Source organism: Magallana gigas, chromosome 4 (assembly GCF_963853765.1).
Source record: "Magallana gigas chromosome 4, xbMagGiga1.1, whole genome shotgun sequence".
In the NCBI taxonomy this organism is placed as follows: Eukaryota; Metazoa; Mollusca; class Bivalvia; order Ostreida; family Ostreidae; genus Magallana; species Magallana gigas.
The window spans coordinates 46,133,079-46,277,257 of NC_088856.1; the positions used below are offsets into that span (position 1 = coordinate 46,133,079).

The window sequence follows — 144,179 nt, forward strand, 5'->3', positions numbered from 1 at the left end:
TGTATAGAAAGTTGATGTCAATATAACCATTTGACAACATGCTCGGACAACGGAATTGAATGATGCATACCAATTTCTAAGTCATAATATTAACTGAAAATAAATAGACTTAAATAAATTTTGTAACAATAAGAATCAATATCCGAACATAAATATACCAAAACAAAATTATTATCCATTCCTAGGCTTTATGATGCATGGGTAGGTAAATTTCAAGGTCACCATAGTGACTCAGGTAACTTATTGCAATTGTCTACTTCTGTCGTCGTGTGTCGTATGTTAACAATTTTACATTTTTAACTTCCTCTTGACAATACAAGGCCTATTAATACCATATTTAATATGAAGCATCTTTATGGTAAGAGGAATCTTAATTGTGAAATTCATGGCCCTATCGTCCTCAGGGTGTCATAGTTGGGGCCAAATATTAATGTTGAAAAAATGTCTTCTCTTATATATATACTCCCAAACATGTGAGGAAAAAACTGAATGCATAGTTATAATGATGTCCATGAAGCTCTTTACCAAAATTGTGAAATTCATGACCCGTGGAACAGGGGTTCAGGCCCTAGGGTGGGACCAGTATAGCCATATAGTGAAAATGTATTGAATCTTAGAAAATCTTCTTCTTACTTCACACATGTGGGGAAAAATGGATGCCTGATTATGATGTCCATGAACTCCTCTACATAAATTGTGAAATTTATTGGCCCTGGGTCAGGGGTTCAGGCCCGAGGGTGGGTGTACTGGCTATATAGTATGAATGCATATTAAGATGTTTAAAAATCTTCATCTCTACTCCCACACATCTTTTTAAAAAAACCTGAATAAATATGTAGATCGGGAAACCCTCTACCAAAACTGTAAATTTCAAGTCCCTTGGGGAATGGGTTTTGCCAAAATGGTCACATAGTTTTAATGCTTATAATGTTTAAAAATCATCTTTTCTATTCTCACACATCTGTAAGAAATCTAAATTGATTACATAATTTTGTAGACCTGGATGCCTTTGATCTACCAAGATTGTAAATTTCATGTGTCCCAACTTACATGTTGGAGTTATAACTCGAGGGTGGGGCCAAAATGGTCATATAGTGTTAAAATGCATTTATTATAAAAAAAAAATTGTCTTCTTTACCAAAATGGTGAATTTTATGTCCCCCAAGGTAGGGATTTTGAATCTAGGGTGGAGCCAAAACAGTCATATTTAATGTATAGGGAAGGGGTTCTTACTGCAGGGTGTGGCCCAAAGGGTCATGGAGGTGGTAATGTATATAATGTTTAAAAATGTCTACTAACACAGAAATAGAACTGACTGCATAATTTTATTTAGAAAAAATATTAAGCTTTCATCTCTAATTATATTTCATGTCACCTTCATGGAAGGCAAGGGTTATGACTTGGGAGGTATATTTCTTATTTGTTAAAATTCTGCCCTGGAATTTCAATTAAAGAACAGTTAATAGAGTTATCTCCCTTTGCTTGTTCATAATGGACTTATCTTTCCTTGTATGTTCATATTTATTAATTAATCATCAAAGATAATGTGATTAAGAAGTTGTAAATTCAGACGTAAAGATAAATAAGCACACATATTTTGAAACGGCGATTGTATTTTATCACTAATGCACTATTACTGTCACATTTAGATACTGAAAAAGAACTATTTATACTTTAATCATGTTAATATACTTCTGATCACATTTTGTCTGTCCATCTGTCTGTAAACTTTTCACATTTCACCAATTTCAACCAAACTTGGCACAGAGCATTCTTAGGCAAAGGGAATTCAAAGTTGTAAAAATTTAGGATCACACTATTTTTCAAAGAGAGATAATTAGGAATTATCGAAAAATTTTGAGAACTTTTCAGAAATCTTCCTATCAAGAACCATTTGACCAGGAAAGCTGAAACCTGAAGCATCTTCAGGTAGTGTCGATTCAAAGTTATGAAAATCATGATCCCCAGTAGTAAGGTAGTGCTACAATGGGGGGGTGGGTTGTCAAATTTTGAAATAAGAATATATAGAACTAGGCTCTTGTTGCAAAAGCAACAAAAAGTCTTCCATTTTTATATACATGTATCAATTTAACTGCAAGACATTGCTTCTCTCACACAGAAAAATAGTGGATCTGCTAATTATTGTGAATGAAATATCCAGACATTACTTAAATGTAAAACAACGAGAATGAAAAAGAAATCAATTTTTGAAGTACTTTCTGTGACGACCGGAAGTAACGCCGAACGAAACCAAACATGTTAAACATTTTTACAATCCTAAGTCAATCTTCCCTCAAAGTTTGGTTGTTCACGTCTTTGCCAAATCTGCTATCTCGTTGAAACAATATATTTTGTCTCAGACCATAAATGGACGAATAGAAGTGATTAATAAAAACAAAAGCTGGTATTTCTAGTAAATTTATCTAGCGTATATCACTGTTTATCAGGCTAGATGAAACACCCAAGAAAGTCAGTTAAACTTGTTAAAAACATGATTTGTTACAAAGGGTTCAGAGTTTGATGAAGGTTAATATCCCGTATATAAACGATTGTCTAGGTTCTTTTTGATAGCTGCAATGCTCAACATGTGATATGACTATAAAATCAACCAGGTAGAGAAGGGAATAATGATAATAAACATAAAAATATCCAGGGGGAAAATGAATTTTTATTTATACAGGATCTACACGTATTATACATTGACCAGCTAGTTTGTATTATAACTCCAATAAGCTGATTTTATCATACCTATTGTTATTCAGGTGAGCGATGTGGCCCATGGGCCTCTTGTATAATTTAAAATGCTTTAGGAATGAATATCTAGTAATCAATTGAAAATATTTTTTTAAGCTGATTTGTCTATCTTTTAATTCATTTTACGCAAAAATACAGTAAACTCGGTTATAGCGAAGTCCTAGAGACCGATGGATTTGCTTCGTTATATCCGTAATTCTTTATAATCGTATAACGAATTCTTAATAATAACTATAGCGAATTCACTACATACATTTTTCTTAAACCAGACTTTATTTTTTGCTAATTGAGGCTTATTATGAAAATACATTCTTTTGATACCTTTACAAATCGAATTGTAAATTAAAGAATTTATATGAAAATAAATTTATTCAAACGATTATTTTTTTTAACTGTAAAGAAATTCGTTATAAAAGTCTTAAATTTTGTTAATATTCACTTCTACAGTACTCAAAATCAGTTCGCTATAACCATAAATTCGTTATATCCGAATTTGTTATAAACGTAAAATTTTGCAAAGATTTCATTAAAATTTATCGGGGACTAAAAGAAAGATTTCAGGCAGAGAGGTGATCGTCATTATAATTTTAATTTTATTAACTGCACAATCATACTTATTTAAATGCATATATATGAGATTCCATAACAGGTCTGTGAATGGGCTATGGTACTGAGGTGACCGTTAAGGCCTGTTGGCCTCTTGTTTGTTTCGTATTACACTGGGCGAAAAAGAGTATAATTTTTAAGTATAAGATATATTAAAATCAATAGTGTTTTTAAAATTTATGAATTTGAACATTATTTTTATTTTTTATTTATTTATTTATTTATTTATTTTTTTTTGCCATCAGATCATTTAACTAGTTTGACAGACAACCAGAAAACTCATGTTCTGACGGAAATAAACCTGCTCAAATTCAACAAAGTTGTGGGTAGTGATATTGAAATATTCGGGAAAGCCTTACAATTGAAACAAGCAGACATTGATTCGACTCGAATGGAAAATTCAAACTCAGTGGCCACCCAAATCCACAAGATTATACTCAAGTGGAGGAACAGAAATGGTAAAATGGCAACCTTAGGAACATTTACTAAGAGTTTGATGGACGCGGAGGCTGCAGGGGCTAGTGTTGATTGGGATGTTTTTGATCAAGGTGTGAAAGAAGTGACTTCTTAAAAACTCAGCAGGATCAATAATCCAAAAAAAAAAAAACCCACAATATTTGTGCAGAGTAACACATGGTCATGGACCATTGCAACTTTTTATGGCATTGAAAAACACTTTTGTTCCTGTTTGAAATCACCCACAATTTCAACACTGGTACGGCACGATTTTGCTTCACTTCAAAATGCTTATATGCAGTGAGTTTGGAATTTGAATAAGGATAGAAAAAAATGGTGACTTCAGATAGAATTTATTTTAGGAATAAGAAATCATTCCTCAACATTTATGGAGAAATCATTGATGTCGGGCACTTGATCAAATCCAATAAAGCTCGTCGGAGATTGAATCATGTACGGACTGTGTTTGTTTCCCCACAAAAGTCAAAGAAAATTTTCGTGCTATAGCGACTATTTATTTTTTTTTCAATTAGAGAATGTACAATTAAAAGTTTACACAGAAAAAGACACTGAAAAGAGTAAAAAAAAATTCCTTGAAAGATTTTGTTAAATACTAGTACATGCATGATTATATCATTTTCTTATTTCAACAGCAAGAAACATTAACAAGTTAATAAGTTGGTAGTGATAACTATGAAATTAAAAAAAATCAGAAAATTAATAATTCATTTAAACTTACTAAGTTTTGTTAACTCGTATCATTTTCCTGGAGAAAATATTTATTTTGCAAAATGTGTAAGTTCTTTCACTTTTTATCAATAACTTATAATATTTGATGAATCATAATTATTTCCTATATACACTTCAATGGACAGAAATAATGCAGTTAATAGATTCAGATTCATTAAAACAAAATTGATAGTAGAAATGTAAAAATTACTTCCTTATTGGACGCGTATTGTGTGTATGGTACATTTACGTACAAGTGCTATGCATATTTGAGTCCCATAACGTATAATATAAAAAGATGTACAATTTTCCATTTGATTGCTATTTACCATGCTTACCTATACATAAATATTTACAATAATATTGTATTGTATTGTGTGCAATACTTTTTATTCTAATTAATACATGTAAATCAAATTGGAGTAAAAATTTTACATGTAGATGGAAGGTTATGTTTTGTGTGAATGAAATTGTTAAAATGTTTGGAAGATTCTTTTTGTTGATGTTTTGTTCTAATCTGGCCTTCTCAAAGTTTAGGGGGTTTATTGAAATCGCCCTGTCCATCTGTATGTCCATTTGGCTGTAGGCATAACATGTTGAACACCATCTGAAGATTTGCACCTGCAATTTTTATTTTAAGATCAGAAAAGATTGAATAATCTTATTAGTTTTCATTTTCCGTATCCTGTATATAGTACACTGATGTTGAAAAGTAAGGGAGGTAATCCTAACAATGTTTGTTAGTTAATTTATAGTAAACACTCTAAAATATATTTATATAAGAACATTCAGATTGAGTTTTTTTTGTCTTTATTTCTTAATTTAATAATTAAATGTTTAATAAGTATGCTATCAACTCAAAATGCAAATTAGTTGTTTGTAATTGATACATCCTTAGGACCTAAATTTTAATAAATATTTTATTTTGTTTTGAATACAGTTTCAAATAAACCAAAAGGTTCTATCATGATAGGGAATTATTTAATTCTGGTTGTAACACTTATTGGTTAAACAAATTCATATATATCCTATAACATACAAAGCCTACGAGGATGCAAAACATATTCTACTACAGTTATTGCCGAGATCAAAGAGATGCCGCGGACATTATTCTCCAATATACCACGAACGTCATCAGTAAATTATCAGATCAGAAATACCTATTTGTCTCGCACTGATCATGAAAGTACAACTTCAAACCGTAATTTTTTTTAAAACCATGTCAATTTCACGTGTTAGTTCCAGTCAAAACGATGTGTATTGCCTCAAATGTTTATTTTTAAGAGATCAATGCGGCTGTTCCTAGGACCTCCCTAGCACATTTTCACTGCGTGTTTTTACATAAAATATATAACGTGTACATGCGCGGATCTAGAGGGGGGGGGGGTCAGTAATTATCGTATTAAATTGCCCTTAAAATATCAGGAACATGATTCAAAGATATTTTATGAATAAGTAAAGAGTATTAAAAATCCAAAGAAAAATTATGTCGTCTGCATGTGATTCTTTTGATCGATACACATGTAAACATTACTAACAAAACCATTGGGGTTACACGGAACAGCTGTCAAAATGACCTAGATCGTCTCTCTATAGAAGAAATGATCTGTAGAAATACTGAGCTGTTAGTAGAATAAAAATAAAGTTCTTGTTATCGTGAATGTTGCAGGATAACCTCCTCGGTCTCGAAATGTTGTTTGAAATATAAAAGCCTTGGCTAACGCCTCGGCTTTTATATATCAAAACAACATTTCTCGACCTCGGAGGTTATTCTGCAACATTCACGAAAACTCGTACTTTATTTCTCAATTAACCCGCTTGACGTTATGTTTAAGATTTGTTAAAAATTAACATCACTTTACTAAATTATGGGTCTTATATTCTGATTTTAGTTGTAAAAAAATTAAATTATAAGGAAAAGATTCCATTTATTACCTATGTTATACAAGTATAGCATAACTTTGGAAAGATTACGTTTTTTTATAAACTGCAAAGCGGTTTATATTAGCGTGAACTGTCCCAAGTTGTTATACTGTATAACATAGGCAGAAAAATTTATTCCTTAAATAATTTATATCATTTTTAACAAAGAAATGAATTATTTTGAATAATGACACGTAGAAGCTGTTCAAATTTAGTGGTCAAATAAATTGATCCTATAGGCCATTAATGTAAGTGAAATTCAAAATCATTGGTATGAATGTAGTGCTATTAATATTTATATACAAAAATAATGCAAATGTGATAAGGCAAAATGATATCAAAATGCAAGCTCATTCATAGTTCTATGGGATAAAATTTCTGAGAGTTGCATTGTACCATAAAAGAATAAGAAAATTTTAAGACAATTATATGCATCAGTCAAGACTCAAATTACAAACGTATTCAATTTAAGGTTATATTAAAAAGGGTATTTTACAGTAATGTGAATTTTGACTGTTTTATTCTTTGTTGACTAAAATTTTTCTTAACAAATATAGAATATTTTTTTTATATACGTGTCAAACCTAAATGAGTCAATTATATTTTTAAGTTACTTTAATCAAATTCATATTTGTCATCTTTTAAATAAGCATTGCTGGGGTGTAAGTCCCATTAGGACAAGTCTAGTTGAATGCTATTGTACAAATATATTCCAGGCTTTGGATATATTTATGCACATAATCCTAAAGCAAGTCCCTACTTCGCACTTTTTTGTTATAAAAATGCGTGGGGATTTTTTCTCTTCAAATTATTTGTATAGTATCTTGTAAAATTAAAAACAAAATTATATCTCAACTGATTAATACGTTTTTTCACCAGAATTTTCTTCATATTTTTTTCAAAATTATTACGGAAATTGAGATATCTTGACATATTTGTGTAAAGTCAAGGTAAGGTGGTATGGGATATATCAACTTTATATCGAAATACTCAATAAAAGAAAAATTATATAAAATGTTTTCTTTCAAAATAGATGTATTGTTATATGTATATGGGTTATAACGTTAACTATGAATCTGTATGTCATGAGTTTGAATCCTGCTTGGGCTTAATGTTTTTTTACATTTTCAAAAAGTTTTAAATCACTTTTTTGGGGTCAAATATTGTAAAATTTGGAAATTCTAAACCGGTAAAAGTATTTTGATAATAATGTACTAGTATCCACATTAATATCGACAGATGTCCCATAACACCTTATATGGCTTATCTTTCTCTTTTAAACTTAGAGTTATACATTTATCAGTTGCACATTAATTGCTTAAAATGCAGAAAACTATTCAAGAATTAAGTTCTGTCATGGAATACGACACATCACGTGAATGCCGTCTAAATTTTTAGATTTTTTAAAAAGCAAGCGTCAAAATTTAGACGGAAGGGTAACCTCTTTATCTTTAGATTCTTAGAATGATAAGATTGATCAGTTGATGCATCTTTGATCTTAACATATGATGTCCCAAAAAGTAAGTTTCTTTTTAATTTTATGTTTTGTTTTATGTACATGTATATGATCAAATTTTGAAATATATTAGAGGTTTACAATGTTTTTAAAGAGTAGTTTAAAAATAACATTAGAATCTATATAATGTTTTCACCTCACCCAAACTCGTGTAAGAAGCGCCGTTGACCCCCTCCCCCCCCCCCCACCCACACACACACACACACGATACACGCCTCTGGAATATCCCTTACCAGCCACTTCTAAATACAGTTCACATATTCCGGAAATAGATAAGTTAATCGGGTTTGTTTTGTATATTACTGAGAAGATGTCATTTCCAGCTTAAATTGAAAGTAGAAAAACGGATACTTGTTGATATAACAACAGGTAAATGTAGAAATAACTCTCAGAATGAGTTTATATAACCAAGAAGTTATTTTATTTAAGGAATAAGGAATCATTCTTTGAGTATTATGAGGTGATAATTTTGGTCGGGGTGTAATCAAATCCAATAAAGCCCGACGGGCTTTATGATACCGACCGAAATTATCGCCTCATAATATTCAGAGAATGATTCCTTATTATTTACATTTATAGAATTTTAAGCAATTGTACGATTAAATATTTGAATATAAATATGCAAATCCCGCTGGCGCCTCAATTTGGCGTCATTTGAAGTTATGGGTTATACAGTACAAAATCGACACGTAGTGTTATCACAGGCAAGACACTGGAAAATGTAAATATTTAACGTTATAACATGCCAATCAACATTGAAGCAAAGATAGTTATTCTGTTGGAAATCAACCCATTGTCTTTTTCATTACTTGAGGTAATTTAATAGTCTGTGAAAATGTAGTGATATGTACATTGTTTACTAATACATGAACCTGTGGAACATGTAAATGACCTCTGACCCTGGTCCACTGCCCACCCCAATACCTGGAGCTCCAGTGGCCAGTCCAGTCCCTTCCACTCACCAGTATACACCTACCTGTTTTGTCTTTGTGATGTTCCATGCATGATCCATATTTGTTCATCATAAGGTATTGCTTATATTGCCTTATGTACATGTACGGTGTAATGTTTACATAATATCGGTTTTACGACAACAGTTATACATGTATATATATATTTAAGGGTTTGGGATTTGTAACATTGTTCAAATGAAGACTGAAGTGTACCATGTAAATGTATGTTATATATCTATAAACGGGCTTTGAGGACGATAGCAAGTTTCTTGTCCCCCCTCAACAGCAATATTTTTAGCGAGGGTTTATATAAACTCGTTTTCATCCTCATATCCAGTAAAAAAAAATCTGTTTTTTATTTTACCGAAGAAAACTTTATTTTTTGGCAATGCCTAATTTCTTGATGGTAACGTTAAACAAATTAGATCTAGTCGTCGGACTTTAAATTAAACATAGTAACACCCCTTTAACTAACTCGGATAACATCAGAGGTGTTCCGAGATTATAAACAAGGAAATTCGAATACTGCTGGTGCATAATTTTCATGACTTTGTACAATTAATTAATTATGAGCAGATAGCAAGGACACTAAATCACAGTAAGATAGAATAGCATGTTTATTTTCTGTTATTTTATATTAAAAAAAATACACAGACGTTAGAAGTACATGTATAATAAATCGGTGTATCGGTTTGAGCCGAAATTTGCGCACATAACCTTATCTGTAAACTAAAGGATGTTTATACAAAAGAACACTATTTCTACAGATAAATGAAAAAGAAAGAAGTAAAAAGAATACGTGTATAACAATTATTTCATGCTAAAAAGAATGACTTTTAATATTTGAAGTAAGTTTGCCACCAGTGCATTCATATGCAACTATTTCAGCATGTTCAACTAAGTTGAGTGCCATGAATTGACTCAATGAAAAACAAAATCCACCAAACATCTGTCTAGCTGCTTACCTTTAATTCAACTCACTTGTCTCAAAACCATTCACAACTCGCACAATATCAACACGATGCTAAATATATATTGTTGTATAAGATTAATCAACTTGCCTAATTATACAAGCCAATTATGGTGCATTAGTGAGTCTACTCAAGGTACAGAAAAAACCCTATATTATGTACCTCTCTCATGGTAAAAAAAAATTCCCTCTCTTAGGATTATGCAATTTAAAAAAAGATCTTTTTTCTGATAACCTTAATCTTGTTTTGCAGACTAGTCAACAATGCCAAGTAAGATAAACAGCCCTATTTCTGCTGATGATGCTCAAAGAATAAAGAAGAATTGGGGGTTTTTAAACAGAAATCTCGACCAAAATTCAATAAGGGGTGATTTCATGGTGGAAGATGTATGGGATTTGCCCGACTTCGAAGAAATAGATGCGGAGAAAACACCTCAAAAACGAAATGAAGTTTTCTTGAAATTACTTTTGAGATCTGGACCAAGGGCATATAAGATATTTATTGCAGCATTGAAAAAGCAGAGTTTAAAGTTTATTGTACAAAAGCTTGACAGTACAAAGATCATACAATACACAGAGGTATGATAAACCTGTTTAAGGGTTATAGCGAAGTTTTATTGAGTCCCTGGTAAAATTCTTAATAAATCCTTGCAAAATTTTACGATTAAAACGAATTCGAATATAACGAATTTACGGATATAGCTAACTGATTTTGAATCCCGTAGAGAAGAATAGTGAAGAAATTTAACACTTTAATAAAAAAAAAATTTTGCAGTTTAAAAAGGGTTGCATTACCATTTAGCGTAATAGTTTGAAAGAATTTATTCATATATTTTTTTCAATTCACAATCCAATTATTTAAGGTATCAAAGTAATGCATTTTTATTTTAAGCCTCAGTTAGCAAAAATTATAGTATGGGGAAAGAAAACATTTATATAGTGAATTCGCTATAAGTTTTATTACGGATTCGTTATACAAATGTAAGGAAATACGGATATAACAAAGTAAATCCATTGGTCCCTAGGACTTCGCTTTAACCGAGTTTCAATATCTATCTATCTATCTATCATCTATCTATCTATCTATCTATCTATCTATCTATCTATCTATCTATCTATCTATCTATCTATCTATCTATCTATAACAAATTACCCCTCTGAAGATTATGCAATTTTAAAAAAAATCCTCATTATCTTAATGTTGTTTTGTAGACTACAATGCAAAGTCAGATTGACCAACCTATTTCTGCTGATGATGCACAACGAATAGAAAAGAATATGAGTTTTCTAACTCAACAACTCGCTCAAGACGCAATAAGGGATAATTTTATAGAGCAACTAATATGGGATGTGCCGCACCTCGAAGAAATAGATGGTGAAAATACACCTCAAAAAAGGAATGAAGTTTTTCTAAAATTACTTTTGAGATCTGGACCAAAGGCGTATGGGATATTTATTGCAGCATTGAAAAATCACAATTCGGGTCATATTGTAAAAAAGCTTGTGAGTACGGAGATCACACAAAACAATCAGGCAGTATTAGGTAAGTTTACAATAAGAAATATATGATTGAAATGATTTTAGATAATGAATACATGCACTGTTTTTTTTAATAGATTCATTTTGTTTAGTAAACGGTTAAGCTTGAAAAGTTTTAACAGTTAGCCATAGAATAAATTCAGATTATGAGAGAAAAAGGGGAAATAATTTAAAGTTATGCCTAAACTTGTTAACCTCTTTAATAAAATAAATTGATTTTGATAGATTATTGCATCATATTTCTTATATCACATCCTATAGTAACCCAAGGCCGCTGTTTATCAGCCGGAGAGCCATCAGGCGTAAGGGTTGATTTACACCAACCGAAGGCTGATATTGGATGTAATATAAAAATGCCATGTCATGATTTTTCCAAATAGAAAACATCAAAAAAACAATATAAAATTATGTGATCGATAATTATTGTCAACAAATCCGTCGATGTCTATCGCGTTTCTTTCCTGTAAATTTGCGTCAGCTGTTTGTGTACCAAGTTGACGTCGACGTAATAATTTGACCTGATGCTCGGACAACTGAATTGAACGACGCATTCCAATTTCTAAATGAAGTCTTAAAAACCGAACCTTTATGGAACAAATATGGCAGGAAAGGGATGTTTAATCAATTTTATTATACATAGAGGGTGCGTAATAAATATTTTTAAACACCCCAAGGGTTTTGATACATGGTTATGCAAATATTCGGTTTATATTGCACAGGGCGAAAATGAGCAAAATTTTCTTTAAGATGTAATAAAATTAATTGTGTTTATTTAAATTATTAATTCTTTATTTTTATCTTTTTATTTATTTACATTTTTTGTCATCATCAGATCATTTTGCAAGTTTGACAGACGACCGGAAAACCCACGTTCTGGTGAACACAGACCTGCTTAAATTCAACAAAGTTGTGGGTAGTGATATTGAAATATTCGGAAAAGCCTTACAATTGAAACAAGCCGACATTGATGGGATTCGAATGGTAAATCCATTGTCGGTGCCAACCCAAGTCCACCAGATAATTCAGATGTGGAAGAGCAAAAATGGTAAATTGGCAACCTTAGGACGTTTTACAAAGAATTTGATGGATGCAGAGGCTGCAGGGGCTAGAATTTATTGGGATGATTTTTATAAAGGTGTGACTTCTTTAAAATCATGAAGCAATAAAATGGTGATAAACAAGCACGAGCGCAGGGTAACATATATGCTCCAACTATTTTTTTTATTGCATTGAAAAACAATTTTGTTCCTGTTTGAATCCACCTTCAAATTTGCTTCAGTTCAAAAGATCTAGTGCGTTGTGTTTGAAAGTTGAATAAAATTAGAAAAAAAGTTGTTGATGAATGAGAAATAATTCTTTTTATCTTTTATGTGGAGATCATTACAGTCGGACATTCGATCACGATTAAATTAATCATGATGATTGAATTAATCATGTACTGACTGTACTCCCCATTAAAGTTGAAGAGTTATTTCTTGTTACTTATATTTTTTCAATATTAAAATGTAAAACTTGAACTTAATACACAGACAAAGAGTGAAAAACACTGAAAAATGTCAATATTTCCCTTGAACGATTTTGTTAAAATGCATGCATTATCATTTCATTTTTTTTTTATTTTAACCCATTTTTTCACCTCTATAGAAAAAATGTTTTGAATTAAATTACATTTTCTTCAAATTTCAAAACCGTAATTGCTTTCTATTAGTAGTATAGGCCATTTATTTATACTTTTATTGATATTTTAAATCAATAGCTTATTACATGTATATAAACACTCTGCTGGAAAAAAACCTTTATAGTTATATCTATTAAGACAAAATTGATTGTAGAAAATTTTAAAATGATTTCGCTACTGTTTGTATTGTACATGTACAGTTGTATACAAGTGCTAAGCGCATTTGAGTCCCCCGAAGTGTGATTCTTAAAAGATGCTGAATTGAATGGGATTTATCATGTTTACCATATACATATATTTACAATAATTTTGTATTGTTTTCAATATTTGTTGTTCTCTTAAAATATGTAAACAAATTTAGAGTAAAAATTTGCAATTGTACTTGTAGTTATAATTGTTATAAAATTGAGGATTCGTTTTGTTGATGTTTTGTTATTATTTTAGTAGTAAGTAATCATTGTTTGAGTATTAAGATGATGACAATTGCCCTTTGATGACCATAGTTCAGTTACTGCATGTCCTTACTTCAACGAATGCATGGCTAGTGGATCTTTTGATACCAATACACACCACAGTCTTGGATGGTGAAGTGTAGTGTAATAGTGACGGATGCAGGATTAGGTTATTTTTTATAGTGTATCATATGGTTTTGTACCTTATGTTATTGAATCATTGATAAAATATAAAACATGTCTGATTCAATATCATATAGCATAAAAACAAATTGCATCACATGATATGATTAGTTATTTAATACAATGTCCTACGTGTATCATATGATACAATATCATGTCATATAATACAAAATGATATCAATAGATGAAATATATTGATAGGATATCATATTTTTTATTGCATGATTGTGAGGGAGATATGAAGATTTATTCCCGCAGGGAAAATCATATTTCCTGAGGGCAACGTTATATCAGTAAACGTCATACAGTTTATTTAAAAACCAAAGTTTTGTAATTAAAACTTTTAAAAAGACGCGTTTCGTTTGACCTGATGATCTGCACCTGGCAACTCGAAGTGATTTGACCATTTAGATCAAGTTACTGTTATAATGATATGTATGTAGTATATGATATGCCCTCGGTAAATATGATTTTTACTGGGTAAAACATCTTCATATCTCCCTCATAATCATGACCTGATGATCCGCACCTGGCAACTCGAAGTGATTTGACTCTGGCAACTCGAATTGATTTGACCCTTTAGATCAAGTTACTGTTATAATGATATATATGTAGTATATGATATGCCCTCGGTAAATATGATTTTTACTGGGTAAAACATCTTCATATCTCCCTCATAATCATGACCTGATGATCCGCACCTGGCAACTCGAAGTGATTTGACCCTTTGGATCAAGTTACTGTTATAATAATATGTATGTAGTATATGATATGCCCTCGGTAAATATGATTTTTACTGGGTAAAACATCTTCATATCTCCCTCATAATCATGCAATAATAATATATGATACGTGATACAATATCATATGATGAACTATCATAGAATACAATATCACATATGGTATGATACAATACAATCATGTATGATAGGATATACAATGTATGTTTGTGTGTATGAAATTGTCAAAAAGATTCTTTTTGTTGATGTTTTGTTCTAATCTGGCCTTCTTAATTTTTTTATTACCCCCGCAAACAAAATTTAGGGGGTTTATTGGAATCGCCTTGTCCGTCTGTCTGTCCGTTTGTCTGTAGACACAATATGTTGAACACCATCTGAAGATGTGCACCTGCAATTTTTATTTTAAGATCAGACAAAATTTAATAATCTAGTAATTAGTTTTCATTTTTTGTATCCTGTATATTGTACACTGATACTGAAAAGTAAGGGAGGTAATCCTAACAATGTTTGTTAGTTAATTTATAGTAAACACTCTAAAATATATTAAAGAATACGTGAATAACAATTATTTCATGCTAAAAAGAATGACTTTTAATATTTGAAGTAAGTTTGCCACCAGTGCATTCATATGACACTATTTCAGCATGTTCAACTAACTTGCATTAACTGCATTTACTAAAAAAAAATCAACATAACATCTGTCTAGCTGCTTACCTTTAATTCAACTCACTTGTCTCAAAACTATGAACAACTAGCACAATATCAACACCATGCTAAATATATATTGTTGTATAAAATAAATCAACTTGCTTAATTATACAAGCCAATTATGGTGCATTAGTGAGTCTACTCAAGGTACTGAAAAAAACCCTAAATGTACCTCTCTCATGGTAAAAAAATTCCCTCTCTTAGGATTATGCAATTTAAAAAGATTTTTTTCTGATTACCTTAATCTTGTTTTGCAGACTAGTCAACAATGCCAAGTAAGATAAACAGCCCTATTTCTGCTGATGATGCTCAAAGAATAAAGAAGAATTGGGGATTTTTAGAAAGAAATCTCGACCAAAATTCAATAAGGGGTGATTTCATGGTGGAAGATGTATGGGACTTGCCCGACTTCGAAGAAATAAGTGCGGAGAAAACACTTCAAAAACGAAATGAAGTTTTCTTGAAATTACTTTTGAGATCTGGACCAAGGGCATATAAGATATTTATTGCAGCATTGAAAAAGCAGAGTTTAGATTATATTGTACAAAAGCTTGAAAGTACAAAGATCATACAATACACAGAGGTATGATAAACCTGTTTAAGGGTTATAACGAAGTTTTATTGAATCCCAGGTAAAATTCTTAATAAATCCTTGCAAAATTTTACGATTATAACGAATTCGAATATAACGAATTTACGGATATAGCTAACTGATTTTGAATCCCGTAGAGGTGAATAGTGAAGAAATGTAACACTTTAATAAAAAAATTCTTTGCAGTTTAAAAAGGGTTGCATTACCATTTAGCGTGATAGTTTGAAAGAATTTATTTTCATATAATTTTTTCAATTCACAATCCAATTAATAAAGGTATCAAAGTAATGTATTTTTATTTTAAGCCTCAATTAGCAAAAATTATAGTCTGGGGAAAGAAAACATTTGTAAATTGAATTCGCTATAAATTTTATTACGGATTCGTTATACAAATGTAACGAAATACGGATATAACAAAGTAAATCCATTGGTCCCTAGGACTTCGCTATAACCGAGTTTCACTATCTATCTATCTATATATATATATATATATATATATATATATATATATATATATATATATATATATATATATATATATATATATATATATATATATATATCTATATTTAACAAATTACCCCTCTGAAGATTATGCAATTATAAAAAAAAATCCTCATTATCTTAATGTTGTTTGTAGACTACAATGCAAAGTCAGATTGACCAACCTATTTCTGCTGAGGATGCACAACGGATAGAAAAGAATATGAGTTTTCTAACTCAACAACTCGTTCAAGATGTAATAAGGGATAATTGTATAGAGCAACTTATATGGGATGTGCCGCACTTCGAAGAAATAGATGGTGAAAAAACACCTCAAAAAAGGAATGAAGTTTTTTTAAATTACTTTTGAGATCTGGACCAAAGGCGTATGGGATATTTATTGCAGCATTGAAAAATCACAATTCGGATCATATTGTAGAAAAGCTTGAGAGTACGGAGATCACAGAAAACAATCAGGCAATATTAGATAAGTTTACAAAAAGAAATATATGATTGAAATGATTTTAGACAATGAATACATGCACTGTTTTTTTTTATATAGATTCATTTTGTTCAGTAAACAGTTAAGCTTGAAACGTTTTAACATTTAGCAATAGAATTTAAGATTATGAGAAAGAAAGGGTAAATAATTTAAACTTATGCCTAAACTTGTTAACCTCTTTAATAAAATAAATTGATTTTGATAGATTATTGCATCATATTTCTTATATCATATCCTATAGTAACCCTAGGCCGCTATTTATCAGCCGCAGAGCCATCAGGCGTATAGGTAGATTTACACCGACCGAGAGCTGATATTTGATGTAATATAAAAATGCCGTGTCATGATTTTTCCACATAGAAAACATCAAAAAACAATATAAAACATCATGTGATCGATAATTATTGTCAACAAATCCGTTGATGTCTTTCGCGTTTCTTTCCTGTAAATTTGCGTCAGCTGTTTGTGTACAAAGTTGACGTCGACGTAATAATTTGACCTGATACTCGCATACCAATGAAATGAAGTCATAAAAACCGAACCTTTATGGAACAAAAATGGCAGGAAAGGGGTGTTTAATCAATTTTATTATACATAGAGGGTGCGTAATAAATATTATTAAACACCCAAAGGGTTTTGATACATGGTTATGCAAATGTTCGGTTTATATTGCACAGCGCGAAAATGACCATATTTTTTCTATAAGATGTAATAAAATCAATTGTGTTTTTAAATTATTAATTCCTTTGCTTTTATCTTTTTATTTATTAATCTATTTTTTTTTTTGTCATCATCAGATCATTTTGCAAGTTTGACAGACAACCAGAAAACCCACGTTCTGACGGTTACAAACCTGCTCAAATTCAACAAAGTTGTGGAAAGTGATATTGTTATATTTGGGTCAGCTTTGCATCTGATACAAGCCGATATTGATAGGATTCGAATGCAATATTCTATCTATGTGGATACCTAAGTCTACAACATAATGCTCAAGTGGAGGAACACAAATATTAAAATGGCAACCTTAGGACGTTTTACAAAGAGTTTGATGGATGCAGAGGCTGCAGGGGCTAGAATTTATTGGGATGTTTTTTATAAAGGTGTGAAAGAAGTGGCTCCTTTAAAATCATGAAGCAATAAAAAGGCGATAAACAAGTATGAGGGCAGGGTAACACATATGCTCCATCAACCACAAATTTTCTCCAAATCAAATGATTTTGTGCAATGTGTTTGTAAGTTGAATATAAATAGAAAAAAAAAGTTGTTGATGAATGTGAAATAACTCTTTATCTTTTATTGGGAGATCATTACAGTCGGGCATTCGATCACATCCACTTATGCTCGGGGGGGCTTTACGATTGATTTAATCACTATGACTGATGAATCATTATGATTGAATTAATCATTACGATTGAATCAATCATTACGATTGAATTAATCATTATTATTGATTTAATCCTGATGATTGAATTGATCATGTACTGACTTTACTCCCCATTAAAGTCGAAGAATTATTTATTGTTACTTATATTTTTTCAATTATAAAATGTAAAATTTGAACTTTACACAGAGTGAAAAACACTGATAAATATAAATATTTCTCTTGAAGGATTTTGCTAAAATGCATGCATTATCATTTCATTTTTTTTTTATTTCAACCCATTCTTTCACCTCTGTAGAAAAAAATGTATTGATTTAAATTACATTTTCTTCAAATTTCAAAATCTTGTTTGCTTTCTATTATAGGCAATTTATTTATACTTTTATTGATATTTTAAATCAATAGCTTATTACATGTATATAAACACTCTGCTGAAAAAAAATAAACTTTATAATTATATCTATTAAGACAAAATTGATTGTAGAACATATTAAAATGATTTCGCTACTGTGTGTATTGTACATGTACAGTTGTTTACAAGTGCTAAGCGCATTTGAGTCCCCCGAAATGTGATTCCTAAAAGATGCTGATTTAAATGGTATTTATCATGTTTACCATATACATATATTTACAATTATTTTGTATTGCTTTCAATATTTGTTTGTTGTTCTCATAAAATATGTAAACAAATTTAGAGTAAAAATTTGCAATTGTACTTGTAGTTATAATTGTTATAAAATTGAGGATTCGTTTTGTTGATGTTTTGTTATTATTTAAATAATAAGGAATCATTGTTTGAGTATTATGAGATTATGACAATTGCCCTTTGATGACCATAGTTCAGTTACTACATGTTCTAACTTCAACGAATGCATGGCTAGTGGATCTTTTGTTACCAATACACACCACAGTCTTGGATGGTGAACTGAAGTGTATAGGTGATGGATGCAGGATTAGGTAAATATTTATAGTGTATCATATGGTATTGTATCTTATGTTATTTAATCACTGATAAAATATAAAACGTGTCTGATTCAATATCATATTGCATAAAAACAAATTGCATCAGATGATATGATTAGTTATTAAATACAATATCCTGCATGTATCATATGATACAATATCATATCATATAATACAAAATGATATCAATAGATAAAATGTATTGATAAGAAATCATATTTTTTATTGCATGATTGTGAGGGAGATATGAAGATTTATTCCCACAGGGAAAATCATATTTCCCGAGGGCAACGTTATATCAGTAAACGTCATACAGTTTATTTTAAAAACAAAGTTTTGTTATTAAAACTTTTAAGTAGACGTCTCTCGTTTGACCTGATGATCCGCGCCTGGCAACTCTAAGTGATTTGACCCTTTAGATCAAGTTACTGTTATAAAAATATATATGTAGTATATGATATGCCCTCGGTCAATATGATTTTAACTGGGTAAAACTTCTTCATATCTCCCTCATAATCATGCGATAATAATACATGATAATACATAATACTTGATACAATATCATATGATAAACTATCATATAATACAATATCACATATCGTATGATACAATACAATCATATGATATATCATAGTATTATCATCATTAGTGTTATTATTATATTTTCTAATATATCATATGAAATGGATTTTAAGCATTCGATCCTTATTTTTTGAAAGATAAAGTCTCATAATGCAGCGGTGTGTGCATTAAAACTGAATAACAATTAAGTGTTGTCTGCAAATGTGAATTTTACATAAAAATTACTGTAATATCATATGGGTAATTTCAAATTAGTTGAAGAGCCACTGTAACAGCCACAAGCGTGATCTTTGATTTTCGCTTTTGACGTTGCACTTAACAGCGTTCAACGTTTGTGGCATCACCATTTTTGGGAGTTGATTTTTAATGAACTCTTCTATGCAGTTACTCTGGCAAACCGAAACTGAAACAGTGTTTGGACCTTATCACAAATCATCACCGCTGACAAGACCTAGTTCTTGAAAATAATCGTTTTATTTGACGTAATGTATGTTGAAGCATTTTTTTTTATTAAAACTTATTTAGGAATACCTTAAAAATAGTCAGATTTTAAATAGTACGAACAATTTAGATATGTTTTGCAGTTGTATGTATTCCTACGCCGCAGTTCAAAAAAGTCTCGTTTAACCATCGGCTGTCTCCGTAAATCCCCGACAAGCAGAGAGTCAGTCTATATTTAGAGGTCGCGTCATCGAGCTATTACGCGACCTGGTGTTGGCAGAAAGAACCTCTTGCTTGGCGGAGATCTGGTTGAACGAAACTAGTGTTAAGAGTTTGTTATTGCATAGATCCATGCAATTTTTGAAATATTTCGATTACTGATACATACTTTGCTGGAATAAATTCTATTTTTTAATATTACACAACATGATTCATAAAGGGTTTTTCCGAAATTCTTGTCGGAAAAGTCTGATAATTCATATTATAAAAGTGCGTAATTCAAGTACAGCTTATAAACTACTTGCCAAGCAAAATAACATATCGTTGATTTTAAAATAAATAATAATCGATAAAATCAACTCCCGTTAGTACTTAAGTACTTTGATTCTTCATCCTTTCAGTTTGTCTCTTTCAGAGATTTTACAAGTTGTTACATGTAAATAGTATGGATTTCAACTAGAAACTGCAACGAGGGGAGTGGGGGGTGGGGGTGTGCAATGAAAATAAAATTGGTCGTGGACTTTGTGTTTTAAAAACTAAATCAAGTCACTGACTACTGTAACTTTAAACAAGTATTCCTTTTAAAGGAATGATCGGCAATGGTGATATATTGATAGCTAGAAGCAATCAACATGATCAGTTTGTTGTAAAATAATTAAAAAAGTACTGGGGTTTTTTTTTTACAAAATATAGAATATTTTGGATTTGTACACCATAATTTCATCATTATAAACCGTCAACAAATTTAATTTTAAAATAAATTTGGGGAAAGCCGTTCGTAAAACTCCTTGTCTAGTTTTATATTTTTAACGTAATTATTAAAGGTTAATGTATCTTCTTCTTCTTCTTCTTCTTCAGAATACTGAGTAGGGCTCTTTAAAGAGCATTAACACGTATCATAGGCGTCGGAACCGGCTTAGCCCCCCCCCCCACTTTTTTGGCAAAGTTAGGCCTAACCATTAGGCACATACAATAATAGGGGCATCAGGCCCCCCCCCCCCCCACTTTTTGTCGCAGTAAACATAATTGATCTGAAATTGACCCCCCCCCCCCCACGGATTAGGAATTTAATGATTTGGGGAAAAAAACATTTCGGTAGGTAATAATTTTTTTTTTTTGGAACTGTAGGTATTCCCCCCCCCCCCCCTCCCCCCAACGGATTAGGATTTTCATGATTTTGGGAATTGGGTTTTGTCAAGATTTCTGAGGATAAGTCTAGCCCCCCCCCCTCCCCACTTTCAATTTGCTTCCGACGACACTGCGTATACAAAGAAAGAGTTGTATTAGAATAATTTAATGCGACTGAAAATCATTGAATGCCATCATAACTTGCTATTGTAGTCGCATTATAACGTAACCTTGTTTATAAATCAAGCCGTCTTCCTAGCTACTATTATGCAACATCAATAGATCGAGGTCAGTTCATGGAGCATCTTCTTATGATTGAGGTCAGTTCATCGAGGTCAACTGCATTACTGAATGAATCCTTACGCGTGAGACAAGATGTGCATTCTTGAATTAACAGGTCGAACTGTATTTTATGTATGTTTGCATCTCTTAAAGTAAATGAATTGAAATAAAACCGAGTAAAATGTGATATCAATACTAAACCAAACTTCAAGTTTTTATAAGAACTACTTATGCAAGCGGAATGTGTGCGCAGGTGGAAGCATTTGCCGGATGCCTCATATGGACACAACAGTGATCGGCCGAAGCCGATCACAAAAATCCAATAAAAACTCTGGTACGAAATATTTATTTACGCCTTTTGATATTAGAAACAAATTGCATTGCGTTCTCAAAAATTAGCTCTACAATGGATAGATGAGCTACAAATGTCGATGATATCACGGAGTTTTAAATAATCCTTCAGCTGGGATGGAATGTGTATGGTATCAATAGCTGGAAATATCGTTGTATCTTTAGAACTTTTCCTTAAACGTTCTCTTATTGCTGACCTACACATCTGTTTCAAGCTGACGGGTTCTTCAACATTAACGTCAATACGTTTCAGGTTTTCTCTGATGAATCGATTGTTTATGTCGGCGCTAGTTAAATGATACCCAGCCCCCAAAAACGTTTCCAATAAAGTACTAAACTGTACACAATCATTATTCGAGCGAAAACGATTGTGTCCAGAAAACTGAAACCAGACATCGCTGAGGTTATACATGTTAGGATCCACGCCGTGCTGTAGAAGTAGGATTGCGGTGTCACATTTAAAAAATGGTCCTGGAATATCTAAAGTCGTTGGGCAGTTGGCCTCAAAGACTCTCCCTCTCCTATGTGTAAAAGAACAATCATGCATAAATCTGTATAAATATATGAAAACCATAAACGCAGTTAGTGCAATAGACTTTTTTGGGTAATAATTGAGCATTTTTAAATTGTTTCATAGAAAAGTTAAAATATCACGGTGTGGTGTAGTTAAATGTTACCAGATACTTGTTGGTGTGACTTCAAATTGCGTCACACTCAGTTTGGATTGCTCCGGCGAGCCAAAAAGGTACTCAGTTCTGACCACAAACTTCTCATTTTTTTTCTTTTTTACCTCGCCAAAGGTCGTGCGTTGCAAGCTTAGTTAAGTAGGAGTGACAATTTAATGACAATGCCATTTTCTGTTCGTTACGAAGATATGTTATAAATATTAAAATTTTACTAGAGAAATTTACGGACCACCTTCTATTAGAAATTTGTGTACAAAATAGATCAACGAAGGTTTTGTGGATTTTGTTTGTTATTTTAATCGTTCTTTCTCAGTCTTTTTATATGTGTCGCTTACTGAATTTAATTTTATCAAATAAAATCAAATGCTGAATTTGATTTGATAGAATAAATCTCAGGAAAGGATTCATTAATACCTTAAATACAACGTACCTAATTCGCTTTGCGTATCGCGCACCTTAAAGAAGGGTCTGTACATTGTAACAAATATTTGAATTTCAATAATACGACACATTCACGTAAACACTTGGAAAAATCGCTATTGACGCAATTTATAGCTGCTCTACGTCATCATTGCATGTTTTTATGATACAAGTATTGGCTAAACTTGGTATGACTGAGACATACTAAATGTGCTTTTTAACATTACTTAACATTCACACAAATTTCCTTTTTACCTGCCAATGTTTTAAAAATAGAATATAACCACCCCTGTGCTCTATTAGATGTATTTTATCATAACAAATGTTAAACACACTCTGGTGTTGTTTTATTTCACAAACCACCCTCAAAATGTTCTACATAACTCTTAGAATGTTCGCAGTACTGTTTATGAAAAATTTAAGAAAATCGACTCTCCGCGCTTTGTCATCCCTCCGAACAAAAGTAGATGACATGGTCACTTTTGAATGATACTAAAATCATCACGTAAGTATTATGTCTCAATTCGTTAGACAGTTTATTGTTAATTTTTTTTTAAATCTATTATTGTTGCAAGAATGCCTTTTTCCATTATATTCAATTTAGAACAAAAGTGATACCAACAAATTTTTAAGTGGCCTCTTTTAAAAATCTAAATCGATAATTTTAACTAAAGTAAAAATTTTATGAAAAAATCACCATTGTGAAATAAATTGGGTCCGTCGTCCTTAAGAGATCACATTTAACATAAATAATATATAGAAATAACAGCACAAAACAATCCAAATTATTTACCCATAAAACAGACAAGGTCCCCATCGTGTGGTGTTTAACTTTGCCCCGGCCTCTAGATAAAGTTCCACGAGAACTTGAAGAGACGCTTGCGGTCGACTACAGCTTTTAGCAGACCTGGAATAAGTTCCTCGGTTGATACCAAAGATACTGTATAGTTCGTTTACTGGTTCCTGGAGGTTCAAATACTGCTGACGACCTTTGAGACCATTTACATCCGCCCCTGTTTAATAAATCAGAGATATATTTTACTTGTAAAACGTTAAACAATTAACACCAAACAATAATGTATTAATGAAACAAAAATAATCTAGGAATGAATATGCAATTTTCTCTAAATTCATTTCATTTAATATTACGAATTTTTTACATCTGAACAGACATAAAAAGACATTTTATCATAAATCCGGACAACTAACTTTATTGTGTTGATGAATATCATTGATGCAGTGAATAAATAAAACTATAGACAAAACAACATCAATTCTATGTTTCTTTACTAAGTAAGTAAAACTTTTAAAGTAAAATCTGTACCTGAATTGAACAATAATTTAACCATCTCAGCATCTCGCGCATTTGTTGCATAATACAATGGTGGAACGCCCTCTTCAGACGCAAATCGGTTTTCCTGGGGACATAGGTTAACATCTGCCCCAAGTTTTATAAGTGAAGTGGCCAGTTTCAAATCCCTATACCTGAAATTCAGTTAATTTGCATAACATGTATAAAAAAAATAAAAACACCCGCGGAATACGTATATTTTGGAACTTTTTAAGCACACAATGTGCAAGAACAGAACCAGATTAATTTTAAGGGAGTATTTGACACTTGCTGATATAAATGTGAATTAAAGTACATTATAATTAAAATACTTCACCGGTTAAGAATTTTCAAATTTTACAATATTTAACTAAAAAATACGTTTAAAATATTTAGGAAAAGGTATAAATTTTAAAATCACCAGAGGGATTTGAATTGATACGTAGTGAACCTGTTTAACCCCTGCTCTACGCTGTTAGCTGACAACTTTGGGAAAGAAACTATTCATAAAATCATACTTGATTTAATGCATATTTCGATAAATAATACGTCACGACATGAAAGTGTTCCATACCACCTTAATCATAATATTTTCAACTGTAGAAATAATCAAATCGTCATTTATGAGGTGAGCCTGTTTGTTCTATTTTGAAATCAACGTGACAAAGTGTACATTTGATATTTAGAATGGGTTAAGGTCTGGACAGTGTGCACATTTACCGTAAGGTGAAGTATAACTATATTTTTAAACTATGGTTTACAAAAATAATTATCTTTTAGTAAGAGGGTCAATCAATAAATACGAAGACAATTGGGTTGTCTATCATAATTGTTTCATAAAAGTCATAACTTACAGATTATGTTATGCAGCAACACATATTTTATAGATATATGTAGTTTCATGCCATTTGATGAAAAGGTATTTCCGTTTACCGATTTTAAAACCAATATGTTTTGTCACCACGGCGCACGGTAACGTTGAAAACACGAAGTCAAGGTCACGCACGTACAGTTATTAAAAGAAATATCCAATCCTTATATCACCCTGAGTCTTCTGTGCTCTTCACCATGCAATTTAAATCGGCACTATATCACTTGTCGTCTAATTTATTCACATTTGTTCGAAAATTATGAGTGTTCCTCGTAGTTTCCTTTTTTTTACCGCATGTCTCTTCGTTTACAGTAAGAAAATCCCTAAATGTCAGATGACGCTGTTTATTCTATTGACAAAATATTTACAGATATTCTACTCTCTTCCGGTCTGTTTGAAGTCCAAAATACAGCTACCACAACCCAAGCAAAATATGTAAAAGTTGAACACAAATGTAAAAATATCCTTATACTTATTTTTCAACCATTGAGCAATCCACAGTTTTTATTGGCTTTTTTTCGAGTTAAATCCATACTGTTTATACTTTTCGTTGCGCCGTGACGTTCGGCGACGTTAACGTTTTTAATCAATTTTAAGGACGACTTAATGTCTTTAGTTACTTATATCTGTTCAACAAATCTACATATCCCGTCATTAATTGGTACACAGTATATCATGACAATTCTTAATTTTAGGTTTCAATATTATTTGTTTTTAAGCCCAATTTATGGAGATATTACTTTCAACATAATATAGTTTATTGTTGACAGAACACTAAGTTTGACCGTGCGCCGTGACCTAATTTTTGCAGGATTAGATTTTAAATAATTCTTAGAAATAAAGGAATATATAAACTTTTTTTTATATCAAATGGTTGAAAACAATTATTTAAATATGTCTACTTATTTTAGTAGTTATATGACGCTAAATAACATAGCTATGGCAAAAGTCTTCGTATTTTTTGATGGACCCTCGTAGATATTTGATATAATTTGACCTGATTGTTTTTACACAATTTAAGTCCAGGTATCGTCTATTACAAAATGAACTCACATGCATGCTATAACTAAGGGAGTATATTCTTTGAGGACCTTTATTCCATTGTTCTCGGAACATCCATACATTCCTCGCATCTTCAAGGTAACTTTATTTTTAACAGGAGTGTCGACACATTTTAATCGCACTGTAAATAAAAGAAAAAACAAAATGTTCAGAAAAAAGTAGATATTGCTTCTTCAAAATATAATGTTTTCAAGATGTTTATATTGGCTTACTGTGTCTTGATACAAATTAATTTTGATGCTTATTCGGAGTTGTTAAAGTAAGCTTACCTGACTTCCAGGCGTAATTTAGTAAATCCTCTTCATTTTTACACACTGGTGGTTCACTCAAGAAATATTGCAAAATTTGTCCCATCTTCGAACAGCTAGTACATCAATCATGAAAACCTGTTTATAATATAATAGTATAAAGCAAGCAAATTATTATTTTGAGAATTAAAAATCCAAGCTCTTTTTAAATAAATGAAACACATATATAACTGTTTTAAATCTTTAACAATGCGATTTTTTTTTCTCAATTTTAAATGATCTATCTTGAAGTTTGCAGAAAATGGCCCCCTTTTTTTAACGATAAAAATATTCAAATTTTTTGACAAAAATATGTACATCAAAAACATGCCCTTAGTCAAAAAATATATCCTAACTTAGACGAAATCAGAATATTTTATTTCTAAATTCATTGATAAAATGGGTTTCCATACAATTTAATCTTTCTTAATGTTTACTGAATTTGATGTATGTTAACATGTTATTCAAAGCAGTTTCTGATTAATTAAGCCTGTAGATGAATGGTTTTTGTTACAGGAATGATTTTAGGTACAATATTTATTCTATAAAAATACATTATCATGTTTAAATACAAATACTTACCTGAAAACGCACCACAGGTGTGATGATTAGCTGTGTGTGTTTGTTTACACCTTCACTTTATCATTGATTTACCTATGTAAATCTCCGAAATGTGTCATACAAGATTCACGTCAGGCGACTGACAGGTTTCTATTTTTGGAAATGACAACTTTTTCTTTGCATGCATGATCACACACAAATAATCAAGTGATTAGATAATTGGAGGTCTGTGTTTGCTCAATGTTGGTATTTTGACCATCACAAACAAACCAAATCATCAACGTTTCATTTTTTCCTATTATGACATTTTCCCGATTTTAACATTTACCTCGATTATGATGTGGCCAATTGTGACAAAGCGGCGGGTGTGACCGGTCAACAGAAGATGCTCACTCCTCCTAGGCACCTAATCCTACCTCTATCTTTTTAGAGGTCCGTGTTGCTCTGTTTTGAATTTGTATTATGTTTTATGGATTTATGAGATGGTTGACAGTTTGTTATCGTCTTGCCCACATCCTATATCAAGCACTAGAATTAAATCGTTAGCCATACCTTGAATTTTGTAAACAGATGTACGGCAGCCATGACTTGGTATAATATCCCTGTTAATTGTATGCTATAATACATTTATTTATACAAACCTAAGAATGGACCAGTCAAGATGCAAGACTTTACCCATATGCGAAGTGCCAAATGAATCTTAGTTTTTTGTCAATTTTTTTTTCCAAAGCATATCAGCTTTCAGCTCAGGTGAGCTAAAACAAATGAGACCCAGGGAAAGATAATTAAATCATTGGTTTCTTTCACTCTACAAAACCTTTCAAAAATAATCAGGCATTTATCAAATTTGCATCACAGATTTACATATATGTAGCGTTCCGTTCAAAAAAGCCGACTTTGACAAAATGACTGGTTTTAAACTTAAAGCAGCTCTTGACTCATCATCAACGTATCAAGATTAAATCATAAAACTTCACCCGTATCCATTGGGCGTGATAACATTTTGACTTGCAAATGATAAAAAAAATCTAAATCAAATTAAGTGTTAACGAACATTAATACTTAGTAAACAACCGACGTAGCCAAAAACATTATACAAGCTCAGTTTACAAAACAAAGGTTTGTGGGCATCGTATCTCTATTGTACCTGGTTGTTCATGGCATTAAAATTCAGGTTACTCATAACAAGTACCTTAAACGGATTGTAAATAAATAATAATGGAAAAAGGATTAAAATTTGTAAACTTAAACAACTCATATGGAGATCATGCTTCCTAAATCTAATACTTTCTAAAAAAAAAATTGTGAGATTTTTGTATTTATTGTATTACAGTAAAACACGCTTATAAAGAAGTCCCAGGGACGGGCAATAGTACTGAAGATGCACAACGAATAGAAAAGAATATGAGTTTTCTAACTCAACAACTCGCTCAAGACGCAATAAGGGATAATTTTATAGAGCAACTAATATGGGATGTGCCGCACTTCGAAGAAATAGATGGTGAAAATACACCTCAAAAAAGGAATGAAGTTTTTTTAAAATTACTTTTGAGATCTGGACCAAAGGCGAATGAGATATTTATTGCAGCATTGAAAAATCACAATTCGGATCATATTGTAGAAAAGCTTGTGAGTACGGAGATCACAGAAAACAATCAAGCAGTATTAGGTAAGTTTACAAAAAGAAATATATGATTGAAATGATTTTAGATAATGAATACATGCACTGTTTTTTTTATATAGATTCATTTTGTTTAGTAAACGGTTAAGCTTGAAAAGTTTTAACAGTTAGCCATAGAATAAATTCAGATTATGAGAGAAAAAGGGGAAATAATTTAAAGTTATGCCTAAACTTGTTAACCTCTTTAATAAAATAAATTGATTTTGATAGATTATTGCATCATATTTCTTATATCACATCCTATAGTAACCCAAGGCCGCTGTTTATCAGCCGGAGAGCCATCAGGCGTAAGGGTTGATTTACACCAACCGAAGGCTGATGTTGGATGTAATATAAAAATGCCATGTCATGATTTTTCCAAATAGAAAACATAAAAAAAACAACATAAAATTATGTGATCGATAATTATTGTCAACAAATCCGTCGATGTCTATCGCGTTTCTTTCCTGTAAATTTGCGTCAGCTGTTTGTGTACCAAGTTGACGTCGACGTAATAATTTGACCTGATGCTCGGACAACTGAATTGAACGACGCATTCCAATTTCTAAATGAAGTCTTAAAAACCGAACCTTCATGGAACCAATATGGCAGGAAAGGGATGTTTAATCAATTTTATTATACATAGAGGGTGCGTTATCATTAAACACCCCAAGGGTTTTGATACATGGTTATGCAAATATTCGGTTTATATTGCACAGGGCGAAAAAGAGCATATTTTTCTTCAAGATGTAATAAAATTAATTGTGTTTATTAAAATTATTAATTCCTTTATTTTTATCTTTTTATTTATTTATTTATTTTGTCATCATCAGATCATTTTGCAAGTTTGACAGACGACCGGAAAACCCACGTTCTGGTGAACACAGACCTGCTTAAATTCAACAAAGTTGTGGGTAGTGATATTGAAATATTCGGAAAAGCCTTACAATTAAAACAAGCCGACATTGATGGGATTCGAATGGTAAATCCATTGTCGGTGCCCACCCAAGTCCACCAGATAATTCAGATGTGGAAGAACAAAAATGGTAAATTGGCAACCTTAGGACGTTTTACAAAGAGTTTGATGGATGCAGAGGCTGCAGGGGCTAGGATTTATTGGGACGATTTTTATAAAGGTGTGAAAGAAGTGACTTCTTTAAAATCATGAAGCAATAAAATGGTGATAAACAAGCACGAGTGCAGGGTAACATATATGCTCCAACTATTTTTATTATTGCATTGAAAAACAATTTTGTTCCTGTTTGAAACCCCTTCAAATTTGCTTCAGTTCAAAAGATCTAGTACGTTGTGTTTGAAAGTTGAATAAAATTAGAAAAAAAGTTGCTGATGAATGAGAAATAATTCTTTTTATCTTTTATGGGAAGATCATTACAGTCGGGCATTCAATCACGATTAAATTAATCATTATGATTGAATTAATCATGTTCTGACTGTACTCCCCATTAAAGTTGAAGAGTTATTTCTTGTTACTTATATTTTTTCAATATTAAAATGTAATACTTGAATTTAATACACAGACAAAGAGTGAAAAAAACACTGAAAAATATCAATATTTCCCTTGAACGATTTTGTTAAAATGCATGCATTATCATTTCAGTTTCTTTATTTTAACCCATTTTTTCACCTCTATAGAAACATGTTTTGATTTAAATTACATTTTCTTCAAATTTCAAAACCGAATTTGCTTTCTATTAGTAGTATAGGCCATTTATTTATACTTTTATTGATATTTTAAATCAATAGCTTATTACATGTATATAAACACTCTGCTGGAAAAAAACTTTATAGTTATATCTATTAAGACAAAATTAATTGTAGAAAATTTTAAAATGATTTCGCTACTGTTTGTATTGTACATGTACAGTTGTATACAAGTGCTAAGCCCATTTGAGTCCCCCAAAGTATGATTCTTAAAAGATGCTGATTTGAATGGGATTTATCATGTTTACCATATACATATATTTACAATAATTTTGTATTGTTTTCAATATTTGTTGTTCTCTTAAAATATGTAAACAAATTTAGAGTAAAAATTTGCAATTGTACTTGTAATTATAATTGTTATAAAATTGAGGATTCGTTTTGTTGATGTTTTGTTATTATTTAAATAGTAAGTAATCATTGTTTGAGTATTATGAGATGATGACAGTTGCTCTCTGATCACCATAGTTCAGTTACTACATGTCCTAACTTCAACAAATGCATGGCTGGTGGATCTTTTGATACCAATACACACTACAGTCTTGGATGGTGAAGTGTAGTGTAATGGTGACGGATGCAGGATAAGGTTATTTTTTATAGTGTATCATATGGTATTGTATCTTATGTTATTGAATCACTGATAAAATATAAAACATGTCTGATTCAATATCATATTGCATAAAACCAAATTGCATCAAATGATATGATTAGTTATTTAATACAATATCCTACGTGTATCATATGATACAATATCATATCATATAATACAAACTGATGTCAATAGATAAAATATATTGATAAGAAATCATATTTTTATTGCATGATTGTGAGGGAGATAGGAAGATTTATTCCTGCAGGGAAAATCATATTTCCCGAGGGCAACGTTATATCAGTAAACGTCATACAGTTTATTTTAAAAACAAAGTTTTGTAATTAAAACTTTTAAAAAGACGCGTCTCGTTTCACCTGATGATCCGAACCTGATCAAGTTACTGTTATAATAATATATATGTATTAAATGATATGCCCTCGGTCAATATGAATTTAACTGGGGAAAACATCTTCATATCTCCCTCATAATCATGCGATAATAATACATGATAATACATGATACTTGATACAATATCATATAATAAACTATCATATAATACAATATCACATATCGTATAATACAATACAATCATAGGATATATAATAGTAATATCATCATGTTATTATTATATTTTCTTATATCGCATATGAAATTGCTTTTAAGCATTGGATCCTTATTTTTTGAAAGATAAAGTCTCATAATGCAGCGGTGTGTGCATAAAAACTGAATAACAATTAAAAGTTGTCTGCAAATGTGAATTATACAAAAAAATTACTGTATTATCATATGGGTAATTTCAAATCAATTGAAGAGCCACTGTAACAGCCACAAGCGTGATCTTTGATTTTCGCTTTTGACGTTGCACTTAACAGCGTTCAACGTTTGTGACATCACCATTTTTGGGAGTTGATTTTTAATCAACTCTTCTTTGCAGTTACTCTAGCAAACCGAAACTGAAACAGTGTGTGGACCTAATCACAAATCATAACCGCTGACAAGACTCAGTTCTTGAAAATAATCGTTTAATTTGACGTAATGTTTGTTGAAGCATTTTTTAAATGAAACTTTTATAGGAATACCTTAAAAATAGTCAGATTTTAAAGAGTACGAACAATTAAGATATTTTTTGCAGTCGTATATATTCCTACGCCGCAGTTCAATATAGTCTCGTTTACCTTGTGTTTAAAAAAAACTAAATCAAGTCACTGACTACTGTAACTTTTAAAAAATCCAATAAAAACTCTGGTACGAAATATTTATTTACGCCTTTTAAAATTAGAAACAAATTGCATTGTGTTCTCAAAAATTAGCTCTACAATGGATAGATGAGCTACAAATATCGATGATATCACGGAGTTTCAAATAATTTTTCAGCTGGGTTGGAATGTGTATGGTATCAATAGCTGGAAATATCGTTGTATCTTTAGAACTTTTCCTTAAACGTTGTCTTATTGCTGACCTACACATCTGCTTCAAACTGACGGGTTCTTCAACATTAACGTCAATACGTTTCAGGTTTTCTCTGATGAATCGATTGTTTATGTCGGCGCTAGTTAAATGATACCCAGCCCCCAAAAACGTTTCCAATAAAGTACTAAACTGTACACAATCATTATTCGAGCGAAAACAATTGTGTCCACTAAACTGGAACCAAACATCACTGAGGTTATACATGTTTGGATCCACACCGTGCTGTAGAAGTAGGATTGCCGTGTCACATTTAAAATATGGTCCAGGAATATTTAAAGTCGTTGGGCGGTTGGCCTTAAAGACTCTCCCTCTCCTATGTGAAAAAGAACAATCGTGCATAAATCTGTATACATATATATGAAAACCATAAACGCAGTTAGTGCAATATAATTTTTTGGTAATGATTAAACATTTTTAATTTGTTCATAGAAAAGTTAAAATACCACGGTGTGGTGTAGTTGAATGTTACCAGATACTTGTTGGTGTGACTTCAAATTGCGTCACACTCAGTTTTGATTGCTACGGCGAGCAAAAAAAGTAACCAGCTCTGACCACAAACTTTTTTTTACTTTTATCTCACCAAAGGTCGTGCTTTGCAAGCTTAGTCTAGTAGGGATGACAATTTAATGACATTGCCGTTTTTTTTTCGTTACAATTATGTAAATATTAAAATTCATTTCAGAATTTTACGGACTACCATCGACTAGGTTGATGAGGCGAAGAAACCGCTTGGCTCCAAAATGTAGGTCTTATTATACACTGATGAAATTTGTGTACAAAATAGATCAACGAAGGTTTTGTGGGTTTTGTTTGTTATTTTAATCGTTCTTTCTCAGTCTTTTTATATGTGTCGCTTACTGAATTTGATTTTATCAAATTAAATCAAATGCTTAAGTTGATAAGATAGAATAAAACTCCGGAAAGGACTCATGAATACCTTAAGTACAACGTATCTAATTTGTTTTGCGTATTGCGCACCTTAAAGATGGGTCTGTACATTGTAATAAATATTTGAATTTCAGTAATCCGACACAATCACTAAAACACTTGTAAAAATCGCTATTGACGCCATCTTTAACTGCTCTACGTCATCAATGCATATTTTTATGGTACAAGTATTGGCTAAACTTGGTATGACTGAGACATACTAAATGTGCTTTTTAACATTACTTAACATTCACACAAATTTCCTTTTTACCTGACAATGTTTTAAAGATAGAATATAACCACCCCTGTGCTCTTGATTAGAAGTATTTTATCATAACAAATGTTAAACCTCCCTCAAAATGTTCTGCATAACTCTTAGAATGTTCACAGTACTGTTTATGAAAAATTTAGGAAAATCAACTCTCCGCACTTTGGCATCCCTCCGAAAAAACGAAGTCGATGACATTGTCACTTTTGAATGATACATAAATCATCATGTAAGTATTATGTCTCAATTCGTTAGACAGTTCATTGTTGATTTTTTTTAAATCTATTGTATTTGCAAGAATGCCTTTTCCCATTATATTCAATTTAGAAACAAATTTTGAAGTGGTCCCTTTTAAAAATCTAAATCGATAATTTTAACTTAAGTAAAAATTTTATGAAAAAATCACCATTGTGAAATAAATTGGGTCCGTCGTCCTTAAGAGATCACATTTAACATAAATAATATATAGAAATAACAGCACAAAACAATCCAAATTATTTACCCATAAAACAGACAAGGTCCCCATCGTGTGGTGTTTAACTTTGCCCCGGCCTCTAGATAAAGTTCCACGAGAACTTGAAGAGACGCTTGCGGTCGACTACAGCTTTTAGCAGACCTGGAATAAGTTCCTTGGTTGATATCAAAGATACTGTATAGTTCGTTTACTGGTTCCTGGAGGTTCAAATACTGCTGACGACCTTTGAGACCATTTACATCCGCCCCTGTTTAATAAATCAGAGATATATTTTACTTGTAAAACGTTAAACAATTAACACCAAACAATAATGTATTAATGAAACAAAAATAATCTAGGAATGAATATGCAATTTTCTCTAAATTCATTTCATTTTATATTACGAATTTTATACATCTGAACAGACATAAAAAGACATTTTATCATAAATCCGGACAACTAACTTTATTGTGTTGATGAATATCATTGATGCAGTGAATAAATAAAACTATAGATAAAACAACATCAATTCTATGTTTCTTTACTAAGTAAGTAAAACTTTTAAAGTAAAATCTGTACCTGAATTGAACAATAATTTAACCATCTCAGCATCTCGCGCATTTGTTGCATAATACAATGGTGGAACGCCCTCTTCAGACGCAAATCGGTTTTCCTGGGGACATAGGTTAACATCTGCCCCAAGTTTTATAAGTGAAGTGGCCAGTTTCAAATCCCTATACCTGAAATTCAGTTAATTTGCATAACATGTATAAAAAAAAAAAACACCCGCGGAATACTCATATTTTGGAACTTTTTAATCACACAATGTGCAAGAACAGAACCAGATTAATTTTAAGGGAGTATTTGACACTTGTTAATATTAATGTGAATTAAAGTACATTATAATTAAAATACTTCACCGGTTAAGAATTTTCAAATTTTACAATATTTAACTAAAAAATACGTTTAAAATATTTAGGAAAAGGTATAAATTTTAAAATCACCAGAGGGATTTGAATTGATACGTACATGTAGTGAACCTGTTTAACCCCTGCTCTACGCTGTTAGCTGACAACTTTGGGAAAGAAACTATTCATAAAATCATACTTGATTTAATGCATATTTCGATAAATAATACGTCACGACATGAAAGTGTTCCATACCACCTTAATCATAATATTTTCAACTGTAGAAATAATCAAATCGCCATTTATGAGGTGAGCCTGTTTGTTCTATTTTGAAATCAACGTGATAAAGTGTACATTTGATGATGTATATTTAGAATGGGTTAAGGTCTGGACAGTGTGCACATTTATCGTAAGGTGTAGTATAACTATATTTTTAAACTATGGTTTACACAAATAATTATCTTTTAGTAAGAGGGTCAATCAATAAATACGAAGACAATTGGGTTGTCTATCATAATTGTTTCATAAAAGTCATAACTTACAGATTATGTTATGCAGCAACACATATTTTATAGATATATGTAGTTTCATTCCATTTGATGAAAAGGTATTTCCGTTAACCGATTTTAAAACCATGTTTTGTCACCACGGCGCACGGTAACGTTGAAAACACGAAGTCATGGTCACGCACGTACAGTTAAAAGAAATATCCAATCCTTATATCACCCTGAGTCTTCTGTGCTCTTCACCATACAATTTAAATCGGCACTATATCACTTGTCGTCTAATTTATTCACATTTGTTCAAAAATCATGAGTTTGTTCCTCGAAGTTTTCTTTTTTTTACCGCATGTCTCTTCGTTTACAGTAAGAAAATCCCTAAATGTCAGATGACGCTGTTTATTCTTTTGACAAAATATTTACAGATATTCTACTCTCTTCCGGTCTGTTTGATTCCAAAATATAGCTACCACAACCCCAGCAAAATATGTAAAAGTTAAACACAAATGTGAAAATAACCTTATACTTATTTTTCAACCATTGAACATTTCACAGTTTTTATCGGCTTTTTTCGAGTTAAATCCATACTGTTTATTCTTTTCGTTGCGCCGTGACGTTCGGCGACGTTAACGTTTTTAATCAATTTTAAGGACGACTTAATGTCTTTAGTGACTTATATCTGTTCAACAAATCTACATATCCCGTCATTATTTGGTACAAAGTATATCATGACAATTCTTAATTTTAGGTTTCAATATTATTTGTTTTTAAGCCCAATTTATGGAGATATTACTTTCAACATAATATGGTTTATTGTTGACAGAACACTAAGTTTGACCGTGCGCCGTGACCTAATTTTTGCAGGATTAGATTCTAAATAATTCTTAGAAATAAAGGAATATATAAACATTTTTTAATTTCAAATGGTTGAAAAAAATTATTTAAATATGTCTACTTAATTTAGTAGTGATATGATGCTAAATAACATAGCTATGGCAAAAGTCTTCGTATTTTTTGATGGACCCTCATAGATATTTGATGTAATTTGACTTAATTGTTTTTACACAATTTCAGTTCAGGTATCGTCTATTACAAATGAACTCACATGCATGCTATAACTAGGGGAGTATATTCTTTGAGGACCTTTATTCCATTGTTCTCGGAACATCCATACATTCCTCGCATCTTCAAGGTAACTTCATTTTTAACAAGAGTGTCGACACATTTTAATCGCACTGTAAATAAAAGAAAAAACAAAATGTTCAGAAAAAAGTAGATATTGCTTCTTCAAAATATAATGTTTTCAAGATGTTTATATTGGCTTACTGTGTCTTGATACAAATTAATTTTGATGCTTATTCGGAGTTGTTAAAGTAAGCTTACCTGACTTCCAGGCGTAATTTAGTAAATCCTCTTCATTTTTACACACTGGTGGTTCACTCGAGAAATATTGCAAAATTTGTCCCATCTTCGAACAGCTAGAACATCAATCATGAAAACCTGTTAATAATATAATAGTATAAAGCAAGCATAATATTATTATTTTCAGAATAAAAAATCCAAACTCTTTTTAAATAAATGAAACACATATATAACTGTTTTAAATCTTTAACAATGCGATTAAATATGTGCATCAAGAACATGCTCTTAGTCAATAAATTTATCCTAATCCTAGTCGAAGACGAAATCAGATTATTTTATTTCTAAAGTCATTGATAAAATGGGTTTCCATACAATTTAATCTTTCTTAATGTTTACTGAATTTGATGTATGTAAACATGTTATTCAAAGCAGTTTCTGATTAATTAAGCTTGTAGATGAATGATTTTTGTTACAGGAATGATTTTAGGTACAATATTTATTCTATAAAAATACATTATCATGTTTAAATACAAATACTTACCTGAAAACGCACCACAGGTGTGATGATTAGCTGTGTGTGTTTGTTTACACCTTCACTTTATCATTCATTTGCCTATGTAAATCTCCGAAATGTGTCATACAAAAGTCAAGTCAGGCGACCGACAGGTTTCTATTTTTGGAAATGACAGCTTTCTCTTCGCATGCATGATCACAAACAAATAATCAAGTGATTAGATAAATGGAGGTCCGTGTTTGCTCCATGTTGGTATTTTGACCATTACAAACAAACCAAGTCATCAACGTTTCGTTTTTTCCCTTTAATGACATTTTCCCGATTTTAACATTTACCTCGATGACATGCTCAATTGTGACAAAGCGGCGGGTGTGACCGCTCAACAGAGGATGCTCACTCCTCCTAGGCACCTTATCCTACTTCTATCTTTTTAGAGGTACGTGTTGCTCTGCTTTGAATTTATATTTCGTTTTATGGATTTATGAGATGGTTGACAGTTTGTTATTTTCTTGCCCACATCCTATATCAAGCACTAGAATTAAATCGTTAGCCATACCTTGAATTTTGTAAACAGATGTACGGCAGCCATGACTTGGTATAATATCCCTGTTAATTGTATGTTATAATACATTTATTTATACGAACCTAAGAATGGACCAGTCAAGATGCAAGACTTTACCCATATGCAAAGTGCCAAATGAATCTTAGTTTTTTGTCAATTTTTTTTCCAAAGCATATCAGCTTTCAGCTCAGGTGAGCTAAAACAAATGAGACCCAGGGAAAGATAATTAAATCATTGGTTTCTTTCACTCTACAGAACCTTTCAAAAATAATCAGGCATTTATCTTTGCATCACAGATTTACATAAATATAGCGTTCCGTTCAAAAAAGTCGACTTTGACAAAATGACTGGTTTTAAACTTAAAGCAGCTCTTGACTCATCATCAACGTATCAAGATTAAATCATAAAACTTCACCCGGATCCATTGGGCGTGATAACATTTTGATGTAATTAAAATGTTCAAATTTTTATCTTAAAATTTTTATAATGGATAAAAATGTTAAACAGAGTAATTGCAATGCCATACATTTAAAAAGGCAGAAAACTATCAAATGTCATACTGTAAAGTTTTACGCAAAATATGCAAAGCATAACACTATTTGTTATATTAAAAAACATCCTGTTTTGTAAACACAGTTGCCAGATACAAAGTTCCATATTTAAAATAAATGAGACTTTGAAAACATTAGATAATATTAAACTATCAAACTGAAAAGATAAGTAACTTGCAAATGATAAAAAAAAATCTAAACCAGATTAAGTGTTAACGAACATTAATACTTAGTAAACAACCGACGTAGCCAAAAACATTATACAAGCTCAGTTTACAAAACAAAGGTTTGTGGGCATCGTATCTCTATTGTACCTGGTTGTTCATGGCATTACAATTCAGGTTACTCATAACAAGTACCTTAGAAACGCATTGTAAATAAATAATAATGGAAAAAAGGATTAAAATTTGTAAACTTAAACAACTCATATGGAGATCATGCTACCTAAATCTAATACTTTCTAAAAGTTTGTGAGATTTTTGTATTTATTGTATTACAGTAAAACACGCTTATAACGAAGTCCCAGGGACGGGCAATAGTACTTTGTTAAAAGCGTAATTCGTTATATCCGTCAAGTTTACAACATGAAATAGAGACTTGGGGAATGAAATTCACTTTGCTGTAAGCGTCAATTCATTATAAGCGTGTTCGCTATAACCGTGTTTTACTGTACAGTAAAACACGCTTATAACGAAGTCCCAGGGACGGGCAATAGTACTTTGTTAAAAGCGTAATTCGTTATATCCGTCAAGTTTACAACATGAAATAGAGACTTGGGGAATGAAATTCACTTTGCTGTAAGCGTCAATTCATTATAAGCGTGTTCGCTATAACCGTGTTTTACTGTATTGTATTTATACCTATTTATGTACAGGACCGCCTCGACAATGACCATCTAAGCTGTCGATGTCGATGATATCACGGAGTTTTAAGTAATCTCTCATTAATGTTGGAATATGTAAGGTATCAATGGCTGGAAATATCGTTGTATCCTTAGTACTCTTCCTTAAACGTTCTCTTATTGCTGATCTACACATCTGTTTCAAGCTGTTTGGTTCGGCAACATTTACACCAAAACGTCTCAGTTTTTCTCTGATGACTCGATTGCTGTGGTCGACACTTGTGAAATGATACCCAGCCGCCAAAAACGTCTCCAAAATAACGCTAAACTTGACACAACCACCGAAACACGAATAGCGAGTGTGTCTACAAAATTGAAACCATACATTGCTTATGTTATACATGTTTGGATCCACACCATGCTGTAGAAGTAGGATTGTACTGTCACATTTGAATTTTAGACCAGGTGAAATACTCGATGTTTCGTGTATGGGTTTGAAGACTTTTCCTCTCCTATATATTTTGGAATAAAAACACGAATTAATCGTTACAAACGTTATAAATCTAAACCCCAAACACATTCAGAGTGTCTTATCTTTCATTAATAACTGCTCTCGTATGAGTGTAAACATGTTAAAGTTGTGTATTCAACACAAACATGCTTTGTCGAAGGTTGGATCTCATAAGGTTACCTACGTATAAAATAAAGAATATGTTCGATATAAGATAATAAAATTACAATCCTCTTGATCCTGTACCACCATTTTTTGACATTGCCGTCCTCTAACAAACTAGAGGATTTAGTTCTTATTGTCATGATATCCATTTATCAATATATAGAGTTTCGTTTAAAGAAAAGATGAAACCGTTGTGAAATGAATAATTTGTACGTAATGATTAAGCAGTCTTTAACACAGGAATAATTCTGAAATCTGTTTAAATAAACAAGCATTCTTCGAGCATTGCACAAAAAAATACGTGTCCCCTACCGGCACCCACCCACGCCCTAATTTTAAAGCAATTGTATTTTGTGATAAATAGGTCTGGAGAAAATTATTTTTAAACGTACAAAACCAAAAAGTATTAAAAACCGAGTCGTTTTGAATGAATTTTTTCATCAACTTTGAATTCAACTGTATGTTATAATCTTAGGATTCATTTTGGGTCCATTTGCGTAAAACAACACACATGTGAACCTGACCATAGTTGCGAGGAATTTTCAAAAATAAATAACTTTAACACCTGTTAATAAAAAGGGAATCGTAGTTGAACTCAATGAATGAAAATTTCTGTTTAATGGAATGGTACAGATAGATTTGCACCATAAAATTTCATCCCGCCTCTCAATGTCTTACCTTCATTTATTAGAACACTGATCGAGTCTATAACTAACCCGATCGTAAATAAGTGCTTATTCAAAATTCATAAGTAATACGTAAATACTTGAGGATAAAAGTAACAAAAGTAAAATGTTCTCTGAAGGCCACACATGAGGCTGCACATTAAAACCAATTTAAAAAAACTAATCAAAATGTAACTATAATCGGGCCATTATATATAAAATCATGCAAACAAAGCGAGGCCATAATTGGGGTAGGGATGACCAAGGGGTCATGTGATGCCCTAGTTCACAAGGAACAACAATCTTTTTTGTTTCACTTCCGATGATGACTGGAAATGACAGACAACATTCCATGATTGTGTATTCAACAAATCATATAATATATAGATTTTCGTCACCGAAAGCAAGATTTTTGTCTTAACAAGATGGCCGAGTGAGAAAAAAAATACGGCTGCCGCTAACTGCTAGGTAAGTGGGTTCCAGAGGTCTTGACTCCAAGGCCGGGCAAAGGTAGAGCTCCAAGATGGTGAATTTCCCTGTGCTGTATGTATATCTATTTCATTCTCTATGGGCAGATATATGTCAATTTGAGTGTTATCTCAATGTTTGTGCCTATGTCTTTTGAAGAACATCTATTTACGCATTTTTGTCACATTACATTTTAAAGAAAAAAAACTTGGCGAACGGAGGACCTTGATATTAAGAACTGAGCAAACAAAGAAAGTTTTCAAACTTGTTTGGAAATCGGAGTGGGGACAGAATGACTGACAAACTGTGATAAAGACGAAAGTCTCTCCCCTTTCTCTGTTTTCGCATAATAAAGAAATGATATTTTAAGAATGTAATCTGTTATAAATACCCAAAAAACAGACAAGGTCCCCATCTCGTTGTGTTCAACTTTGCCCCGGCCTCAAGATAAAGTTCCACGAAGTATTGTGGGCGGTATCGGACTTTATTATACCGGGAATAAGTTCGTCCAACGTGTTCAAAGATACTGTACAATTCTTCCTCGGGTTCCTCAAGATTGAAAACTTGCCGACGACCTTGAAATCCATTTACATTTGCCCCTATATATTCAACAAATGTATAAGTTCATGACAAGAAATAACGTTGAATAACAAACCAAACAATCCCCCCCTTTAAAACATTGTGTTAATTAATTGAGAATTTTAAAAAATGATGAACATTGAGTCAAGTAAAATCATTTGATTTGAACTTTCGAATAACATATTATAAAACATGCATTGAGAAACAATTCATTACAAAATCAGACAAATTACTAATTGTAATAATGACATAGATCATGGATGAGATCTATAAAATAAAGATTGTCAAAAAAATCATTCCTTTCTTTTATTTCATTTATATGTAAAACAAACAAAAAAAAAAAAGGAAAAATAAAACGAGCTCTACCTGAATTCAACAATAATTTAACTATCTCTGCATCTCCAACATTTGTTGTAAAATACAACGGTGGGACACCCTCTTCGGACGGAAATTGCATATCCCTAGGATAGACTTGTAAGTTTACGTCTGCGCCCAGTTTTATAAGTTCAGTGGCTAGTTTTAATTCCCTATACCTGAAATTCAGTTGGATTGGAACATGTATTACAAACTGCTGTCCATCACGTCGTTACGTTATTTCAAAACTTTTCAAGCACAAAATAAACATAAATAAAATCTGTTTCAATTTAATAAATTTTTTGAATAATCATCTAAGACATTTTTTTATAAATGTCCCACTTATATATATATATATATAGAGAGAGAGAGAGAGAGAGAGAGAGAGAGAGAGAGAGAGAGAGAGAGAGAGAGAAAGAGAGTAGGCTAACATATGCAAACTAACAATCTGTTATAAAATAAAAGGAACTAAAATTAATCCTTTCGGAGAAGATATGTGATATAATAGCATCTATATGCATGTTATATAGATGTCTTTATCTTATGAGGATATTGCTGTGTTCTTTTAGCTCGGGCTCATTATTCTTATCGGGCTCAGTATACAAATTCTTTTCAAAGGACGACCAATTTGGCAGAGGCTGAGAGGGGTAGCTTTTTGCATTGTTTAATCTTCCAGTTTTCATTGTCCAATAAGGTATATGTTAGCCTTTTTGTCTATGAGGCCCTGAATTAATGGTCTATTATTCTGTCAATTTGATGGTAGCGCATTCACTAGATTTTAGTTCTCAGCAGTTATAAATAAAGACACTAGGCCTAATGCGCTAGGATTGCATAGCCATCGATACAAAGTACATTCTTTTCGGATGGGGGCTGCCACCGCTGCATATCAGCAAGGTTGCACTTCAGATTCTTTTAGAGAGGCAGGCAGATGGAAATCACAAATTTATAAATCCTACATTCGTTGCCCTATTAAACAAGTTAGCTGTTAAACTTTCTGCTTTCAGATTCTGCTGTATGGTGTGTGGGGTCTTCCATTAATAAACATGTCTTTCTGGCAGCCATGCTTAGAACAGGAGGGATTAACTTGGGGTTGAAAAGATTGAAAATAAAAATATGGTAGCAAGGTTATGCCGGATTAAATTTCACTGACCTATCATTGTGGGGGTCATGATTTAGGCGACCCTGACTGGCTCCTCGCTGAGTTAATAGAACATATGTCCAAGAGCATAACCAGCCTACCGAAGACTAAGTTAGTTTGGTCGCAAATATTGCCACGCAAGTCTTATAGATATTCTTCAGACCTTGAAGCTATGAAGAGGAATCGTAAACGCTTCAATAGGGCAACATCGTGTCAGATACAGGGCTTTGGGGGGGGGGGGGGGCATATATTAAGCTCCCAGATATTATTAGGATCATCAACCAGTTTTCAGGGCAATGGTAATGTGCATCTCAATCCTTTGGGTAACAACAAATTCTTGAGTGACATTCATTATTGAGACCTTGAATATTTCCGGAAAGGGTTTTAGACCGTATTTCCGGCCGAACGCCAATGAAGGGTTATTTCACATACAAACAATACAACTTTAATACTAAATAGGGTATCCATAAAGCATTATAATCACAAATTAAATAGATGGGTTTTGGTCGTGGGTTAATTGAATTGGGCTCCCCTTGTGGGGCAACCTTAAACCTTCAGTGCACCCGTCCATTCAACTAATGTGACAAGTTTGTGTAAATAATGAACAAATATATTGTTCGCAGTTAACCCGAAACAATCAAATACTATCGATTTATGCTGCTGCTCATTTTGTGCTTGTTGCTGCTACTGCTGCTACCATCTTACATTTTAATTATAAACATTCAAGTGTTCAACCTGCTTTTATTTCCATGACCAAAAACGCCAAACAATAAAAATCTAATTACACAATTACTTGTGTTTGGTAATTTCTTCCATATAGATAATAGCTTCTATATGCAAGTTATTTTTAAGGCACAATTATTTGTGTTTGGTAATTCTTTCTATATAGATAATGTGATTTTGTTTGTTTATGCACCATTTTATTCCAGGCATTATATAGTGTACAATTAACTCACATGCAGGCTATAACTAAAGGAGTATATTCTTTGAAAACTTCCATTCCATTATCCTCTGTATTTCCAAATATTCTCGTCCATAAGGTTACCTTATTTATGACAAGAGTGTCGACACTTTTTAATCGCACTGTAAAACAAAATCCTTAACATAAATCATATCAAATAAAAATAGGAATATGAGCAAAATATTAAAGAATTTTTCTTATATGTAAAATTTGCCAATGATTGTGCATGATTATAGATCAACGTACTTTTCATTAATTTACTTACGATTTTTTTTTATTTGGTCAAATTATCTTAAATTTAGGGATATTAATCATAGAATTACTTTGTTTGCAATCAAAAAGCATTTTGGTTTTCATTTTTTTTATGATTCAAGAAGTATTTATTCAATGATATTTGAATACAATGAAAAAGAATTGAACGGGTACCATACCTGTACGTCTTTTGTCTTACAGTCAAGGAACATTTAACAATGTTTTTGACAGAGTATAAGTCTGCAATACATGTACATATAAAACTTTGTCCAGTGTGAGATGTTTCTGTTTAACACCGTTTTTATACAAAGTCGCTGTTAAACATGAAAAATGCAACGTTTGCTGTAATAAAATGATAATTGATGGAATGTGTTAATCCATGAGGTAATTGTTTTTTTTACTGATTAATTCAAAATATATTTTTTGAAATAATACTATGTGCTTCTTTTTTTGACTTGCATTGGATGTATATGTAGGCGTTATAACAATGATTTAAATGAAATGAATTTATGACTCAGAGTTTACTCATTGAGAGTGTTAAGTTTATTATGGTACTTTAATTTTTATAACTGAAATGAATATAGAAATTCATAAGAATATAAATTTTGAAATGTTGTGGCCATCGTTTTTCATCAGTAAAGAAATTAAATTGCAACTCTAACATGCATCTGTTTCTCACATTCATGTAATACTTGATTAAAAATATAGATCTTTGTATAACAATCTATATTTAACAGCAAAAAATCTAAATCAACCGAAAACGTGTTATGACACATGGGTGTTTATACTGGATAGATTCTGATCAGAAAATACATGTAACCCAGTTAAGACATGTTTTGTTAAGTTTTTATTTTTTTAAATTGTATTTATTTTACAATACATCATACTAATAATTTAATGGTATGTATTATTATTTTAACCTCTGAGATGAGGAGGATCCATGATTTGACGTCAAGGGCCGACAGTAAAAACCAGTGGGTCTGGGGTCAGCTCTGATGCCCTATTTGATCGAGGGCAAAGCCTTGGTAGTGACAGAGGGGATGGAGCCCTTAGCAGGTCATTAATTTAAGAGATTTTACAGGGTACAGATTAAAGTCTCGTAAGTAAACATTTGTACTTATTTTTTTATGATAAAAAAAGATAATCAATTTATGATTTGTTAAGAAATGCAACCAAGCCATCAGAAGCTGCTTCTGCCTTGATTAAATTCTAGAAACGTATCCTTTCATTTCTACATCTCTTTGATTGATAAATGGGTGTAAATTATATTTGTTTTAAGATTCCTATCTTTAAAACACTGTCTGTTTGGTTAGATTTTCTTACCAATTTTAAAATGTAGATGATTTCAAAATATACTGCAAAGTGCAAATATATCAAAGAAAATCATCATAAATTGAATGAGGATCCTTAAACTTTGGTGGAACATTGTCATAACTAATTATATCACTGTTTACTTTCACAGTAAACTTTGTAATAAAGAATAGTTAAGTGATAAGAAACGATGTAACATACTTACATGTGTACTTACAATTCTACTGTGCAAGCTTTGATTACATTAAACAAGTTAATCAAGTCTCTTAACCTTGGAAAACATACTATCACAATCGATCAATTGTCTTAAATACTTGATACATCATGTAATTCATTGTAGGAACTCTGTTTTATAGGTTTTCTTTATATTACACAACTGGACACACAGGATTTCTATGTAGAAAAGCCTTTAGTTTCTGACAATGTCGATAGTTAGACCCACGATACGTTTAATTTCGTTGGTATCTTAAATTTGAAAATTGTATCCGCCACTTTAAATAAAAATATTGATAAGAAGGGAGCCACATAAGAGACATTGAACAAACTGAGCAAAAATGACGATACATTTTGTAGTGTTTTTTAAAACCAAGCATTTAATTTGCACGTTCAGATTTGTGAACTTATACTTATACTCTACATGTCCAGATCTAGATGGAAGATCGTAATGAAAACAAATCCGAAACTCAGATATCCCATCACCCCCCCCCCCCAACCGAAAGAATATTCATACTTATTAATTCTGAATTCACAAATAACCAATAATAGGGATCAATTCCCCCTTGAAAACAAAACATTTCCTCTAAATCATACCCCTTAAAAGAAATATCCAGATCCACGCATGCTAAACACTTGCATGCTACAATGTACTTTAAAATGTAGAATTACAATTTGTTTGTCTTACGTGAGTTCCAGGCGTAGCTTATTAAAGCGTCCTCAAGTTCTGGTGGTTCACTTAGGAAATATTGCAAGATGTTTCCCATCTCCAAACTGCAAAAAACCAAGAAAGTTTATTTGAAATCTATTTATCAATCAATTATATAATTAATTTGAGATCAAAAATCTCTTTCAGTAAAGAAAAAAACTGGAGCGCTTTTTTAAAAATAAGATAGAAATGCACACCTTTTATTCTTTAAAATTATGTATTTTAGACTTATACATGATTTTACACTTGTCAGGTGATATCTCAGAATGAGTCAATAAATTCAAATAACTTTAACCAAAAAGCTAGAAATTCTTTTAACGTGAATAATTTATTTTTTTAATTTTCAAAAGTAATTCTTAATGGAGAGACATTTGAAAATTTCTACCTATCTCTCACGTAATAAAAAAATTCAATATGTATATATAACACGTAAAACCGTATTTTTTTCAAAAACGGAAGATATCTTTCAATTTGATACACCTTTTGAATGGTCAATAATTTGTCTACTAGTTTGTAAGGACAGTTCTTTTTATTAATAGCGAGCGCAGCGAGGCGGCGCGAAGCGCCGCTCGCGTAGCGAGCTCCATAGACAACGTGTACGAACGGAGGAAATTCGCGTTGTAATCTGCAAATTGTTCATAGAAAATTTTGTGGACCCGCGTGAAAACGTTCTACTATCCCAGTGATCCTTTGCAGTGCATTGCAACATGGCGGAACAGGAAGCGTTTCTAAGGAAAATTCTTACCTGTAAATCGCATACATTATTTTCATTTACCAATAAAAAGTCCTTCAAAAACACCAAAGTATGCAACCAATATGCTTACCTAAAAAAAACCTGTACCTATCTGAACTTTTGCTGACATATGACGTCATTTCCTTCCCCGAATTTGTCCGACAAATTTACGAAAACTGTCGAGCGCAAAAGAAAGTTAAGTATGAAGTCACAGTGATCTCGCGTTTTAATTTCCCGCGATACATTTAGAGGTGGATCAAGCATCTTTATTGGATGTAACGTGTAGGAAGTATTCAGTATCAGTGTTAACGGTGACTCTTTGGCTGATTAGTTTTGTTTTGATAATTTTTTTGCTTAGTAAATACACATGCAAGTTCCATGCTAATTTTACTGTCATATTGATCCAATCATATATGCATACGTTAGGTAGGTGACAAAAATTATTAAAAAAGAAAAGTCCAATTATTATTAGATCTACGTGCAGCCATGTCATTCTGTAATGAATAAATAAAAGGAAAACAATTGAACTGTTAAAATATCTACATGTATTTGTTATAGTTGCATATGTGGTCAAACCTTTCAAAAATATTGGATATCATACACTAAAAAAGAGTGAGGGCACATGTCTACATATAGAGCGTAAAAAAAATTGATGTCACAGAGGAAAATAATTAAAACACAGGAAACAGCAAGGAACAGAATGAAAAATAACACAGACACACAATTTATTGTTTACTGATTTTAATGATCGATAAAAAATAATTGTATTTACATAAAAAAAAAACGGCTTTTTGTTTATCAAAATATTTTAGTAAGTCTGTTTAACATTGTATTAATGCTCAGTGGTAGTTTGTTAAGTGTATAAGCCTAGGAAGGGACCATTGGAATAAAAGTTTGATAACATTGGGTTCCTTGCGGTGGTAAAAGTTTTTGAGACAAAGCCAAAGTATTTTGGTTTGGGAAAGTCCACTGGTTGCATTTAACAATGATTACAGATGTGTGGTTTCTTCTGCGCTCGCCCCAATGGTAACACCGTAAACCATATTAAATATCGCGCGCTTTATAAATAGAAATTACACGACCACCATGCTCTAACAAGTTTTCTGCGGGAATGGTAATGCAACTCTCAGGGGTGAATGAGGAAAAAATTCCTCTGATCAATAAGACGTCACAATAAGCAACATGATGTCATATTGCACTCAAGAAACCTTATATTAAGAAACTCGTGAAATTTTGTCACTGTCAAACAGATCATATAATCTATATATCAGTTTAATCAAATTTGACCTTTCGCATAAAGGTCCGGTCAAGGTCACAATAATTTCCCTCAACTTAAAGGAAGATAAAAACGAATGCAGTTATCTGCAGTTATATAGACATCTGTTTAAGGTATGAAGTTTCTATTCTTCAATGCAATGAAAGAACATTAGAATGAATATAGTTATCTGCAGTTATATAGACATCTGTTTAAGGTACGAAGTTTCTATTCTTCAATGCAATGAAAGAACATTAGAATGTCTATCAGCGTATACTTATTAATCGGAATAAACATTAAAACTTAAATGCTATTGTTTAGACCGCATTTTCTCTAATTTTCTTAAATTTTGAAGATATTTCTATTATGTTTGATGCTCCCAATATTACAATATTTTTTATTGTTACACAAAAATCTATTTATAGAATGAGCGCTTAAAAAGCTTATTAAAATGTAATTTGAAAGGCCAATCATATTTTAAAAACATATTCTGAACTGCAAGTATCTTATCATTAGTTCATATTAGAAAAAAAAAATCAAAAATTAATGTTATTGTTTTCAAAATGCTAAATAGACTCATGAATCTACAGCAATACTGAATTGCAAAAACATGATATTTTCCTACGCCAACGTTCCGTCAAAAATATTGTATTTAAAAGTTTGATTACTATTTCTATGGCAAGTTGTATGATAGTAAAAAAAAAGAACGAAAAATATGATATTTTAATTTTCTTTCATCTTGATTTAAAGAACATTAATTTTCATCAATTTTACTTTTGACATGTCGAAAACCAGAAAGACTCTTTCCTTTACTGTGAGGTTCTACCATTGCACGACAGCTTCAAAGAGCGACAGGAGCAGTAATAAAATCCATAATGAACATTCACTTGATATTAACATTTAGCATTGTTTTCATAAAAATAAACATTTTTTTTTTTTAAATGACAATAATATCGACGATAATTAAACTCGGAGTTGCCTTAACCTACCCGCGTATGTATTAAAAACTTTTATTTCTTGGGGTTTATGTTTGTCGGTATGAAAATTCCTCTTGGATCGTATGACGTTATTTCGTTGGTTGCAAGTCCGGAGAATTTTAGTAAATATAAAACAAATGATGGTAAATACGTTTGTAGGGAGGGTGTAAATATATGGGCAAGGGTTACCCACGAAAGTCACGAACATTGGTCCTCCACGAACAGTGATGATTCCACAGCATCGAAAACAAATTATTTTTCCGTCTGGAGATTTTTTTCTTGAACTATTGATAAAACGGGTTTCCATACAAATATGTTTGTATTAGATGAATGTAAAATGAATGATGATTTTAATTGATGACTTAACACGTCTCTTTAAGATTTATTTGAGCAGATTCTTGTAAACGATATTTTTTAAAAATTAAAGTTTTCAAGAAAATTTAAAATAAAGCTTACATACTTACATGTTACTAAGATCACAGGAGATGAAACTGAAAATAGTTTTGTGCAGTATAATTCATTTGTTTATATAGTATATTTCTGCAATGTGTCATACCATGTCATGTAACAGTCAGCGAAATTCTATTTTTTGAAATGACAACTATTTCCCCACATGCATGACTACACATATGATATATGAATTTGTGTTTTATATCCCTTGGAGAGCAAAGTGAAAACAAAAATGTTACGTGCACCGAAATTCTCTCCATTTTTTTTATTCTTTTGTCCTTTCCTTTATTTTGATAAGTGTATAGCAGCCATGACAGAATATAATTTCCTTTTATATCAACAAATTCAGTTTATACAAGCCCCGACAATTCACCGGAAGGTAAACCAGGATGATTTTAAGTAATGTGAAAATATTATTAGTCAGTATAATCTTTAGTTCATTTCTGGTAAGCTGAAACATTTGCTAGAGACTCAGAGCAACTGCAAAGTATTTGCAACGGCGTTTTAAGGTAGAATAAAACATTTTCTATTCGACGAGTTTATGTCTGAACCGGATGACACGACCATTGTTTATATACTGCCAAAAAAAACAAAATATCAAATATTTGTCAATATTACTTTGTTCAATTTTTTTTTGAGAGAGAGAGAGAGAGAAACACGTGAAATTTAACGTATATTAATAGCACTTGATATAAAGGGGCTAGTCAGAAGGTCATTCAATGATAATTGAATCACCAAAAACAAAAATCAAAAGTTATTCAAAATCTAAAACTTTTAGAGTCGTACAGCCGATCATAACAGGAGTGAACAAAGAATACGTTTAATTACAATCAACTACAGCATGTACATATTGTTGATCATACTGTAAACATTGGAAAAATGCATTCGAATTTATATTTAGTGGACAATTTCTCAATCTTTCCTTTTCAGAGCTGGCTAGTTAAGAGATTTTTCTGATAAAATAAGCCTACATGTTAAACGGAAATTTTTATAATTTTAAAGGTTCAATCTTTTTCGTATTTTTCTAAAAGTAACAAATGAGCTTGAATTTGGGTTTCTTCTTTTCAAAGAAAAAAATATACAGGAATTCATAAAAGTATGGAAAGTTTAATAACCTATGAGCATATTTATGGCAAGTGGCATTTTGGGGACTTTAAAACGACTTTTGCTTATCAAATATAGAAACATAAGTTCCTAACCATCGGCATCTTTTTTTTGGGGGGGGGGGGAATAAAGAGAGAGAGAGAGAGAGAGAGAGAGAGAGAGAACATTTTTTAAAGATACTAGATACACTCTCCTATTCATCTTCAAGGAAAAGGATTTGATGTATGGAGGGGGAGGGGGGGGGGGGGTCGTATAGATTTTTAGGTCAATCTGTTGGTTTTTTAATTGTCTAATCCGTGGGGGGGGGGATAGGTAGAACCAAACAAACTTCTACCTTAACGTTAATTTTGTTTATATTACCACGGTTTTCAAATATGTTCCCCTTAAAAGTGGGGGACTCCCACACATATCAATTTTCTACATGTAAGCTTAAAAAACAGTAGGAGGGACAACCCCCTCTTCCTCCTGATGATATGTGCCTGATATATCAATTTTATAAACAAAATGTGTTATTCCATTACTTTAGACCTTGAAATCAATCACATGATAATGGTATTGAAGTTAGTGACTATTGAGATATTTAAATAAAAAACTATATAAAAAAAGTAGGTTTCGCCAAAAAAAAGTGCAGGTCTATTTAAATATAATGTCAAACTTTGTAGTACGACGTACTGATACTTGGTCTTCAAAGAAATTGACAGGCAAATCCTAAATACATTGTACATGAAAGCATTTATTCCTTTCTAGAGAACGTAAAGCCGCGCTCGAATCTACGCGCTCTACAATGATTGCATCCTAATTATTGGTAAATGGTATAATTTAACACACGAATTTTTGAATTGTTCTACTGTTTCTGTGGTAAAGCGTTATCATTTAAATTTGCACATTTATCTAAAATTTGTTTACACTGATGACAAATATAAGCTGTAAATAAGGAGGATAAAATTCGTTTGATGATCGATAACTCGAGCTAGAAAATAAGGATTTCTTGATGGCTTTCATCACTAATTTCTTTGGAGGAAGAAACGCGACGCTTTGTAGAGATACTGAGTGCTGACTTACAAATCCAGCAACTTATATTCGTGTGTGACGGATGTATTGATGTAGGATTTTATACTGTTGTGTCTTTTTTGTTATAATTCAAATTAATATTTGATGTAATAATACTTCTGAATTAGAAACAGGCAAAAATGTCAATCGTTTGGTATTGCATTGAAGATGGATTTTTTTTAAATTTGGGGTCGTGTCTTTTTTGAAGACTTTATAGGTGCCGAATTGGTACGGCTGAGACTGCAACGGAGAAAAAGGGCAAATGAGAGTAATCCTTACAGATCAACACTGTACTATGAGAACTTAAACTAAGATGTAAACGAATTTTAATTACTAGTATTATTTATTGCTTTAAAGTAATGTATACGTTATATTATTTTATATTATCAGGTCATCAAACACTGTACCTTTTCAAAAAATGGAAAGAACAGATTAAGGAGGTTCTTTGTTTCGAAATATTTATTGACGCTTTTTGAAATTGAAAACAAATCAAATTATGTTCTGAACAATTAGCTCTACAATAGATATGTAATGATTATGCCTTATTACAATAAACGTTGTGATGAATTAGATTTGGGTGGGGAAAAGGGATAACCTGACTACCCTTGGAGTAGAGTACTCCAAGATTATATATTAAACAGCTGTTCTGTAGAGTCAGGGAGAGTCGTCTGGAAACAGCAGAGAAGAAACTTACGATAGAAAGAAAGAAAATAGAAAGAAGAGTTGAGAGGTAGGGTTAAATAGAAACTAGTGGCAAGAAACCCAGGGAATTGAGATGAGGTGCTTGGTGTAGTCAATCTGAAGAAGATTGAGACACCAAGTACCTCTCTCTCAATAGGAACCGGGTAAAGACACACAGTACAGAAAACCCACTTCACACATTATCCCCATTTATTATTGACAGTGATTTAAACGTTACCCAATTAGAGAAAAATTATTGTACCAGTCATTATTAACTCAGGGAGAGTTAAAGGAAAATTGAAGCTGCTAGATTCTTCAATATTTACACCAAAACTTCTCAGTTCTTCTCTGATGACTTGATTGTTTATGTCGGCGGTAGTAAAATGATACCCAGATGCTAAAAACGTTCCTTATAAAGCGCTTACCTGTAAACAGTCATTATTCGAGCAAAATCAACTGTGTCCAGAAAATTGGAACAAGACATCACTGACTTGATACATGTTTAGATCCACGCCGTGCTGTAGAAGTGGGATTGTCGTGTCACATTTAGAATATGGTCAAGGAATATCTTAAGTCGTTGGGATTTTGGCCTGTACAAATTGAGCGTGTTTTACTTTACAAAATGATATTAATCTGTTCTAATTTCAAACGTAACGTCGAGCGAATTAGAACGTTTTTGACAATGGTGCATTGTGACGTGCAAACCAGGTTATATAAATTGGACACAATTTTTTTATCCAATTAAATGCCGCGTTACAACCAGAATTAATATACATGTATTCATCGATATCCATTCGACTCTCTCTCTCTCTTTCTCTCTCACACACACACATGCGCAAGGTAATGTGGCGGTCACTGTGCTTATTATGGAAGTTCATTAAATATTTTACTGGGTTATATAACAAAACTTTTTACCAGTGCTGGCTAAGCCTTATTATTATGTACTCTATGCATGCGTTTGCCATAATAGGTGTGCACCTTCAGACTTCTGTCACTTACCAGTCTACTAAGCTAAGTTTAATACCATGCTTTAAACAAAGAAACATTTGAATTTATTTATAGGACAAAGTGTTTAGATTTGATTTTATTAGAAAGATTTTCTCATAATTATGTTGTTTTTTGGGGCTTTCTTTTTGCAGACGCAATTTTAATAGCTAAAATTATCTTTAAACGATAAAGAACGCTGCATACGCCAAAGCGAAGGCAGATGTGCGGCGGTGCAAAAGCGGGAGTGCGAAGTTGCAAAGGCAAATGAGCGTTTAAAGTATCATTCCTTCGCCTTCATATCTTTGCTGTTCGCCGTCGCGTCTTTGCACTTTCGCACCGTTGCCTTCGCATCATCGCATTTTTGCCATCGCAACTTCGCACTCTCGCTCCCTCGCCCTAAAGGCGAAGTGCAAATTTCAAAGTGGCCCCATTACGGAACACCATACATAACTGTGAAATTCAGATTATTTTCTCATTAAACAGACAAGGTCCCCGTCAAGTTAAATTGTGATCAATTTGGCCCCAGCCTCCAGATAAATTTCGACTAAGGTTTGAAAAGACGCTTGCAGCCGATCACAGTTCACACACCGGGGATAAGTTCTTACGACATCAAAGATACTGTACAATTCTCCTCAGTTCCTGAAGATTCAAACACTGTCGACGACCTTTAAGATTATTAATAACCGGCCCTGATGTATAAAATAATGTTAACTTTATTTAAAAAACAACATTAATCAAACGCAAAGCAATAATGGAATTATGAAGTTAGGATATTGATAGAACAAATATGCAATTCTTCAAAATACAACATTGATCTAATCTGAAGAAAAAAAACACAATGAAAGGCATAACAAATAAAATTGTTTATTTGATATTATGTTACATTATTGTTCATGTACAATTTAGGTAAACATATATATTACTGATCGTGAAATGAACTCACAGGCGTGCTATGATTAAGGTAGTATATTCTTTCTGAACTGTTATTCCACCCTTCTTTGCAAACAACGGAAACCAAACCCATGATAACCAAGTATAATCTATACACACAAAAATCTACGTTAATTCTGATTAACAAGGAAAATTCATATGTTTGGTTACTTCTTGAAGCTACCTTTAAGTTTAATTCGATCACATAACAAAATTATCAAATATTAAACAATGAAAAATATTTATTTTCCTGTCAAGAAAGTTACATGCCTCCTCATGATCATCAATCTATTACGTGATTTTGACAGCTAAATCTAGTTTATCATACACGAATTTATGAGTGTCTCACTTCCATAATTGTTATAGTTTCACGAAGGATATAGTTTTTTTCAGTAAAGCAGAAATGTGTCTTATATACGAATACAAACAAAAGAACACAAAAAAACGAGCGTGTGGGCATGTATATTTTACTTCCTTAACAATGACGTAGGCCAATGAGTTTTCCATATAAATCTTTATTTAGTTCTTGTATGCAGTTAGTTATCCAATTAAAACATGCAAAAGTAAGGTTATTGTAAATGACAAACGTATTACACTGACATGATACATGTATACATTTCAAATTAACAACCGTTAAGCATATTCTAAATTAAGACGGATATATAATTCTAGTAAGCAAAATATAACGATCACCTGATTTCCCGCAGACATGCGCATTTGGGGTCGCTTTTACTCTTCCTTCATCAATATTCATGAAAAGGAAAAACTTTCCAAAGGAAAAAACAAATGAAAATGTATATCGTTGTTATGGGATGGAATTCACCATTGTATTTCAAAAAATGAAGGTAACTTTTATAAGGAGACAAACACATGCGTTTTCATTGTGATTCAAACGTGACGCAAATTATAGCGTGTATAGCATTAAGGGTTTAAAAAGTGCATTTTCAAATACTAGATTGTCCTTAAAAAATGGTGCAATATGCAACAAAATGATTTCTAATGAACGTATTTCCCTACAATAAACACAAGAAAATCAGCAAAATGATCATTCAATGACGAAAAACCATAATCGATGGACCTTTTAGAGGAGTCGTGCCCTAAAAGTTAAAAAGTTAAAAATCAGAAAAATTATATTAAGAAGCCGAAACGCCCTTTGGATTTATAATAACAATTTTATCATTTTATAACGTGGTCCAGAGTGTCGGGTCTTAATAAATTAACACCAAGTTTGGTTGATTGATGTCTTTTATTTCAAAATTCACATAGCACAGAACTGTGGGCACATCATCTTACTATGATCTTTCTTGCATAATCGTCATACGTTTGTTTTGTTTTCTTAATTCACTTAAAACATTTGGAATGCTACAGACCATATTAACGAGGCCGGGTCTAATTTGTTCTGCCCTAGCTTTTCCAATATTTTTTTTTACATGAATTTCTACTGATATAATTATTATTTTAAGACCAAAAAAAAGACAATTACAACAACGTTTGTTTAAAGGGTCATCTCAAAGTTTGTTAATTTTTAACATAGGACTTTATGAGATTTTGAAGTTTATCAATTTGGCACATTTTTTACATTTTTTTACAACTTCTGCCCTAGGGATTTCTTTTTCTGTTCTACATATTAAAGTTATTGCTAAATGGAATCAAATGGTCAAATAAAAAAACATTTTTTTCTAAAAGTAAAAGATATAATAAAATCAATTGGGTTTTTAAAAATTATGAATTTCTTTTTACATATTTATTAATTTTTTGTCATCATCAGATCATTTAGCAAGTCTGACAGACAACCAGAAAACTCATGTTCTGACGGATACAAACCTGCTCAAATTCAACAAAGTTGTGGGTACTGGTATTGTTATATTTGGGTCAGCTTTGCAGCTGAGAAAAGCCGACATTGATGGGATTTGAATGGTAAATCTATTCTCGGTGCCCACCCAAGTCCTCGAGATAATTCAGATGTGAAAGAACAAAAATGGTAAAATGGCAACATAAGGACGTTTTACAAAGAATTTGATGGATGCAGAAGTTACAGGGGCTAGTATTTATTGGGATGTTTTTGATCAAGGTGTGAAAGAAGTTACTTCTTAAAAATCATGAAGCAATAAAAAGGTGATAAACAAGTATGAGTGCAGGGTAACAATATATGCTCCAGCTATTTTTTTCTTGTCATTGAAAAACAATTTTGTTCCTCTTTGAAATCCCCCATAAATTTTCTCCAGATCAAATGATTTTGTGCAATGTGTTTGTAAGTTGAATAAAAATAGAAAAAAAAGTTGTTGATGAATGAGAAATAATTCTTTATCTTTTATGGGGAGATCATTACAGTCGGGCATTCGATCACATCCACTAATGCTCGGGGGGCTTTACGATTGATTTTATCATTATGATTGATTAATCATTACGATTGAATTAATCATTTTGATTGAATTAATCATTATGATTGTCAATCATTTTGATTGAATTAATCATTATGATTGTCAATCATTTTGATTGAATTAATCATTGTGATTGAATAAATCATTATGATTGAATTAATCATGTACTGACCGTACTCCCCATTAAAGTCGAAGAATTATTTCTTGTTACTTATATTTTTTCCATTATAAAATGTAAAATTTGAACTTTACACAGAGTGAAAAACACTGAAAAATATAAATATTTCTCCTGAAGGATTTTGTTAAAATGCATGCATTATCATTTCAGGTTTTTAATTTATTTTTTATTTTAACCCTTTTTTCACCTCTATAGAAAACATGTATTGATTTAAATTACATTTTCTTCAAATTTCAAAACCTCATTTGCTTTCTATTAGTAGTTTAGGCCAATTATTTATACTTTTATTAATATTTTAAGTCAATAGCTTATTACATGTATATACACACTCTGCTCGAAAAAAAACAACATTATAGTTATATCTATTAAGACAAAATAATTGATTGTAGAAAATATTAAAATGATTTCGCTACAGTGCGTATTGTACATGTACAGTTGTTTACAAATGCTGAGCGCATTTGAGTCCCCCAAAGTATGATTCTTAAAAGATGCTGATTTGAATGGTATTTATCACGTTTACCATATACATATATTTACAATAATTTTGTATTGTTTTCAATATTTGTTGTTCTCTTAAAATATGTAAACAAATTTATAGAGTAAAAATTTGCAATTGTACTTGTAGTTATAATTGTTATAAAATTGAGGATTCGTTTTGTTGATGTTTTGTTATTATTTAAATAATAAGAAATCATTGTTTGAATATTATGAGATAATGACAATTGCTCATTGATAACCGTATTTCAGTTACTGTCCTAATTTCAACAAATGCATGGCTGGTGGAACTTTTGATACCAATACACAACCACAGTCTTGGATGGTGAACTGAAGTGTATAGGTGGCGGATGCAGGATTAGGGTTTTTTATAGTGTATCATACATGTATGGTATTGCATCTTATGTCATTGAATCACTGATAAAATATAAAACATGTCTGATTCAATATCATATTGCATAAAAACAAAATGCATCAGATGATATGATTAGTTATTTAATATCCTACATGTATCATATGATACAATACCATATCATATAATACAAAATGATATCAGTAGATAAAATAAATTGATAAGAAATAATATTTTTATTGCATTTTTGAGAGGGAGATAAAGATTTACTCCCGCAGGGAAAATCACAGGATGAATGACCATCTTTAAGTCCTCCTTAAAGATAGCTTAAAGGTGTTTAAAGGTAGCTTAAAGACGATCTTTAAGCCACCTTTAAGCTACCTTTAAGCTATATGTATTGCTTAAAGGTGGCTTAAAGAAAGCGTAAAGATGGCTTAAAGGCAGCTTAAAGACTATCTTTAAGCCACCTTTAAGCCACCTTTAAGGACAACTTATAGGTCCTTAATGTCCAAACTTCTTTAAGCCACCTTTAAGCCACCTTTAAGCTACCTTTAAGCCACCTTTAAGCCATTAAAAAAAATTAATTCAATATTGTGCTTAATTTCCAACAAAATGTATTAACTTTATGAAAGAACAGGTATTAAAACGGTTTTTGTTCTAGAAAGAAAAATGAAAAAAAAAACACCAAAAAAAACCGGCCGCGACGAGAATTGAACCCGGGACCCTTAGTTTACTAGCATCACCACACATCCTCTGCGCCACGGCAAATTACATATTGAAGAGCGTTTTTATATCCTATATATCAGTGGATATTGAATCACTGTATTGAATGTGTTTACTTGAAAAGATTTTGACAAACCATTCAGTTTGTAACAATCAATTATATCTAATTTATAAATTACATGCATGCATGTATTTTGAATGAAATACGGAACTTGGTCTTCAGTGAACAAAAATATATTATACCTAAATGGAAACCGTTAGGGTCACTATAGTAGGCTTTCTTAGTTAATAAATTTAAACCGAGTAGATATACGTAATTCATCTAATTTATAGCTATAAAAATGTAAGAAAGAAAATGAAATCATTTCTTTTATTAAATGCATTGATACTATTAGGGTATTTGTTCAATTTCCCGCAATTTCCCGGTTTTCATGATCGCGGCGCCGTTCCAATATGTTGAAATATTTACATGTAATTGTATGTACATGATTTTTAAACTATCAATTCTATAACAAACAAAATTACCAATTACCGGTGACGTATTTACTGCATGTGGCAATTGCAAATGACTTGTACATACAACTGTATGATGTGCCAGGCCGGGTATATTTGACATATTTACCCTTATACATATATTTAAATAATCAACCCCTATTTATGATCACCGGTACATTAATTAATTAGCCTCAAAATTTTACTCTTACATACATGTATCGTTAATTTGTAGACGTAACATCTTTGAAACCCAGAGCTAGGAAATAATACTTTGAAAATGAATTACAAATGTAAATTAACTTTTATTCACTAGACCTATCGTATACTCGTACATACTAAGATTCAACGCCTTTAGAAACCCTGACGTGCACCTGGGCACACGACACACCTGTTGTGTATATCTTGTATATTCTGTGTTAGTTCCAGGGGTTTTCTTAAGTTGGACAAACAATAGACTTTAATTAGATATACACAAACATGCACCTGGGCACACGACACAACTGTTGTGTATATCTTGTATATTCTGTGTTAGTTCCAGGGGTTTTCTTAAGTTGGACAAACAATAGACTCTAATTAGATATACACAAACGAACAAAACTATGTCTAGACAAACAAAGCAGTAATATCCTGCCCGATATAACAAAGGCAGTTGAGAGTCTTTTCATCTTTAACATTTATCTAGCAGATCTAGAGTTAGAAATAATGAAAATTGAAAAAAAAAATACAAACCTTAAACCGATTAACAAATTAAATCATGCATTTTTGGTTCATTATCTTTATTTTGTTTAATAACCGGATGAACTGAGAGAGAGAGAGAGAGAGAGAGAGAGAGAGAGAGAGATTTTTTTCACCGATTAATTTATAATAGGAAACAAACATACTTTAATTAGTTTTATGCACATATTAAGATACAGAGACTGCGCTCATCCCTACAATAATTTTGAAACCCCCCAAAAATTATAAAGAATTTTATAACGGCAATCTCTGTCCATCGGAGCGGTGCTGATGATAGCGATCTGTGTATAATGGAGGGACGATTAAAACCGCCTGGAACATCCCCCCCCCCCTTCCTTGGAAATTATATTATCACTCGGATGACCCCCTCCCATCTCTATAAAAGAGCTTTTGCATTTAATATATGTTTTTATTGTTCAGCTTGATCAATATTGACTTAAAGGCCACTTAAAGACAGTGTAAAGGCAGTGTAAAGAGAGCGTAAATGCCACTTAAAGATGCTTAAAGGTGGCTTAAAGGTGGCTTAAAGGTAGCTTAAAGAAGTTTGGACATTAAGGACCTATAAGCACTTGCTTAAAGGTGACTTAAAGGCGGCTTAAAGGTTGTATAGCCTTTAAGCTCCTTTAAGTCACCTTTAAGCCACCTTTAAGGACTTGCTTAAAGATGGTTTTTCGCCCTGTGAATCATATTTCCCGAGGGCAACGTTATATCAGTAAACGTCATACCGTTTATTTTAAAAACGAAGTTTAGTAATTAAAACTTTTAAAAAGACGCGTCTCGTTTGACCTGATGATCCGCGCCTGGCAACTCGAAGTGATTTGACCCTTTGGATCAAGTTACTGTTACAATGTAGTATATGATATGCCCTCCGGAAATGATTTTAACTGGGTAAAACATCTTCATATCTCCCTCATAATCATGCGATAATAATACATGATACTCGATACAATATCATATGATAAACTATCATATAATACATTATTATACTTTTATGTTAAATACTGAAATCTGACTGGTTTTGACGCAGTTGATAATCCGCTCTATTACCCTCAGCGTTAGCAACACAGTTGGCAACGGGTAACACAACGAATTGTTACATGCGCGGAAATTATGCGCGTACGGTTCGCCATAGAATTCACGTCATTTCTATATAAAAGCAGTACAGTTTTCTTTGAATTTAAGACATTCAGTATAATAAAATAAATATTGCCTGTTTTGGAGGGTAAGAGTTGAAATTCACACCCCTCGAAAACCATTGTCAATGGTTTTCTCGGGGTGTCAATTTCAACTCTTACCCTCCCAAACAGGCACTATTTATATAATATCACATATCGTATGATACAATACAATCATGTATGATAGGATATAGTATAGTAATATCATCATTAGTGATATATTTTCTTATATATAATATGAAATTGCTTTTGAGCATTGGATCCTTATTTTTTGAAAGATAAAGTCCCATAACTGCAGCGGTGTGTGCATAAAAACTGAATAACAAGCGTTGTCTGCAAATGTGAATTATACATAAAAATTACTGTATTATCAAATGGGTAATTTCAAATTAATTGAAGAGCCACTGTAACAGCCACAAACGTGATCTTTAATTGTAGCTTTTGAAGTTGCACTTAACAGCGTTCAACGTTTGTGACATCACCATTTTTCTATATCCTTTCAGTCTTTTTTCTTTCAGAGATATTTTGATTTTACAAATTGTTACATGTAAATGGTATGGATTTCAACTACAAACTGCAACGAGGAATGTTTTAAAAACTAAATCAAGTCACTGACTACTGTAACTTTAAGAAATCCAATAAAATCTCAGGTACGAGATATTTATTTACGCCTTTTGAAATAAGAAACAAATTGCATTGCGTTTTCAAAAATTAGCTCTACAATGGATAGATGAGCTACAAATGTCGATGATATCGCGGAGTTTTAAATAATCCTTCAGCTGGGATGGAATGTGTAAGGTATCAATAGCTGGAAATATTGTTGTATCTTTAGAACTTTTCCTTAAACGTTCTCTTATTGCTGACCTACACATCTGTTTCAAGCTGACGGGTTCTTCAACATTAACGTCAATACGTTTCAGGTTTTCTCTGATGAATCGATTGTTTATGTCGGCGCTAGTTAAATGATACCCAGCCCCTAAAAACGTTTCCAATAAAGTACTAAACTGTACACAATCATTATTCGAGCGAAAACAATTGTGTCCACTGAACTGGAACCAAACATCACTGAGGTTATACATGTTTGGATCCACACCGTGCTGTAGAAGTAGGATTGCCGTGTCACATTTAAAATATGGTCCAGGAATATTTAAAGTCGTTGGGCGGTTGGCCTTAAAGACTCTCCCTCTCCTATGTGAAAAAGAACAATCGTGCATAAATCTGTATACATATATATGAAAACCATAAACGCAGTTAGTGCAATATAATTTTTTGGTAATGATTAAGCATTTATAATTTGTTTCATAGAAAAGTTAAAATACCACGGTGTGGTGTAGTTAAATGTTACCAGATACTTGTTGGTGTGACTTCAAATTGCGTCACACTCAGTTTTGATTGCTACGGCGAGCAAAAAAAGTAACCAGCTCTGACCACAAACTTTTTTTTACTTTTATCTCACCAAAGGTCGTGCTTTGCAAGCTTAGTCTAGTAGGGATGACAATTTAATGACATTGCCGTTTTTATTTCGTTACAATTATGTAAATATTAAAATTCATTTCAGAATTTTACGGACTACCATCGACTAGGTTGATGAGGCGAAGAAACCGCTGGGTTCCAAAATGTAGGTCTTATTATACACTGATGAAATTTGTGTACAAAATAGATCAACGAAGGTTTTGTGGGTTTTGTTTGTTATTTTAATCGTTCTTTCTCAGTCTTTTTATATGTGTCGCTTACTGAATTTAATTTTATCAAATTAAATCAAATGCTTAATTTGATTAGATAGAATAAAACTCCGGAAAGGACTCACGAATACCTTAAGTACAACGTATCTAATTTGTTTTGCGTATTGCGCACCTTAAAGATGGGTCTGTACATTGTAATAAATATTTGAATTTCAGTAATCCGACACAATCACTAAAACACTTGTAAAAATCGCTATTGACGCCATCTTTAACTGCTCTACGTCATCAATGCATATTTTTATGGTACAAGTATTGGCTAAACTTGGTATGACTGAGACATACTAAATGTGCTTTTTAACATTACTTAACATTCACACAAATTTCCTTTTTACATGACAATGTTTTAAAGATAGAATATAACCACCCCTGTGCTCTTGATTAGAAGTATTTTATCATAACAAATGTTAAACCACTCTCAAAATGTTCTGCATAACTCTTAGAATGTTCACAGTACTGTTTATGAAAAATTTAGGAAAATCAACTCTCTGCACTTTGGCATCCCTCCGAAAAGACGAAGTCGATGACATTGTCACTTTTGAATGATACTAAAATCATCATGTTAGTATTATGTCTCAATTCGTTAGACAGTTCATTGTTGATTTTTTTAAACTCTATTGTATTTGCAAGAATGCCTTTTTCCATTATATTCAATTTAGAAACAAATTTTGAAGTGGTCCCTTTTAAAAATCTAAATCGATAATTTTAACTTAAGTAAAATTTTTATGAACAAAATCACCACTGTGAAAATAAATTGGGTCCGTCGTCCTTAAGAGATCACATTCAACAGAAATAATGTATAGAAATAACAGCACAAAACAATCCAAATTATTTACCCGTAAAACAGACAAGGCCCCCATCGTGTGGTGTTTAACTTTGCCCCGGCCTCTAGATAAAGTTCCACGAGATCTCGAAGAGACGCTTGCGGTCGTCTACAGCTTTTAGCAGACCTGGAATAAGTTCCTCGGTTGATATCAAAGATACTGTATAGTTCGTTTACTGGTTCCTGGAGGTTCAAACACTGTGGACGACCTTTGAGACCATTTACATCCGCCCCTGTTCAATAAATCAAAGATATATTTTACTTGTAAAACAATTAACGACAAACAACAATGTATTAATGAATCAAAAATAATTTAGGAATGAATATGCAATTTTCTCTAAATTCATTTCATTTTAAATTACGAATTGTATACATCTGAACAGAAATAAAAAGACATTTTATCATAAATCCAGACAACTAACTTTATTGTGTTGATAAAGTTCATTGATGCAGTGAATAAATAAAACTATAGACAAAACAACATCAATTCTTTGTTTCTTTAATAAGTAAGTAAAACTTTTAAAGTAAAATCTCTACCTGAATTGAACAATAATTTAACCATCTCAGCATCTCGCGCATTTGTTGCATAATACAATGGTGGAACGCCCTCTTCAGACGCAAATCGGTTTTCCTGGGGACATAGGTTAACATCTGCCCCAAGTTTTATAAGTTTAGTGGCCAGTTTCAAATCCCTATACCTGAAATTCAGTAAATTTGCATAACATGTACAAAAAAAAAATAAAAACACCCGCGGAATACGCATATTTTGGAACTTTTTAAGCACACAATGTGCAAGAACAGAACCAGATTAATTTTAAGGGATTATTTGACACTTGTTGATATTAATGTGAATTAAAGTACATTATAATTATTATAATTATAATTTTCAAATTTTACAATATTTAACTAAAAAAATACGTTTAAAATATTTAGGAAAAGGTATAAATTTTTAAATCACCAGAGGGATTTGAATTGATACGTAGTGAACCTGTTTAACCCCTGCTCTACGCTGTCAGCTGACAACTTTGGGAGAGAAACTATTCATAAAATTACACTTGATTTAATGCATATTTCGATAAATAATACGTCACGACATGAAAGTGTTCCATACCACCTTAATCATAATATTTTCAACTGTAGAAATAATCAAATCGTCATTTATGACTTGAGCCTGTTTGTTCTATTTTGAAATCAACGTGACAAAGTGTATATTTGATGATATTTATTTAGAATAGGTTAAGGTCTGGACAGTGTGCAAATTTACCGTAAGGTGTAGTATAACTATATTTTTAAACTATGGTTTACAAAAATAATTCTCTTGTAGTAAGAGGGTCAATCAAAAAAATACGAAAACAATTGGGCTGTCTATCATAATTGTTTCATAAAAGTCATAACTTACAGATTATGTTATGCAGCAACACATATTTTATAGATATATGTAGTTTCATTCCATTTGATGAAGAGGTATTTCAGTTAACCGATTTTAAAACCAACATTTTTTGTCACCACGGCGCACGGTAACGTTGAAAACACGAAGTCAAGGTCACGCACGTACAGTTATTAAAAGAAATATCCAATCCTTATATCACCCTGAGTCTTCTGTGCTCTTCACCATGCAATTTAAATCGGCACTATATCACTTGTCTAATTTATTCACATTTGTTCGAAAATCATGAGTTTGTTCCTCAAAGTTTTCTTCTTTTTTACCGCATGTATCTTCGTTTACAGTAAAAAAAATCCCTAAGTGTCAGATGACGCTGTTTATTCTTTTGACAAAATATTTACAGATATTCTACTCTCTTCCGGTCTGTTTGATGTCCAAAATACAGTTACCACAACCCCAGCAAAATATGCAAAAGTTAAAAACAAATGTGAAAATAACCTTATACTTATTTTTCAACCATTGAGCATTCCACAGTTTTTATCGGCTTTTTTTTCGAGTTAAATCCATACTGTTTATACTCTTCGTTGCGCCGTGACGTTCGGCGACGTTAACGTTTTTAATCAATTTTAAGGACGACTAAATGTCTTTTGTTACTTATATCTGTTCAACAAATCTACATATCCCGTCATTATTTGGTACAAAGTATATCATGACAATTCTTAATTTTAGGTTTCAATATTATTTGTTTTTAAGCCCAATTTATGGAGATATTACTTTCAACATAATATGGTTTTTTGTTGACAGAACACTAAGTTTGACCGTGCGCCGTGACCTAATTTTTGCAGGATTAGATTCTAAATAATTCTTAGAAATAAAGGAATATATAAACTTTTTTTTATTTCAAATGGTTGAAAAAAATTATTTAAATATGTCTACTTAATTTAGTAGTGATATGATGCTAAATAACATAGCTATGGCAAAAGTCTTCGTATTTTTTTATGGACCCTCGTAGATATTTGATGTAATTTGACTTTATTGTTTTTACACAATTTAAGTTCAGGTATCGTCTATTACAAAATGAACTCACATGCATGCTATAACAAGGGGGGTATATTCTTTTAGGACCTTTATTCCATTGTTCTCGGAACATCCATACATTCCTCGCATCTTCAAGGTAACTTCATTTTTAACAAGAGTGTCGACACATTTTAATCGCACTGTAAATAAAAGAAAAAACAAAATGTTCAGAAAAAAGTAGATATTGCTTCTTCAAAATATAATGTTTTCAAGATGTTTATATTGGCTTACTGTGTCTTGATACAAATCAATTTTGATGCTTATTCGGAGTTGTTAAAGTAAGCTTACCTGACTTCCAGGCGTAATTTAGTAAATCCTCTTCATTTTTACACACTGGTGGTTCACTCGAGAAATATTGCAAAATTTGTCCCATCTTCGAACAGCTAGAACATCAATCATGAAAATCTGTTTATAATCTAATGGTATAAAGCAAGCATAATATTATTATTTTGAGAATAAAAAATCCAAGCTCTTTTTAAATAAATGAACCACATATATAACTGTTTAAAATTTTTAACAATGCGATTTTTTTTTCTCAATTTTAAATGATCTATCTTGAAGTTTGCAGAAAAGGGCCCCCTTTTTTTAACGATAAAAATATTCAAATTTTTTGACAAAAATATGTACATGAAGAACATGCTCTTAGTCAATAAATTTATCCTAATCCTAGTCGAAGACGAAATCAGATTATTTTATTCCTAAAGTCATTGATAAAATGGGTTTCCATACAATTTAATCTTTCTTAATGTTTACTGAATTTGATGTATGTAAACATGTTATTTAAAGCAGTTTCTGATTAATTAAGCTTGTAGATGAATGATTTTTGTTACAGGAATGATTTTAGGTACAATATTTATTCTATAAAAATAAATAATAATGTTTAAATACAAATACTTACCTGAAAACGCACCACAGGTGTGATGATTAGCTATGTGTGTTTGTTTACACCTTCACTTTATCATTCATTTGCCTATGTAAATCTCCGAAATGTGTCATACAAAAGTCACGTCAGGCGACCGACCAGTTTCTATTTTTGGAAATGACAACTTTTTCTTCGCATGCATGATCACACACAAAGAATCAAGTGATTAAATAATTGGAGGTCTGTGTTTGCTCAATGTTGGTATTTTGACCTTCACAAACAAACCAAATCATCAATGTTTCATTTTTTCCTATAATGACATTTTCCCGATTTTAACATTTACCTCGATTATGATGTGCTCAATTGTGACAAAGCGGCGGGTGTGAACGGTCAACAGAGGATGCTCACTCCTCCTAGGCACCTAATCCTACCTCTATCTTTTTAGAGGTCCGTGTTGCTCTGTTTTGAATTTGTACTTCGTTTTATGGATTTATGAGATGGTTGACAGTTTGTTATTGTCTTGCCCACATCCTATATCAAGCACTAGAATTAAATCGTTAGCCATACCTTGAATTTCGTAAACAGATGTACGGCAGCCATGTCTTGGTATAATATCTCTGTTAATTGTATGCTATAATACATTTATTTATACGAACCTAAGAATGGACCAGTCAAGATGCAAGACTTTACCCATATACGAAGTGCCAAATGAATCTTAGTTTTTTGGCAATTTTTTTTCCAAAGCATATCAGCTTTCAGCTCAGGTGAGCTAAAACAAATGAGACCCAGGGAAAGATTATTAAATCATTGGTTTCTTTCACTCTACAGAACCTTTCATAAATAATCAGGCATTTATCAAATTTGCATCACAGATTTACATAAATGTAGCGTTCCGTTCAAAAAAGCCGACTTTGACAAAATGACTGGTTTTAAACTTAAAGCAGCTCTTGACTTATCATCAACGTATCAAGATTAAATCATAAAACTTCACCCGTATCTATTGGGCGTGATAACATTTTGATGTAATTAAAATGTTCATATTTTTATCTTAAAATTTTTATAATGGATAAAAATGTTAAACAGAGTAGGTACAATGCCATACATTTAAAAAGACAGAAAACTATCAAATGTCATACTGTAAAGTTTTACGCAAAATATACAAAGCATAATACTATTTGTTATATTAAAAAACATCCAGTTTTGTAAACACAGTTGCCAGATACAAAGTTCCATATTTAAAATAAATGAGATTTGAAAACATTAGAAAATATTAAACTATCAAACTGAAAAGATAAGAAACTTGCAAATGATAAAAAAAATCTAAATCAAATTAAGTGTTAACGAACATTAATACTTAGTAAACAACCGACGTAGCCAAAAACATTATACAAGCTCAGTTTACAAAACAAAGGTTTGTGGGCATCGTATCTCTATTGTACCTGGTTGTTCATGGCATTAAAATTCAGGTTACTCATAACAAGTACCTTAGAAATGCATTGTAAATAAATAATAATGGAAAAAAGGATTAAAATTTGTAAACTTAAACATCTCATATGGAGATCATGCTTCCTAAATCTAATACTTTCTAAAAGTTTGTGAGATTTTTGTATTTATTGTATTACAGTAAAACACGCTTATAAAGAAGTCCCAGGGACGGGCAATAGTACTTTGTTAAAAGCGTAATTCGTTATATCCGTCAAGTTTACAACATGAAATAGAGACTTGGGGAATGAAATTCACTTTGCTGTAAGCGTCAATTCATTATAAGCGTGTTCGCTATAACCGTGTTTTACTGTATTGTATTTATACCTATTTATGTACAGGACCACCTCGACAATGACCATCTAAGCTGTCAATGTCGATGATATCAAGGAGTTTTAAGTAATCTCTCATTAATGTTGGAATATGTAAGGTATCAATGGCTGGAAATATCGTTGTATCCTTAGTACTCTTCCTTAAACGTTCTCTTATTGCTGATCTACACATCTGTTTCAAGCTGTTTGGTTCGGCAACATTTACACCAAAACGTCTCAGTTTTTCTCTGATGACTCGATTGCTGTGGTCGACACTTGTGAAATGATACCCAGCCGCCAAAAACGTCTCCAAAATAACGCTAAACTTGACACAACCACCGAAACACGAATAGCGAGTGTGTCTAGAAAATTGAAACCAGACATCGCTTATGTTATACATGTTTGGATCCACACCATGCTGTAGAAGTAGGATTGCACTGTCACATTTGAAATTAAGACCAGGTGAAATACTCGATGTTTCGTGTATGGGTTTGAAGACTTTTCCTCTCCTATATATTTTGGAATAAAAACACGAATTAATCGTTACAAACGTTATAAATCTAAACCCCAAAACCATTCAGAGTGTCTTATCTTTCATTAATAACTGCTCTCGTATGAGTGTAAACATGTTAAAGTTGTGTATTCAACACAAACATGCTTTGTCGAAGGTTGGATCTCATAAGGTTACCTACGTATAAAATAAAGTATATGTTCGATATAAGATAATAAAATTACAATCCTCTTGAATCCTGTATCACCATTTTTTGACATTGCCGTCCTCTAACAAATTAGAGGATTTAGTTCTTATTGTCATGATATCCATTTATCAATATATAGAGTTTCGTTTGAAGAAAAGATGAAACCGGCGTGAAATAAATAATTTGTATGTAATGATTAAGCAGTCTTTAACACAGGAATAATTCTGAAATCTAGATCTGTTTAAATAAACAAGCATTCTTCGAGCATTGCACAAGAAATACATGTTCCCTACCGGCACCCACCCACGCCCTAATTCTAAAACAATTATATTTTGTGATAAATAGGTCTGGAGAAAATTATTTTTAAACGTACAAAACCAAAAAGTATTAAAAACCGAGTCGTTTTGAATGAATTTTTTCATCAACTTTAAATTCAGCTGTATGTTATAATCTTAGGATTCATTTTGGGTCCATTTGCGTAAAACAACACACCGGTGTACATGTGAACATGACCATAATTGCGAGAATTTTTCAAAAATAAATAACTTTAACACCTGTTAATAAAAAGGGAATCGTAGTTGAACTCAATGAATGAAAATTTCTGTTTAATGGAATGGTACAGATAAATTTGCACCATAAAATTTCATCCCGCCTCTCAATGTCTTACCTTTATTTATAGGAACACTGATCGAGTCTATAACTAACCCTATCGTAAATAAGTGCTTATTTAAAATTGATAAGTAATACGTAAATACTTGAGGATAAAAGTAACAAAAGTCAAATGTTCTCTGGAGGGCACACATGAGGCTGCACATTAAAACCAATTTAAAAAACTAATCAAAATGTAACTATAATCGGGCCATTATACATATATCATGCAAACAAAGCGAGGCCATAATTGGGGTAGGGATGACCAAGGGGTCATGTGATGTCCTAGTTCACAAGGAACAACAATCTCTTTTGTTTCACTTCCGATGATGACTGGAAATGACAGACGACATTCCCTGATTGTGCATTCAACAAATCATATATTATATATAGATTTTCGTCACCGAAAGCAAGATTTTTGTCTTGCCAAAATGGCCGAATGATAAAAACGGTTGCCGCTCACTGCTAGGTAAGTGGGTTCCAGAGGTCTTAACTCCAAGGCCGGGCAAAGGTAGAGCTCCAAGATGGTGAATTTCCCTGTGCTGTATGTATATCTATTTCATTCGCTATGGGTAGATATTAGTGTAGCAGCTTCAGCAAGATATTTCACTTGTGGATACAAGCACCAGATTTTGCATGAAGGTTCCTTGAACATTACTTGATCAAAAAATATCATTGGCCATTCAAGTTTTAGTCATTTTCAAGATGGCAGCCTCTTATTTCAAAATGGCGCCTTTTTTCATAATGTTTCATTTTAAATATTTCTGGGTAATGTTTTTTTTTTCTGTGAAATTATGAAGAAAAATTTGTTGTTTAATATAATTTGATGTTCATTTCATATATGAACACTCTGCGCATGCGTTTAAAAAGATGCTGCAGCTCATTTTTAATGTACATGATCTAATCGTCTAAGCAGTTGCACTGCAAAGAGCAGTGCAAAATAATTCGGACTTGAAACAGTTGCATTCCCTAGAACAACTAATATTACATCAACATTTCAGAAGTGTTTGACAGGAAGCCGTAATTGATGGTAAGGATGTCCCGTGTGAAACCGAAAAAACCGCAATCTTATCCCAACCCTATCTGGAAGGGGATGCTGTGGTTTTTTACTTTCATAGTAACTGACCCAATGTATTGTGACCCATAGAAAATGCACAAGTCGGTTGGTATTCGTTTTACAAGATTAATTAAAACTCCGCAACTTATTTCAATATTCCGCGATATCGGGAGTCGGTGGTACGAGCGCCTTGACCGTCGCTCTCCAATTGTCGAATAATTAAACATGGCCAACAATTACATATAGATAACAAAACATTTTTAACAATAGAGAATAATAGAAAAGTAAATATAAAGAGCTACTTTAATTAACGGATTACTAAGATAAATTGAGTGTCAATTAAGGGTGTCCGGATCAAAGTCACTCAACGCCAGTGACAAGGGAAAATGTGTCATGTCCAAGGGGAACATTTCACACGATAATAGTATGTCCAGCTTGCAATACAGATCTCTTAATATGCTCTACAATTAATCTTGAGGGATCGAGGGATGCCATTGTATGGAAGCTGCTTACGAGCAAAGAGGCCAAGATGCGTGTCATTTACTGTATTGGAAGTGCAAGACCGAATGTACATGATGTGTACAAATTCTTCTGGTTTATTAATTATATGTTCTGTCACACTGTCATAAGGAGAACTTAAGAATCTGAGTACCTCTGTTATGTTTTCAAACACATTTCAGCCTGCCATTCTGTCATTTTACCTGTCTCAACAAATGCGAACTCTGTATCCCAGTCCGTGAATGCATGAAAGAATGACAATGCTTTGATCTTGGACCCAGTGATCCAACAATGATATGAACTGGTATCCATCGCAAATACTTGCCCTTTCCAAATGTCACCCATAACTCATCATCATTTTAATCATCAAAAACAACCACACCAATAACAACAACAATCTGTATCCGAACCCACTGTGATTATTGAATTGATAGTACTCACGTCTGCATGTTTTGCATTTGCATTTTGCATTGATTTGCATTTTTTCCTTTGTTGCAACTATAGTAGTTTCTGTCGTAATAGTAGCAGATACGATTTGGTCCGCTTAAATCCAGATGGTCTTGTTTTGTTCTCGTTACACCGAAAAAAAGTGTTCCAGGAGTTTGGCGGTCTAGTGTTTCTAGTTATCTTCCGTCTAGATCTAATGCCTCTTTTTCTTCTAGTTTCACCTTCAAGTTAATGGTTATCATCTTTGTAAACATCGAAGACAATAGCCTTGCGCAAGCGAAGTGCGCTAGGATAATGTCATTGGCATAGTTATCAAAGGTTTGACATTGTTCGGTTGTTTTGAATTAACTATAATGATGGACCGTCAATAACAAGTGAGGGAACTGTCGGTACACTGTTTGGCAATACTTGACTAGCTTCCAAAATAGGCATCGACTAAGATTTCACACAAGTATTCAAAAAATCATTTTGAGAAAGCGAGGGGGGGAATTTCTGGTTTTATATTCCAAAAATTCTTGTAAATCTCATTGCTCTGACAGGAAATAAAAGTCTAGATAACAGGCTACAGTCATCTTCTAAATTTGCTAACTATGTCTTTGAAGAATCAGCTTTTTGTTTGGAAACTTTACCATTAGAAAAACTGAATCACTGAATTTTTGAAGCATAGCCATTGCACAAGCCCATGAGCAGAACAGTGCAATTGTAAAAGGTGATGATGGTGCGATATTGCTGACTGTCAAAGAATCTAGAGGGTAGGTAACTGGAAACAGTAGACTTGGAACTCTTTTTTTGGTGTATCGAGAAAAAACTGAACTATTGGGTTTTTAGCAAACAAAATCGTATCTGTAACTATAACGACAGAAACTACTATAGTTGTAACTAAGGAAAAATGTTGTCAGTAACAGAGCTATAGATACAGACTTTGTATCATCTTGAAACCATGAAGAAGCTGACATTTGTATGTTCCTACATACAAAACATGAAGCCTTGGGTAGTAACAAATCAAGTTCGGATACAGATTGTTGTTGTTATTGGTGTGGGTGTTTTTGATGATTTGAGGGTTGATGAGTTATGGGTGAAAGGGCAGGAATTTGCGATCGATACCAATTCATGATAATATTTGGTCAGTGGGTCCAAGTTCAAAAGCACTTTAATTCTTTCATGCATTCACGGATTGTGATACAGAGTCCGTATTTGATGGGACATGTAAAATGACAGCATGGAAGGCTGAAATGTGTTTGAGAGCGTTGCAGAGGTATTCGGATTTTTAAGTTCTCCTTGTGACTGTGTGACAGAACATATAATCAATTTGTACACATCATGTATGTTCGGTCCAGCACTGCTAATAGAGTAAATGACACGCGCCTTGACCTCTTTGCTCGTAAGCAGCGTCCGTACAATAGCATCCCTCGATCCCTCAGAAGCTGCTCTTGTAGAGCATATTAAGAGATCTGTTTTGCAAGCTAAACATACATTGGGTCGGTTACTATGTAAGTAATAAAACTCACCATCCCTTTCCAGATAGGGTTGGGATAAAGATTACGGTTTTCAGATTTCACACTGGACATCCTTACCACCAATGGCGGCTTCATGTTAAGAACTACTGAAATGTTGATGTAATATTAGTTTTTCTGGGGAATGCAAATGTTTCAAGTCCGAATTATTTTGCACTGCTCTTTGCAGTGCAACTGCTTAGACGATTAGATCATGTACATTAAAAAATGAGCTGCAGCATCTTTTTGAACGCATGCGCAGAGTGTTCATATATGAAATGAACATCAAATTATATCATACAACAAATTCTTCTTCATAATTTCACAGAAAATAAAAACATTACCCAGAAATATTTAAAATATCATGAAAACATTATGAAAAAGACGCCATTTTGAAATAAGAGGCGGCCATCTTAAAAATGACCAAAACTTGAATGGCCAACGATATTTTATGATCAAGTAATGTTCAAGGAACCTTCATGCAAACTTTGGTGCTTGTATCCACAAGTGAAATATTCCATCCACTATCCGCTACACTATATATGTTAATTTGAGTGTTATTGCAATGTTTGTGCCTATGCCTTTTGAAGAACATCTATTTACGCATTTTTGTCACATTACATTTTAAAGGAAAAAAACTTGGCGAACGGAGGACCTTAATATAAGAACTGAGCAAACAAAGAAAGTTTTCAAACTTGTTTGGAAATCGGAATGGGGACAGAATGACTGACAAACTGTGATAAAGACGAAATTCTCTCCCTCTTTTCTGTTTTCGCATAATAAGAACGAGGTGATATTTTGAGAATATAATCTGTTATAATTACCCAAAAAACAGACAAGGTCCCCATCTGGTTGTGTTCAACTTTGCCCCGGCCTCAAGATAAAGTTCCAAGAAGTGTTGTGGGCGGTAACAGTCTTTATTATACCGGGAATAAGTTCGTCTAACGTGATCAAAGATACTGTACAATTCTTCCTCGGGTTCCTCAAGTTCGACACACTGCCGACGACCTTGAAATCCATTTACATTTGCCCCTATATATTCAACAAATATATAAGTTCATGACAAGAAATAACGCTGAATAACAAACCAAACAACCCCCCCCCCTTTTAAAACATTGTGTTAATTAATTGAGAATTTTAAAAAAAATGATGAACATAGAGTCAAGTAAAATTATTTGATTTGAACTTACGAACAACATATTATAAAACATGCATTGAGAAACATTTCATTACAAAATCAGACAAATTACTAATTGTAATGATGATATAGATCATTGGTGAGATCTATAGAATAAAGATTGTCAAAAAGAATTATTCCTTTCTTTTATTTCATTTATATGTAAAACAAAAAAAAAAGGGGGAAAAACGAGCTCTACCTGAATTCAACAATAATTTGACTATCTCTACATCTCCAACATTTGTTGCAAAATACAATGGTGGGACACCCTCTTCGGACGGAAATTGCATATCCCTAGGACGAACTTGTAAGTTTACGTCTGCACCAAGTTTTATAAGATCAGTGGCTAGTTTTAATTCCCTATACCTGAAATTCAGTTGGAACATGTATTACAAACAGCTGTCCATCACGTTGTTACGTTATTTCAAAACTTTTCAAGCACAAAATAAACATAAATAAAATCTTGATAAATTTAATCAATTTTTTGAATAATCATCTATGACATAATTTGACAAATGTCCCATTTATATATATATATATATATATATATATATAAAGAGAGAGAGAGAGAGAGAGAGAGAGAGAGAGTATGATAAGGCTAAAATATGCAAACTAACAATCTGTTATAAAATGAAAGGAAATAAAATTAATCCTTTCGGAGAAGATATGTGATATAATAGCATCCATATGCATGTTATATAGATGCCTTTTGGCTCGGGCTCATCATTCTAATCGGCTCGGTATACAAACCCTTTTCAAAATCAACTGGGGCTAAAAGGTAGCAAAAAGTTTAGCTCGTTCATATTTAAAAAAAATTCTTACAATCTTTTTAATTTAAAATTTTCCAAAGGCAATAGTCCAGCCACTATCATTAATGTATCGGACATCAATTTTGCACTAGACAAGTCCAACATGTTTTTGACCATAAGGCAATCAAAGGACGACCAATTTGGCAGAGGCTGAGAGGGGTAGCTTTTTGCATTGAAAAATCTTCCAGTTTTCATTGTCCAGTAAGGTATATGTTAGCCTTTATGTCTATGAGGCCCTTAATTAACAGTCTATTATTCTGTCAATTTGATGGTAGCCTATTCACTAGATTTCAGTTCTCAGCAGTTATAAATAAAGCCATTAGGCCTAAAGCGCTAGGACTGCATAGCCATCGATACAAAGTACATTCTTTTCGGATAGGGGCTGCCACCGCTGCATATCAGCAAGGTTGCCATTCAGATTCTATTTGAGAGTCAGGCAGATGGAAATCACAAATTTGTAAATCCTATATTCGTTGCCCTATTAAAGTAGTTAGCTGTTAAACTCTCTGCTTTCAGATTCTGCAGTATGGTGTGTGGGGTCTTCCATTATTAAACATGTCTTTCTGGCAGCCATGCTTAGAACAGGAGGGATTAACTTGGGGTTGAAAAAATTGAAAATAGAAATATGGTGGCATGGTTATGCCGGATTAAATTTCACTGACCTATGAAAAAAAGGTCATATATCTTACTAGATTAGAGTAAGCCCCTGACTTTCTTGTTAATCATTGTGGGGGTAATGATTAAGGTGACTCTGACTGGCTCCTCGCTGAGTTGATAGAACATATGTCCAAGAGCATAACCAGCCTACCGAAGACTAAGTTAGTTTGGTCGCAAATATTGCCACGCAAGTCTTATAGATATTCTTCAGATCTTGAAGCTATGGAGACAATAAGGCAACATCATGTCAAAAACAGGGCTTGGGGCATATATTAAAACAAAGATATTATTGGGAACATCAACCAGTTTTCGGGGCAATGGTAATGTGCATCTCAATCCTTTGGGTAACAACAAATTCTTGAGTGACATTCAGTGGGGCCTTGAATATTTCCGGAAAGGGCTTGAGACCGTATTTCCGGCCGAACGCCAATGAAGGGTTATTTCACATACAAACAATGCAACTTAATACTAAATAGGGTATCCCTAAAGCATTATAATCATAAATTTAATAGATGGCTTTTGGTCGTGGGTGAGTTGAATTGGGCTCCCCTTGTGGGGTAACCTTAAACCATTCAACTAATGTGACAAGTTTGTGTAAATAATTAACATATATATTGTTCGCAGTTAACCCGGAACAATCAAATACTATTGATTTGATGCTGCTGCTCATTTTGTGCTTCTTGCTGCTGCTGCTACCACCTTACATTCTAATTATAGACATTCAAATGTTCAAACTGCTTTTATTGCCACGACCAAAAACACCAAACAGTAAAAATCTAATTACACAATTACTTGTGTTTGGTAATTTCTTCCATATAGATAATAGCTTCTATATGCAAGTTAATTTTAAGACACAATTATCTGTGTTTGGTAGTTCCTCCTATATAGATAATGTGATTTTGTTTGTGAATGCACCATTTTATTCCAGGCATTATATAGTGTACAATTAACTCACATGCAGGCTATAACTAAAGGAGTATATTCTTTGTAAACTTCCATTCCATTCTCCTCTGTATATCCAAATATTCTCGTCCATAAGGTTACCTTATTTATGATAAGAGTGTCGACACTTTTTAATCGCACTGTAAAACAAAATCCTTAACATAAATCATATAAAATAAAAATAAGAATATGAGAAAAATATTTAAAAATTTTCTTATATGTAAAATTGTCTGTAAAATTTACCAATGATTGTGCATGATTATAGATCAACGTACTTTTCAATTATTTACTTACGAATTTTTTTTATTTGGTCAAATTTTCCTAGATTTAGGGATATTAATCATAGAATTACTTTGTTTGCAATCAAAAAGCATTTTGGTTTTCATTTTTTTTTTTATGATTCAAGAAGTATTTATTCAATGATGTTTGAATACAATGAAAAAGAATTGAACGGATACCATACCTGTACGTATTTTGTCTTACAGTCAAGGAACACTAAACAATGTTTTTGACAGAGTATAAGTCTGTAATACATGTACATTTAAAACTTTGTCCAGTGTGAGATTTTTCTGTTTAACACCGTTTTTTTTACAAAGTCGCTATTAAACATGAAAAATACAACGTTTGCTGTAATAAAATGATAATTGATGGAATGCGCTAATCCATGAGGTAATTGGTTTTTTTTTACTTATTAATATCAAATATATTTATTGAAATAATACTATGTGCTTCCTTTTTTTGACTTGCATTGGATGTATATGTAGCACTCGGACGAAGGCGTCATAACAATGATTTAAATGAAATGAGATTATGACTCAGAGTTTACTCACTGGGCGTGTTTAGTTGAGACATGCTGTTTATTATGGTACTTTTATTTTTATGATTGAAATGAATTCTTACATGCATCTGTTTCTCACATTCATGTAATACTTGATTAAAGATATAGATCTTTGTTGAACAATCTATATGGAACAGCAAAAAATCTAAATCGAACGAAAACGTATTATGACAAAGTGGTGTATATACTGAAGAGATTCTGATCAGAAAATACATGTAACACAGTTAAGACATGTTTTGTTATTTTTTTTATTTTTTTAAATTGTATTTATTTTACAATATATTATACTAATAATTTAATTGTATTTAATATTATTTTAACCTCTGAGTTGAGGAGGATCCATGATTTGACGTCAGGGGCCGACAGTAATTAATATATAAAAACCAGTGGGTCTGGGGTCCCTGAAGCCCTATTTGATCGAGGGCAAAGCCTTGGTAGTGGCAGAGGGGATGGAGCCCATAGCAGGTCATGAATGATAAAAAAAAGATAATCAAAATTACGATTTGTTAAAAAATGCAACCAAGCCATCAGAAGCTGCTTCTGCCTTGATTAAATTCTAGAAACGTATCCTTTCATTTCTACATCTCTTTGATTAATAAATGGGTGTAAATTATATTTATTTTAAGATTCCAATGTTTAAAACACTGTCTGTTTTGGTTATACTTTCTTACCAATTTTAAAATGTAGATGATTTCAAAATATACTGCAAAGTGCAAATATATCAAAGAAAATCATCATAAATTGAATGAGGAACCTTAAACTTTGGTGGAACATTGTCATAACTAGTTAAATCATTGTTTACTTTCATAGTAAACTTTGTAATAAAGAATAGTTAAGTGATAAGACACGATGTAACATACTTACATGTGTACTTACAAATCTACTGTGCAAGTTTTGATTACATTAAACATGTTAATTAAGTCTCTTAACATTGGAAAACATACTATCACAATCGATCAATTGTCTTAAGTGGTTGATAAATCATGTAATTCATTGTAGGAACTCTGTTTTATAGGTTTTCTTTATATTACACAACTGGACACACAGGATTTCTATGTAGAAAAGCCTTTAGTTTCTGACAATGTCGATAGTTAGACCCACGATACGTTTCATTTCGTTGGTATCTTAAATTTGAAAATTGAATCCGCCACTTTAAATAAAAATATTGCTGAGAAGGGAGCCACATAAGGTACATTGAACAAACTGAGCAAACATGACGATACATTTTGCAGTGTTTTTTTTTTAAACCAAGCATTTAATTTGCACGTTCAGATTTTTGAAGTTATACTTGTACTCTACATGTCGGGATCTAGATGGAAGATCGTAATGAAAACAAATCCGAAACTCAGGTATCCCCCCACCCCCCAAACGACAGAATATTCATACTTATTATTACTGAATTCACAAATAACCTAAAATAGGGATCTATTCCCCCTTGAAAACAAAACATTTCCTCGAAATCATACCCCTTAAAGAAATATCCGGATCCATGCATGCTAAACACTTGCATGGTACAATGTACTTTAAAATGTAGAATTACAATTTGTTTGTCTTACGTGAGTTCCAGGCGTAGCTTATTAAAGCGTCCTCAAGTTCTGGTGGTTCACTTAAGAAATATTGCAAGATGTTTCCCATCTCCAAACTGCAAAAAAACCAAGAAAGTTTATTTGAAATCTATTTATCAATCAATTATATAATTAATTTGAGATCAAAAACCTCTTTCAGTAAAGAAAAAAACTGGAGCGCTTTTTTAAAAATAAGATAGAAATGCACACCTTTTATTCTTTAAAATTATGTATTTTAGACTCATACATGATTGTACACTTGTCAGGTGATATCTCAGAATGAGTCAATAAATTCAAATAACTTTAACCAAAACGCTAGAAATTCTTTTAACGTGAATAAATTATTTTTTTAATTTTCAAAAGTAATTCTTAATGGAGAGACATTTGAAAATTTCTACCTATCTCTCACGTAATTAAAAAAAATTCAATATGTATATATAACACGTAAAACCGTATTTTTTTCAAAAACGGAAGATATCTTTCAATTTGATACACCTTTTAAATGGTCAATAATTTGTATACTAGTTTGTAAGGACAGTTCTTTTTATTAATAGCGAGCGCAGCGAGGCGGCGCGAAGCGCCGCTTGCGTAGCGAGCTCCATAGACAACGTGTACGAACGGAGGAAATTCGCGTTGTAATCTGCACATTGTTCAAAGAAAATTTTGTGGACCCGCGTGAAACGTTCTACTATCCCAGTGATCCTTTGCGGTGCATAGCAACATGGCGGAACAGGAAGCGTTTCTAAGGAAAATTCTTACCTGTAAATCGCATACATTATTTTCATTTACCAATAAAAAGTCCTTCAAAAACACCAAAGTATGCAACCAATATGCTTACCTAAAAAAAAACTGTACCTATCTGAACTTTTGCTGACATATGACGTCATTTCCTTCCCCGAATTTGTCCGACATATTTACGAAAACTGTCGAGCGCAAAAGAAAGTTAAGTATGACGTCACAGTGATCTCGCGTTTTAATTTCCCGCGATACATTTAGAGGTGGATCAAGCATCTGTATTGGATGTAACGTGTAGGAAGTATTCAGTATCAGTGTTAACGGTGACTCTTTGGCTGATTAGTTTTGTTTTGATAATTTTTTTGCTTAGTAAATACACATGCAATCATATATGCATACGTTAGGTAGGTGACAAAAATTATTAAAAAAGAAAAGTCCAATTATTATTAGATCTACGTGCAGCCATGTCATTCTGTAATGAATAAATAAAAGGAAAACAATTGAACTGTTAAAATATCTACATGTATTTGTTATAGTTGCATATGTGGTCAAACCTTTCAAAAATATTGGATATCATACACCAAAAAAGAGTGAGGGCACATGTCTACATATAGAGCTTAAAAAAAATTGATGTCACAGAGGAAAATAATTAAAACACAGGTAACAGCAAGGAACAGAATGAAAAATAACACAGACACACAATTTATTGTTTACTGATTTTAATGATCGATAAAAAATAATTGTATTTACATAAAAAAAACCAAACGGCTTTTTGTTTATCAAAATATTTTAGTAAGTCTGTTTAACATTGTATTAATGTTCAGTGGTAGTTTGTTAAGAGTAAAAACCTAGGAAGGGACCATTGGAATAAAAGTTTGATAACTTCGGGTTCCTTGCGGTGGTAAAAGTTTTCGAGACAAAGCCAAAGTTTTTTGGCTAGGGAAAGTCCACTGGTTGCATTTAACAATGATTACAAATGTGTGGTTTCTTCTGCGCTCGCCCAAACGGTAACATCGTAAACCATATTAAATATCGCGCGCTTTATAAATAGAAATTACACGACCACCATGCTCTAACAAGTTTTCTGCGGGAATGGTAATGCAACTCTCAGGGGTGAATGAGGAAAAATTTCCACTGATCAATAAGACGTCACAATAAGCAACATGATGTCATATTGCACTCAAGAAACCTTATATTAAGAAACTCGTGAAATTTTGTCACTGTCAAACAGATCATATAATCTATATATCAGTTTAATCAAATTTGACCTTTCGCATAAAGGTCCGGTCAAGGTCACAATAATTTCCCTCAACTTAAAGGAAGATAAAAATGAATGTAGTTATCTGCAGTTATATAGACATCTGTTTAAGGTATGAAGTTTCTATTCTTCAATGCAATGAAAGAACATTAGAATGAATGTAATTATCTGTAGTTATATAGACATCTGTTTAAGGTATGAAGTTTCTATTCTTCAATGCAATGAAAGAACATTAGAATGTCTATCAGCGTATACTTATTAATCGGAATAAACATTAAAACTTAAATGTTATTGCTTAGACCGCATTTTCTCTAATTTTCTTAAATTTTGAAGATATTTCTATTATGTTTGATGCTCCCAATATTACAATATTTTTTATTGTTACACAAAAATCTATTTATAGAATGAGCGCTTAAAAAGCTTATTAAAATGTAATTTGAAAGGCCAATCATATTTTAAAAACATATTCTGAACCGCAAGTATCTTATCATTAGTTCATATTAGAAAAAAAAAATCAAAAATTAATGTTATTGTTTTCAAAATGCTAAATAGACTCATGAATCTACAGCAATACTGAATTGCAAAAACATGATATTTTCCTACGCCAACGTTCCATCAAAAATATTGTATTTAAAAGTTTGATTACTATTTCTATGGCAAGTTGTGTGATAGTAAAAAAAAAGAACGAAAAATATGATATTTTAATTTTCTTTCATCTTGATTTAAAGAACATTAATTTTCATCAATTTTACTTTTGACATGTCGAAAACCAGAAAGACTCCTTCCTTTACTGTGAGGTTCTACCATTGCACGGCAGCTTCAAAGAGCGACAGGAGCAGTACTAAAATCCATAATGAACATTCACTTGATATTAACATTTAGCATTGTTTTCATAAAAATAAACATTTTTTTTAAAATGACAATAATATCGACAATTATTAAACTCGGAGTTGCCTTAACCTACCCGCGTATGTATTAAAAACTTTTATTTCTTGGGGTTTATGTTTGTCGGTATGAAAATTCCTCTTGGATCGTAGGACGTTATTTCGTTGGTTGCAAGTTTGTGAGAATTTTAGTAAATATAAAACAAATGATGGTAAATACGTTTGTAGGGAGGGTGTAAATATACGGGCAAGGGTTACCCACGAAAGTCACGAACATTGGTCCTCCACGAACAGTGATGATTCCACAGCATCGAAAACAAATTATTTTTCCATCTGGAGATTTTTCTTTTGAACTATTGATAAAACGGGTTTCCATACAAATATGTTTGTATTAGATGAATGTAAAATGAATGATGATTTTAATTGATGACTTAACACGTCTTTTTAAGATTTATTTGAGCAGAATCTTGTAAACGATATTTTTTAAAAATGAAAGTTTTCAAGAAAATTCAAAATAAAGCTTACATACTTACATGTTACTAAGATCACAGGAGATGACCCTGAAAATAGTTTTGTGCAGTATAATTCATTTGTTTATACAGTCTATTTCTGCAATGTGTCATACCATGTCAGGTGACAGTCAGCGGAATTCTATTTTTTGAAATGACAACTATTTCCCCACATGCATGACTACACACATGATATATGAATTCGTGTTTTATATCCATTGGAGAGCAAAGTGAAAATAAAAATGTTACGTGCACCGAAATTCTCTCCATTTTTTTTTTTATTCTTTTGTCCTTTCCTTTATTTTGATAAGTGTATAGCAGCCATGACAGAATATAATTTCCTTTTATATCAACAAATTCAGTTTATACAAGCCCCGAAAATTCACCGGAAGATAAACCAGGATGATTTTAAGTAATGTGAAAATATTTCTAGTCAGTATAATCTATAGTTCATTTCTGGTAAGCTGAAAAATTTGCTAGAGACTCAGAGCAACCGCAAAGTATTTGCAACGGCGTTTTAAGGTAGAATAAAACATTTTCTATTCGACGAGTTTATGTCTGCACCGGATAACACGACCTCTGTTTATGTACTGCCAAAAACAAAATATCAAATATTTGTCAATATTACTTTGTTCAATTTTTTAAGAGAGAGAGAGAGAGAGAGAGAGAGAGAAACACGTGAAATTTAACGTATACTAATAGAACTTGATATAAAGGGGCTACTAAGAAGGACATTTGATGATAATTGAATTACCAAAAACAAAAATCAAAAGTTATTCAAAAGCTAAAACTTTTTAAAGTCGTACAGCCGATCATAACCAGAGTGAACAAAAAATACGTTTGATTACAATCAACTACAGCATGTACATATTGCTGATCATACTGTAAACATTGGAAAAATGCATTCGAATCTTTCCTTTTCAGAGCTGGCTAGTTAAGAGATTTTTCTGAGAAAATAAGCCTACATGTTAAACGGAAAATTTTATAATTTTAAAAGATTCAATCTGTTTCGTATTTTTCTAAAAGTAACAAATGAGCTTGAATTTGGGTTTCTTCTTTCCAAGGAAAAAAATATATACTGGAATCATAAAAATATGGAAAGTTTAATAACCTATGAGCATATCTATGGCAAGTGGCATTTTGGGGACTTTAAAACGACTTCTGCTTATCAAATATAGAAACATAAGTTCCTAACCATCGGCATCTTTTTTTTGGGGGGGGGGGGGGCAATAGAGGGAGAAAATTCAAAGATACTAGATACATTCTCCTATTTATCTTCAAGGAAAAGGATTTGATGTATTGGGGGGGGGGGGGGGTCGTATAGATTTTTTGGTCACTCTGTTGTTTTTTTATTTTCTAATCCGTGGGGGGATAGGTAGAATAAAACACACTTCTACCTTAACGTTTATTTTGTTTATATTACCACGGTTTTCAAATATGCTCCCCTTAAAAATGGGGGACTCCCACACAATTCAATTCTCTATATGTAAGTTTAAAAATCAGTAGGGGGGACAGTCCCCTCTTCCTCCTGATATGTGCCTGATATATCAATTTTATAAACAAAATGTGTTATTCCATTACTTTAGATCTTGAAATCAATCACATGATAATGGTATTGATGTTAGTGACTATTGAAATATTTGAATAAAAGCCTTTAAAAAAAGTAGGTTTCGCCAATAATAAGTGCAGGTCTATTTGAATATAATGTCAAACTTTGTAGTTAGACGTACTGATAGGTCTTCAAAGAAATGGACAGGCAAATCCTAAATACATGAAAGCATTTATTCCTTTCTATAGAACATAAAGCCGCACTCGAATCTACGCGCTCTACAATGATTGCATCCTAATTATTGGTAAATGGTACAATTCAACACACGAATTTTGAATTGTTCTACTGTTTCTGTGGTATAGCGTCATCATTTAAATTTGCACATTTATCTATTTGTTTACACTGATGACAAATATAAGCGGTAAATAAGGAGGATAAAATGCGTTTGGTGATCGATAATTAGAGCTAGAAAATACGGATTTCTTGATGACTTTCATCGCTAATTTCAATGTACAATTTTTTTTGGGATGATCTTTTCTTTGGAGGAAGACACGACGCGCTTTGTAGAGATACTGAATGCTGACTTACAAATCCAGCAACTTATATTCGTGTGTGACGGATGTATTGATGTAGGATTTTATACTGTTGTGTCTTTTTTGTTATAATTCAAATTAATATTTGATGTAATAATACTTCTGAATTAAAAACAGGCAAAGATATCAATCGGTTCGAAATTGCATTCAAGGTGCAATCATTTTTTTTTCTTGTCGTGTCTTTTTTCAAAGACTTTACAAGTGCCGAATTGGTATGGCTGAGACTGCAACGAAGGAAAAGGCAAATGAAAGTAAACCTTCTGGATCCACACTGTACTATGAGAACTAAGCACTAAGATGTAAACGAATTTCGATTATTATTTAATGCCTTGAAGTAAGTAATGTATACTTTATATTAATTTATATCATCAAGTCATCAAACACTGTACCTTTTCAAGAGCAAGGAAAGAACAGATTAAGGTTTTTTGTTTCGATATATTCCTTGACGCTTTTTGAAATTGAAAACAAATCAAATTTTGTTCTTAACAATTAGCTCTACAATAGATAGAAAAGTTGTTAATGTCGATGATATCATGGAGTTTTAAGCAATCTTTAAGTTGCGTTAGAATACGTTAGGTATCAATCGCTGGAAAAAAATTTGTATCCTTAGTAATTTTCCTATAACGTTCTCTTATTGCTAATCGACACATCTGCTTTAAGCTGTTAGGTCCTTCAACATTCAGACTAAAACGTCTCAGTTCTTCTCTGATGACTCGATTGTTTATGTCGGCGCTAGTAAAACGATACCGAACCGCCAAAAACGATGGAACAAGACATCACCAAGGTTATACATGTTTGGATCCAAACAGTGCTGTAGAAATAGGATTGCCGTGTCACATTTAAAAAAAATGGCCCTGGTGTATTTAAAGAGGTTGGCCTCAAAGACTTTCCCTCCCCTAAATGTAAATGTTAAAAAAGTAATCATGTGTAAATCTGTATAATTTAATTCTGGTTGTAACGCGCTTTCTGATTGGCTAAAAAATTGTTTTATATCGTATAAAGAATGTTGCCTACGTCATAGTAAGACTAACGTCAAAAACGTATCAATATGCCTGACGATACGTTTGAATTTTGTACAATTTTAAAGGTCAAATGACCGGTTTGATCTACAATGAAGAGTAAAAAAAAATCAAATTATAAGCAATGAATTCAATATCTATTAGTTTTATACGATATAAAATGGTTTGAAACAGTTAACCCTTTTTTATAAACTGCTTCACATTTTATATAACGTAAACTGCTCCAAACCATGTTATCTCGTATAAAACAAATAAATATTGAATTCATTCCTTAAATAAATCAGTATAACCCTCAAACGCATTAAGTGCGATATTTCTTTTTTATGATAACTTAATATTTGCTATTTATCTCATTGATGAGTATAACTTTCACGGTAGTGGTTAACCATTATCAAATACTTTTGATGTGACTTTTCCAATTGCTCACGTTCAATTTTGACAGCTACAGCGATAAAAAAAACCATTAACATCCTCCTGACCACAATCTTTTCAATTAGTCGAATCTGCATATCACTGATTGACTTATCTATTGCAAATGAAAGAGATTGTCATATAAAATTGCATTTCAATGCTAAATAATCATACACATGGAGATACAAATTTCAAGCCAAAAAGTTACTGAATATGTTTTTAACAATAAGCTTATCATGTACTTGAAAAATTCTATAACTTCATACACCCTTAAAGAAATATATACAAAAAACGAATAGGGCCACATAAAAATATCTTGTTATTACGACAAAAGATCTCGTAAAAACGAGAAAAGATCTCATTATTACTTCTAAATTGTCTCATAATTACGAGAAAATATATCTAGTCATTATTATGAGTTCATTTTCTCGTTATTACGAGAAAAGATCTCGTAATAACGAGAAAAAGATCTTATTACGACTTAATTATTTCGTAATTACGAGAAAAGATCTCGTTTTTACGAGAGAAAAAATTATATAAAATGGTGTATTTCCGAAAAGACCTCCAGGTCGACTGATTCACCATTTCAGTCTTCATTTTTCTTTCTAGTAACGTTGATTCAATTTTGATTAATTTTTAAATAAAAACGGCCAATATTCATCAATTCTTTAGAAATAAAATGAACGGATTTGACATTTTCTCTTATACGAATGAGTGGAAAGAACTTCATTTAACTCTACTTTTTATTTTAAATCCCACTCCGAAGTAAATACCAGGCAGTCCTAGTAAAAACACAATTTTATTGCTACAGATGACTTAAATGACTATATACATGTAGTTTCAATAATGGATATACAGGATTACCTATATAGATATTGAATATAATTGATTTCGAATATTAACATTTTTGAGTCTGAAAACAAATAACGTGTACATGTATCCTTCTTATTAATAAATAGTTCGATTAAATTAATCAATCTACTTTGCTCCTTTTTCTGAAATTTCTTTAAAACTACTTAGTCCGATTTTATACCTAATTTTGTGTATGCTTCTAAACGATGATTATGCTAGGAATGTATATTATGAAAAACATTGCAGAAGGTCATACACTTTACATTGATAAAATAAAACAATGAAACGCCATTTTGAATAGATCTTTTTTCATAATAACGAGATAATTAACTAATAATAACGAGATCTTTTCTCGAAGTAACGAGATCTTTTCTCGTAATAACGAGATCTTTTCTCGTTATTACGAGATAATTAACTCGTTATTACGAGATAATTAACTCGTTATTACGAAAAAGATCTCGTAATTAAGAGAAAAAATCTTGTTATTACGAGATCTTTTCTCGTAATAACGAGATAAGTAACTCGTTATAACGAGATCTTTTCTCGTAATTACGACAGAAAAATATTTTTTCATGTGGCCCAATTCGTCTTTCTTAAATATATCTAGGAATTTGGTCATATTCAAATACTCTCTCTCTCTCTCTCCCTCTCTCTCTCTCTCTCTCTCTCTCTCTCTCTCTCTCTCTCTCTCTCTCTCTCTCTCTCTTATATTGAATACTAATAATGAAAAAAAAATCAAGACGTCAATAAGCATACGGTACATTTTTTTATGATGAGATGAAAAATTCAAATTTCTTTCCGCAAGCATCGAAACATATGAAATTCATTGTACATGAATTTGGTAGCAATCCATCACATGCAATTAAAAAAATCACACCAAAAAAGAATTTATAAAAATAAATTCAATACAAGTGGTTTGTTCGGGGTTCGATCTTGGAAAGCGTCAAAGATAATTGCAAACATATACGTTTACCATATTTATATTACATGGATCACTAGAGGTCGTGCTTTGCAACCTTCGTTTAGCGGCAATAACAGCTTGATGCGTGCCATGTTTTCTAGATCTGTGCAGAAGTGGTTGCATGCGGTATATATTGAACGTTGTTAGAAATATTCATGGAACACTTTCGACTTTATAGATGAGGAGAATAAACTGTTGTAAACAAATCATTTTAAATTGATTATTGTCAAATTAACCCTATATGTTAATCAAATATAATACAACAATGAAATGTGTACAATGTCCATAAAAGATTTACGGCAAACCCTCGCACTTTTGCTTTAAGGGCGAAGACGCGAGAGTGCGAAGATGTGAAGGCAAAGGGGCGAAGTTGCGAAGGCAATCGAAGAAGCGATGTGCAAAGATTCGACGGCGAAGCGCGAACATAACTCTCTCCTTCACCCCTTCGCCTTTGCTTTTTTTTCTCTCTTTTGGTCGATAACATAGATTTTGATACAGGTATCGTACTCGCCCGATACTTGCCGAATAATCTCGGATGTAATTGGTACGCCTGCACTAGACAGTTTAGCAGTCATTGTGCCTTCTTTGAAAGGTCATAAATATTTTATTGGGATATTTAGCAACTTTTTACCGGTGCTGGCTGAGTCTAATTATTATGTACTCCATGCCTATGCAATGCAATTCCCGCCATAACATGTGTAGTATCGCTACTTTGCCTTTACATCTTCCCGCTTCGCCGTTGCATCTTCGCATTTTGGACATTCGCACTTGCGCTTTTTCGCCTTCGCAACTTCGCACTTTTGCTCCTATACCCTAGAGGCGAAAGTGCGCAGTTTGAAGTGGTCCCAACAGAACTCCCTACAAAACTTTGAAATCCAGATTATTTACCCATATAACAGACAAGGTCCCCATCAAGTTGAGTTCAACTTTGCTGTGCCCTCTGGAAAAAGTTCGACTAGGGTTGGAAGAGACGCTTGCAGTCGATCACAGTTCACATCAGACCAGAAAAATAGTTTTTACAACATCAAAGATACTGTACAATTCTTCGTCAGGCTCCTGAAATTTCAAATGCTGCTGCCGACCTTTAAGACCATTAACAACCGCCCCCCTGATGTATAGAATAAAGTTAAGCGTATTTAAAAAATAACGTTAAAGGCCGAACATTTTTACCGGGTGGTAAATCTCAGGTGAGGGCGGGGCTTAATTATTAGAGGTGTGAAAGCCTCCGGGGCTTGCAGTCTACCGTGGTCGTGAACGCTGCTAATCGCTATACACAGGAGGCAAATTAATACACAGGTAATAAAGAATTAGTCAGAATTGGTCTAAGTTTAAATATCTTATTGTTCTAATGACCATACGAAGCGATTTTATACGGAAATGGTAATGGTATGAGTCGTCCGAATTTTCTCTAAGCACACGTGTGTAAAGCACAATTGAAAAAATGCAGTAAATTAATTCTGCTTTAAAATCATAACTCAGTACATTGTGTTTAGCACTTGACATTGTTTAAAAACTTTAACAATTTTAACAATTATAATAGTATAAGAAAACCATACGATCAGTAAGAATGTGGAATATAAAGACAGCCATTATACGTCGACAATTAATGTTCGTTTTCCATGGAGTGACGTTTACATGCACCAACTTCCAACTGAGTGAATTACCAGTAAACATAGCTTTAGCACAGTGTACGTTTGTTGTAAAAAGAAAATTTTATATGTTTTTGAGCTGTCCATGCAATTTCGTGGAATTTATTAGGTCACACACATTCAACATAATTGAAATATAAATTGTGCGTATTTTCAATCACTGAATAATTATTTTTCATAATCAATTTTAATACTGTAATGTTTAAAAATCAATTTTCAATTCCCCCTTTTTAATACATGACGGAAGATATCAAAGATAACGTTGTTAATTGCTAGTAAACAGAAATCCGCGGACCTGGCAAGATCACGCTCGGACGATCACGTCAATCAAACTGGGTGCTATTGTTTCAAACTTGATTGACAAGCGGCATCATTTTGAAGTTTATACAGGTAAAAAAGGGGGCGTTTGTAAAATGTTCGGCCTTTAAACAATTTTTTTAATTTACGCAAAGCAATAATGGAATTATGAAATTAAGATGTTAATAATATAAATATGCAATTCTTTAAAATTTCGTTTAAAATTATTAACGGTATAAATTTAAACATGCTTTAAGAGTTACAATTTTAGACAAATAACCTAATAATTATGATATTTAACATTGTTATACTTTCATGTTAAATACTGAAATCTGATTGGTTAAGACGCAGTTAATAATATTTACTATTACCCTCAGCGTTAGCAACGCACTTGGCAACGGGTAACATTAAAAAATGTTACATGCGCGAAAATTATGCGCGTACGGTTCGCTGTAGAATTCACGTTATTCCTATATAAAAGCAGTAAAATTTTCTTAAAAATTTTTAAAAAGACATTCAGTATAACAAAATAAATAGTGCTTGTTTGAGAGGATAACAGTTGAAATTGACACCCCTCAAAAACCATTGTCAACCTCCGCTTCGCGTCGGTTGACAATGGTTTTCTCGGGGTGTCAATTTCAACTGTTACCCTCCCAAACAGGCACTATTTATATATTATTACATATATATAACATTAATTGATATTGTTATACTTTCATGTTAAATACTGAAATCTGATTGGTTAAGACGCAGTTAATAATATTTACTATTACCCTCAGCGTTAACAACGCACTTGGCAACGGGTAACATTAAAAAATGTTACATGCGCGAAAATTATGCGCGTACGGTTCGCTGTAGAATTCACGTTATTCCTATATAAAAGCAGTAAAATTTTCTTAAAAATTTTAAAAAAGACATTCAGTATAACAAAATAAATAGTGCCTGTTTGGGAGGATAACAGTTGAAATTGACACCCCTCGAAAACCATTGTCAACCTCCGCTTCGCGTCGGTTGACAATGGTTTTCTCGGGGTGTCAATTTCAACTGTTACCCTCCCAAACAGGCACTATTTATATAATATTACCTAAAACAAAAATGAAAGTCACAAAAAAAAATCCAAATTTCATTACAGATTTAAAAACTGCACTCTACGTGAACTTAACAATAATTTCACTTCCACTGCATGTCGCATATTTGTTGCATAATACAATGGTGGGACGTCCTCTTTGGACGCAAATCGATTTTCCTCTGGACAAAGGTTAACTTCTGCGCCAAGTTTTAGGAGTTTAGTGGCCAATTTCAAATACATATACCTGAAATTCAGACAAATTAGAAACTAGTATAGAAAACCCACATACATTAGATACACGTACAGCAATCTTTAGAACGTTGAAGAGGTTGACTCTTTTTCAACTTTTTTAATCACGTAATAAATCATGACAAGACAAAAATCTCTGACTGTGGAAATATCTTATTTACTAGATTTACTTACTATCTATAACATGACCTTATTCTATTTTGAAAAAAATGACAAATCTGACATCGGATACATTTGATTATCTATATTCAGAAAAATTTTAGGCCAACTTTCTGCTATTAAACTAGCTAAAAAATCAATGTTTGGGTAGAAAAGATTATCTATCGCCCGCGGACGAGGATATCGATCGTGGCTTAACTACCTTGCCGTCACCGGTATCTTATACACAATATCCGCGTCTTACATATATGGGTTTGTTAAGCCGCATACACAAAGAATTGCTTTTAATTTTGAATACATATAGGATGTCATGTAAAAGTTTATTCTTCCTAAATTGAATAAAACACTAGAGTGTTAATTATTAAATTGTTCAGATTATTAATAAAAGCTATGTTATTCCCAATCTGAAGCCTAATAAGACATAGAACAAATGTGGGTTTTTAAGTAAAAAAAACAACAACTTCTATTTGATAGATTTAATTATTATGCTTTAGTCATTATACTAATATATACTTTATATACTGCAAGCATTTCAAATTCTTCTGGGTTCGGAGCGTAATCCATCCCTCGTCCGCGGTCGAGAAGAACAGTCGCGGCTGGACTACCTAGCGGTCAGCGGTTATCTAATACACACGATTCGCGTCGGCACAATGTTTCCTCTATTAATTCAATCATTTTTAACGCATCAATTAAAGTTGAAGCAGTATATATTCATTTTGTTCTAGCTTATTCCAAAATATTCACAACAGATACTGACAATAAATTTTACATAAATGTTGCATTTTATTGAACTTCAACCGATCAATAACAGACTTCTAGAAGTGTGCATGTGGTTTCAAACATGTACACAAAACTTGATATTTAAAGCACAAACGTGTTCAATTTTGCACAGATATGTGATTAACCTTACTTTGTAACTCACTCAATCTTTAGAAACATAAATTTTATTACATGTACCCCAATATTAATTAGACAATATTTATGCCTCCCTTCAAAGAAGGGAGGGCAGATTGCTTTGCTGCTATCTGTCGGTCGGTTGGTCGGTCCGCCAACAGTTTCCGTTCATTTTCTTTGCAAAGGATAAACATATTGAAATGTTTGGTATACAGGTTTATCATGATAATATCTAGATCAAGTTTGATTTTGGGTATGATAAAGCAATTTCCGACAGAGTTATGCCTTTTGGACAGTTTACGTTCATTGTCTTTGTGGATCGATGATTCCAAAGGAGGGGGCATAAGTGTTTCACAAACATCTCTTGTTACTACTTATTTTGACGCTTTACTTGCCGCTGACTTTCTTTCAAACACGCTAACCGACCTCGGATTGTACAATTCACGTACAGACAGAGTCGCCATTTTACAGTTTTATATTCATATAAACAAACCAAACTTCTTCATTTTACGGAGATGGTGACAATGTTTCAAAGATTTTCAGTACATATATGTTATACGCAAATACACTGTACAAGTCTAATGGATTTCACGGCGTATCAACCCGAATTTTCCCGTGAATCTACATTTTACAGCAAGCTTTTTGAGAGGAAAAACAGTCTTTTCAACTCATGCGATTTTCCACAAATGGTACATTATGAACGGTAACGCAAAATATATTTGTTCACCGAACAGTTTCTGACGAATTTCTCCACAATAAGCTGAATCACGTAAATGTTTGTTATTCGATGAGCATCCTTTTAATCTACATATATATGCGCCCAACCCTGCTTTTAGAGATTTTTTCTTAAAGTTTTACTTTACTAACATTATTTACACATGTACGTACACATCGCCCTGTTTGTTCTCAAATAACTCTGTACGTAATTTTTTATATGCAAGTAAAACTTCTTTCTCTGACATTTGTTTCCACGTGTTAGCATCATGTTTCCTCCATGCATTTTGATAAATGGGCGGTCTATATAAATGCGCCGATCAGAATCTTTGTTCCAAATCGCAATTGAAATTCACACCGATAAGAAAGTGCCATCACTCAATGCAATGCAACATCGGCTGTAGCCTGTACATCCATGTTGGATTTGCGATAATATTAAAGACGCAAGAGAAAGATATATGTGGAGACGTGTTTTGAAGGAAACATCACATTAGGTGCACTGGCAGGGGATATCCAGTTAGAAAACAAACTAAAATCTAGACTCTCATGATCATATTCTAAAACACATCGCTCTAAATTTCTGTCCGATGTCGTTTACTGTCGTACTTTGCACATGCGCGAAACATAAACTGGAGTAGATCGTACAGAGATTGGGCAATGGGTGTTTATTTTGAGAAATCGAAATACTGATCACAAGAACTTAGTTATAAATATCAAAGCCAAAAATGCTATTTGTTATAGTCTTGGTTACTAAAATAGATACACTTCGTTAAAACTGCGCCTTTATTCGATGCACTTAAAAAACCTCAATCTAAACGCAACCGACCATAACTCTTTCGACCGTTCTATACAACCGCGCAGCAGTTGAAAATCAAGAATAATATGGCGACAAATGGTTTTCTGACTACAATTCAGCTTTAGCGAGGTTTAATTTCTGAATAGGACGTGCACAACTTTCGTCCGCTTCAACTTCAATGGTATTAAGATTTTTACAATAATTTTCAATAAAATACTGGGAAAATAAATCCTCGGGTAAAAGAAATTAAAATACATTTTATGAATAAAATGAGAAGAACCTATTTTAATCCGAAAATGAAGAAAAGAGATATGTAGAAATAATGAAAAATGTTTTAATCACTTAATTACATTTTGCGTTATTACAATTTGAATCAACGCAATCAACGCAAAATAAAATAACACGAAATTCAATATTTTTGCAAAGGACTAAGAGCAATTTGTGGCAGAGGTGGCTTGTTCATCTTTCTTAGGTTTTGTAATGCATAATGCCATGAGAAATCACTATTAGTTTCCTAATTAAAAATGGTCATTCTACATATGTTATGTGGTATTCAAATAAAATCCACAGTAAGAACTGGCACCCACACACACGTTTCTCTCAAGAGTTGCTTTCTTTCATCTCATTTTCACTGACTTTAACTTCCTTTTTCAAGTAGTGCACAGGTACATTTGTAAATGAATTATATGTGTAAATATACTTTCTTCTACAGTTACTGCCGAGATCAAAGAGACACCGCGGACATTCTTCTTTTATATACCACGAACATCATCAGTAAATTGTCAGATCAGAAATACCTATTTGTCTCGAACTGATCATGAAAGTACAAATTCAAACCGTAAACAGTTTTAAACCATGTCATTTACACGTTATTTTCAATCAAAACGATGTGAATTGCCTCAAATATTTATTTAAAAGGGATTAATGCAGCCGTCCCTAGGACCTCCCTCGCACATTTTCACTGCGTGTTTTTACATAAAATATATAACGTGTAGTAGAAATAATCGTATTTAATTGTCCTTAGAATATTAGGAATATGATTCAAAGATATTTTATAGATAATAAAGGAGTATTAAAAATCCAAACAAAAATTATGTCGTCTTCATGTAATTCCTTTGCTCAATTCACATGTAAACATTACAAACAAAACCGTTGGGGTTACACGGAACAGCCGTCAAAATGAACTAGATCGTCTCTCTATAGGAGAAACGATCTGTAGAAAAACTGGGCTTTAAGTAAAATAAAAATAAAGTGCTTGTTATCCTGAATGTTGCAGGATAACCTACTCGATATCGAAATGATATATACCCTTATATTCTCATTCCTTTTAAATAGCATCGATAATTATGTTCTATTTCTCGCTAGTCAGCATGTTTTCATGTTGTATTTATGCCATAGAGTGTATATCACACGTTGTTTCATTCGATTAACATGTAAATATACAAGTAGCACAACTCAAGTTGCTCGGTAGATGAAAAATAGTATGTATGTTCGATTTTTGTGATTTTCCTGGTAATTTGATAGCCAAAGTGATACTTAAATCATGGTGTATCTGCGTTTGAACGCGCTGAATTAAGGATCGACTTAAACATTGTGATGGATAATCATGCCAGTGCCAATGCAGCATTTTTGCACCTGTCTAATCTGCATGTATCAAAAAATTCAAATAATTATATGATAGACCATTGTTGAAAGAGTTTATGGCCACCTTTGTTGTTAGAAAATCTCAACTGTTAGGTGAGATATTTATCTTTTTAAAAAAATTCCTACAGGAAAATATCCTGTAACTTCCGATAGGATTTGAACAAAACACCCACAGGGTTCCGATCGATATGAAATTTCAATTTCCTATTGGAAAACTATCTGTCGGATTCAAATTTCTACAAAAAATACTTTTCTTGTAGAAGAAATATAAATCCTACAGGATTTTCAATATTTCCCATAGGACATTTAATTTATTTCCCCAATGGTAATTATTATTTTCCTATGAGATATTATTGTAAAAGGTAAATATCTCACAAGTTACACACTGTAAACACAGGCACGTAGCATCAGAGGGGGCATGCCCCCCCCCCCCCCACTTTTTCTCGCAGCAACAAATGTTTTAAAATTTACATATCCAAAAAATGAATTATAATGGAGTTGCCCCCCCCCACTTTTTTGGAAGTTGATATGAAAATAAGGAAATGAGTAGTCAAATTGAAGTTACCCCCCCCCTTACCCCCCCCCCGCCCCCCCCCCCCCCCCCCCCCCACGGATTAGGAATTTCATGATTTGGAGGGAAAAAAATTTGGTCTACCGCCCCCCCCCCCCCCTCCCCCCCGGATTAGGATTTTGAAGATTTTTGGAAACTTTAACTTTCCCTTTTTTTTTTTTTTGCTTGTCAAGATGTTTTGGATGGGTCTGCCCCCCCCCCCCCCACTTTCAAAAACGATGCTACGTGCCTGAAACAAAAGTGGCTATATTGTATATATAGATTTTACGAAACTGCAGCATAAATTGGTGCAAAAATGTCATAAAGTTGAATTTTGTTTGATTAAAATCAAAGAGTAATATCTTTTATTTTATTGACAGTGTTTATTTTGGAAATTATCGTCTATAAATAGTGTTAAATCAGAACAGTAAAGAAAAGTAGATCCACTTAAAATTTTATTAATGGAGGTAGCAAAGAAATTTTTTGACCATTCAGTAGCGCCATGTCTCGTCAACTAATAAATGGTACACAGCTCTTTTAATTTACGTTCCATTATTTAAATTCGAAACAAGAGAATAAAATGAGAGACATATTAATCAAATTGGACTGTTCCAACGTTGTTGAAAAAAATGTGTATGCATGTATATATATGGGCATGAATGATAATAATTAAACATAAAAAATGAATTGTTGATAAAAAAAAAAATGATCTTACAAATGCATACAATGTAAAAAAAAAAAACTTAATATACAAGCGCAGATCAAGAAGTTTTCCCAAATATAAGGGAGTCCTAGGGATTTTTTTGTTTGGCATGGGGGTGGGGGTTCATGTCCAAATTTCATTTTCTATAGTATTAAACTTGCTTATAGGACTCCTGAACTTGACGCACTTCTATGTTGAGTCTGAGCAAGAGGTTTTGGATGCTGAAGGAGATTATTTTCTTATACTTTATTACATTATTACACTGTATGATTTGATACATGTACCACATAATATCCTTTGATATCGCATTGTATATGATAAGAAATTTTGTATCATATGATAAAATTTGAAAATGAATATATAATTTAAATTTTTGGTTGCTAAATTCTACCTGAATTGCACACATAGAATTGCTAATCTTGTCACATGACGTGCTCCGTGTTAAAAAGTGTCTGACATGTTATAAAAATCGACAAGTCTTTTAAACGACGAAGGCGAAAACTAGTACTAGTTTATTAATCTGTTATCTGTTATCTCACCAAGTCACCATGTTGGATCATACACAATATCACGTAGGTAGGTTGTTATTAAAGTCTCAAGAGGTGTAAAATCTGAATGGTATAATTAGTATAATTATAGGAAAGAGAAAGTAGCGATTGATTTTAATTTCATATCAAACGAAATGATATCATCCTTTAGTAACGTGGAAATATGAAATATGACTTGAATTTTGAGAAAAATCAATGCCTTCGTCTAGTCGAATGCGCAAAAGATAAGACTGACTGATCTTCGTATTACAGACCAGGTATCTGTGTTTTGTTTTGTTTCGAAAAACTAATGATCACAGTTATTTATATTCAAAACTTCTTTTTCAGACTAATATTTCCATTAAGTAATTGACAATGTTGGACCCCGAGTTCAGTTTACAAGATGTGATACGGTGTCATATCTGTGAGACACCGGTTCCCCCTGTGTACTGTAACGTTTGTGATGAATATATTTGTAAAAAATGTGTGGGGGAATATCTCTCAGATCAATCCATTAAACATATGGTGGTTTCAAAAGAAAAAAAGAGCTTTACTCCTGTATGTCAAAAAAAGTATACCCTCCCTATTTGTAAGCAATGTGTTTCTTCCAAAGATCACAGATACATTAACAGAAAGAAAGAAGTCATCCAGGAGGATCTAAAAGAACTAGAGAAATCCATTTATCCTACATATCAACAGATTGCCTCAAACATTTTAGTTCAGAAAGCTGCTCTAAATAAAAACTGTCAATCATTGACAACAGCCATCAACAAACATGGAGAAGACACCAAACACCTGGCCGTTCTAAATAAACAGGAAGATGAAATTTCACACACCATAACTGAAATCACACAGAGCATTGCTGATCTGAAGACGTTACTGGACTCCAATAATGCCAACCTTGTTTCTGCCTACAAATCCAGGAATTTTGAGTTTAGAGGATTGCCTCTTAAACTTAGAGTTTTCTTACCAAGTTTTACTCCTCAGAAGATCAGCAAAGAACAGCTCTATCAACAATTTGGTTATTTATCAGAATCATCTATTAAAACAGAAGAACATGGCTACAAAATGGATTCTTCTGGTGCTGAGTCCTCTCCCCCGGGCAGATCGCTCATTGATGATTCACATGTCATTACAGAAATAAACACCGAGTATGGCTGCTCAAATAGATTACTCATTGTGTCTTGTCTGAGTGATACCGATATATGGACGTGTGGTACTGACAAAGTAATGAGACTATATAGTCTCCAGGAGACATTAGTGAAGTCAGTCCAAACCAAGTCAGGAAACGAGCCATACGACATAGCAGTGACAAAAAATGGGAATCTAGTTTATACCGATTTCCAAGATGGAATTGTATACATAGTTAACGACAAAAAGATAAAAGAAGTTTTCAAACTACAGGGGTGGAGACCTCACGGTGTCTGTAGTGCCTCCTCTGGTGACCTCCTGGTTGTCATGGGCAGTATTGATAATCAACAAACGAAAGTTGTGCGTTACTACGGCTCCACAGAGAAACAAAGTATTCAATATGATGAAAGAAAACAACCCTTTTATTCACCTGGTGGAAAGTTAAAGACTAAATATATAGCTGAAAACATCAACCAAGATATTTGTGTATCTGACTTTAATGCCGGTGCAGTAGTAGTTGTCAATCAGGAAGGTAAACTGCGGTTTAAATACACTGGTCGATACTCTTCCATAAAACATTTTTATCCATATGGCATTACTACAGATAGCAAGGGTCGGATCCTCACAACAGAATGCCAAAAACGTTGCATCCACATCCTGGATCAGGACGGACAATTCCTCCGCTACATTTGTAATATACAGCTTCCATGGGGTTTATGTGTAGACACAAGAGACAACCTTTTTGTAGTAGAGAGTGGCGTAGGTAAATTGAAAAAAATCCAATATTTCAAGTAAACAAGCCCTCTCTCTCTCTCTCTCTCTCTCTCTCTCTTTCTCTCAAGCTCTAAAAATGGCTAACGACAATAGGATCGTAGCTCTACGCATTGCATAGATATTTACATAATAAGTAATTATGAACATTGCACTAACTCTCACATTGTCATGTACATGCTCATAGAGAAGAAAAAAACACAAAGAAATGGAGCCTTTGACCATTCATTCCTCTAAGAAAGACAAAATATGACCAATATCCTTCGATGAAAAACATTATTACTTACTAGGCAGGCGCGGATCCAGGATTTGAAGTTAGAGGTGTGTCAGTTATAAGCAGCGGGTCTGACTCCTGGATTTTAGAGTATTTTATAGGATATAAATGAAGTCTACAAATTTAGACCTTTGTGATATCTCTTATCGTGATTATACATTTAAGTGATAATATTAAGTTTCACTTTTTAAAAGTTTGAAGATTTAGGACTAAATCAGTTATCCCATCAAAAGCATTTGCTTTGCAGAAATATAAGAAACATTTCATTTTAATTTTTTCTTGCGAATGGCTATAAATTATTCAGTTTTTAAAAAATCAACTTCAATGGGAGGATGTAAATGAAGTTAAAACCCATGTCAGCTTGTATTATAATAAATAGGTAAGCTCATTTAAACACTAGCTGTCTAGTATAAACAATTACTTAAAGGTGGGTGACATTTGAACCCAAGAAGAGCTTAACTAAAATGGGCTTTTTATATACATTACACCATTGAACCCATGGATTTTTGTTGTATTTCATCGTTGAAATCAGTCTAATTTAGAGATATCACCCGACTTTCCAAGAAGTTGATAATTACTATTCGCGAGCTGTACATTTTCTTTGCCAGAAGGAGCATGCTAAGTTTGCTTTAACTTACTTTTGATAGACTTAAATGGTAGGGGAGGGGGCGGCGCCCTCCCCCTCTTATAATCGGCTGCTGCAAGGTTTGTAATTGATTTACTATAGAAGTGTACAGAAGTTTATCGGTTTGATCAATCGCATAGACGGCGAGGCTAATCTATACATGTATATAGAGTGTTTGAATATAAATTTAATTATGTTAAAACAGGTCGAAAACACTAGATTTTGAGACGTCGGCCTACATTAGCATACTAAATTAGCCATCTGTTTACTTTTATCGACAAACCAGTCAGGTGACTAATTGCAAGGCAATGTGTGCTACTACAAGTTTCAGTGTATATAAAGCCTATTGAAAAAAATTCTATTTTGAATTGTCCTTTGGAAACTCATTTTGAATGGTTTTTCAGAATATATAAAATGAATAAGAACAATTTTGTCTGATCTTTCATTTCTATGCTCTCATTTAAAAACAATTGCATAGAAGGCCTTATATCAACCTAATTATATACCCCACTGTCAATGTTTTAATTGGAGGTACTTCACGTTGAATTAGAAGCACTGAGTACCATATTCACGTGATACCCCATGTTTGGGACAACAGTGGTAGAATGCGCATCGTATTTTCTTTAGGGACACTCATCAGAATGGTTCACATACAAAATAGTGTATGCTTCATGTATGCTGCATAGCTAGTGCTTCTGCATTTGTGTATTTGTGCATTTATATTACTGTAGCTATTTACGTATGTTAAAGATGTACAGTTACTTGTATTTATTTCTATTGCACAATGATAAAGTCACCAATAAACAATCATTCAGTTTTTTTATTATCAAAATCTGTCTGTACTTGTATGTGCATGTTTGCCTGTCTTTTGATACTGATCGATTTTTGAAGCAACATTTGGTCAACAAAAACAACATTTTTTTTCAATGTGAGCATGGAACAAAAGTAATGGTATGTAATATTTCATTTTATACCTTGTATATAAAACAGACAAAACCACATGTGTTTGTTGAATCATAGACACGTTGCAGACCATCATGCTTTGCGACTCATTCACTTGATTAATAATGCTACATTATAGGTATCCATATATAGTACATGAAGTGTACCCGACCTGTTAAATGGTTGGTTGTTGTTGATATATAGGTGTAGAATAATGAATATATCTGAATAATTCTAAAAGATAACATTTTCTATTCAATGAGTTTATGTCTGCACTGGGTAACACGACTGTTGTTTATGTACTGTCGAAAACACAAAATTAAATATTTGTCAATATTACCTTGTTCAATTTTTTGAGAGAGATAAAAAAGTGAAAGCTAACGTACATGTATATTTATATAACATGATATCAATGGGATAGTCAGAAGGACATTTGATGGTATTTGAATAACCAAAGACAAAACATCAAAAGTTACTCGAAATCTTAAACTTTCAAAGTCATGTAGCCGATTATAACAAGAGAGAACACAGATTGATAACAACCAATTACAACAAGTACATATTGTTGATCATACTGTAAATATTTAAAAAATGCATTGGAATTTATATTTAGTGGACAATTCCGCAATCTTTCCTTTTCAGAGCTGGCAATTTTATAATTCTAAAAGATTTAATCTATTTCGTATTTTTCAAAAAGTATTCATAAAAGTATGGTACGTTTGATAACCTATAAGCATATCTATGGTATTTAGGGGGACTATAAAACGACTTCTGCTTATCAAATATAGAAACATAAGTTCCTAATGATCTCCATTTTTTTTTCGGATGGGGGGGGGGGGGGGGGGCGGAGGGGGCGATAAAGAGAGAAAAAATTTAAAGATACTAGATACACCCTCCTAAAAAACTTCAAGAATAAGGAGTTGATGTATTTTTTTCGTTGGGGGGGGGGGGGGGGGGTTGTATTAATTTTTGTGACAATCTATTGTTTTTTTTTTAAATTTCTAATCCGTGGTGAATAGGTTCATGTAGAACTAAACAAACTTCTTCAAACTTAATTTTGTTTATATTAACACGTTTGTTTTTTTTTTTCTCAAATACGTTCCTCTTAAAAGTGGAGGAACTCCTACACAATTCAATTTTCTATATGTAAGTTTAAAAAAAAGTAGGAGGGCCAATCCCCTCTCCCTCCTGATGATATGTACCTGATATACCAATTTATAAACACAAATGTGTTATTCCATTACTTAAGCTCTTGAAATCACATGATAATGGTATTGAAGTTAGTGACTATTGAAATATTTGAATAAAAGCCTTTAAAAAAAGTAGGTTTCGTCAATAATAAGTGCAGATCTACTTAAATATGATGTCAATCTTTGTAGTTTGACCTATTGATAGGTTAAAATATTCTTTTCAAAGAAATGGACCGGCAAATCCTTCAAACATAAGAGTATTTATTCCTTTCTAGAGAACATAAAAACCCCGCTCGAATCTACGCGCTCTACAATGATTGCATCCTAATTAATGGTAAATGGTAAAATTAAACACACGAATTTTTGAATTGTTCTACTGTTTCTGTGGTATAGCGTTATCATTTGAATTTGCACATTTATCTAAATTTGTTTACACTGATGACAAATATAAGCGGTAAAAAAGGAGGATAAAATTTGTTTGGTGATCAATAACTCGAGCTAGAAAGTACGGATTCCTTGATGGCTTTCATCACTAATTTCAATGTACAATTTAGGTTTTGGATAATCTGTTCTTTAGAGGAAGACACGCAACGCTTTGTAGAGATACTGAATGCTGACATAGAAACCCAACAACTTATATTCGTGTGTGACTGATGTATTGTTGTAGGACTTTATACTGTAATGTCTTTTTTGGTATAATTCAAATTAATATTTGATGTAACAAAAGTTCTGAATTAAAAACAGGCAAAGATATCAATCCGTTTGAAATTGCATTCAAGGTGCAATCATTTTTTTTTCTTTTTTTCTTGTCGTGTCTTTTTTCAAAGACTTTACAAGTGCCGAATTGGTATGGCTGAGACTTCAATGGGGGAAAAGGCAAATGAAAGTCAACCTTCTGGATCCACACTGTACTATGAGAACTTAAACAAAGATGTAAACAAATTCTGATAATTATTTATTGCCTTGACGCTTTTTGAAATTGAAAACAAATCAAATTGTGTTATTAACAATTAGCTTTACAATAGTTAGATAAGTTGTTAATGTCGATGATATCATGGAGTTTTAAGTAATCTTTAAGTTGCGTCAAAATACGTAAGGTATCAATCGCTGGAAAAATCTCTGAATCCTTTGTAATTTTCCTTTAACGTTCTCTTATTGCTGATCGACACATTTGCTTCATGATGCTAGGTTCTTCAGCATTTACACCAAAACGTCTCAGTTCTTCTCTAATGACTCGATTGTTTATGTCGGCGCTAGTAAAACGATACCGAGCCGCCAAAAACGTTCCTAAAAAAAGCGCTGAACTGAACAGTGAAAACTGGAACCAGACACCGCTGAGGATATACATGTTTGGATCCACGCCGTGCTGTAGAAGTAGGATTGCCGTGTCACATTTGAAAAAATGGTCCTGGGATATCTAAAGAGGTTGGCCTCAAAGAATCTCCCTCTCCTACATGTATATGTAAAAAAAATCATGCGTAAATCTCCATGTAAATCCACATATAAATCAGTATAACCCTCAAACGCATTAAGTGCGATATTTTTTATGATAACTTAGTATTTGCTATTTACCTCATTGATGAGTATAACTTTCACGGTGAAAAGTAGTGGTTAACCAAGTTCAATTTTGACAGCTACAGCGATAAAAAAAAACATTAACATCCTCCTGACCACAACCTTTTCAATAAGTCTAATCTGCAAATCCCTGATTGACTGATCTATCGCAAATAAAAGAGATTGTCATATGAAATTGCATTTCAATGCTTAAAGTTCGTTATACATCTTTTATACACATGAAGATACACATTTCAAGCCAAAAAGTTACTGAATATTTTTTTTAACAATAAACTTATCATGTACTTGAAAAATTCTATTACTTCACACACCCTTATAAAAACATATACAAAAGACGAGTAGGGCCACATAAGAAATATCTTGTTTTTACGACAAAATATTTCGTAAAACGAGAAAAGATCTCCTTATTACGACTAAATTATTTCGTAATTACGAGAAAATATCTCATTAGTACGAGTTCATTTTCTCGTTATTACGATAAAAGATCTCGTTTTTACGAGAAAAAAATTATATAAAATCGTGCATTTCCGAAAAGACCTCCAAGGCAACTGATTCACCATTTCAGTCTTCATTTTTCTTTCTACGAACGTTGATTGAATTTTGATTATTGTTAAATAACAACAGCCAATATTTATAATTTTTTAAAAATAAAATGAACAGATTTGACATTTTATTTTATACGAATAAGTGGAAAGAACTTCAATCAATTCTACTTTTCATTTTAAATCCCACTCCGAAGTAAATACCAGGCAGTCCTAGTAAAAACACAATTCTATTGCTACATTTGATTTAAATGACTATATACATGTAGTTTCAATCATGGATATAGAGGATTTCTTATATAGATATTGAATAAAATTGATTCTGAATATTAACATGTTTTTGTCTGAAAACAAATAACGTGCATCCTTCTTATTGATAAATAGTTCGATTAATTTAATCATTCTGCTTTGCTCCTTTTTCTAAAATTTGTTTAAAACTGCCTGGTCCGATTCTATACCGAATTTTGTGTATGCTTCTAAACGATGATTATGCTAAGGATGCATATTATGAAAGACACTGCAGTAGGTCATACACTTTACATAAAAAGTATAAAACAATAAAAGGCCATTTTGAATACATTTTTTTTTCGTTATAACGAGATAATTAACTAATAATAACGAGATCTTTTCTCGTAATTACGAGATCATTTCTCGTAATGGCGAAATAATTAACTCGTAATAACGAGATCTTTCCTCGTAATAATGAGATCTTTTTTCGTTTTTACGAAATAACTAACTCGTTATTACGAGATAATCAACTCGTTATTACGAAAAAGATCTCGTATGTAGGGAAAAAATCTTGTTATTACGAGATCTTTTCTCGTAATAACGAGATGATTAATTCGTTATAACAAGATCTTATCTCGTAATTACGAGATAAAAATATTTTTTTATGTGGCCCAATTCGTCTTTCCAAATCAATCTAGGAATTTGGTCATTTTGAAATACTCTCTCTCTCTCTCTCTCTCTCTCTCTCTCTCTCTCTCTCTCTCTCTCTCTCTCTCTCTCTCTCTCTCTCTCTTACTTTCATTAACTATACGGTACAGTTTTTTTTATGATGAGACGAACAATTCAAATTTCTTTCCGCAAGCATCGAAGCATATGAAATTCATTGTACATGTATATGAAATTGGTAGCAATCCATGACATGCAACTAGAAAAATCACACCAAAAAAGAATTTATAAAAATAAATTCAATACAAGTGGTTTGTTCCGGGTTCGATCTTGGAAAGCGTCAAAGATAATAGCAAACGTATACGTTTACCATATTTATATTACCTGGATCACTAGAGGTCGTGCTTTGCAACCTTCGCTTAGCGGCAATAACAACTTAATGAGTGCCATGTTTTTCTAAATCTGTGCAGAAGTGGTTGCATGCGGTATATATACAACGTTGTTAGAAATATTCATGGAACACTTTCGACTTTATAGATGAGGAAAATAAACTGTTGTAAACAAATCATTTTAAATTGATAATTGACAAATTAACCCTATACGTTGATCTAATATAATACAATAATGAAATGTGTACAATGTCCATAAAAGATTAAGGTCAGACGACAGTTCCTCAATTTTATATAACATTTTCCAGAAATTTGTTTATGGATTACTACTACTTTGACGAGCTTTCTTTCAAAAAATAAGGATACCTTACCAGGCATTTCTGTAAAATACTAGAGAATGCAATTTCCTATATAATCTTCTTAAAAATACATTAAAATTGCTGATATAGAAAATAAACAAATAATACAGCACAGCGAAATTCACTTTGTTTGGGCCGACCTTTGAACTCACAACCTCTAGAACCTCGCTCCTGGCAGAGAGCGGCCACGGCTCTAACCACTCGGCCATCTAGGCATATATCCATATACAAGTAAATTTTAATCATTTTAAAAATCATTATAAAAATAATTTTTATTGGAACTCTATTACGAGGTGATACAAAAAAGATGCTCGAAGGACGTGTCGTCTGACCTTAACGGCAAGCCTTAAGGGCGAAGACGCGAGAGTGCGAAGATGTGAAGGCAAAAGGGCGAAGTTGCGAAGGCAATCGAAGGAGCGATGTGCAAAGATATGACAGCGAAGCGCGAACATACAATCTCTCCTTCGCACCTTCGACTCTGCCTTTTTTTCTTTCTCTTGGTCGATAACATAGATTTTGATGCAGGTATCGTACTCGCCCGATATTTGCCGAATAATCTCGGATGTTCTTGGTGCGCCTGCACTAGACAGTTTAGCAGTCATTGTGCCTTCTATGAAAGTTCATAAAATATTTTATTGGCTTATTTAGCAACTTTTTACCGGTGCTGGTTGAGTCTAATTTTAAATATGTACTCCATGCCTATGCAATGCAATTCCCGCCATGATATGTGTAGTATCGCTACTTTGACTTCACATCTTCCCGCTTCGCCGTTGCATCGTCGCACTTTTGCAACCTGGCACTTTCGCACTTTGAGTGGCCCCAACAGAACTCCAAACAAAACTGTGAAATCCAGATTATTTACCCATATAACAGACAAGGTCCACACAAGATGAGTTTAACTTTGCTTTGCCCTCTGGATAAAGTTCGACTAGGGTTCGACTAGGGTTGGAAGAGACGCTTGCAGCCGATCACAGTTCACACCAGACCAGAAAATAGTTTTTACAAGATCAAAGATACTGTACAATTCTTCGTCGTCGTTTGTTTTAAAAATGTCATATTTTTAAGGTGGCTTGGCAAGCCAAAGCATTATTTCATGGAATGTCAAATTTTATTTTTTGAAACATGATTTCAAGAGTAAAGGCCGATATCTAGCAAACATGATAATACATTTTGCGAAAAAAAAATCTTTTATCGTGGAGTAAAATTGAGATTTTGTAATGTACGATCACTATAGGGTCACATTTAACAATCAAACAAAACGTTTACATAAAATTGCATTTGTTTTAACGTTTACGTGAGACGTAACTTAATAAATTCTTCTTTTTAGACATGGATGGCCCAAAAGAGAAACGTTGCATCAGTTGTCGATCCAATATCCGAACTACCGTGACTCTTTCGAGAAAATTATTATAATCCAAAAGCAAGTCATGAAATTTATTTAAGAATTGAGATTCCAAAGTCTCATTGATTTAAAAAAAAAAATATTATTGGTTTTTTATCTTCATCTTCTGATCCATGTCATTTTTAATGATATATTTAACTCCCTAGTTGCTTTAAGAAGTTACTCCTTTTTATAACAAAATCGAAATCTTCTGAGAAATGTATGAGAATAACACGCTCTGAGAATAAATAAGTGCATTTTGTTATTGATATATAAATGTTTCCTTTTCTTTGGATGAATTCCTCTTCTTATATTATTCATTAAAACATTGATAAAATGGGTTTCCATACAAATGTACACATTATTTTCAATGTTTACTGTTTGATAAGTTTTTTTTTATTCAGAGCTTGCGTGGTGTTTGTAACACGAATGGTTTTATGTAGACGTGTTTTATAAAGTACATAAGCATGGATAAAAATAAATTCACATAAGATGTCCACTGTGTGTGTTTGTGTCCACGTTCATTATAGTATATACGTTAATCTCTGAAATGTGTCATACCAAATTAGAGTCAGGTGAAAATTGGCACGTTTCTATTTTTTGAAATGTCAACTATTGCTTTGCATGCATGACCACAAAAATAATTTGTGGATTTTTTAATCTTTGTGTGTTCGTATCCTAGAATGTAAAGCATCCACAAAAACGTGTTGGGCTAAGTAATCGTAGCCTTACCTTGTTTTTCGTAAATAGATGTAATGCAGTAATGACGTGGTGTAATTATCCTGTTTCAAAAGTAATAGATATATGGATGAACCTGGTAGGAAGAAAGGCATTACCCACATGCCAAACGTAAATGCAAGCTCTCGTTTAATTGTATATTAAATGAATTAAATGTATTTGTCTGCAAACAGATTTGAATAAAACCTTTAAGATTTATCAAAGTAAAAACAAATGAGGCTCAAAAGGAAACATACCAGGCCAAAATGAAAATGAAAAAAAAGTGTTTGTCTGGTATTGCTTCCGCCTTATTGAAATACCCCCACTGATCAAATTTTATTCGCAAAAAATAAAAGAAAACTATTGAAGAAAAATGACAAAAGCAAAATAATAGCTTTTAAATTCAATTTATTGAGATTTTTTAAACCAATTTTTAATTGGGTAAACTTCCAGTTTGAAAATTTAAATATATATCATTGGACAGCTCTCTAAATGTAACGCGTAAGCATTATACGGTACATGCGATAAACATTATAGTAGGATTTATTCCATTGTTTTATTGATTTCTGGAATAGCAAGTCATAATTAAACTTAACTCTTAGATGGCGAAATGTACTTCCGGTTAATATTTTTACGCATGTAAAGAAAAACAAAATTTTTATCATCATATAAGGGTGTAGATGTTTACTATCAAGGCAAAAACATTAGAAATCTGATTTTAAATAAATATTTACAGGTAAATAGAGATTTACATGTAGCTGTCACTGCATAGAAAATAAACTAGTGCAGCGCGCAATGCGTTTGCAAATAGTAGAATTTGCCGGATGCATCATATGGACCCAGTTGTGATCGACCGAAGCCGATCACGAAAATCTGAATTAAATTAAGTGTTAAAGAAAAAAAAGTTTATTCAAAACTTTGAAAACAAATATAATTTTTATTGGGATGGAACATTTGTACATGCATTTTCAAATTATCAGTTTAGTAGAGGGGTCACTATTCTTTTTGTAAAGAAAAAAATTTGGTAATTCAAAATACACACCGTTCGGAAGATGGTAGAAAACTTTAAGTAAACGTAAAAATAGATGATAAATACTTCACGTTTGTAAATATATATACACCAAATGATGATTCAAAACGTACGGCTTTTTTCAAAAGGATAAAAAGATTTATTGCACTGCATTCTTTACAAGAAAGCGATAAATATTTATGTGGTGTTTTTAATTGTTCCTTTGAAAGAAAATATGATAAATCACACAAAAAGTAAGCAGAAATTATTATTAATTTAGATCTTGTAGATATTTGGAAACACAAAAATTCTAATACAGAGGGATATACTTGGTGTGATTCGAAAAACAACCCAAAAAATAGAATTGATTTCCTATTTACAAGTAAACTAGCCTCTGAATTATTGGAAAATTTCAAGCTCAACGCATTCTAGGTACTCATAGTAAAGGTAATAGAACGAGCGATCACCGTTTTTTTTAAATAATTGTAAAAATTGATAAATTTTAAAGAGGCCCAGGGTATTGGAAACTAAATACATCACACCTTCAAAACGATGAGTATAGAGAAGGAATAAAAATATTTTTAAAGATCTAGACAATTCACTTTATGCTTTTTCTAAATGGGAAACTTTTAAATTCAAAGTATGCGACTTCTCAAAAAACTTCACAAAAAAGTCATCAAACAATATAAAATCGAAAATACAAAATTTAGAAAAAGAAAATCGATGAAATAGAAACTCTACCAAGTGAAAAGATTAATATGAAAGAAAAACGTGATCTTGAATCAGAACTTGATAAACTGCAAAACGAAATTGCAAAAGGCGTGCAAATAATTTAAAAGAGGAATGGATAAATGAAGGTGAAAAAAATACAAGCTATTTCCTAGGACTAGAAAAGAAAAATCAAACTAACAATATCATTACAGAATTAAGAGATGTTAATAACCCTTAATGAACAAGATAAGCTAATATGTGATGCTTTACCAACTTTAGGCAAGTGCAGAGAAGCGGTGTTTAATATGAAAAACAACAAATCCCCTGGTTGACGGACTCCCCTGTGAATTTTATAAATGTTTTTGGGAGTATATTTCACCAATATTTTTTGATTTACTCTTAAGCGTATATAAAAAAGAGCTAAGTTATACTCAACGATTAGCACAAATCACAGTTCTATTTAAAAGTGGTGACAGTAAAAGTCTCAAAAAAAAAACTTTAGACCTTTAAGTTTAACTAACACTGATTACAAAATTATAGCATCCATATTTGCTAGACGATTACGAAAGGTTATTAACAAATTAATCGGAAACGAGCATTCGGCTTACATTAAGGGTCGTCATATTGGTGTTAATGCGAGATTAATATTGGACATATATGAATAGTGTACAGAAAATAATAATGATGGAATTCTATTATTTCTAGACTTTGAAAAAGCTTTCGACTCTGTTTAGTGGAATTTTTTCTTTAATGTCTTTAAAAAATTTAACTTTCCGGATAATTTTATAAACTGGGTTAAGATTTTGTATAAAAATCCAGTCTTTAAAGTAAAAAATAATAGATGGATATCCAAGTCATGTAATATAACAAGAGAAATAGAACAGGGATGTCCAATTTCAGCAATGCTTTACATTTTTATAGCAGAAATTTTAGCTTTTAAATTAAAATACAATAAGACAATAAATGGTTTTCAAATCAAAGATTAAAGAGATTAAATATTTGCAATACGCAGACGATATAGCTCTTATTTAGAATACACCTCATCTCTAAAAAAGGCATTTCAGACTGATGAATTATTTTGCTGCCATGCAGGATCAAAAATTGATTTGAATAAATCCAAATGTACACTCATGGGCAATTTAAAAGATAAAAATGAAACTAGACACGATCTCGTTGCGAGCAACGAGGAGGTCTTCCGTGCGATTTTTTGAAGGTTATATGACCTTGACTTTGATATTTGACCCTTTATCTCCTTATTGGGCAACAAAAAAAAATTGATGGTTGAATTTTATTAGGAACATCATTCTCAGCATTTTATTCTATATTGATTTTCAAAATAATGTTTTTTAAAATATTTGTTCTGTTTGAGGTATGTTATCAAAGTTTGGTACTTCTGGCCCCTTAAAACCCATTAAAACCCCTTAATACGGAGCACATGATAAAATAATTATAATATGTTGTCAAATAAATGTGAGATGAACATTTTTGCTTCCTAAACATATAACAAAACATTTTTCAGTAAAGTGCTATGGAAGAAAGACTTTAGAGCCCTTTTGGTCCCTAATTGAAGGGCCAGCCCCTTTTTCTTGGCATCATACGAAAGTTCTTTTGATATTAAACATATTTTGTTCAACAAGTGTTTAGAAATTCTTTGCCGTTTTTGAGCTATCTGGGATATGACGTTTTAGGGGCCGACCCCTAATCTCCTTATTGGGGCCAGATAACGAAAATTTTATGATTTAATATTGTTTTAAACATCATTCTAAACATCTTTTATTCTATATTGCTTTTCAAAATATTTGTCCTTTTTGAGATATATTCGATCGAAGTTTTGGACTTTTGGCCCCTTAAAACCCCTAATTACGTAACGCATAATAAAATTTTTATAAAGTATAGTTTTATTAGTAAAAGATGAACATTTTTGCTTCTTAAACATATTACAAAACATTTCTCAGTAAAGTGCTAAAGAAGAAAGACTTTAGAGCCCTTTTGGTCCCTAAATTGAAGGGCCAGCCCCTTTTTCTTGGCATCATATGAAAGTTCTTTTGATATTAAACATATTTTGTTCAACAAGTGTTTAGAAATTCTTTGCCGTTTAAGAGCTATCTGGGAAAGGACATTTTAGGGGCCGACCCCTAATCTCCTTATTGGGGCCAGATAACGAAAATTTTATGATTGAATATTGTTCAAAACATCATTCTAAGCATCTTTTATTCTATATTGCTTTTCAAAATATTTCTCCTTTTTGAGATATATTCGATCGAAGTTTTAGATTTTTGGCCCCTTAAAACCCCTAATTATGTAACGCATAATAAAAAATTTATAATGTATAGTTTTATTAGTAAAAGATGAACATTTTTGCTTCTTACACATATTACAAAATATTTCTCAGTAAAGTGCTATGGGAGAAAGACTTTAGAGCCCTTTTGGCCCCTTATTTAAGAGACCAGCCCCTTTTTCTTGTTATCAAACGGAAGATCCTGTAAATATAAATTTTATTTGCTCTATATGTTATGGTAAAATATTTTCAGGAAAGGAGATAAAGAACGAAAACCATTAAAAATTACGTCGTTTTTTTAAACTCGATTTTCGGGTCCAGGCGAGCTTCGACGCCTTTGAAGCCAGACAACCACAAATGCCTTTAAACACATCTACAATCTTTTGTCTACAATCCCTGAAAATTTAAATTCAATATCTTTTTTCGTTTAGGAGGAGATAGCAGGACAAAATGACCCTCTAAAAATCACTAAAACGTCAATATCTCCCGAACGGAAACGTTGGAAACGGAAGACCTTAATTATAGAAGGAGTAAAAGTAACAAACAGTGCAGTGCGATGCTTAGGAATTCACCTTGGTCATGATAAAAATAAATGTAATGAGTTGAATTGGATGAAAACTTCCAATGATATGGAAAAAACTTTTTGAGTCATGGAAGAAAAGAAAACTAACTATATTTGGCAAATCGTGTGTTGTTAATAATTTTGCTGTGTCAAAATTAATTTACATTGCATCTATTCTCCCACTTCCTGAAAATGATTTTATTAAGAAAGTCAATAGAGCCATTTTCAATTTCATTTGGAACAAACATGACAAAATTAAACGAAATATTTTAATAGGAAAAATAGAAGAAGGCGGGATCGGTGTAATAGACATAGAACTCAAGTTAAAAGCACTGAAAGCATCTTGGGTTAATAGATTATCAGAGTCATTAATTACGAGGTCATAAATGCTGATTTGAAAAGGGTCAACCTTAATTTGAATTATATATTATCAACGACTGAGAGAAATATAGAAGATTTTACAGTTATTAATCATATTCCTAAACTTTATCAAGAAATGTTTTGTTGTTTGAATGGTTGTTAAGGTTCCTCGACACACCAAAATTTTATTTTATGGATCGATAGAGAATCTTTTTTGAAACATGATTCCACAAAACAGAGATCAATATCGGCTTTCAGTTATTTTATACGAATTTTTTTGTATTTTTTCAGTGAAATAGGAAAAACTGTTTTGCAGACAAACAGAATATATTAGAGCTTAAAACTTGTTGTCAATTAATGTGTAATATAATTATAAATGAATTCATGCCAAAGATCGTTTGGTCAAGTGTTTAATTTTATAATTTAGAAAATATTTCTGAAAGTCAAAATTGTAATTCTTTAATATCTTTTTAATCTATGGATAAAATTTTATAAATAACATATAGTCACATAAACTATTTACTAAAAAATGATATTTTTCAAAGAAATTGAAATGAAAATGCGAAATTTTGGGAAAATTGCTATTTATAAAATTTGAACCGATCCCGATTGAAAAAAAACTGATCCCGATCAGAATTATTTTAAAATTGAAATTTTACAAATAAACTGCAGTTTTTCTTCTAAGTAATTGATAAAAATTATAAAGTTAGTAAATGACGAAACCATTTTACAGCTAAACAACCTGAAATTTTTGCAAAATTCTGATTCATTCTAACTTTATGTGATTTCGTTTGGGATCAGTTTAATTACAATCGGGATCGGTTCGATTTTAAAATTTTCCATTTATACTTTAATTTCACTATTTGGTTTCAATTTCTTGTTGAAATATGATTGTACAGCAATTGTTAAATGCGAGTAACAGTTTATCTGCAGTTTTTATCCATAGATTTAAAAAATATCTAAAATCCTTTTTTTTTCATTTTCATAAATATTTTTTTTACAAAAATATTTCAAAGTTTATCTGGCCGTTTTTGATATGTATTTATAGATAATTGTATTGTGCATTAATTGATAACAAATTTTTAGCTCTTATATATCTTGTTTTCAGCTTAAACGATGTTTCCGGTTTCTATGAAAAAAATACTAAAAAAATCATATAAAATAATCAGAGGCCGATATAGGTGTCATTTTTGAATAATCATTTCTCAAAGAGAATTCTTCATCGATCCATCAAATAATGCATTGGTGTGTCGAGCCACCTTTAAAAAAAAATAACATTCTTAACATGTCAAAAGTAACATTTGTACAGCAACCCCTATGAAACAACGAACTGTTTAAGTATAAAGGCACAATGTTTTTTAAATGGATAAAAAGTGGTATATTATATATAAAAGATCTTTTCAAGAAAGATGGCAAAATGAAAACACTAAATGAATTATCTGATATTTTGTTGAAAAATGTAATTGGCTATATGAATATAATATTTTACGAAACTCTATAAGACAACAATGTGTGAATTTTGATATGACATGTAGTCAACACACAACAAGTAATGTTGAGAAAAGTTAAAAATTTCATTAAGGATGGCATACCATAACAGACAAAAAATGTAAGTTCTTTTATGAAAATTTGTTGATTACTAAGTTCCAAATAAAATAAAATTAAAAAAATATATGATAAGAACATATGTGAATTAAATTACAAGTTATTGAATATTATATCTAGTTAATGCAATTTATTTTTACATCAGTGTAAGTTAGGACCAAGCAAATGTTGTGATTATTGTCAGGATGTTTTGATTATCGTCAAGACACAACAGAGAACATCCTATTTTTGAATGTGACGTCAAAAAAATATGGTCAAAACTGTGTACGATTTTGCATTTAGATATCATGTGGAAACATGTAATCATAGGTTTCTATTATGAAAATAACCTCAAGGTACAATTTTTGAATAATATCATATCCTATGTTGCTTATAGAATTTACAAATTTAAGATGCTATGTAGATTTGAAAAAAAATGAAACCTCTCAAAATCTAAACGAATGTGGAAAGAATTATTCAATAAGATATATGATTTACATTACAATGTACCTAAAATCATCGAAATATTCATTAAAACTTCAAACATTATTAGATATGTTGTGATTACTATTGTATACCCTAGACACTGGGTCTGCCTATGTGTATATGTGCTGCACCCGGGGACCATGTGATGGACTGTATGTAGATGTGTTTGTCATCCGGGTTAGCCAGGGTATTACATGTACATTTACTTAATATATCTCTACCTTTTACTAAGATAGCTTACTTTGTACTAGTTTTTTTTCATATTTTTATGCACAATTTTTTTTGTGTGTATACACATGTATATTAGACGCAAAAATATGAGTCCTAGTTATGCATATCTATAGACTATCGACGTACATTTATCTCATAACATAAACAATTATATACCAAAATTAAAAGCATTTATATATATATATATATATATATATATATATATATATATATATATATATATATATATATATATATATATATATATATATATATATATAATGGTCAAAATATATGGCTAATAAGTGCATTTTGTTTAACACAGACAATCAAGGACTGGTTCATGTCATTAATAAACAAACTGCAAAAAATTAGCACATCATGTTTCTTTTGAAAAAACTGGTATTGATATGCTTGAAGTTTAATATTTATTTTTAAGATCAGCATTTGACCTCAAAAGAAAATTAACTATGAGATTGTCTTTCTCGTTCAAAGGTAAATCAGTTTTTACTACTGGTAATGGCACCCTGGGCCGACAGCAATCCAGTCAACATACCTCCACTACCGCCATTTACAAATTAAGAGGTGACGTACAAAGACTATCTGATGCAAGCCTTACTAATTCCTCATTAGCTTCGTACCCACATGCTTGAACAATTTTTAAAAATTTTGCCGAGAAATACGAGTTAATTATTGAGTTTCCAGTGAAGCAACACACATTAGTATACTACATGTATGTTGCATATCTATTTTCAAAGGACTATGCTGCAACAACTATTTAATCATATCTCTCTGCTATTAATTTCATTTTAAAGCTCAACAGTTCTGGGGATCAATGTTTGTCCTTTTTTATATAGAAATTGCTCTCATCAACATGCAAACTTAATCCTTCACAAGATGTCAGAATACCTATTACAAAAAATATTTTGCATCAAATTTGTGACTTTTTACCGGTTACAGTTTCCAATGCATTTAAAAAGGCCATATTTAGAGCAATGTTTTTATTGGCCTTTTATGATTGTGATTTATGATATGGTGATTAACAAAAATTTAATTATGTTTAATCAAATTTCCACGGAGCAAGATCATTTAACTATCAATTTTAATACATACAAACATCACATGGGCAAACCATTTTTTTCTCGCTATTTACTCTGCAAGTAACAAAATGTATTGTTCACTTCAATGCCTTCAAGACTACATTAAGTTAAGAGGAGAACAAAATGAGCCTTTTTTTTGTTATGTACAAAATATTTCAGTTTCTAGGAATTCTTTCTGTGCAGACGTTGGCATGAGTGAGAGCAAAAATTAGATTTTCTAAGGTCGATTGAAATCAGATGCATTTCAAAGTTATATAAGACCAGTTAATCTAGGAGAGAGAGAGAGAGAGAGAGAGAGAGAGAGAGAGAGAGAGAGAGAGAGAGAGAGAGAGAGAGAGAGAGAAAAGAGAGAGAGAGAGAGAGAGCAAAGACTGACTTATGGATGGTCAGTTATTCAGGAACATATGTATGTTTCTTGATAACTTATAATGCGTAACTGGGACTGTCGATTATAATTTAATCTCCACCTTTGACAGTGCTAAAATATTTTAAAAAATAAATAGTTATTTTCATGTCAAAGCTTTGAATTGGTTGGACATGTATATCCCTACCTATGAATACTATATATAGCAAGTATTAGGTTACTTTGTATATCTTGTTGGATGGGACAAATGTATATCCTTACCCATGCATGAATAGTAGTTGTATGTGTTTACATTTGGTTAAATAATAAAGTCACAAAAGTGGCAGAGTGCAACATGCATATCTGTTAAGTGATGTTTTACTGTACAAAGATGAAGGGCTCATGTGGTTCAATTTTGAGTAGATAGAGGTTAGTTATTTCGTTGGAATAAGCGTTGAATAATGCAATATGCAGGAATGGTCTATTTTGAATATTATCAATTATGAATAAAAGAATTCTAAGATTTCTTTAAATATTTATGAAAATTTTTCAAAATTTTCGTTAAGTTCGCGAGAGTTATCTTTCCTGCGGTATTGTCAAAGTTATACAGCATCTTCATATATGGACACAAAATCATCGTCGCCTGATGTACCCAAAGAATTTATTTCGCAGTAAAATTTTGAGCGCGTCATTTTAATAGCGTGGGTTCTCACTTTCTTTCAAGACGCGTATAGCTAAGCATTGAAAATTTTCAAAGCGATCTGTTAACCACATTCACCCTTCCACCTTCCTTTTTCATGAACATGAATATAAAAAAGAAAAAATGTTGGGACTTTTTATTTTTTTTATTAAGGATGGCGCTTCCAGACCACAAGGATTATGTTTTGCATCAATTATCTAATCAATCACATCATTGATTACATGAGTAATGGGAGTTATGGATTATTTTAGTTGTAAAATATTATGGCATAAAGAATCAAATATTCATAACTTTATGTTTAATTTTATAAACTTACTAATTATTGTTATATAATCATCTATTGTCATTTTCCTGATTATTTCAAACCAAAGAACTATATACAGCAAAACTCGAATATAACAAACACGGATATAGCGAATTTACGGCTATAACGAATTATTTTTCATGTCCCGGCAAATTTCTTATATAAACCTATAGAAAATTGATGTATATAACGAACACGGCTATAACGAATTTACGGCTATCACGAAGTAAGACCCCCGCTGGCAAAATTTTAACGTATTTTATCATTTTATAACGAATTTTTTCCATTTCAAATTTCATTGAAGAAACATGCAATTTTAAGATGCATATATAAAATACTCAAATTCAAATAGTATACGGAATTTTTTTTAAAAATTGAAATGAAATGGTTACATGACATTTTTTGTAAATGACGGTAATACTAATTTATAATAATACCGGAAAAACCCTTTATTATTTTATAACGAATTCGCTATAATGTTTTTTACGAATTCGTTATAAACGTATAGCGAATTACGGCTATAACGAAGTTTTTTATGGTCCCTTGAAATTCGTTATAAACGAGTTTTGCTGTATGATATGAGTAAAATTTGGCCCCCGTAATTTGCCATTTTTTAAAGTGGTTTAGGTAAAATAAAATGTTATGTTATTTTTTAGAAGAGTTGATATAAAATATATTTTTCACATATCTATTAGATTTATTTGCACTCACTTGCAGTATATGACGTCAGAAGTGACGTAATTTCTTAAATTCAATTAAAATCGGTCGAAAATTGAATATTTCTTATCGTTGTACGAATGGGAAATATAGAGCACATGCTTGAACAAGAATAATTTTTTTGTCACCTATTAGTCTTGGCTAGATGCATCTCTGATTAAAATATTTTGTTTTCTGAAAAAAAAAACTGTCAGAAAACAGGCTGTTTTATGATAAAAATGCAGAAATGGCGGCAAAAGGTCGTCTTTTACGATGTCATATTTCTAAATTGTTTTCACTTGAATCAAAATGAACATTATGTATAAACATCACATATAAAAACAAAGAATTACAGTAAAACGACAGTGTTCATTTTAGGGGGCCATTTTAGTCCCATTTCATATTAAGTCCTTTGGTTAAATAACAAGAGGCCTTAACGGTCACCTGAGTACCTTATAACCCATACGCAAACTTGTCGAGGAGTCTCATATATGCATTTAATTAATAAGGTTTTATTCTGGAGTACAAAATTATAAATTTGTAATAAAGACCACCTCCCTGATTGAAATATCTCAAAAAGAACTATGTAACCTATAATTTTGGCGAAAAACTTAAATATCTGTTCTACAAAATCATAAATTCAGTTTTCCTTTCAGGTGTGTGGGAGTAAAGAAGATAATTTTTTTATCATTATGCATTAACACCTATACATCCATTTTGGCCCTGCCCTAGAATCAAAACCAATACTCAAGGGGACATGAAAATTAAAATTTCAGTACAGGAATTCCTGGAAAACAAAATTATAAGTCAGTTTTTTATACAAATGTGTGAGAATAAAATTTTTAAACATTTTATGCATTTACACTATATTGCCATATCGCCCCTCCCCTCTCTCATGTCCTGAACCCCTGACTCAGGGGTCATGAATTTCATAATGAAGGTAGAGGGCCTCATGGACATCATAATTGTGCATTTAGTTTTCAACAAATATATATGGGAGTAGATAAGAAGATTTTCTAAGATTTAATACATTTTTACTATATGGCAATATTGGCCCCACCCTTGAGCCTGAACCCCTGACCCAGGGGTCATGAATTTCACAAATTAGGTAGAGGGCTTCATGGACATCATAATCATGCATTTAGTTTTTAACAAATATATATGGGAGTAGAGAAGAAGATTTTATAAGATTTAATTCATTTTTACTATTTGGCCCCACCCTTGAGCCTGAACCCCTGACCCAGGTCATGAATTTCATAATTTTGGTAAAGGGCCTCATGGATCATTACCAGCATTTAGTTTTTAACTAATATCAATGGGAGTAGAGAAGAAGATTTTCTAAGATTTAATCGTCTTTACTATATGGCCATTTGGCCCCACCCTTGAGCCTGAACCCCTGACCCAAGGGTCATGAAATTCATAATTTTGGTAGAGAGCGCAGCACAGTTAAGGCTGTCAATAAACTCCGTTCAGACAAAAAGTACGGGAAATGTGCATTATGACATCACAGGATATTACAAACCTCGAAAGTACTTATTAATCTATTTATTAGTAAAATTAACTTATACTAATCTTTTAATTAAAAACAACAAATGCTATTACTTGCAATTTTGATGTCCGTTATATCGTACACACTGAAAAATAAGCGAGATGTCGTTCTCGCTGTACTACAAAATATGACGTCATATGCTTCAAAATGACGCATTAAGTTAAATCATTGAAGGCTTTCGTGCAGTTTCAAAGCGAAGAAAAATAAATGTCATACATTAACGGAAAAGTATAAATGAATATTTTGTTTAAAATTATTATTAGTAGAATGCTACCTATATAGTCTTATTTTCATTTTGTTAAAAGTATGCATCGTATAAAGAAGCCACCTCGGTTTTGTATAAAATATCGTATATCTAAAATCTGAGTACCTAAATAAATCACTTAATTGCAAGGGCATACACTTACCTGATCCCGACAAACTTTTACATGTGAATTTGAAATATGCTATGTAACTTAAAAACTTCTACGATCCTTGTAAAATCTTACAAATTAATTATTTTTTAATGAAATTAACCCTGTGACCTTCAAAATTATTCAACATATGCATTATAAATTACGGTTTCTACAAACAATAATTCTTATCTTAAAAAGTTCGCACCGTTTTTCAAAATCTACGAATTAACATCAAGTTATTTCATAATTCAGTTGTGAATTTTGACATGATTATGCCCTTGCAATATTGAATTTTTTAAATGACCTCAAAACCACAAATACATCTGCTTGTACCATGCGACTGCCATATCACGTGACCACTATGACCATAAAATATTGTACACATATATATTTATTTCAGAAATATATTGCATTTGAGTGACTGTTATTGATTTTAAAAAGGACATACCAGTTTAACTAAAGTATACGTGTTTTCATCACAAAAATTTGCCCATATTTTTATTGACCGCCTTAACTGTACTGCGAGCCTCATGGACATCATAATCATGCATTTAGTTTTTAAAAAATATCAATGGGAGAAGAGAAGAAGATGTTCTAAGATTTAATTCATTTTTACTATATGGCCATATTGACCCCACACTAGAGCTTGAAGCCCTGACCCAGGGTCATGAATTTCATAATTTTGGTAGAGGGTCTCTTGGACATCATAATTATACAAACATTTTTTTCCTCATGTGTAGGAAGTAGAGAAGAAGATATTTGAAAATTTTGCTTTTTTGCATCTTTGGCACCACATGTGGCGCCCTGGGGGTGGTAGAACCATGAATTTCACAATTTAGATTCTTCTTACCATAGAGATGCCTTACACCAAAAATGATAACAATCAGTCTTGTAGTTTTTGAGAAGAAGTTAACTATGTAAATTGTTAACTTACGACGAACGACGCACGACGACGGACGAAAACGGATAGCAATAGGTCACAAAAGTGGCAAAATGCAATATATCTATTTGTTATGTGATGTTTTACTGTACAGAGATGAAGTGCTTATGTGGTTCAATTTCGAGCAGTTCATTATTTCATGGGAATATGCATGGAATAATGCGATATGCAGGAATGGTCTATTTTGAACATTATATATATATATATATATATATATATATATATATATATATATATATATATATATATATATATATATATATATATATATATATATATATATCCAAAGTCTCTTTTTCAATGAATAATAAAAAACTTTTAAAACACTGTTTCAAAATATTTCGACCGTGTTACCGGTCTTCATCAGTCGGTGTTTATTGTCTATAGCAACACAACGTAGAACATATACCATGACGTCACAATATGAATACAGTCTGGCAAGTGACGTCATACAACAATATTGCGCCTAAAACATATGAAATATAGGTGACAGTCTATAGAAAGCACATTGATAGCCGTAATTAGTACATAAACAAGTAATATATGAAAAATGTATAGATAACGGGACATAAAATAAAGGAAATGTCTATACAAACTAGTGATAATGTAGTCTAAAGACAATAATGTTCCCTTTTGTTTATACCAAAAGGCATATAAGTATTTAATTTTTTCTTCCACAAATTTTCTCTGAATTTTCTGTAAGTTTCATCTTTGTACAATTTTTCAATACCTATTACAGAATAATCCTCAACTGTGTGTTCGTCAGTATAAAAATGCATTGCTACAGGGTCGTTAGTTTCTCTCCTGATCAGTGACAAATTTAAAACATGTCTTTGATATAAAGTCACCCCCGTTTCCCCAACATATACAATTTTGTTACACTTTTTACAATATATATATATATATATATATATATATATATATATATATATATATATATATATATATATATATATATATATATATATATATATATATATATATAAGTAACCAAGTTTATTTAATTAACAAAACTCGATGTTTGTTGGTGTATGTTGTACGATCTGTGAGATTCACTGTTAACGCTTGAGAAGTAGATAGCATTTGGAATATTGGAATAAGTAACGCCACATACAATAAAATATTATTGTCATAATTATCAACAACTGATCCCTTTTCCAGAGCAAAGGATAAACACCTACACGTATCTGCAACAAACAAGCACTAAACTAATTCAAAAAAATATTATTAGAATATAACTAAACTAAATTTAAACTAGAAAGCGACAGATCTAATTCATGTATAAAAGTACAAAACAAAGGTCCAAGAAGTAAAACTCCGTCAGGCGGTCTTTGTAGGAGTGCTGACGGATCTAATTTGTTGAAAACGTATTGGTAATAAGTAAGTTGTAGTCGTACGATATAATTAATTATTAAGATTTAGGGAAAACATAAACTTACTACATGCATAACTGATTATTCATATATAAGTAAAGAATAAAGGAGGCAATAATGTATAAATAATAAACGACGAAAAATTAAAAAAAGAAAAATTTAAGGAAAAACATCTCATTGAGAAAAACATGCTGCCATGCGAAATAATAGGTTGAGTACTAGTAAACACACAAAAATGTGATTAATATTTTGATTATTCCGCCATTTTCTTCTTTACTAATACATTTTGGTTGAGATTCAGAAAACTAAACATAATCATATATTATGAGGGTAAAATACCTGTAGACAAAAATCAGTTGACAGTTAATTTTCTATCAAATCATATACAATCATTATACATGCCTTATCGTAACACAATTTAATAATAAGATTTGTTCGCATTAATCATCACGATGAAAATAGACATATACCGATGAGAAAGCAAACACAAATTGTCCATGAAACATTCTCAGAGCTTTGATGGTATTCCCAATTGGCTGTTGGCTTATACGAAGTAACTGCTTGCTGCTAGTGGCTGCTAGCCTTAATTTGTTCTACAGTTAATAGATGATTGGTAAAGTGGGTTGATGACATCGTAAAGTTTTAAGAATTCTCTCAGTATTTCAGGAATTTCCAATTTATCAATGGCTGGAAATATTGTTTTATCCTCAGCAACTATCCTTAATCGTTCCCTGATCGCCGTTCTACATATTTGTTTCAACATTGCTGGCTCTTCATTCTGTACGCCATACCTTTCCAGTCTTTCTTTCAGACCATCTTTTCGGTCGGCAGGTGATAAATTATATCCAGCTGCGAAAAACGTTTTTAAAAGGTGTTGTAACTCTATACATTTAGAAATAGTATAAGTCCTGTGTGTAGAAAATTGTTGCAAGACATCACGTAGGTTGTATAAGTTCGGATCCACACCGTGTTGAAGAAGCAGAACAGCAGTGTCACACAAAAATCGAATGTTCACGATTTGAAAACCATATTGGACACTTAGTTCTCCTCCTCTCCTGTGTACAAAAATAAAACAAAAATGAAAGCAATAACTTAACGAGGTCGAGTACAGTTCGAGTGCGCATGACTTTTATGCATTTTTGTTTTATTCTCATTCAACCAAGGTTGCAAATTTATAACTTCATGGCGTTTTCATAAAAAATTATTATTATACGTGACGTTTATGAGTTTATAGATTGTGATTCTAAAAAAAAAAATTGTAAAATGCTAAAATGGCTTTTACGCGTTACAACTGTATTGTAAACTATGCATAAAGCCAAAGATCGAAGTAAAAAGTAAGACTCGCTCATTTATTCGTGACGACGGTAAATTTTGAAAAAAGCAATATTTTATTGACATGGCATAAAAAGCATACATGTATTAGCATTAAACACTGTTAGTCAAAATAACATGCTACAGTCATTTACATGAAATTGAATACAAATGCTAACGTTATGTAGAAATAGGTAAGAACAAAAACGTTTCTCAAAAGACTACTTTGCTTGTTTTCACTAGATGCAACATCCTTCCATGTTATCAGAAAAGAGACCAGTTATAGCCTAAATATGTTTATATCAACATTTTATCTTATTTTTAACAATCATCAGCATTTTATATTCATCAAAGTCTGATAGGTCCCGATGCATCCATATGAAACCATTAAATTCAGATTATTTAATTTTTTTTTATATTCACGATAGAGAAATACTTATGTATATTCCGTAGTTATTTCATTAATAACGGATATCATTTTATCGTTAAATTTCTATTAAAGCATGTTTTTTTAATTGACTATTCATTTAGTGAAAACGATAAGAAGCCTACAAATTATATAGAAATTATGTCGTTCTGTTTTTACACCACATAGTTTTGAATTTAAAACGACCATCTCAACAAATAAGCCATATATTTAAATTCCATTTTCTTATCAATGAATTTACCTTTTTTTTAATAGCAATTTTCTATTTTTCAGTTATTTTTTTCTTTCTTTTCTTTTCTTTTCTTTTCCTAGCTCTTTTTTATGACTTTTCTCTTAGTTGTTTATCTAAATGCTATTATTTTTCTTATCCCAACAAATAATTTTGATTATTTTTGTAGTTGAATTTTTCTGACACAGTTGACAATAAAATTAAACGTCAAGATAAATAACTTCTGCTTACAAAGATTTTACTTTTAACAAAAATCTACATGTTTTTTGATGCTGAGATATGCTTTAGTTTATGTTCATCTGACATCTCAAAAAGTGTGATAACATGAATATTTTTCCAATAATTGATAATTTTAGTCCATTAAGTTGAAATTAGAAGGGTTTTTTTTTCAATTTTCATCAGAGAATTTTACGAGTATGGAATTCCCTATATATATTCTTATTTAAAATCCCAAAACTGTGACTTTACTCAAAATAGGTTCTCAAATATCCTTTAAAATGCCATTTTGCCATCTTTACCCTCTATTACCATGGCAAAGGGACCTCATAGCAACAAGAGACTGGGTTTTCTCTGTGGATCCCAAAATTTCGATTTTTATATAGAAAAGAAAACCTATATCGTAACGACTTTTAAAAACTATATGTATTTTTTCTCTATGAACTATGCTGTGTTACGTAATGGATAAATAACGAGATGGTGTTGAATAGTTTAGAGGGGATGTTTTCTCTAAACTATTCAACACTATCGAGTTATTTATCTTACTTAAAAATATTCCCCCATTTGAGCCTCTAAGAAGCATTGACCCATTCATATATCCAACTGTGATGTCATACAAAAGTATCATTCCAGCAATACCATACACAATAGCCTAACCAAACACACCGTTTTAATCCTGGATGAGTGAACAGGTGCGCATGTTATAGAAAATCACACCGCTGTACAGAGCAGACATAGATTTAGAAGAGGAATTTTTTAACGCAAAGTACACACTTGTACAATGTATATAGAGATCCGCAGTTCCTGGAAAGACATGGATACCTTTTGAATGATATTTTAAACTTGCAAGGAGAAAGGAAAAATCAGAATTTTGACGTCAATTAACAGACGATGATTTATCTAAAAAATTGATAGGAGTCTTATGAAGTCATAGTGCAACAATATTTTCTATATTGTTAAACTAATTAGAAGGAGTGATATGGTTCAAGGTTCAAAGAGGAAGTCTAAAAGTTTATGAAAGTGATTTATATGTGATCCCAAATCTATCAAAATTAAGAAAAGGAGATATTTCTGCAAAAAAATTTATTCGTGGCTTATCGGATATACATTTATGGATGACAAAATTCTGTTTTATAAATTTGGATTTATGTTGGAAATAAACGTTTCAACAATTTTTCAGTTTTCTTTGTTTTATGCCCTGTTGGATATTTGAATATCCAACTGATTGACGGTTGGATATTAAAAATATCCAACTCCTATCAGTTGGATATTTATATATCCAACAACTGCTGATTGAATAGTGAAAATAAACTTTGAGTAAATACAATGGGTGACGTCATAGAAGTTTTTTAAATAGGTTTACACATATAAAGTCATGACTAAAAGTTATCCATTGATTCATTTAAATTGGATCTAAAAGCACTATAAATAAATAATCAAGAACCTCTTATTAAGTATAATAGTTTTTGATATGTTAAAAATGAAACAAGAACGGATGTTCACTTCGCTATAAGGTATGTAATATTGCTTTTATTTAAAAGTCATGCTTTCGTCTGTTGTTATTTTTTTTTACATGCAATCTGACAAGAACAATATTTCCCCTTGATTTAAAACACATACCACGGGTTTCAAAGTTGCATTATGTGGAAGGGGTTGCTAGAATCCTATCGGTATTATCTGTTTAATATTATGGGGGTTTTTTAATTGACAAATTAATGTTAAATCGAGGAGCTTTTAGGAAAAATAAAAAGAAATGTTTTATTTACTTCTCAGTGCTATATTTATTGTATTGTGTATAGTATATAGGATTGTGTTGTTATCTTTACTTATTCAAGTAATAAGCCATTACAGAAATAAAAAAAATTAAGAAAACGAGCATGACCATGTGAATCTTTACAGATTATTTAATTATCGCATTTTCTCTCTCTCTCTCCTTTTTTAACTTATTACATGATGTGGTTGTATTTCTTAAGATACATTTTTTTAATTCCTTCCCACTGTTTAATCAATGTAACATTAGAACATTCGCTATAAATGTTTTAGTATTATCTTCATTCAGTTTTTCTGATCGGCTTCGGTCAATCACAGTTTTGTCCATATGAGACATCCGGCAAATTTTACTATTTGCGCACGCATTGCGCCTTGCACTACTTTATTTACTATGCAAAGACAATCTCATTTAGATCTTAAATTACACTTAGATTACTGAAAACGTTACTGTTATCAGTTTGTCTCCAAAATAAAACATTTATACAGCTACATTCATAATTATTCATATCACGTTTTCCTTCACATATGCGTTAAAATATTTACCGGAAGTATAATTCGCCTACTAAACATTTAAGCTTATAATTTATGGGTTGCTAGTTCGGAAATCATTAAAACGATACTTTTTATAGTTTATTGCAGGTAGCGTTATGCTTTAATTCGTATTACATTAACAGAGCTGACCAATGATATTGCATGCTGATCATTCCTTTAAAAGGGACATGTGTTTTGTTAATTAAATAAAAAATGTACACCATTTATTTGAAGATTAAATCAGGAAATTCAGAGTGGAAACAAACTCCTTGCATTTTCTTATATAAGAATGTACGGCCATCTTGTACATTATAGAATAAGAATGTATTTTTTAAACTGGGTTGTTTCTCCCCAAAAATGCATGCTAATACAAAGTCAATCAGGTTAATCACTCAGAACACCAATGAACCTCTCTCTTATATTTTCAGATTTGTTAATGTTCAAAATAAATTTGCAGCTCTACAGCTTTTTTAAGTAATCAAAAAGACGTTGCTCTGTTCTTATATGCTTAATTTGCATAATTCACAACATTTGAACGTCATATTTATTGTTTTTCATCTTTTGACAACTTTTGTTCAAGATGGTCACACATACCTCTTAAAATAAAACTTTTCATTTTCTTAGACATCTAAAGTTGTTAATGATATTTAAAAGAATTATTTTTTTCTTAGACAGGTACGTACCCATAAAACAAACAAGGTACCCAAGGTGTTGTGTTTAATTTCATTCCAGCATTAAGATAAAGCTGTACAAGGGTTCGAAAAGACGCTTTTGGTCGATCATATTGATCATAGATAGCCTGAAAGTTATCAGTTGGGACCATCTCAAATATACTGTACTTTTCTTCTTCTGGTTTAATGAGTTCTTGAAACTGTTTGCGGCCTTTATATTCATTTACATTTGCTCCTGTAATAAAGCGGACAAAAAATAAAATCTGTTACTGCAAATTGTAAAGAGCGAGTGGCTAATTTGCATCGTCCATTTAGATAATAGTTTGCAATAATGCATCCTTAACTTCACTTTCTTTATCTATTTGTAACTATACCTGCCTGCTTGTGTCACGATTTAACAAAATAATAATCTGTGTGTTCTTAGAATATCGATATCGTATTTAAAAGTTTGAAAAATTAAAACAAATCGTATTTAAATCGAATTCGATTTAAAGATAACACTTTGAACGAATACTTTGTTTTGTGTTGCATTTGAATTGTTAAATTTGTTAACATATGAACTTTACTTCGCATTGCTTAATAAAATGTATCCTGTTTCTATCAAAATACTCCTTAAAGTATACAAAACGTAGAATTGAAAATGAAAAAAAACAAAGTTTCTTGTTTTTTCTACCATAATTATTGATACAACATTTGAAATTGGAATTCTTTACCTGATTTTAATAAATATTCGACTATTTCTGCATCCTGAACAGCAGTTGCATAGTATAATGGCGGGACGTATTCCTCTTCGTCTACATACCGATTTTTCAGATTTACGTTCGCACCACCTTTTATGAGTGCCTTTACCAAGTTCAAATCCCGATATCTTAAATCAATCAAGAAGTTTAACACATGAATAACTTTAAATTGCGATAATGATATACCTTTTTATTCTAAATAGCTAATCGTGAGTAGAGTTAAAAGATAAAATGTCCTTTCCGCCAAAATGTAGTTAAGATAACTTCAAACCGTTGGCCTAAATAAACGCATATAAACCCCTAAGTCCCTAAATGAATGAAATACACTTATTGTTATTTATTAAAAGATGTTTATTAAATGTTTTGTAAAAGATATTGCTCATATAATAATTAATTTTTTGAGCCTATTTTTTGCAATAGGAACCAAGTTACTATCATTATTTAGTGTAACAAATACCTTTGGCACATATACCGATTAATAGAATCGTCAAAATACACATGTAGAACATAATTATTTTTATCATTAACATATATTCGACAAGAGGTATTTACCAAAAACATACATCCAAAAACATTTTTATTCTCAATGACTTTGTGTCAAAATCATCTTAATTCAGTCTAACATGCATAAAGAAACGAAAAATAAAATTTCTTCAATATCACAGTTGATAAGTAACTAAAATTTCTGAAATGTTCCTTCCTTCCTTTCTTTCTCCATTCGCAAGTAAGTTAAGATAATTGTTAAGTTCCCATTTTCTTTACATATATTCAAGCTAACTTTTTTTTACTGTGAAATGTGTTATCAAAAACACCAATGACTTCTTAATATGATCTATCATTTTTCTCTTATTCTGTGCATTATTCAAAGAAATTGTGTAATATACTTACATGCAGGCAATAACGAGAAGAGTGTATTGTACTCTCATCATGGATTTATCTGTTTTGATGACCTTATTCACAATGACAGTGTTGATAGGTTTTTTTCCCACTGTGAAGAAAATTGAATGAGAGATTTCTTTTTGTCTATCAGTTTATAACATATGCAACAACTTTAGGAATCTTTATTCTTTTCTTCCGATTTTTTTTTTTTGCATAGTGAGTGGGGAAGTAAATGGGTTTGTGAATCAAACTTACTTATTTTGAAAACATTTGGAGTTTGATTTTTTTTAGGACATTGACTTCATATGATATGAACCCTAATATGGCTACCATAACCTTGATATTTTATTATATAATTTTTCTTTGATTTACCTTGATATTGATATCTTGTGAGATAATAAGTATTAAGACTGTCAATTCTTTTTGCTTGTTGGGTTCCTTTTTTTCAATTGGTGTAAACATGGCGTAAGTATGAGGGTACATTTATCATGCATTTACTCTGCGTTCAGTTTTCATGCTTATTTTGAGCTCAAGCGACTTGAGGGTAAACGTATGTGTTACAAAAGGAATAAGTAAGATGAATGGATAAATAGCCTTTGATGTAAGATGTTAGGCCTTATTGTATCTGACGTATCCTTGAGTGAAGCACAATTGCACCGCATGTTTCAGATCACGCAAAGAAACCGTGATGTATGTTGTGTCGCCCCATGACCACCCGTGGATGCACGTTCCTCTCGTTGTAACTAAGGCTTTACCTCTTTCGTCAAAATCATCTGCATTATTCATTTACTATCCCATCCATTCATCTCTCATTAACATCACCACCTTTTATAATAGTGACGATTATACAATTTATTTCATTAGTATCCAGCTCTTTTATCTTCAACATATTTGGGGGTTTCATAATCGATAATCGACTGCTCTTTACACTATTCAGGTTTGACTCCTTTTGATGTAGATACATGCACATTGTTTTGCATTTCTTTCAATCGCCGTGTGAATTGACCCTTGTCTAACCTGATTCATTGCTCACAGCAATATGTTAAAATTTGAATTGCTTTTAATCACGGACACCAATGGCAACTTCCTCGGTTTTTTTTCTACCCTTGAATAATCATAAATGTACACTGCAACAATTTGACACCAGGTTACGTTTTGTGGTACCAGTTCCGAACGATGTTGGAATATACAAGACACCGGTGAGGAACTAAAGGGCTGCGAGGCAACGTTGATAATATATAACTGCCAACTGCCGTTTTAAATATTGTAGTGTTGCAAAATAGTTTATGTTTATTATACTATACATAACGAAACTCATTTTTTTTTTGCATCAGACAATGTAAGAAGGCCATCCTTATCTAATCAGGTTTGACGGATTTCCAATCACTAGATAACTTGACCGCAGCGTATCAAAATAATCTGTTAGTTAAAATTTAATTCATTCAGTAAGTGCATTGATATACTAGTAGTCAATATCACCGCACATTGAAACAAAATATATTGTTCAGGATTTAGGGGAAACATGTAAAACCATCATTTATGAAAGAAAATTGTTTTGATCTAGTAGTTAAGCTCGATACTACACTGACAAGAGAACCTGATGTTTTAAGCTAACCTAAATAGCAATTTTGCAATGAAAAGACTTGTTTATAAAATCATTTACTTTAACATTTTACATATGAAGAACAACAGTTCAAGGGTTAATGAGATTTTTATATCAAGATACCGGTACCACATAAACTTCTCTATTTATCCGTCAGCTGCCCTTCGAATTGATTTAACATACATTATTGTGTATCTAAAAACAACGATGACATATCGCTCTCTGATACTTTAATGTTTTATTTATATATGGTTTATTTATATGAAATCAACATAGTCAACATAGGAACCGTAACAACCTCCTTAAATGATTTTATTCTGGATTTTGGATTTTGAAACTGTTTGAAACGATTTTAGATTAAACAATAAAGATTTGAAACAATCATAAAACTTACATACGCTCCAGGCAAAATATAGCAATTTTTCCTCTTCCTTACATACGGGTGCCGGTCGTGATTGGCCAAACGTATCCTTAAAAAATGTTGGCATGTTCTAATAATCTGAAAATGAGGCAAGTTGGTCAGATGGAAACAAATATGACAAACCATTTTATTTTTATTGAAAAAGATTTCAATACAAAAAAGAAACATATCCAAAAAGATATGCAATTTACATCTAACAGGAGAAGCCATGGTTTTTTCATGCAGTCGAAAATACATGTATGTTTTTTATTGGTTTATTATATGATATATTAAATGCATATGATATACAGATTTTTACATGACAAATTTTGTATCGCATCCTATAGTCGCTATAAATCAGTCGGAGAGTCTGGCGGCTTTAGAACTGATATACAGCAACCTCTGGCTATAATTTTAGAATTAGGTAACTGCCATATAATAATCTATATACATGTGTATCATTGTTGACTTCAACTGTCTTTGTGTATTTTTCTAGTTTTTTATAAAATAGCTAAAACCTGTGCATAGTTATTTATTTTTTTTGACAGTTTAATAAAATTAAAGTATGAAGATTCTTAATAAACGCTTGTTTAAAACACGACATAAAATATAAGGAAATCTTTAAAACAGACGTTTTAAAAATACAGAATAAACATGAAGCACTTCATCCCACATCGTAACAATTGACTATTTAAATAAATGATATCATATCGAAAATAAAAGTGTAAAATGATTATCACAATAGTGACGTCATAATGTAGAAATGTCGCCATTAAGATTGTCTTTTATAATAAATCGATATTTTGGAGCACAAAACGAGGGTTTTTGGATGGTATTTTGACTGGGAAACATTTAGCGCATGCTTTACCCAGTATCATTTCAAAGTATAATGTGCGTATTTACATGAACAATAACGTATGTAAAAATTGTTCTTGAGTAGACCTGCGCTCTCTATTACCAATTTAAAAAAAAAGAAGAAAATATTTCATTATCTTCCTTTGTTTGCAAAATTTCGGAATTAACTCATTTGGATAACGTCTTAGGTAAACAACTAATGGACAATGCATGATGACCTTACATCAGTATTTAAGTGATAGACATCTTTTAAATTATGATTAATGAAGATTTGATTTTTATACGATACTATTTAAAAATGGGTTAAAATTTGGAGCATATGGTTGTCCATATCAAATACAGTCCTCTAAACAAATATTTCTTTTAAAGGAATTATTGGCATGCTATATCATTGGTCAGCTCTGTTAATTTAATGCCACGGTGTGAAATGCAATCATTCGGACTTTTTTTTTTATTGCATAAATTAACTTTTTTTGATTTTGTGTTAATTGTTAAAAACTGTTCATCTATCTCGACAACTGATTTAAAAACGTTTTATATTCCCCACAGCCTAAAGCCCACCAGAGTTCCTGCCGATAAAATTCCGCGAGTTACTCAGTAATTGTAATGGTATTTGATTTCCTTACATCTGTTCATATAATGTTGATCTTTCATTGTGTACATGAAATTTCATTGCTTACCATATATGATTTTAATTTGTAAACTATCGTCAGTTGGAATCAGACCAATTCATATCAAACTTACGTAAAAATATACTCCATGCAAAGTCTAGATAACACGTAACCTCGTGTTGGCTTGTGGAGGTTCCTGAGGCTGGGTCCAACAGCAAGAGAATAAGCTCGAGGTTGGCCCAAAATAATCCCGTACGGGAGAGAGCATCAGGTAATAGTAATATAACACTACATGCAATGAACTATATATAGTGCAGTTTAATTGATTTTCCAAATAGCAAGGCATGAATAAGCTTTACTTTTAGTAAATGAATTAAACTTCCGATTAAAATTATCAGTGAAAGAAAACGTGATTCGAATCATAATGTATGTAACTGTATGAATGTTTTATTTTCAATGCCAACGAATAAGAGTTACGTTTTTAGTAATCCATGTGTAATTTAAGATTGAAATGAGGTTGTCATTGCTGAGAAAATTAATTAGTGCAAGGGGCATGCATGCGCAAATATTAAAATTTTCCGGATTCCTCATATGGACACAACTGTGATGAGCCGAAGCCGATCACAAAAATTCTTAAATTTTATGAAAAATACGAGATTAAGATTCTAATATTTCCAACACTCGATTGTTTATACAAACTGTAAAAATAATGTTAAAGTCGTTTAAGCCTTCATGAATTTGTCTTAATGACTAGTTGTCAAAATAATATAAAAATACATAGTTGAACACATTGGACAAGCTAAATATAAGATAAGATTCGTACATATTGCTTTTGCGTGTTTTTTTAAATGTCTTTCTTCTCTGTTCTAACACTAGTTATATGTAATAATACGATTGCACAAACCTTTTTTATCACACAAATCTGCAATAATTCAATCAGCTTTGTTGAAGTCTCAGCCAGGTATTGATATTTTGATTAAGTTTAGTTTGTTTTAAAATTCTTTATAGCTAAGTTTAAAGACTGGTGTCAATTAGCGTCTGGTATTCTTAGTTTAGGCAACCGAGATCAAGACTTTCTGAATTGTTTTCTTGGTTTTCCAACTAGAGTTTTATGGAATATTTCTGAAACACTACATGCGTTACATTCTGTTGTTGATACTTCTAAACCTGCATGGAACTTGAATCAGGATTTTTTACATTCAGCTGTAAGTTTCTCTTAAATTGTCTCAGTTGTATTTCATTATCATTTTAATGATTAGTGATATTTTATAAAATATGAACATATATAGATGTTAAACTTATTTGAAATTTTACAAAAAATGTAACTTGTAAATTCTATCAACCCCAATCTGGTTTCTTAAAAAAGTAAACATTTGTCAAATTTCCAGAGTTGTTTCACACACTTTCATTCGGTGTTTCGAGTTTTTAACTTTTAAGTTTTAATCTAGCGGTTCTTAAAACATTAATGACAAGTAACCTTCATCTGGTATTGATCACTAGTATTTTACACAAAGTAACCTGTTTATGTTTCACAGACTAAGAGTTGTCTAACCTTACTTGGTTCTTTAATAAGATTACATCGATCTTTTGACGGCATGGGAAATTATCATTTAAGTACAGCTGTTAACTTAAAGACATAAATTTGAACATTTACTTAAGGTATAAGAGTCATAATAGCACCAGATTCAACGAATCTGGATTCATAACAGTTTGTATGGTCTTAATATTGTGTATATCTGGACATAATTTTCATGTTTAAGCATCAATATTTAGAAGAGGAATGTGTCCTAATAATTGACCTTTTCTTTCTCTTGAAGAGTTGCCGCCCTTTGCTTTTTAAACAAAAAAGTTTTTGTATTCCTTATTATTAAATACATCTTACCACCGAAGCATTTATTGATATTCTTAATATTTACTTTTTTATTCTAAAAAATGTGCTTGTCCTCATAGATATAAATATAATCTTCATCAATTAAAAACTGCTAAGTTAGAAATATTTTTGAAATTATCTCTCGGTAAATCTTTTTCTACTCTAAAATGCTTTGAATTGATATCAGAGTTTTCAATTCATAACGGATATTTAAGGTTAGAGAAATTAGGTCCTAATAATGGTTAGATACCTTAATATATACATGAATGAATGTCTTTTTTGCCCTGGTTGTTAGACAAGACATTGTCAAGAGAAAAACATCTATTAGATTTACTTTTATCATTCTTGACATGAATTATCTTCTCCTGTATCTCCAACAAGCATTGTTCTATTGATTTTAGTAAGACATACGAGCATTTGTTTAGAAATACCCATGATATATATTGTCTTCATAGGAACCGTTCGTTGGACTTGGTAATTTCTTAAGGAGTTGTTGTGTGTATCAAAGTAAAATTAAACAAAATGCCCAGCTTTCAGTTTCATTTTCAATTAACAACTGTGTACATTGTTTGATTTAATGGAATACATCGAGTTAAAATAGAGCGTGTGAATTCTGATTGCAAACTACTTGTTATGATTACAATAAATAGAAAACAAATTTTTTAATAAAAATAGTTTTTCTTGTCATACTTACATGCAAATTTGAATAGACAATATCAACGCTCCTCCTAGTACTTATCTGTTCGTCTATTTAAATCCTGTTCATCGAAGTCATATCACTTTAATCGGGAGCAAATCTATTTGGTCGGTCTCTTTTTATAAAAAACGGTATGCTTCTTTTGCGGATAGCCAATCACATTTATTCAATTGATCGATTTTGTCTATATTCTGTGTACAATCGCAAAGATATGTTTAATCTTGTTTTCTTTAATGTTAACTATATAGAAAAATGGAGAGACAATGTAAAATCAAGTGTCTGCGTGTTAACGTGTTTTTTTTCAAAGCCCAGATTATCTCCAAATAGTTTATATGGAAGTACATTAATACTTCAAAAATACAGTTCTTGACTGGACATTGAGACAAATAATTAATTTCGTTCGACATGAAGACAAAAACACTGTTAAAGATTGTCTTGTCATCTGTTTTCCCACTCCTAACAATAGTAATGCTATATTTTTAGATAAAAAATTATAAGATCATTAACCAACGTCCATTCTTTTGCATAACATTTTGGCTTCTCCCTTTTCCGTAGAAATCAACTAAATATTCACATGATATTCAATAAGCTAAACTTTGCTTTTGAAATAAGCTTTCGTAATGGATGTGAAAAAGTGGTCAAACATCTGTTAAGTTAGGTTATCGGTGTAAACAGAATGTTGACACGGGAAGAACGTTGACATTGAGTTCATTTATCAACGTTGAATGTTGAGACTGAAGGCCTTTTATTAGTGTGTGAACGCCAGGTTAGATGTTAAAGCCAAACACTTACTTATAGTTTCAATGGATGACTTGAATATGATGATTAACGGTAGTTAAACTTCAGTCAATCCTAGGTCATATACTGGTATTTAAAAGTCTTCTTTGGAGCATTGAAAACAGAAATTTAAAAACCTAAATGTGCACATTTTGAGAAATCAGACTACACTTTAAAGGGTTCTATTGAAAACTAACCAACGTTTTAGTGAGAGAAAAAAACTAAGTTTCTTGTTTGGATATTTAAAGAGGAGCCCCACAGGTGATCTTGAGAGGGGTATTGCTAAGACATACACTAAAGAGAACAGCTTAAATCTTTTGTGTCTATGAATGATTCAAAGCATAATTGTATGTTTCGAAAAATAGCTAATATAAACATTAAATTAGATAATACTGGAATAATTAAGTATGTTTAAGATGCAGATCAAATACGATAACACAAATTATCAACCACACTGCTTTCCTACCTTTTTTAAATTAATAGACATTAAAGATACCTCTATACCTCTTTTTGTTAATCTTTTACTTCCATAACAATGAAGTCTATTGTTTTTGGAACAATGAAAAGAGGTAATGAAGTTAAATGGGCATGGTCACGACTTCGGTAAAAAATATTTTTTTAAAATCCCGATTGCATTGTTTAGATTGCTTCAATAAGGCATTTTGGCAACCAAAAGGACGACTGCACTTACGGACATGCGATATTTGCTAGAAAATAAACTTTTTAAAGAAGAATTTTTCTTTCAATTACAGAAATGTCCAACATCTAAACTGTAACTTAACGTAATTGCGTTTAATAAAGGTATGGTGTTACCAAGTACAAATTTGTTTTCATAGGTGGAGTAATCACGATTTCGTCAATCTCCATACGATAATGCGGACGCCTACTTTAATACTAACTTTAAAAATAGTCAGCGCGCATGTTTGTCTATTGTTCTCCGTTTAACAGTAGTTGTATATTTGCAATATCAAAGCATTGTCAAGGAAAGATTTATAGACAAGCATTCGATCATGGTTTAAAAGAGAAAAAACTGCTTCTCCTTACTTTCGCTTTCCCTGTTGTAGCCAAGGGTTGATGCAATTATTTTGAGTATCATAATCCACCACGTGATTTCTCACCTCAGGTAACTTTGTGAATACAAAATTATATCACTTGACGTGTAAGGTAGCATGCTAAACTAGGACAATGTTTTCGAACACGTTAAGTTGTCAAGCATTGACTTAAGGAGCTTGGCACCTGAAATAGTAATGGCAATCATCCGAAAACCTTGTTGGTTATAAAGATGGGGACCTAAAATGTTCATTTATTTTATTTGTGACCCATGTCAAATTCCATTTTTTAGAAATATAGGGCCCCAAACAGAAATAATAATTTTCCTAATATTTTTGCTAGAATTTGACATGTGAGCTGATAATTTGAAGAAATCAAACAAATATTAAATTTATAGTTTGAACTAATATTAGTTATGATTTTGATACAATATGAAGTTGAAGACATGTAGTGACTATAAAAGTTAAGTCTAAGTTAAAGTTTAAAAATGCTTGCTTTACTGGTGGCTCAAATGCCAGTACACAATGACCACAACAACAGATGTTACAAAATTTTGGAGTAATCAAATTATAACGCAAATAGAAAAAAATTATAGTAATGTTATCTTTCCTACACTTTGCATACAAATAGACCTATATGTAATTAATGTCTCATTTAAAAGAAAAAAAAGTGGTCACATCTCGAAAAATTTAGATATAGCATGAAATAAGCTAATTTTAGGCCAAAATTGGAGTTAACTTTTTTAACTTCTATGAAATATAAGCAAAATATGCCAAAATATATCGATAGAAATCTCAAAATATTGTTTAAAAATATTTTTAGATCATCATGAATATATCGTAATACACAAACTATCTAGAAGTTTGGTCTGCGCTGAAAATTAGGAAGCTATAGTAACAGAACTCTTAAACTAGTGAGTTATGAAAATTGTTCATTTCCTTCTTGAAAACTTTCCGCCACAAAATATAGTCCCTTACTAAACTCTGTAAAAATGTAATATTTTTAAAACAATTTTATTCAATAAAGTTTATTTGGCATTATAAAGTATAAAAACACTACGAGAACTAATATGTGATGCAGAATTTTTAGACTAGACTGAGGTGACCCAAAATTGCTACCCGAAACCTAAGGAGCGAACCTCTTTAAAGTCTTCTGTACTTACATGGGCGTGGTTTAGTTGTTGAACCATTGAAAATAATATACATGTACCTTACAGAATAGATAGGGTTAAGGTGAAAGTGATTACATTTATTTTTATACATGGTATTATTTATGCTAGTCTAATTTTAGTACCATTCTGATAATGACAGTTCCACCTCTCATGCATATCAATATCAATTTTATGTTTCATCAAGAGCAGATAAGTGAAAATTCTCTTTTTTCGAAAGTTGTAAAGAGAAAACATAAAATGAGCTTATTGTATCACATTCTAAAATCTTAACTGATGTTGTAAATTAACTAGACTCTTAAAAAATTTAACAAAAGTGATATTATGTTAAGTAATAAACTCAACAGAAGCAACCGAAAAGGACCAAAAACCCGGCGCTAAGTGCAGTCATCCTTTGAGTGTCATTCGTTGAGTACTAAGCGAGTTACGTACAAAGCTTACAACTCTTTGCTATGTACACAAAGCTTTTGTTTACATTTTGAATGTTAAAGTTAAAATTCCAGTTTTAGAGCTATAATTATGATTGTGATAAACGTTAGAAAAGTTTATTTATGCTTAAAATGAAAAGGAAGATAGAAAAATCAGCTTTAAAAAGATTTTCACTTGTTAAATCGAACATAATATGTAAACAAAGACAGGACACAGTTTAGCCTTATTTGCATGACAAATACTTGTGAGCCCTGTATATCTTGTTTATAACTCAACAACTGACTCTCATTTGATCATTATAATGCCTTCTTAATTAAAGTATCATGAATAATAAAATTAAAAAAAAAGAAATTGTCTAAATCGTGACCATGCCTATTTAAAGGTATGTCCCTGTTCCACAAGCGTGTACCCGAATGTTTAGAAAAGTTTTTATTCAATAGGTCATGCTACAGGGTGTCCCATATATAGCTGATGCCATGTTCACTTTCAATAACTTGAGATCATTTTTATCGAACAAAACAATAAAAACATTTTAAGAATTATATAAGTGATGTAATTTTTTACTCAGCAAATTTCACAAAAATTCATATATTTATTACAAATTGAGTGTGGTGGTTTCATGAGTATTCTACGTACGAATTAATATTCTGGAGTGAGTTACTCCCCTTTTCTTCTACTCTCTTGTCATTAGAGATTTTTGCACTGAGCCGTGCAGTACACAACTTCGGTAGAGTCACCGTATTATCATTTTGTACAAGCGTACATTTTTCCATGCAAGAAACTTAAAGCCCTACGGTGTAAGTACTTGTATTTGTTTATTATTTATATAATATAAACCATATGTTCAGTATTTATTGATATAATGATGTTGTAATGTATACAAAGAATAGTTCACTCATTGGCGCCAAAATCATCCGTGCGTGAAATTATAAGTATCATGTTTATTAAGTAAATTTACTAACATATTATGAATTATTTTACATGTATACTTACTGATATCATTATACATTGTGTCCAACATTATTACAAGAATATCAATTCTATTTTTTACATTATTACATTGTAAGAATTCAGTCAGTCTATTTTTTCAATCAGTGTATAGAATCAGTATTGTCAAATGTCAGTATTTTCAGTATTGTAAATTTATTTTATTCTTTTTTCAGCTTTTTACTAAAAGCGTACTACTACTAAAGCGTACTACTACTACTACATGCTGTAGAAAATACCATGAATAAAACTGAACATTAAAAGCCTGAGTTGGTTTCAGTACATTGAGCATGATTATCAAAATCAAATTCAAAGAATGTGCTCCAAATGACGTCCTAGAGGACGTTAAGTCGATGACAAAAATTTCTCAATACTGCAGCGCGCATGTCTCAGCCGAAATTCTCAACGAATTGAAATTTGTCGTGTACAGATTCAGGTTGTGGTTTGTGTATAAGATCTTTAAGGTGTCCCCATGAAAAGAAATCCAAATGTCTGGTCTGGAGAAATGAGGGGGCCATACATTTGCGGTTTCAAAACAAATGAAGTTTCCATCAAATGTCTGATGCAATTTGTCAGTAAGATGTCGGGTGGTGTGTGGGATCGCGCCATCTTGCTGAATCCAGATTTCCTTTGGATTTATTCTTCTTCTGGTTAAACTTGGAAAAATATCTACTGTATATTTATGAATTAAGACATTTTGCAAATAAACTACAAAATGCATGCACCAGAATTACTGCTTACGCCAGTGGTATTTTAACTCATGTGTGACGATATCCGTAAGGTATAATTGAATTTTAACTAATGTCATTGAGTTATTGTTGTGAAATTAATCAAAAACCTACTTTTATATTCGATATAGCAAAAATGAGAGTAAGGTAGTGGACACGCTTTGGTGTATCCAAGTCATGAATACTCGATCAAAATACCGGTATATACTTGCAATGAAATGATATTAAATGATTACGTAAAGATTGAATATATTTACTGTGAGCCTATTTAGAGAATACATGTACACAGCTGTTAAGATTTGACAAATGTTGAATAAATAAATTAAGTCAATTCATTTCTTTAGTGGGCGATTTTAGTTTAGGTCTTCCGTTTCCAAAAAGACACCTTGTACTGATTCTGATGGTAATTAGACATGATTCATTATTCTATTGATTCTTTTAGGGTCTTCCGTTTCCAACGGAAGACCCTCTTGTTATTCTTCGGTTTCTTTTTCTTTATTAGGGTCTTTCGTCTATAGCGAAAGACCCTTCTATTATTCTATTGTTTCTTTTTCACTTTTCTTATTGTTATTAGGGTCTTCCGTTTCCAACGGAAGACCCTCTTGTTTTTCTTTGGTTTCTTTTTATTTATTTTTTATTTTTTTTCTGACTCCTTCTCGGTCGGCTTTATATCTCAAAAAGTTTTCATCCGATTTCAATAAAATTTTTAGAGCTTTTGTGAAGTTACCGTGCCTCAACGATGTTAAAGTTTCAGCATTTACGTCACATGCTAAGTCTCTCTAAGAAGATAAAAGAAAGCAAAAGTACGCGAATTCAAGGGGAATGAAATCGCATTCAGTACAATTTTAACGAAGAAATTATTGAAGACTTAGACAGTCTGACGAAAGTCCGGCTGTTTCTGTAATAAATGATATTAAAGAAAAATTGCAGAAGCGCAATAAGCTTATCAGGATTGCAGACAGCAGTCCAGCAGGATGGAAGACTGTTAGAGAAGACGAGCAGAATGACTACGCAGATGACTCGGACGACGACGAAAAGATTCGCAGCGCGGAGTTACGGGCCATGCGGCAGAAATTCCGGGGGAGGGGACGGCCCACACCGTACAGCCGTCCGGTGCCAGCAGCAGCAGGGTCTCAGGCGCAGCTTTCTTCTGGCAGTTTTGGTGGCTACCCTCTACTTAATCAGCCCTTTCGTGCCTTTGGGGGTTCAAGGAGAACCTCCCAGCCTTCAGACGTGTGTCACAGGTGCTTCAAGACCTGACACTGGAAAAGTCGATGCCCCCTCAACTACACACAATCCGCCACGGGGTCTGCAGGGGCAAGCTCTTCAGCCGGTCAATGATGATGAGTATTACTATAGTTCTGGCTGGTCCGGTATTCTCGATGTTTCGAAAAGCATAAAAGAAAATTTGATTTTTTATGATAGAAAATGTCATTTGATAACAGGTAGAGTCAAGAAAGGTTTATTTCATAATCTTCATTTTTGGTAAGAAATAAATGTTTATGATTCGGTTTTTTCTATGATCAAAAATGGATATTCCCTTGATTTTGAAATTCACCCCCCTTCAAAACACTTCAAGAATAATAAATCAGCTATGTTGAATGACAATTTTGTTTCAGATGCAGTTCAAGATCTGGTAGAATCAGGTAGAGTAATTCAGGTACATGAAAAACCATATATGGTTAATCCGCTGAGTGTAGCAGAAAACCACGAAAAGAAAAGGCTAATTAATTTTAGATCTCAGTTTTTTTCAATAATTTCATACGAAAAGAAAAAGTAAAATTTGAAGATTGGAAAATCGCATTACAATATTTAAAAAGAGATTGTTTCATGACAAAATATGACTTGCAGTCTGGATATCACTATATAGATATTGACCCTTGTTTTCAGCAGTATTTAGGTTTTTCATGGAGGGAAAATTATTTTTGTTTCACTGTAGTACCATTAGGTCTTACTTCAGCCCCATATGTTTTTACAAAGTGTTTGAGGCCGTTGGTAAAATATTGGAGAAAAAACAATTTAAAAGAAGTTCTATATTTGGACGATGGTCTTATTATGGCTATGTCTGAGGCCCAATGTAATTCAGCTACAGAAATTATTAAACAGTCGTTAATTCGTTTGCAGGTTTTTTTTTATTAATGAGAAGAAATTTATTTTCAGCCCCGTACAAGAGATTGAATGGCTTGGTTTGCTATGGAGATCGTTAGATTTTAGTTTACGAATACCGGCACGAAGAATTATGAATTTGAAAAACTGCTTAGATAGAGTTTTGAATGCTTTACCTAATGTTTCTGCGAGAATTGTTGCACAATTTACATGGAAAATTATTTCAATGTTACCGGTTATGGGAAATGTTGTAAGACTTATAAGTCGTGCTTGCCAAATGGCAATAGAGAGTAGAACTTCTTGGGATCTAAAATTAGATCATGTTATTGTAGATTCTATATTACCTGAAATTTATTTTTTTGAAAAAGAACGTCAGATCTTATAACTGTAAAAACATTCAGAATTATTCAAGAAAGCATGTCATGATTTTTTCAGACGCTAGTGATGTTGCAGGAGCAGCATATACTGTAGAGTTGGATCGAAAGGTTTTTCACATTGG

General features: G+C 32.0%; 4 protein-coding genes and 1 long non-coding RNA gene across 14 annotated transcripts; 1 reads left to right on the forward strand and 4 right to left on the reverse strand.

Moving 5' to 3' along the window:
* Positions 1 to 22,110: 22,110 nt before the first annotated feature.
* Positions 22,111 to 28,324, reverse strand: LOC105322959 (uncharacterized). 3 transcript variants are annotated; one of them, XM_066082585.1, is made up of 6 exons: positions 27,677 to 28,324; positions 26,770 to 26,886; positions 26,492 to 26,621; positions 24,562 to 24,722; positions 24,031 to 24,250; positions 22,111 to 22,652 (listed from the first exon to the last, which is right to left on the reverse strand). In XM_066082585.1, exons 2-6 carry the CDS (start codon positions 26,852 to 26,854, stop codon positions 22,169 to 22,171), a joined length of 1,080 nt encoding a protein of 359 aa, XP_065938657.1. In that variant the 5' UTR covers positions 26,855 to 26,886; positions 27,677 to 28,324; the 3' UTR covers positions 22,111 to 22,168. The 3 variants fall into 3 exon arrangements, with proteins under 3 accessions (XP_065938657.1, XP_034306195.2, XP_034306194.2); XM_034450304.2 differs by having other exon boundaries at positions 26,770 to 26,864; positions 27,370 to 28,324; XM_034450303.2 differs by having other exon boundaries at positions 27,370 to 28,324.
* Positions 28,325 to 28,729: 405 nt separating this feature from the next.
* Positions 28,730 to 31,113, forward strand: LOC117680340 (uncharacterized). Its single transcript, XR_010713286.1, has 2 exons — positions 28,730 to 29,017; positions 29,842 to 31,113. It is a non-coding gene; the product is annotated as an uncharacterized lncRNA (long non-coding RNA).
* Positions 31,114 to 32,563: 1,450 nt separating this feature from the next.
* Positions 32,564 to 38,541, reverse strand: LOC136269602 (uncharacterized). Of its 2 annotated transcripts, none has more exons than XM_066082587.1 (6): positions 37,753 to 38,541; positions 37,233 to 37,327; positions 36,955 to 37,084; positions 35,021 to 35,181; positions 34,490 to 34,709; positions 32,564 to 33,105 (listed from the first exon to the last, which is right to left on the reverse strand). In XM_066082587.1, exons 2-6 carry the CDS (start codon positions 37,315 to 37,317, stop codon positions 32,622 to 32,624), a joined length of 1,080 nt encoding a protein of 359 aa, XP_065938659.1. In that variant the 5' UTR covers positions 37,318 to 37,327; positions 37,753 to 38,541; the 3' UTR covers positions 32,564 to 32,621. The 2 variants fall into 2 exon arrangements, with proteins under 2 accessions (XP_065938659.1, XP_065938658.1); XM_066082586.1 differs by having other exon boundaries at positions 37,233 to 37,349; positions 37,753 to 38,540.
* Positions 38,542 to 38,806: 265 nt separating this feature from the next.
* LOC105318800 (uncharacterized) lies at positions 38,807 to 50,354 on the reverse strand. The gene is made up of 6 exons (XM_066082588.1): positions 50,177 to 50,354; positions 46,985 to 47,070; positions 44,516 to 44,642; positions 42,434 to 42,600; positions 41,880 to 42,087; positions 38,807 to 40,191 (listed from the first exon to the last, which is right to left on the reverse strand). Exons 1-6 carry the CDS (start codon positions 50,275 to 50,277, stop codon positions 39,699 to 39,701), a joined length of 1,182 nt encoding a protein of 393 aa, XP_065938660.1. The 5' UTR covers positions 50,278 to 50,354; the 3' UTR covers positions 38,807 to 39,698.
* Positions 50,355 to 61,839: 11,485 nt separating this feature from the next.
* On the reverse strand, positions 61,840 to 83,728 carry LOC117686270 (uncharacterized). Of its 7 annotated transcripts, none has more exons than XM_066082590.1 (11): positions 83,624 to 83,728; positions 80,205 to 80,290; positions 77,824 to 77,950; positions 75,602 to 75,768; positions 75,050 to 75,257; positions 67,935 to 69,893; positions 67,018 to 67,112; positions 66,740 to 66,869; positions 64,806 to 64,966; positions 64,282 to 64,501; positions 61,840 to 62,894 (listed from the first exon to the last, which is right to left on the reverse strand). In XM_066082590.1, exons 7-11 carry the CDS (start codon positions 67,100 to 67,102, stop codon positions 62,411 to 62,413), a joined length of 1,080 nt encoding a protein of 359 aa, XP_065938662.1. In that variant the 5' UTR covers positions 67,103 to 67,112; positions 67,935 to 69,893; positions 75,050 to 75,257; positions 75,602 to 75,768; positions 77,824 to 77,950; positions 80,205 to 80,290; positions 83,624 to 83,728; the 3' UTR covers positions 61,840 to 62,410. The 7 variants fall into 7 exon arrangements, with proteins under 7 accessions (XP_065938662.1, XP_034316986.2, XP_065938661.1 ...); XM_066082589.1 differs by having other exon boundaries at positions 61,841 to 62,894; positions 67,018 to 67,145; XM_066082591.1 differs by having other exon boundaries at positions 61,841 to 62,894; positions 67,018 to 67,145; positions 80,189 to 80,290.
* Positions 83,729 to 144,179: the final 60,451 nt, after the last annotated feature.

What these genes read in the sequence shown, in the direction of transcription:
- LOC136269602 (XM_066082587.1), bottom strand. Translation starts at nt 37,317, where the DNA reads ATGGGACAAATTTTGCAATATTTCTCGAGTGAACCACCAGTGTGTAAA. An exon ending in CCCCTAGTTATAGCATGCAT is followed by an intron (nt 35,182 to 36,954) that starts GTGAGTTCATTT and finishes ACTGAATTTCAG; the next exon opens with GTATAGGGATTTGAAACTGG. An exon ending in TAAATTATTGTTCAATTCAG is followed by an intron (nt 34,710 to 35,020) that starts GTACAGATTTTA and finishes TTTATTAAACAG; the next exon opens with GGGCGGATGTAAATGGTCTC.
- LOC117686270 (XM_066082590.1), bottom strand. Translation starts at nt 67,102, where the DNA reads ATGGGACAAATTTTGCAATATTTCTCGAGTGAACCACCAGTGTGTAAA. An exon ending in AAATTACGCCTGGAAGTCAG is followed by an intron (nt 66,870 to 67,017) that starts GTAAGCTTACTT and finishes TTTTATTTACAG; the next exon opens with TGCGATTAAAATGTGTCGAC. An exon ending in TAAATTATTGTTCAATTCAG is followed by an intron (nt 64,502 to 64,805) that starts GTAGAGATTTTA and finishes TTTATTGAACAG; the next exon opens with GGGCGGATGTAAATGGTCTC.
- LOC105318800 (XM_066082588.1), bottom strand. Translation starts at nt 50,277, where the DNA reads ATGGAAACCCGTTTTATCAATAGTTCAAGAAAAAAATCTCCAGACGGA. An exon ending in AAGCTACGCCTGGAACTCAC is followed by an intron (nt 44,643 to 46,984) that starts GTAAGACAAACA and finishes TTTGTTTTACAG; the next exon opens with TGCGATTAAAAAGTGTCGAC. An exon ending in CCTTTAGTTATAGCCTGCAT is followed by an intron (nt 42,601 to 44,515) that starts GTGAGTTAATTG and finishes ACTGAATTTCAG; the next exon opens with GTATAGGGAATTAAAACTAG.
- LOC105322959 (XM_066082585.1), bottom strand. Translation starts at nt 26,854, where the DNA reads ATGGGACAAATTTTGCAATATTTCTTGAGTGAACCACCAGTGTGTAAA. An exon ending in AAATTACGCCTGGAAGTCAG is followed by an intron (nt 26,622 to 26,769) that starts GTAAGCTTACTT and finishes TTTTATTTACAG; the next exon opens with TGCGATTAAAATGTGTCGAC. An exon ending in TAAATTATTGTTCAATTCAG is followed by an intron (nt 24,251 to 24,561) that starts GTACAGATTTTA and finishes TTTATTAAACAG; the next exon opens with GGGCGGATGTAAATGGTCTC.